We start from the raw sequence: 144,179 nt of genomic DNA, 5'->3' as shown, positions 1-144,179 counted from the left end.
GATACAGGAAATTATGACATATAGAGGTTATTGTAGTCCAGTTTTGTATTTTGATATAGTATTGAGGTGGAATATTAGAGTTCTAGAAGATGATTATCAGACGGATCCGGATTGTGACTCTTACTCCCTTCGAACCGAAATATGAAATGTAAAAAAATCACAATGCGCCTGGTAAAGTAGTCCGGTCAGCATGCATTAAAAGTGAACGGTTGCAACTTGCACTTTGTTGTGACCGAATACATGTTCTTCGAGGCTGCTCTCTGATTGGTTTAGGGCTACTTCGTTCACAAAAAATTCACAGAAAGAAGCCAACTGGACTGATAAATTCCCTTTGACAAGTAGCGTTTCCATCTTTAATTTATTTTAAGATGCGTCTCTGTTCATTTCAACTCGTCTGCATCTTTTTTCCCTGTTTTTACCACCTGTCTTCAGTAAACCATCTCAGGGACCTGCCTCTGCTGTGTCTCTTATTCCTGCCGTGACCTGAAACCGACTGTTTCAGTCGTATTATTAAATGAACCCTTATTAGTCTCGTGCTTTAATTGCTTCGACGGTAATTCTGCCGTTTTCATGTATATAATATGAAATTACATAACGACATGATTCTGTAATTATGGCACCACAGGTAACACGATATCATGACTACGTTTCAGCGGTGCTGATGAACCCCTCAGATCGTGTCCTGCCTTTTTACCGAGGACATCTCCCTGTCTCCACGTGTGACAGGTTTATCTTTGCGGCGCGGGGAGCGGTGAAAGCGGAGCTCCGGAAAACGGCGAACTCTAGCAGGCTGATCCTTATGGAGATGTAACCTTCCGAGAAGGTGCTGAAAAACAACAGGGGACTTTTGGAAACTGGATATTTCCACTGCTGTCCTCACCAGAGAGCGGAAGGCTGATGGGAATATGAGTTTGTCCATCGCTATTGAAACATTACAGTAGAGCATTAATAGAAACTTTATTACTGTAATACGATACAATTCATTTTTTTCCAGAAATTTTCCCATGAATTGTTGGAAGATGAAAAAAGTCAAAGTAGTTGAGGAAGTTTCAGTCACCTCCAGCCAGGCAGGACCTCGCAGCTCCTGGTTTCGGGGGGCCCGCTGCTCTAAGTGGGCGCCCTGTCACATCGCTGAAGGGACATGATAATCACTAGTATTACTGGCACTCCTGTGCCTCAGTAAGGATGACAGATTTGTTTCTATATTAGGGGACGTTTGAGCATCTCCGTGGCAACGGGGGGTCAAAAAGTGCCCTTTGAAAGGGAAATGTGCTGTGGCATTGTCTGCTTGCATCTTCTGGCTTCATTTTGATTCACTGTGCGGACCGGGTGGGGGGCTGGGCAGACTGGCGAAGCAACAATGCTGGTGGACAGTGTTTTGTTTGTTTGGTGGCTCATCGGGGAAGAGCAATCTCGACTAAACCGCCCATCACGGAGAGCCTGTGACGTGGCATTCAATCATGGAAATCGAGCGAGTTAGGCCTTTGATCTTCAGGATGCATGAGAATAAGAAGATAAGTACACAATGGGCCTTTTTGTATAATTGCAGTGGTTTTTATTATGCATTTCATGTGTGGTCGTGTGTGATGATGGCTGGTGAATCTCAGCGGCTTCATTTTTTACTGTGTTTTCAAAATTGTTTCCTGTCTTCAGAATTTGGAGGCCATATTGAAAGAACTGCTCCTTCTTGGAAACAATCTGTCTGTCCGTTGTGTTCTCCAGGTCAGGGAGAAATTCAACAATGTTGCTTCAACAGTCCACCAAACCTGGAGGAAACCAGGGCAGTCAAAGGAAAAGAGAACAAGGGGGAGGTGATTATCATCAGAACATTTCAGATAGTGCTCCCGTGTGGACAGAGGTCTAAAAACGCGTTTTAATGCATGTCTTAATGCATGTCTTTGGATGGAACCAGACACGAGCAGAGCATGCAAACTCCATCTCAAACTCCGAATCTAAGTCTTCTTACCGCAATACCACCAGATTACCGTCCCTCCTCTAGTAATTATGCAACCTGGATGCCTACATATGTTTGATGACCCGACTTTTACCACATGGGCCGGAGAACCTTCTCTTAAATTTACATTTACGGCATTTACCAGACGCCCTTATCCAGAGCAACTTACAATCAGTAGTTACAGGGACAGTCCCCCCCTGGAGACACTCAGGGTTAAGTGTCTTGCTCAGGGACACAATGGTAGTAAGTGGGGTTCGAACCTGGGTCTTCTGGTTCACAGGCGAGTGTGTTACCCCACTAGGCTACTACCACCCTACACCCTTCTTGTGGACAGCCGCCGACACCCCAATCCCACTTAAAGGAACCACTCCCCCTCTCCAAAAAGCGGGATTCCATCGCAGCCGTGAACGAGTGACTAATGAGCCACGAACAATAAGCGACTGTTTAAGTGAATGTCCTCGCCGAGCGCCCGCGCGAGAGAGCGTATCAATATTTTAAACAGGGCCGCTGTTGCCGTCTCCCTCCTAACCGGATTAGCCGTGTGATGTGTTCTGACAGTGCCGCTGTTAGGGATACCCCATTAGCTTTGTCTGTCATCTTACTTTCCCCCGGAATGCCGGGGGCAGCGCTCCTATATTTCACAATTTGTTTTGCCATCAGGGCTGATTTGTAAAAGCGCAAATTCTAATTAGCGGCCCGCTACTGTTTCTAATTTATGAAATATTAAACGAATCCTGTTGTGGAGGCTTCTCTGCCCTCCCCAGACGGATGCAAATTTACACGCCTTTTCTCTTCTGTGGTTGTCAGCACTTTTTAAACGCTCCCGTTTTTGACCTAACGTTGTTTGTTTTCCGCCTTTTTGCCGCTCTTCAAGTTAACGTTCATTCGCCTCAGGTCTTTGCTCTCACCGCTTTGCCGAATCAGTAGCCAGTTAGGACCGGGCAGCGCTGCTTTGTTTTACTTCATTACGGCTGTCGTGATCCCGGCCTGCGGCTGCCGGTGTTGAGGTTGTGTTTGCTGCACATTAAAGCTCCGTTTAGGTGGGGTGGTGGTAGCCTAGCGGGTATGAACCAGAAGACCCAGGTTCAAACCCCACTTACTACCATCATGTTCCTGAGCAGGACATGATTATTGATCAGCCGGTTGGACCTCTTCAGCCTTATCATTCTCGTACATGACGTGGGTGGAAGAAACCCGGTGACAAACACCAAAATAACATGAAGACCAGACACAAGACTTCACTATTTCTAAAATGTGAGGTCATCAACACATCTGCTCACATCATCAACGTTCCAATTCTCTGATTAGTAATTGTCACGCCGTTGTGGTGAACAGATGGACGCACAGCTTTACCACAAAAAGGAGTTTCATACGTACAATAGGTTCAAGCAGCAGTGCAAGACAGACATGTGAAGGCAGAAATATACTTGCTGTTAACTATGTACAGGCCAAAAGTTTGGACACCTTCTCATTCAACGTGTTTTCTTTCTTTTCATGACCATTTACGTTGGTAGATTCTCACTGAAGGCATCAAAACTATGAATGAACACATGTGGAGTTCTGTACTTAACAAAAAGTGGAGACCTGGAGACCTCCACAGTCACCGGACCTGAACCCAATCCAGATGGTTTGGGGTGAGCTGGACCAACAAGTGCTAAACACCTCTGGGAACTCCTTCAAGACTGTTCTGTATGTACGAACTATGTACATCAGTACACTAAAATCAACGAAACGTATATGCAATAACTAAACACAGGTACACACTACAGGTTACAACGCACAGTACTGACGCAAGTATATCAGCACTAATGTTAACCTGTATACGGATACGCATCCGTAGCTCACACCAAGCTCACATCAGGTTTTGAGGACCCGACAAGGACGAAGCACGAAAGCCGAACATTTATACATTTAAACATAATACAGTTGCGCACGATCGAGACGATTGGGGACACAAATACAACACAACCCCTCCAGAGTCAGTTCCTGACGGTAATAACTAGTAATTACGTATTTTAATTCCAATCTGGTAACACACAGGCTGGCATTGCTGAAATCAATACAGATATGAAGATTTAAACTCTTTCCCATCCTACTGACAACATATTGTGCAACAAATACGTCCATGTGACAGTCACGGTTGTCCCCTAAACTGTGACATCATCCACTGCACTTCTTGAATTTCTTAATCCGGTCACACAAAAAAACTTCCGTATGTGTATTACTTATTATTATTATTAATAATTAATTCTATTCAGGAGAATTCATTAAGAATTCATTTTAAATTGTAGCTACATGACAAACAAAGCTGCTGTTATTTTTTTGGTATTCTGAGCAACAAATAAGGCACAAAAGGTACAAATTGCAATGATCAAATTTAGCAAATACACGTGCAAAGTTTGCCACATAATTTAACGTTTTTAACATGCAATTCACATGCAGTTCTACCGCTGTTAACAACGCTGCAGCCGCAGGTTCTGATTCGCTCACATGTCTCCTGGGCTGCAGTTTGCAGCTTGAATATGTGCTTGAGTTGTTATAACTGCACCAATAAACTAAACATACAATAGTGTGCATTTATTTTAATATTGCAAACACCAAATATTTTGCCAAATGCACAGATATTTGTACGAAAGTTAAAGTGAAGTGATTGTCACATGTGATACACAGCAGTACAGCACACGGTGGACACAGTGAAATTTAACCCGTCACCCTGAGTGAGCAGTGGGCAGCCATGACAGGCGCCCGGGGAGCAGTGTGTGGCACCTCAGTGGCACCTTGGCGGATCGGGATTCGAACTGGCAACCTTCTGATTACGGGGCCGCCTCCTTAACCGCTAGGCCACCACTGCCCCTGCCACCACTGCCCCTAAAAACGAGGGAAATGGAAAGAAATGGCATTCCTTTAGAATCGTTCAAAAGCCGCTGAAGTCTGTGGCTGCCAGCGGATCATCTCTGCATACGTCGCTGGCATGATCAGTTTCTGACAGTCCGTCACAAATTGGAAGTTGTTGTTTTTTTGTCCCTCAAATATGGCATCTGTACGAATTGGCAGACATTTATTGAATGGCCACTTATCCCAAGCGAACTTCAGTCTAATTAAGTTTCTAGAAACACATCCATCAAGCCACTGAGGCAGTTAATTTGCCATTGCCGCCAGAATCAGAACTTCCTCCCAGAGCGGCGCGGATTCGCGCCGACGTCGCATGCACTTCTCCCCTGCTGAGGCTGCACCTGGCGCTCGCATACATGAGCAGAGCCGTTCCCACGTGCCATTAAACACAGTTCTCCATTCCAGCCGCCACTGTAAACAGGAAGGCCGCTGCGTCGCGGTGCATCCTGGGATGTCAGGCGCTCTTGATCTGTTCTGCCCATGAGATGGGATTCACCGTTGCAGGGTTCGGCTATGGAATTATGGGAGACGTAGCCTGACATAGGCATTGGCGGGAAGTTTGATCTTCGTATGCTGTACAACACAGAATTTATTGTTGCAGCACAGCACTGCATGCACGGTAAACACGAACAAAGCAGCAATTTTCAGCATCGCGTGTGAAAAAAAATCAATCACCTCATCAGGACCAGTGGGACCTTAATTACTGTGGAAAAAGATCTATGTGGTAATTAAGGGAATGTGGCGGAGGTGGGGTGGATTAGACATTAGATATGCAGATGATGTGTTCATCGGCAGAGATTCCACTGATCCAGTCTATTGTTGAGACGTTCTTTAAGATTAGATTAGATTCAACTTTATTGTCATTACACATGTACAAGTACAGGGCAACGAAATGTAGTTTAGGTCTAACCAGAAGTGCAATAAGCAGCAAGTGCAGGATACAGTTCAAATAAGTTAAGTTATATATATATACATAAAGTGATATGTGCTATACATAAGGTGATATGTGCAGTACAAAGTGATATGTGCAGTACAAAGTGATATGTGCAGTGCAGTGATTATCAAGAGTGAATGGGGGGGGCAGAGGAGTTCAGCAAGGAAACAGCTCTGGGAAAAAAGCTGTTCCTAAGTCTGCTGGTTCTTGTCCGTGGTAGCCTGAACCGTCTGCCTGAAGGCAGGAGAGAGAACAGTTCGTGGGCCGGGTGGGAGGAGTCCTTAAGAATACTGTGAGCTCGACGCAGACAGTGCTTCCTCTGGATTTCCTCAATGGATGGAAGTGGAGTCCCTGTGATGCGCTGGGCAGTTTTCACCACCCGCTGCATCGCCTTACGCTCAGCAACAGTGCAGCTTCCATACCACACTGTGAGACAGCTGGTAAGGATGCTCTCTATTGTAGAGCGGTAAAAGTTCAACAGGATGGTATTGGGTAGCTGGTTCTTTTTTAATGTTCTCAAGAAGAAGAGGCGCTGGTGAGCCTTCTTGACCAGGCTGGAGGTGTTAATGCTCCAGGACAGGTCCTCTGAGATGTGGGTCCCCAGGAACTTGAAGGATGTAACAGGCTGCACAGTCATCCCATTGATGTGGATGGGATCATGCGAGCCTCTTCTCTCCCTCCTGAAGTCCACAATGAGCTCCTTGGTCTTGGTGGTGTTTAAAAGAAGGTTATTTTCTGTGCACCAAGTGGCCAGATGCTGGACCTCCTCCCTGTAGGCAGTCTCATCGTTGTTGTCGATGAGACCTATCACCGTGGTGTCATCTGCAAACTTAATAACGGAGTTTGATCCATACATAGGTCGGCAGTCATGGGTGAAGAGGGAGTAGAGGAAGGGGCTCAGCACACAGCCCTGTGGTACACCAGTGTTGAGCGTGACAGTAGTGGAGCGGATGTGGCCTGACCTTACATGCTGTGGTCTGCTGGTCAGAAAGTCCATAATCCAGTTGCAAAGTGAGGTGTTGATGTCCAGGGCTCTAAGTTTAGAGATTAGCTTAGAGGGGATGACAGTGTTAAATGCTGAGCTGAAATCAACAAACAGCATCCGTGCATATGTGTTTTGCTTGTCCAGGTGTGTGAGTACAGCGCTATGGAGACTGCATCCTCTGTGCTCCTATTGCTACGGTACGCAAACTGGTGTGGGTCCAGAGTTGGTGGGAGGAAGTCCCTCAGATGTGCCAGGACTAACCGCTCGAAGCACTTCATGATTATGGGTGTGAGTGCTACAGGGCGGTAGTCATTCAGGCATGTTGGACTAGAATGTTTCGGCACTGGTACAATGGAGGTGGATTTGAGGCATGTTGGAACAGCTGCTTGGGCGAGAGACATGTTAAAAATGTCCGTGAATACGCCAGCGAGCTGCTCTGCACATGCTCTAAGTACGCGCCCCGGGATGCCGTCTGGTCCAGCAGCCCTGCGCGCGTTTATCCGACTCAGTGCAGTGCAAACATCTGAGGAGGTGAGTATGATGGGCGAGTGGTCGGTAGATGAGGGGATCTTGACAGCAGGTTGCTTGTTGTCTCTTTCAAAGCGAGCATAAAAGTCGTTGAGCTCATTCAGAAAGAGGACATCTGTGGTTGTGGGGGCTGAGTTGCTGGGTTTATAGTCTGTAATGGCCTGAATGCCCTGCCACAAGCGTCGAGGATCAGCATTGGAGAAGTATTCCTCTAGCTTTAGTTTGTAGCAGTGCTTGGCCTTTTTGATGCCCCTCTTCAGGTTCGCCCTGGAAATGCCGTAGGCCTGTGCATCACCCGATCTGAAGGCATTGTTGCGTGCCTTCAGCAGGAGACGCACCTCCTTGTTCATCCAAGGCTTCTGATTAGGGTATGTGGTGATCTGTTTCTGAGTAGTAACCGTGTCTATGGTGGTGTTAATGTAGTTCAGAACAGAGGAGGTGTAGATGTCGATGTCCGTGTGAGAGCCACAGGTGGCCTGTGAAGCAAACATACTCCAGTCTGTGTGTTGGAACCTGTCCTGGAGTGTGATGTCAGCCCCCGCTGGCCACACTTTGATGGTCCTCACTGATGGCTTCACACGGTTGATGAGGGGGGAGTACTTGGGGGTGAGAAACAAGGAAAGGTGATCTGATTGTCCGAAGTGGGGGAGGGGGGTCACAGCATAGGCTTCAGCCATGTTTGTATAAACTTGATCCAGAGTTTTGTTTCCTCTGGTGTGACAGAGAATGTTTTTATGAAATTTAGGAAATACCGTCTTCAAATTGGAATGATTAAAATCGCCCGCCACAATGTATGCAGCCTCTGGGTGATCAGTCTGTTGTTTACTGATGGCCGCATGAAGTTCGTTCATAGCAAGCTTGGCATCAGCATCAGGAGGAATGTAAGTGGCAGTTATAATGGTGGATGTGAACTCCCGCGGCAGATAGAACGGTCTGCACTTAACCATGAGAAACTCTAGGTTAGCTGAGCAGTGTCTCCCAATGATAGTAGAGTTCGTGCACCAGGCTTTGTTGACATAGATGCACAATCCCCCACCTCTGGTCTTACCGGAGTCATCCGCCGTTCTGTCTGCCCGGAGAATGTGGTGCTCAGCTAGAGCAATAGCATTGTCCGGTATTCCGTTGTTTAGCCATGTTTCAGTGAAAATCATGACATTGCAGTTCCAGAGTTTCTTGCTGTGGTTGATTCGGAGTCGAATCTCATCCATTTTGTTCACCAGTGACCGTACATTGGCGAGAAGAATGCTGGGCAAAGAGAGCCGGTGTGGTGTTAGCTTTAGCTTAGCTCTTAGCCCTCCGCGCTTCCCCCGCCTTTGTTTACGGTCTCGACGGCGTCTTCGAGCACTTCCGCCCGGTCGGGTAGGGTGCGCCGCCTCGGGTGTTCTGCCGATCTCAGGGATGAGTTCAAGATTGCTGATAAAACTGTTAAAATTACGAGAACCAATATCCAAAAGCTCTTGTCGGGAGTACGATGTTGAGGCACTACTGTTCTGCACGAACAGCCCCGACATGAGCAAGAAAATTACCGCAAAACTGCAGAAACTGGAGAGACGCTGAGCCTCGCGATGTGTACGCGCCGCCATCTTGGTCTAAATAGGAATAAAAAAAAAAAAAAAAAAAAAAAAAAAAAAAAAAAAAAAAAAAAAAAAAAAAAAAAAAAAATCAGGGGAGAGCGCGAACGCAGTCCCCCACTACCAGAAATTATGCAGTCGAGATTCCCACATTTGGGGAATTCGCAGGGGTCAGCACAGCCGAAGTGCAATGGCTGAGCCTCGCCCTGGGTGAACCGCCTTCTTGATCACGGTAGTGCAATGATCACGAAGTGCAATGGCTGAGCCTCGCCCTGGGTGAACCGCCTTCTTGATCACGGTATCTCCCCTGCCAGGTAAGTATGGGGGGGTTCTAAGGGGTTCTGTGGCCGTTTGTTGTGAATATGTGTTCTGGCTCGTTGACTAGATGGTAAAACGGGCCCGATAATTACGAATTCAGTCTCTTCCAGCACACGTCAGGTAGGAGAATGGCCTCGGATCGTGTTTTGCCACACGCTCGACACGCCGTCCTGACGTGCTAACGGCCATTAGCAAAGCAGCTAGAAGTCCCTCTCATTAGTACAATTACGCCAGCGTTGAAAATCTGCCTGCTTCCACTTCCATCCCTCCCCCCCCAGCACAATTTGTCACGAAATCCCTCATTTGCCGGATCCTCGGAAAAGCAGATTATGCTTATTTTTCATTTGGACAGTGGGAGATTGAGCCAGGTGTTTGGCAGCAGCAAAGTGTTCAGGTGTAACCGCGCCGTGACGGGACATGACGAGCGCGGGGCCGATGAAGGATGAGGCGAGAAGCTCTTTTTTTTGGGGGGGGGGGGGGGGGTGGGCATGGCACCCCGCTGCCCCACTTGCTCCCAGTGTTGGCAGAAGGAGAGGGAAGGGTGGTGGAAATTCTTTTTTTTTTTTTTTAACTCACTCTCTCTCTCTCTCTCTCTCTCTCTCTCTCTCTCTGTCTTAATTAGCTTGTAATGGCCTTGGTGAAACAACAGTGGGTCTGCTTCTCTTATTCTGCATAAAGAAAATATGCACACACATACAAATATATATATATATACACACACACACAAACACACACACACACATTATACAGAGATAGTTGCAGCTCTTTAAATATATAATGTCAGTCTGAAAAAGTCACTTTTGTCATCAGTGCTGCTTTTTTTTTAATAGCATTTTTAACATTTGCATCAACTGTAGACTTTAAATTCTGATGCACATTCAGTAATTAGGGCGGTTTCTTTTTTTAAAAAGATCGAATTAATGCTAAAACATGAGGTGTGAAAATACCCCCGCGTCTTCAGCAGTCGGGCGCAGAACGGCGAGGGATATTTGGATGTTTTGCGAAGCAACTGTTCGCCCGTCTCCAAGCGAATCACCGTCATCTGTCATTCAGATCGCTGCCAAGCTGCTCCTCCCATTGTCACCCGCCGCAAATAGCGCCGGGAAAGGGAAGTCGTTTGCCAAGTGACACTGTTCTGAACACGCGATCGCTACGTTGCGGCGGCCGCGGGAACAAAAGGCCGAACGTGCCACGCCGCCATGCAGCTAATTAGTGCAAGGCTGCAGCTGAATAAAGAATTTAAAATGCGGGCTGGCTGTGTACAGAGCTACGTGGAAGCTCTGAAGGTACCTTCATTTCAGCCTGGTGCTTAACTCAACAACGTGTGTTTTATTGTGTTAATTAACGTTGCTAATGCTAGTGCTATCCTGTTCGTGTCTGTTTGCCGTCAGGCCATTGCGTGTTGATGTTCCCCTGTCTCGTGTTATGTATTAAACCCCTGTCGTGTGACGTTGTGCGTATGCGTCCTCCTTCCTCGCCATGTCCAGCCCAATGTGACAGAATGACCCGACCATGTGGACGTAGCCAATCGACGCCCCGCTGAGATTCGTCGGGAGGATGTCTGTATGGACGTCCCCCGACGCCGCCGTCTCGTCCGGATTCCATCGACGCACCTCCGGTAATTGCCAGTTCCCCGCCATGATCCATGTCATGTTTTTATTGGTTCCCCAAGCGTGACAGACTCTCGATGGCCTACGAAAGCTACCGTGGGGTCGAGAGGATCTGTCACGCTGTCCATGTCCCCCCTGGCGATTCCTGAGGCGGGGGAGTACCGACGAATTTGTGCGGCCGGACCTCGATGGCCTACGAAAGCTACCGTGGGGTCGAGGAGACCGGTCGCGCAGTTCAGGTGCTCCCGGCGTTAACCAAGACGAGGAGGCCTTTTTCTTGCGGGGCGTGGTGGAGACTGACCGGAGTGACGGGTGCCTGTGGACGGCGGACAGGATGCCGGTCCCCGTGCTTTGGCCCGAGCCTGACGCCGCCAGTCGTCCTTATGGACTTCCTCCCCCCCCGTTTTGTGGGGCACTTCCGGAGGTTGTGACTTTGAGGGGGTGGGGGGGCAGGTACTGTCATGATCCGGACCGGCAGGGGTGACTCCGGATCCGGAGTTTCATGTTCGTCTCGTGTAATGTTCCCTGATCGTGTTCACCTGGTGTATATTTATATAATTGTATAAAGCTATCCTGTTCGTGTCTGTTCGCCATCAGGTCACTGCGTGTTGATGTTCCCTTGTCGTGTCCAGTCTGTATTAAACCCCTGTCGTGTGAAGTCGTGTGAATGCGTCCACCTTCCTCGCCATGTCCAGCCCACCGTGACAGTAACGATTGTGGACCAGCGATACTCTTTTAGGACATTCCTAGTGTTGCACACTTTACTCAACTGAATGCGATCACATGCAACGCTAGTTAGCTGCTGGCTTTGGTTCTTCGTGGCCTGTGAAATGGGTTCGGAATGGCCGAACCTGGACCACTTGCTCGACTGTTTCCGCGCATGCACAACGGTTCGGGGCGGGGTTAGGTTTGGGCCCCTGACGTGGTGGCTTTCGGAGTGTTTCATGCGCACGCATGGTACGGACTTGGTACCAAAATCGCAGGAGCGTTGCCTGGGGGGCTGGTGCGGATCAATGAATCTGCTAATGGCCACAATATGATATATGTGTGTACCAATGGATTCCAATCTACTTTTGCGTGGTTGATGTAAAATAATTAATGAACAGGCATTAGATCAGATTTACCGAATAGTGTAATATTGCATGCTATTATACATTTAATGTGGTTATACATACACTTATTAAACCTTTAGTATCTTTATGCATCATTTATAGTAAGGTTGCATGAATTAAATGCATAAATATCCACCCATGTGATGTTCATTCCTGCCTTGGGTTATTACCACATTACTGTACAGCCAATAAAAAAAGAAAAAGAAAAACGGATCCAACGAATACGGATAGCGAGTCGCAGCAATTTTATATGCGTGCAGTCAGACGCTTGGTGGCCGCTGTCGTGTAATTGCAGTAGATGGCTCCTGTGAGAGAGAGCGTCCAAGTCTTCGGAGTCATTAAGAGCCGGGCTAATGATGTCTAATGGCACCGGCGATGAAGGGAACGCCTAATGCACGCCGACCTCGTGGGGTCTGCCGGGTATCGGCTCTCACGTTTCTTCTGACGACCGCCATCTCTCAGGTGTCAGGTCACCCGTGGCTGTTTGCTAAGTGTGGTTACTTTATAGTCCTGGTTTTATTGCTCATTTGCTGATTCGTCCGGCCGTGCGTCAGTCAGAGGCGAGACGCTCTGACGCTCGGGAAATGGAGCTGGAAGTCACCTTGTCTATTTTGGTAGCCGTAAGGGAACCACTCAAGGTGAACATTTCACTGCATTCAGAAAAGGAGAATACAAGATTGCACTTAATCTCAGACAAACCGAATCAGCCCTTTAAAGGAGGTGAAATGACTGTCATTGTGATACACAGCAGCACAGCATACGGTGCACACAGTGAAAGGTGTCCTCTGCTTTTAACCATCACCCTGAGTGAGCAATGGGCACCATGACAGGCGCCCGGGGAGCAGTGTGTGGGGACGGTGCTTTGCTCAGTGGCACTTCAGTGGCTCCTTGGAGGATCAGGATTCGAACCTTCACAACGAGAAATGATATCATTGGGCTTGACAAAATTCTAAAAGCAGAATATTTCCGGTTTATGCATGCACTGGGTAAAGCACCGAGGGCGAACGAGTGTCATTTCAACTCGGAACGCACAGGCCCCTCAGTTCTCCAGCGAGCGCCGGAACTGTCAGAGGGTTTCTGTCATGTTCTAATTATCGCCGGAAAGTCAAATCCCTTCCGCTGGGGGGCTGGCGGCAGCGCGGTGCAGGTAGATCATAAAAGCCGCGGTCGTTACACCTCTCCGGAGGACAGAGGGACCAGTAAAACCAGGCCGGCCGCGCTTTCATCTCCCCTTTCCCCAGGTGACCCCTCCTCTTGCACAGAGGAGACTTTTACAAGCCAACCTGCCTGCTGCCATTTATCCTTTTGTAATAACCATTTTCTGGGCTAAACTAACATGGCTTTATATGCCACTTCCTGGAGAAAATGCGACTTGCATTATTGTGTAAGGACCCCGAACAGAAATATCCGCCTGCCTGAAATATTGACTTTAATATCTCATTTGAAAAATTCATGAAACCTTTGATGTTAAATCCATACTCAATTTAGCAAAATGCCACTAAAATATGCAGCGAGGGGGGGGGGGGGGGGGGGGGGGGGGGGGGGGTATGGCATTATTGTCTGTGTTTCTGAGCAGAAGCCGCATTTTATGTTGACAACACCGATCCTCCTCGCGTTTTTTTCCTTTTTCTTTTCTTTTTTTTTTACTTTATTGAAAGGGACGGAAGGGAAAAAAGCAAAGTGGAGGGAACCCATTAGAGACAAAATGAAAAGAGCTATTGATTGGTCTCTTATTCGCTCTCTCTTTGCCTCATTTCCTAAATGCATGGTAATAAGGGCTTAGTAGTGGCGAGTAACAAAAAGCCCTAATGAATGGAACTTTAAAGAATTAGTGTGAGTGCGCACAATGATGATTCACAGATGTTCCCGTCAGGAGCGCGCCGCTCGCCCGTGCCCGCCCTGTTTGCTCACGACGCCGTCCTCGTTCATCAGCCGCAACACCCATCTCCTTAATAGCATTATAATGCAATCACGGCCGCACAGGACGCCTTCTATTTATAAGCGTGCGCCCATTTTGTTTTGCTCTGGAACCCGGGGACGCGCTGGGTGACGCTGTGGAGAGCCGTCGCGTCGGAATTAGGTTCCTCGGGGTTAATTATGATCAAAAGCGGCCCTTTTAGAAGCGATTGGGGGTTATGACAGGTGGGAGAAAGGCAGGCTTTTAGCAAATGGATTTCTGTTGATAGGAGTGCGAGCGGGCGAGGGAGTGAGCGAGTGAGAAGGGGCGGGCGGCCGCGTTGTGGGGGCGAAAAGACAGACGAATGTTGTGAAACCCACTCACGTGCTAATAGACCCGCATTTGCCTTCGGTAATTTGTAAGCACTTTACCCCGGCCTATCGATCAAGCTGAAAGGAGTGGCGCTGCATTAACGCGCGCCTCCTTCCCCGGCGCGGGCCCATTACGCCGTTGTTTTAGAGCCGTAATCGCTCAGATTAGGTACGGGGGGCTCGCCTCGCTCCCCGCGTTCCCGCATTCTTCCTCGTCCCCCCCCCCAGACGGACGGCTCCTTTGTGTCTCTGTCATCTGCGGGGCTCTCCGAGACAGGAGATCATTGTGCCGCCAACAGAGCATGCCTTCGGCGCTTTGATTACCTTTCGATGCGCGGCCGATTTCAATCAAACCCAAACGGGGTGATGGACGCACATTTTAGCTTCCTGGTTGAACACCGGGAAGGTTCGGCTCTTTTGCAGGTGCAGCGGCTTCCATGCGGGTAGTAGGTTGCGCCGTAAGCTCCATTAATTGCAGCAGGACACCAGACATGCCATCATGTCGGCTACAGCTGATGGAGCAAATGGAACAAATTCCAGCTGGAAGGAAAAACGGCGGTTTTCTGCCGTCAGTGGTCGGAGGAAATGCAACGCAAATTGCGTAATCGTCGCCCCGAGAAGGGGAGTGATGCCGCAGTCTTTCACCAGGAACCCCATTAGATGTGTTGAGGGCCAACGTGGCTGTTTGCCTTGGCCGGGGTTCCAGATTTGGCCGTGATGCCTGCCTCTAATTATCCTGGACGCCAGAGAGTCGTACTCTTCCGCTCACCCCAGCGGACAGCTGACAGATGACCAGTAGGATATGAGGCTTCGACGTCCTAATTTTGGGTCTCAGCTCTAGTTCCATTACAAGCATTTGATTCTACATCATTATCAAACCTTCTATTCTGTTATTCACATAGAAAACAGGACTGGACCCACCTTTGCTTTTGACGTGTCCAATCTTAACTACTCCGTATACATGGGTTGAGAAAAAGCCATTGCAGATGGCCGTGTCCTAAGAGAATGACATAAATAATCCTCATCTTAAGAAAATCCATCACAGCAGCTGGAAATATGAAAACAGCTCTCCAAACTGTGAGGGACGTTGGGGGCAACGGTGAAGCCGTGCTGGCGGCTGTGGCTGTACTAATTTAATGCACGTCACTCTTAAACGTCCATTCACTGGTTCATTAAGGCCTCGTACCCACAGACGTTCGAAATCAACACTCTCTGAACGCCGTACGCGTTTGTGCTGCATTTTATAGCTGCGTTCTCTTCTGTAGTTTTGTGTGTTAACCTGTGGGGGCAGTAGTTACTTGGTCCAGTGGGTCCACACGTGGGACATTTTGGTTTGCAGTTCTGCACTGAAAACATGTATCTCTATTCTTTCTTAGAACCTACAATCTTTATTCCACGGTTTTCATAAAACGTGGCTTCTCACGGTTCCCATATAGAATCAATGGAATATTCGGTCCACGAGGATATCAACCAAAATACCATGTAAATGCAATAGCGACATTTTTCTTCTGTTCATCTGGATTTCGGCTGACCGAACGCCCGTGTGGACGCTTTCATCTTCTCCAATGAGCAGAAAAAATGGTCAGTACAGTAGCCTAGCAGGTAACACACCAGAAGACCCAGGTTCAATCCCCACTTACTACCATCGTGTCCCTGAGCAGGACACTTAACCCTGAGTGTCTCCCGGGGGGGGGACTCTCCCTGTAAGTCGCTCTGGATAAGGGTGTCTGGTAAATGCCGTAAATGTAAAATGTAAATGTGTTCAGGCTCCGTTCGAATGCCAGAAAAGTGTCCAGCGTGTCCAGCAGGCCGCAGAGGTGGCTGAATGCTAGTGGCCCGGCTCCCCAGTCAACAGCTTGGGTGACATCCTCCTGTTTTCTCCGTAGACTTACGCAGACGGTGATGACGGCAGCCACTGACTCTACAATGCACACTCTACGGTGTGGAAGAAAGTAAATGTCCAAAAACATCACCAGAGCCTGCACCACTGCTCCTTCATTGTGCCTCCTGGCTAATTGGGCTTTGTAGGCGCTTGTTATGGGACGGCCGAAAATTGTACAACGTGCAATAAGTACCTGCTCAGCTGCGACTGCGAGGTTTTTTTTTTTTTTGTAAAGTCGGTGTCATCATAAAATTTTCTGTAAGTCTTCAGAAAGTGCAGAAGAAAGCGCTTTACGTCTTCCGGCCTGATGGTCCCGCGTTACGGGAGCCGGTCACATATGTGGCGGGGACACATGAGCGGCGCGGCGGGCACCCACTGTGGCATAATGCTGACTGCACGGGGTGACACAGCTCCGGTGTCGCATGATGCGACGGTGGAGGAGGGAGAAGAACCTGCCCGAACGTGGGCGTCTGTCTGTGTGTGTGTGTGTGTGTGTGTGTGTGTGTGTGTGTCACTGGACCACTTAGGCTTTAGGGCATTCATCTTGCTGAGGAATGAATCTTGCACCAATTAGTCATAGCCTGCAGGCCTGTTAGCGATGCGGTTCTGGAGGAGAGGAAGAGACCTCTGCTTTACCTCCACTTCCTCTGTAACACTCTTCCCTCGGTCCTCCAGTACTCATTCGTTGGGTTTCTCGGCCTGAATCTCCACACGCGGGTCTCATTTGTGTGGCTCCGCGGCAACTCCACATCCCTATTAGCGAACGGAGCCAGGTAGAAGTCCCCGTCTCGGGAGCACAGGAAAACTTTGGACAAATGGGACCCTGTAATAAGAAAAGGATGTACAAAAGTCTAATCTGCCGCCTTCTTATCCGTGGCGCCTTAGTGAGCCCCAAAGTAATTAAAATTTAAAGGCGATAAGGTGGGCCAGCTCCTCGATCGCTTCTTTAAAGTGATATATTTAATTTAGCCTGAAAAGGCCAATATTGGGTGCCGGATCTCTGTGTTTGACAATGTGATCCCCCTGTTCAACGATTGTTATTCCAAAATGGCATAAAAGCATCCCGAGGTTCTACTTGAGAAAGTTTTGAAATGCTAATAAGTATTTCTAAGTGTTGGTCATAAGTATTTATTACTGAGAACCTTCACAGTTACCTTCCCTCATCTCGGGTCCAGCCGTTCCTAAGTGACGTTTTTTGGTTTCCACGGCTGGATCACGGGACCCTGTGATCGTACACAATGTGAAAAGATGGGATGATATTTACAGATGTGACGTCATCACCGGCTTCTTCCTTATGAGACACATGTCTTTCATGCAAAATCCAGGTATCGGGCCCAAATTTGCCCCTGGGGCAAACTTTTGTTAAAACCACACCAATCTTCCAAAGATTATGCAATGCAAATGAACAGCGTCTTTAAATAAACGCTCTGAGGATTCATCTTCAGCACATGGGCATGTGCATTTTGTGCCAGGCTGTTGTGCCAAGAACACCAGCATGTTCATCTTGTAGAGCTTAAGCGATGATGTCAACGTGCAAAAATAGCTGAAATTGCAACAACTTCAATCCGAGTGTAGAAAACAATCTACTAATACGAAGTGAAGACGTATAAAGTTGTTTCTGTCTATAGAAACTGGCCAGCCAAGTTATCCAGCTTCTGTAAGTTTGGCACCACTGTGTTGACCTACTGTCCAGGTTCACAGAATGATGCATCGTTTTTTGAAAAAACCTTTGTGAGCTCTGGGCCGCACTGTTCTGGTGAAGTTGTGATATAATCCGCCCTTCTACGTTCCTTCAACCAGAGTCGTCGCAGCTCCTCTAATCTGTCTTGTCCGTACACTGCTGAATTTCTCAGATGTCCTGATCGATGAATCCACGGTCAACCAAGATTGATTCCTCAACCAACATTCAGGAATCACAAAGAGGACATGATGATTTTATGACGTAAGTTTTTTTTTAAAGCTGTTGGCAGAGCCTGGTACAGAAATGTAATAATAAAAAAATAAATAAATAAATAAATAAATATATATATATATATATATATATATATATATATATATATGTGTGTGTGTGTGTGTGTGTGTGTGTGTGTGTGTGTGTGTGTGTGTTACATTCAATGTGTGTATGAAAATAAAGAAAACACGTGAATAAGGAGGTGTGTCCCAACTTTTGCGTGTGTGTGTGTGTGTGTGTGTGTGTGTGTGTGTGTGTGTATATATATATATATATATATATAAATATGAATGAAATAAAGTGTTGTTACAATGATTCACATTATTAAGAAAGACATTTATTTGAAAATAGTGATGGAAACACACTATTATAATGAAAAGAAAGTGTCTTACCAGTTTAAACTGCTGCATTTTAATAAGGCGATACTCTGGAGTTAATCCGGATTTGGAAGGCTTGTCGTAATATTAAAAGCACAATAAGGTTATCTCTCAGCCGTCTTTCCCTTTGATCTGAAATACCTGTTCTTCATTAACTCCTCCTTTTAAGTAAGATGTTAATTTCCCCCCTTTTCTTCCTCTGCATTTTTATTGTCTCATTTGCACCGGACCCCTTCGTTACGCATTACCTCCAGCCACCCATTTGCATAATTAACATTTCAAAATAAGGAACTTTTTGGAGTTTTTTTTCATTCTTTCAGCAGCAGATGCACGCCACTGGAGCTTTCATGATGCGGAGGCCACAAAAGTCTGGAATCCCGCACCAAATTAGCTCCGATCACATATGAAAGTAATTAATGAGCGTGCCGCTGCAAGGACTTGCCAGTCTGAAAGGTGCGACTGGGAGGATAATATCAGGGTTTTGATGTCTCTACCTGCTCTTATCTTTTTACCGATTCATGCTTTTAAACTGCATAATTAGCGCCGCGCCTTTTTTCTCTCTCTGATCTCCCCGTGCCGGAGGTTTAAGAAAGGGGAATGTGAAAAGTTGTTTTGTGTGCCTGGGGCTGAATGGTGTAAAATCAGCTCCATCTTTTTTTTTTCTTTTTTTTTTTATGTAATCCTTTTTGAGGGAATTAGAGCATAACTTTACCTATAAAATTACAACCGTAACATGCAGGCCCAGCGTGCTTCCAAAAACGGCACCCACCATTGTTTCCAGGATGGGCACACTCCAGCGCCCCGATCAGCCGAGAGATATCAATTATATCTTTATATCGTTCGGCGTGGGTAGTCGTCTGGTTCCTGCTTCGTTATTCCATCACACAAGTTATTTCTTTTTCCAGCCGTGCGGTGGGACAGGAGGATCGTGGCACAGGAAGGGCGGGGAGAAAATGGCCGCCACGCTAAAACGGGGGGCCTTCATTAGTCGAGGAACATTAAGGCTACTGGAGGCGTTTTATTCCCCCCCCCCCTCTTCCCGTCTCTCCTGGGCGAACACACACTCGCACACACTCACACAGAGCCGGTGGTAAGTGTTTTCATTAGCCACGTGTGGGTGCCTTTGTGTGTGTGTAGGCGGGGAAGGTGAATAAGGGTTTGCTTGGCCTGGAAGAGCCAATATCAAGCATGAGTAATTTGGAGACCATTACAGATTTGTCCTCCAGATAAAGCCCACCCTCGCCAGGCCAGTGGCAGCGCCGCTGCAGATGGGATGAGATGGTGGCGAGCATTCGGGTGAGCAGTCTGGACCCTCTCTCGCCTCCGCCGGGCCGCGGTGTTTATCCATAGCCTGCTGCGCTTGGCACTGCAAATACTTAAAAAAGTAAAAATGTAATTTCTGCACATGTCTTTTAGAAAAAAACCACCGTGGGTGATGGTGAACTCTGAAAGTCCAGTTCTCTGCATTCGTCTGACGAGTGGTTTGGAATCAGTTTTAATTGCCTGGCTGTTGTGAGACTGCATTGCATTGTGGGAGCTGTTGACGTCTGATGTGCAAAATGATCGATTCATTCGGTTCAATGACAGTAATTGGCTGGTCGAGTTACCAGTGCAGGTCAGGGATAGGCTGGAGGGAGTATTAGTAGTAAAAAAACCTGGATATTTTTTAGGCCAGTACATTCAGAATATATTCACCTTAAAAGACAAACAAGTTGCACGTGGCGTCTAAGTTGGAGTTGTGGTGCAATTCAGTTCACTTGTTCACAAGCATTCTGAAGCATTTCCTTCATATAATAGCAGAGAAACTCATTTTGCTTGAGCTTCCTGTTTAAAATTACTCACAGTGGACTTAATTCTGAGAGTTCTGAGAGAACCAGGGCAGCCCGTCCTCACCAAGAATTACAAATACGAGTCTGGAAAGGAATGGACTCGCCGCTCCTGCTGCCCCACCCCAAATCCCTCGCCGAGAAAATGCACTCCGTGGATAATTTTCAACTAAATAAGCATCGGGAACAGATGAATGGGTTCTTGACAGTTATGAATGAGGGCCGGGCTACATTAAGCACAGAAGAAAGCAGGGCTGGGCTGGGCTTGTTTCCCCCTGAGCAGATGCACCCTTGACCGTTACCGTCGTCCACATCTCAGCTGCCCAAGCAACGCGCAGGTTTGTACGAAATTCTGCCGGCGCATGGCCGGAGGAGGCGAAGCAACATCTAAATCCTGCAGTAATGACGACCCCGTCGAGGCCGCGGAGGCGGAAGGGAGGGAGGGAAAGTCAATATTGGAAGTGGCGCGGCGAGAAGCAGTATCAATGTTCTGGATTATTAATTTAAATTCACGTCTGCAGACCAGTCCAAATTAAGAGAGTGAACCCGCTCCTCTCTCCCGCTCACTCGCTCTGCCGATTTGCAGATCAACGTATTCGGTTTCGGAGAACTCAAATTAGACGGCTCATTGGCCGGTCTTCACCGTCCTGATGAAGGTGAGCCGCTGTGAGCTGCACCTGCTTGCTGCACTCGCAACCTCATACATGTCACCTTGAATTAATTATCACCGTCCAATCAGCAGTTAATCCATATTTATATCAGGTTCATTTTGAGCCGAAACACCCCCGACTCCACTAGACCTCTGGAGGTATTCTGTGGTGTCAGTAGCAGAGCTTCCATGAACCGGACTGTTCCTCAGGTAGGTATGTGGCTGGTACGTGTCCATGTAATGCAGGATTCATGGTTTCCCAGCAGAACTTTGCCCAGAGCATCTCACACCGCCTCCACGGGCCTGGCTTCTTCTCAGAATGCATCCTGGCGCTAGTGTCATTTTCATCAACTATGATGAAGTATCTTTGTCAGCGAAACTGGGGGGCTCCAGTGCTGAGAGTGATGGAGGCTGAGACATGTCCGCCCGTCCTTACTGCCTGTGGTCTCCCGGTTAGGAAGTTGGAGATCCACTGGCAGAGAGATGAGCTGAGTACCAGGTGCTCCAGCTTGGTGGTGAGTGTGGAAGGGATTATCGTGTTAAATGCTGAACTCTAGTCAATGTAAAGCATTTTAACATAATTCCCCTTCCGAGTGTGCAGGTGGGTGAGTGCTGTGTGGAGGAGATGTGAGATGGCGTCGTCTGTGGTTCGGTTGGGACGGTAGGCAAACTGTAGTGGGTCGACTGTGTCCGGTAATGAAGAAATGCGTTCAAAGATCTTCATCACTACTGAGGTGAGGGCTACAGGGCGGTAGTCGTTGAGGGAGGCAGGATGGGGTTTCTTCGGGACCGGAACAATGATGGACTCCTTGAAGCACGTGAGGCTCACCGACTGAGATAGAGAGAGGTTGGATATCTCTGTGAACACAGGTGCTAGGTGGTCCGCGCAGGCTCTGAGGATAATAACTAGATATTTAACTAGACATAATAACGAGACATAATGAAAAAGAAGATGTTATTTCCGCTATTATTAATATGAATCGTGTTATTATATATTGCGGTTACTGTTTCCTGAGTCTCCCATCCAGTCGCATTAGATTTTAGATTTCAGGTTGATGTGATGGTTTAGCACATGGCCGGGATCTTTGGACACTTTTACTGTCAAGTGGAAAAGAAAACAGGATTTGAGGTCAAAAACCATGAAACATGAGTGTCTTCTGTGTCTGGAATGGATGTAGAGTATTCTTGAGTCTATAATAACAACAACAACAACAATAATAATACTAATAATAAGATGAATATATAATGTAAATAAAAAATAAGATAACTTTGCTTCATTATGAACTGTCTGTTCTACTCGGTACTTGTTCTATATTGACTGGGTGAAATAGAATTGCGTTAGTAAAAATACTATTTTCATAGACTAAAATGTCATCAGTTCTCTTGACTATATAACACTTCATTTTTAGCTAAAATCTACATTCTGTATCCTATTTATTTACATATTGTATTTCATGTGACGCATCTGTTTTCTGTTTTTTTGTTGTCTACTTTTATGTTGCACTGTGTAAACTGGAGCCACGTCTTCTCGTCTCTCTGTATATCTGCACAATATATAGAAGAGATGACAATAAAGGTTACTTGAACTTGAACTTGACTGGACATGACTGCGACTAATAAAAAAACTAAAATGACCGCTGGACGCAAAGACCATTAAAACCACTCCCTGGTGAGACACGTTCCTCTGACGATGGAGAGCACAGACCAGGACACCTCCTTCCAGGTATGGGCTACATGTGTAAAGCACGTTCAGATGATTCTCCTTCCTTTTTTGTGAACCATAAACCAGAGGAAGTCACCAGTAGTTGTGCAGGATGCGAAATGAGTGATGAGGAACACACTCAGGCAATAGAGTACAACTGAAGCGAATTAAATTACGGCCCATAGCTCGGCAAATGGGAGGCAGACTCTCTCTCCGGCATTAGCTTCCAGACGGGAACACGAAGCTCCGGAGCTTTTTTTATTTTTTTAGCGCTTTCAGATCACACAGATGTGAGCTGGGAATATTACGCCCGGCATTGTTTGCTCCATTAGCACTCAAGAGGCTGCATTTTATCGGATTTATTGTCCCGTTGTCCTTTAGCCTAACGGCCGCGCCCTCCTTAACGGGTCCCGCTCAGGCAGACGGCTCCGGCTGACGTGGTGGCTGCGGAGTCTGGCCTCTCGGTGGCATTTAAGCCGTGACCCGACCCCAGAACGTCGCGCTGTCCCGTCCCCTCCAGGTGACAGGCGGCGTTGTGACAGGTGGGAGTCAGTATCAATAACCCACAAGCAGGTGGAGCTGTGAGCAAAGCTAAACGGCAGGAAGCAGAGCGAGCGGGCAGGAGATGAGAGCGGGGCGGCGGGCGAAGTACCGGCGGGTTCTTATATCCAGAACACCAATCACTAATCAACAAATGCAGGACGGGCCAAGGGCACTGGCACGCGCCTGGCACCTAATGCTAGGGACTTTTTGTGTCACTTCTATTGACCAGTTTGACCATTCAGAATACAACAACTCTTAACGTAGTAGTAGCCTAGCGGGTAACACACGCACCGACGAACCAGAACCAGAAGACCCAGGCTCAAATCCCACTTACTACCATTGTGTCCCTGAGCAGGGGGGGACTGTCCCTGTAACTACTGACTGTAAGTCGCTCTGGATAAGGGCGTTTGGTAAATGCTGTAAATGTGAGCAGCTCTAATCAGAATAACGTACGGTTTCTGTTACTTCGGCCGCCTTTAAACACTTGTTTTCAGCAGCAGCCACCTTCATTAGTTCGGTCCCTACAGAGGAGAGGCTTGAGATGTGATACTGAGGTCAGGCCGTTACAGGACTTAATTTGAGACGCCACTGATGGCATCTCACCCACAAGCGATTATGACTACACGTGCCCCCCAGTTTTTCCACACTACGGGAAAATGCTACGTTCATTTGGAATGAATCTTACTCTCTTCATTTGAAACAGTGAACGTGTGTGGAGAAGAAGTCCTTGCTGTAGAATGTCCTTCTCCTGGATGTATAGAGTTCCCGGTCTCTGCGCACTCCAACTAAATGGAGGTCACGCGAGGATGGCATCCATTACCCGGGCGCTCAGTTCAAATGTCACCCCCCTTGCCACTTGACCGGACCTGCCCCGTTCCCTAAAGTACGGGTGTTGGACGACCAGGACAGAATGCATGTTTTGTCTCTCTTTTAAATACGTAATTTGAAAATAGGTTGTGGTGACCCCTGTGCCTTGGGTGGCCACCACCGGGGGCACTGGGCTATTCATCAGAGTGGACAGGCAGAACCGGGGACAGTCGCAAGGTGACACCGCACCGCTCCTCCCCGCACTCGTGGACCACATTCCTGTCCCTCGCTCCGCCCCTAAACGGCTCGTATCCTCGGGAGCGCCGGCCGCTAAAACAAGACTGATCGTCGCCATTCATCATCGGCCCTCAGCCGCGGCGCGGGCGCGACGTGCCAGCTCAGGCCCGCGCGGGACGTCGGCCACGTCGGGGTCCCCCCGAAAAGTTCCTGCTCCACTCGTGCGCCAGGGCTCCTCAGGCACCGCGGGCTGGACTGTCATTCCTCCGGTCCCATTCCTGTCACTGTAACTCAGCCCCGTCATCCCTCAACCCCGGTGAAATTAACAGGTAATTTGTAAGTGTCACTTTGGGTTAGACGGCTCATTTTATATCTTTGCCACCAATCCGGGGCCCCACCAGCTAATTTTTCTTGTCTTCTTTTAATAAGATGTTCATTTATAAATAGAATTATGGCCCACGACAAAATAAATGGGAGCAAGTGGCGCGGAGCGAAGGCGTCGGCGCTGTGCACGGCCGCCGAAGCTCCGGCCTGGCGATTAATGAAGCCGCTTCAAAAGGACGGATCCCGTTCTAATGTTTGGCTCGGGCCGAGGAGCGATTGCGATCAGAATTGCAATTTTCTAACATCTGAATGAATCCCAGCAAGGACGCACGCGCGCCGGAACACGTGCGGGGTCCGGGGCCCGCGGCCCGAGTTTTGAAGAGCGCGGCCACTTCATTTGTTTGCTCGCACTTTCAAAAGGGGGAAAAGGTCCCGATTTCAAGGTAATTCTTCTTGCCTTTCATTTGTGAATGATCAAAGAGAATTGAATTCCGTTTAATTGAATCTTCCGAGGGTACAGTGTGGCGCTGAAGCCCCTCCCCCCACCGCGGTAAACCACTTTATCTTAAGTGCCTCGCAAACGAACCCGCATTGTGTTCCATTAAATTAGTGCTCAGTTGCGATCTTGCGGGCCACAAATCTTTTATCCTGCTCCTCGCCCTCCACGCTGCGCTAATTGAATGGCGGAAAAATGGATCTTTCAAATGCGGGATTGTGAGCCTCCGGACTCCAACTTCTAAAGAGAGCCTTGAACTTTCTGACCGCAGCGCAGAAAGGTGCGGCTGTCATCACGGTGGGAAAAAATGTGTCCTAACGGGGTTTGTTCTAGAAACCGCACAAATGGTGGTCTTTGGTGAAAAGGCCTCTTCTGGGCCAGAAAAATGAGACGACAAACAGTGTGTTGTCCTCTGAGGCCATGTTTTTGTGTTAATTTTGGGAGCTGTGTCTTTGCCATGGTGGCAGGTCCAAGGAATGAGGAAACGCAAAAGCGACGTGTAGACACGGATCAGCGCGGTAAATAAAAATAGGCTGCAGTGCTCATGGCACAAAATGATTTTGTATACTGATGTTTTGGCTTCTATCATGTAGTTTTTAACACTAAATAAAGGCTCTACGAACATATGATAATTACATTACTCCCTGATCCACGGAGACTTACAACCAGTAGTTACAGGGACAGTCCCCCCCCTGAAGACACTCGGGGTTAAGTGTCTTGCTCAGGGACACGATGGTAGTAAGTGGGGTTTGAACCTGGGTCTTCTGGCTCATAGGCGAGTGTGTTACCCACTAGGCTACTAGCACCCAGTAGTTAAAGGGACAGTCCCCCCTGGAGACACTCGGGGTTAAGTGTCTTGTTCAGGGACACGATGGTAGTAAGTGGGATTTGAACCTGTGTCTTCTGGCTCATTGGTGAGTGTGTTACCCACTAGGCTACTACCACCCCGTAGTTACAGGGACAGTCCCCCCTGGAGACACTTGGGGTTAAGTGTCTTGTTCAGGGACACGATGGTAGTAAGTGGGGTTTGAACCTGGGTCTTCTGGTTCATAGGCGAGTGTTTTACCCACCAGGCTACTACCACCCCATAGTTATCTTGGCATTCTGTTTACAATCAGTGTAAGTGTTCTGTTTCTGTCGTCCACGCTGCCATTGAAGGTCATGGAATTACATATGGCAGACGCCCTCACAACGTGAATTATGCTATACCGTTTCATTGCCGTGCAATCAGAATAACGTGATCTGCTGTTAGCGTCACTATTACAGCTGACATCGCCCACGATAACTCTCTCTCTCTCCCGCCGTCCTGCTTCCAGAAGCTACAGGAGTGATGGAAACGCTGTCTCTGTGAATACGATCACTGACGCCATGACGAAAGGTCACTACCCCGCAGACGCAGGGCGTCATCAGAACGTGCTTGCACACCAAAATTAACTTGTGAAGTCATTGAGTGGCAATGACATGAAATCTGGATTTTTTTTTTTTTTTAGACCTTTTATCTTTTTAGACCCCCCTTCCTGATGCGTTATGGGCTTTTGCTCAAGTAAAGGGTCATGTCAATACTGCACAAGGGAACAAATTTACTTTTATCAGCAGAATGTATGTTCAGATCGATAAACTTGGAGCAAGTATTAAATTAAACAGACACCATGACAACTTATCTTGTTTAACAAATGAAATATGGCACGATGGCCACAAACAGACAACAAAACCTGTAGCACGCACACAGTGAACATGAACAGTACCAACGCAGGACAACCTGTGTCTCCTGAAGGCCCTCTGACGAAGATGTGAGCGATCAGGACCTGATTTTTCATTTTAACAGGTGCCGGCTGGCTAAATACAGCCAGTGGCAGCACACATTTACAGCATTTACCAGACGCCCGTATCCAGAGCGACTTACAGTCAGTAGTTACAGGGACAGTCCCCCCCTGGAGACACTCAGGGTTAAGTGTCTTGCTCAGGGACACAATGGTAGTGAGTGGGGTTAGAACCTGGGTCTTCTGGTTCATAGGCGAGTGTCACAGGCTACTACCACACTACTACACAGACTGGCCTGACTGTGAATACTTGTACAATAAATACACACATATCAACTCACCATTCTGAACAAAGAATTAGTTGATTCAGATTTTTTAACAATCATTGATTTAACTTTCACTGAAATATCATGAAGTGGTACTTTTATGTGAAGCAAATGGTACTTTTGCTTTCAGACGGTGCTTCAACTGACTTGCTCACTAGTTGTAGAAGTAGAACATTTGGAAATAATAGAAATGAAAATTCCCATGTGCCCCTCGCCTCTCCACCTTGTTTCCGTGCTCTACTTTGTCATCTGAACCCTTGTCTCATCTAGACCCTTGTTCCGATGCCTGAGCGGGAGGTTCCATGTTTATATTCCCCCCTCTGCGGAAGAACGGAAGAAGAATGGAAATAAATATTTATGTGTGTTGCCATGACGGGAACATCACACAAATCCTATTAATGAAGTCGCCGCATGCGGCTACCTAACGCATGTATGCACATAGGCATTGGTCCATTTGTCAGGAACGGGGGGCTAATTATGTCGTGCTGGCAATATTTCCTCCGCCGAGCGCGACTCCGGCTCCCGCCATTAGCACATGCGCGGTCAAGCTGACCGCCAAATTCACCTCCATGATCATGAATGCATTAAATCATTTTAGGGGGGCCGGATTTGTTATTAAAATACGCCGGCGGCGTGATCAACGCCCCCCCCCCCCGCTGGCCCATGTACATTTCCCTCATCACCCAGTTTTGGCCGAGAAGGAGGGAAAGTGTGTTTACCGATGCCTTGAACCGCCGAGAAGCGACTAATCCAGGCAATATTCACTTCCTCCCTGGTTTGATGTAAATTGGGTTTGCGGTGGTGACTTGGCGTCCGCTGCCTCGTCTGTCCTCGCCTGACTCTGCACACGCACCCCTAATTCAGGCCTCTGAGCGCCTCCCTTTCCAGTAGTACACCAGTCGAAATGTTGGTCTCATCAGCGCCAGATGAACAGACTGGGGCGTGGCGCACCGTAATGGCTTCACAGATATGGGCTGAACCATCGCAGAATCCCTTTTTTAATAGCTTACGACATGGTAATGCTCAGATTCCAGCTCTAGCATGCACTCAACTTAACTTAAAAAATATTCAATTTAATTATTGAAAGTTCTACTAGACGATAAATCACGAAGTTACCAAAATTAAGATGAATAAAGTCGCTTTTTTTTTTTGCTCTTGAGATAAATTGGACTGTGTTTGACACGATTAATGTGTGTATATATGTCAGAAACACACCCTATTACTCACTGTACAACTAGAAAATGCTCAGGTTAATGTGTACCGATTGTGTATTAATATACAGGGTGGGCCATTTATATGGATACACCTTAATAAATGGGAATGGTTGGGGACATTGAACAACAACAACAACAACAACATTTATTTCTTATATAGCCCAAAATCACATACAGTACGTCTCAATGGGCTTTGACAGGCCCTACAGTTGACATCCCCCCCACACGTGACCCTTCTGCCCACATTTTATAAGTGGTCAGAAACTTATAAATAACTCATGAAAGAAAAAAGTTATGTTAAAACCACACCATTGTTTTTCTTTTGAAATTACAAATAAATCTGATGTGTCACATGACCCTCTTCCTATTGAAAAAACAAAAGTTGGATCCAAGACGGCCGACTTCAAAATGGCCACTATGCTCACCACCCATCTTGAAAAGTTTGCCCCCTCACAAATACTAATGTGCCACAAACAGGACATTAATATCACCAACCATTCCCGTTTTATAAGGTGGATCCGTGTGAATGGCCCACCCTGTAGACATTTAGCAGATTCTCATTCATGTTCTCATCCGTATGAACAGATGTTAACACACGCACTCAACCCCTGGGAGAAGGTGTTGACCTGTGTGGAGGCGCTGGTCAGATCTTCGCCGCCCACATGACGTAAGCGAAGTCATTTATAGACCTGAGAAGCCCCGACCCCGGTCACTTTCGACAGGAAATGGCTGTTGTCCGTCACAGCCGGCGCTTTTAACGGGCCAGTAAAATAGATCCCTGTACTCCGAGATCAGGAAATCTTCATTAGCGGAGACACGTCACGTGCTAACAGCGAGTAATGCGGCAACACTAGCCGAGCCGTGGTGCAGTCGGCCACCACCGCGGCGGCAAGTGAAAAAGGTCAGAGCTCTTAGTGAAATGTGGAAGGGGAAACTCGAAGTGTGATATTTATCTGCCTGGATGAACTGGGCGCGCTTCACTTTCCTCTCGCCCGCGTCTGACCGCCCTCCCTTTTAGCGCCGACCTCGGGGACGATAGACATCAACTAATGCAGCGGTGTCACCGCCAAGGACCACACCCAGCTCCCCGTGACACCCACTCCACCTGAGAAGCCGGCGTTACACGAGCTCGGCGCATTCCTTCGACAAACGATGGGCGAACTGGACCGAAATCGGCCCGTCTCAAGACCCCGAGGGATCTGGGGTGCGTTCCAATCTCGCACTTCTGATTATCCTAATGCTATATTATCGGTGGACGCTGAGTGTGTTTGCCGGTGTGTGTGTGTGTGTGTGTGTGTTGATGGATGACACGCTGGCCTCGCAATCCAAACTTTTCCCGCGAGCTACTTGGGCGAGGACTAAGTGCTCTTCACCCAGAGCTCATTATTGATGACGCCGGCTGCGTATCCATCACGCTGTCATCTGCCCCCGTGTCCCCGCAGCCGCTAATGGAGGGCCGTCTTCTCTTGTCCGTTCCACCGGCGTCTCGCGCACCGCGGAAACATCTCACCTTCACACCCGAGCTCGCGATATATATGCGAAAATTCATGTGCAGAAAAGTCACTTTTTCTTATTGTAGCGTCCAATAAGTTGTCACTCGCCCGGCGGGTCTCCTGCTCTGAGCGGGCTTTTTTTCCCACCTTTATCCAAGGTGGAGGGAATTGTGAACGGTCCCAGGCGCTCGTGGCCCAAAACCTTCAGGAGTCTGCGGCACCTCTCCACTCGACAACCGCCCCAATTCAACCAAAGAACGGCCCAGCCAGAGCCCAGATCTACATTCAGCAGAACATCGGTGGTACGACCTGAAGAGGGCAAGAGATGATCTGGGAATCAGATTTTGCAAGAGTGGGCACATGTTGCCAAGTCGACCCAAGAACACTGTGATTAAACCAAAAGGTGCATCAAAAAAAGGATTAGTTTAAATGGTTAAGACGAGGTCCTACTCAAGGAGTTGTCTATGGGCCAATGTTTGTGCGTTTGAATTGTGTGTATTCGAATGGGGTGGTAGTGGCCTAGCGGGTAACCCACTCACCTGAGAACCTGTGGAACCCCACTTACTAAAATTGAGGAGGACTGTCCCTGTCACTGCTGATCGCAATGCGCTCTGGATGAGGGCGTTTGATAAATGGCAGAATCGTGAATCCGAGAACGAACCCAAAAGTTCTGCATCGTTTGGAAGAAAACGAGCAAACAAGCAATCAAGTCATTCAAACTGCCGTTGATGTTTTATTGGGACGCGTCCAGGTTAAATCATTGGCGGTCGCATTTGGCACAAACGTGAGCCGACGGTCAAGGTGTTGAACTTTCGCTGATCTCACAATGTCAGCAATTCGATTGGATGTCTCGCTGCATCACGATGCATCCCATCAATTTTCCTACATCTCTTCCCGTTACGCTTTCGAACACGCCAGTGACGTGAGAGTTGCTCGTACCTGGAACACACGGCGCCAGGAAATCACCGAGGTGACGCAATCGATTATATAATTATTTGCATCGATTACGAGATTCATTTCGACATACTGGTACAGACGTAGCTCCAGATCCTCCGCATCCAGTCCCTGACACCGGCTCGCCCAGAGACCAGGAGCCCCGCCCCTGATATCGATGCCCCACGGGCGGCCGGCCGGGGCCGAGTCCTCCGCGGCTTGATTGCTTGGCCGTGGGTGCGGCGAGGCCTCTGTAGAAAATCAATAAGGGCGCACGGCCCCGGCTTCCTTTCCTTAATAAAAGTTGGATATTATTTGTCACATGGTGAGCGGGGCTTGTTATTACTTAGCCTGTGGCGCCGCGCGCCGGTGTCACCGCTACGAAGGAGGACCTGTGGACGGTTATTACAGGAGGATCATATTGCCTTAATATCGCCGCTTCTGCTCCTTCCCCCCGACAGACCGTCGAGACGCTGGAGGTCTCTTGTCTCTCCGAGCTTTGTCGTGGGCAGCGAGGGGCCTCATCTGGAAGTGCGCGGTTAATTATTATTCCGCGGAGAACCTTGCCGAAGCGCACCACCCGGCGAAGCAAATGCACTCTCATAATCGCGTGGTCGATAGAGACAAATTGACCCAGATTTCATAATTATTTTGTCTTGCTGAAGCAAATTAAGACTCTCGTGGTGAAGAAGTGTGCACCGGGGAAAAAGCCATATGTACCACATCCACGTCGAAAAGTTCGGACATTCGGACGGCAGGACCTCCTTGTATTAGGTCTGGATAATAGTTTTTTTTTTTTGTTCCTTCCTGTCTCCTGAAATTAAATTACAAATCAGCAGCCAGCATCGGTGTAAGTTAATAAGACCTCTTTAAACGGATCTTTATCTCCGAGCCCTTTTTAAAATGTTGCGGTTCGGTCTCCTTCGCTCAACTGTTTTCCCTGTCAAATTGAATCTGGTGCACCGGAGCCCCCGGGGAGGGTCTGAAGCGGCCCGCCGTTTCTCCGGCAGAGTCGGCCAAGTTGGCGGAGGAAGAAACGAGCCTGGACTAAACATGCTGCTAACGTCTCTTCTTCCGTCCGTCCTGAGACGACCAGAGGGCAGGTCATCTACACACCAAGTGCAGCGCCGTACAGCGATGGTTTCTTTAATAGTTGCACGTTCTTTTTTTGCACTTTTGGAATTAGTGCACAATATTTTTTAATGAAATCCAAGGTTTCTCAGGAAGGAAATGAAAATTGCACACTGACTAACACACACAATTTATGGATATTTATTGAATACAGTACACATCATCGTACAGAAAACCAGACCTTCCTCTTATAATGCATCCATTAGTGAACCTTGAGAAGAAACATACTGAACCAAGAACTAACAAAGCACAGACATAAAAAGCCATGAGAAAGCGGGGCTGGAGTGGTGAAGGTGTGATGAAGTGGGCAAACTAACAAGGTCAAAGGAGTGACCCCTGACCCCACGAACCCCTCCGTCAGATGGAGGAAGTGGGGTCCATGCTGATCCGCTCTTTTTAACCCGCGTGTCCAGGATTGGCCGTGTTCTCCGTCCACCTCCACTGACCACCTTGTTTATGTCGGAGAAGCCACGCTCCTTTGGGAAATAAGCGCATTCGAGCCCAACACTGAGGTGTAATCAAACATGGAGTCGGTCCGAGGGAAGTCAGGGGTCGCCGGTTCCGCGCCTGGGCTGACAGAGCGCCGGAGGGCGCGCAGTTGATGAGTTCCTTAAAGCGGGGACAATTCCGGCCGGCGTATTACCTTCCTGGCGTCGCCCCTTCCCCTCTGTTGTGCTTTATTAGCAGCGGAAGCGCAGAAGACTCGGCTCACGCGAGCTGTCAGACTGGAGCAGTTTAATACAGTTCACTTCGGCTCGGCTTCCCAATGCTGCGTGTCTCCAGGCGCCGCGAGGAACAGCGGAACCTGTCGTCAGCCTGGCACCGGACTGATTCTAATGAACAGACAGTCACGTCGTCAAGTTTCTGTCCGACTTTCGGCAATCCCAGTCAAGAGCTGTGCAGTTCTGGCGCCCGTAGAAACCTCTAGAACCAGTTCATATATCAGAATGGGCGTGGTCCAGAGACGTCTTCAGCAGAGGCTAAAAGCTTTTTTTGTCTAGGAATATGCTTAATTGAGTCCAAAAGGAGGCCATTTACTTGTATTTCATTGTAACCTGATGTACGTCCCTGTTCTTTGATCTTGAAGAATTTCTTCTATTTCAGTTCAGATGTCCTAATTGGCAAACTTACTAGAATTGGGTTAAAGGTCAAGGACACTGTGACCCCCAGAGTCAAATCTCTAAACTCGTCTCTACTTGTTGTAATAATATCTTAGCCGATTGTACAGTAGTGGTGAAAGAACTGAATTGAACCCGGTCCCAGAGGGACAATGAGAGCACGTCTAATTTAAAAACCGGACCATCACCCTGCGTAATGGCCCAGCCATTTACGGCTCCTCTCAGCGTCCCTCGCCGATGGGCCCTGGTTTACCGGGGAGGTGGCCGTGCGGATTCAGGCGCTTAATGAAGAAGCCGCTCCCGGCTGACAGGAGCACTTCTGAAAATGACTCGTTAAGATTTTGATCAATCTTCTAGCCGAGCTGTGGCCAGTCAGGAAATGCCATCAGAAAACGGCTCTTCCCAATGACATTAGGCGCCCAAGTCAGCCATCCAATTTCATGTGTTTCACTTCAGACATTAAGATCTGATATGATTTTAGGCAGAAAAAGCCCAGTTTTTTTTTTTCCCCGCAAAACGAATCAATTGAATTTCCTTGATGGTCTGTGGGAGCACTTAGCTTAAGAGAATACACTTCCAAATCAAAAAGCTTTCAATCATCTCAAATCATGTTTGGATGAGATGGGCTCGTGAGTGTTGCGTCACGCCGAGCGTTTTTGACGGGCCCGCGCTCACGTCACCCGTCGGCCCCTGCGGCCTCGCCATCACCTGTGGCATCTACCTTTTACCGTCCGTCCATTTCCCTCTCCCCAGACTGACGGGCGGCGGCCGGGCGCGGGATAAGGGGAGATTTTTTTATTTTTTATTTTTTTATTAGAGGCCTTGCTAAATTGATTGAAGGGAAATCTCGCCGAGTACATCAGAGGCCTGCGCCGAGTCGCCTTAAAAGAAATTAAATGGATTTCGGTGCTTTAAGCCAAGAGCCCCCCCCCCCCCCGCTGTCAGATGCAGCCGGACTCCGCAATGTGACCCCTGCTAAGAACATGCATTTAATGGCGCGCTGCCATTGCAGCTCGGCCGGCAGTGGCGTAAACGGGCCTTCCGCAACCGGCATTTTCATATGTGCACTTTTACCTGCGCCTGGCCGTAAATATTTATCCATTTTAATCCGGCCTAAACCGCACTTCCTTGGGCAGCCGATGCTTTATCGGGCCGAAGCGGTGACCCCCGCGGTGTCTCAAATTCGATGATCCGAGGACAAGCGGCCGCCATGCTTCCCTTTTATGCCGCGGCACAGATCAGCATTTGACGGCTAAACACATTACCTCGGCGAGCGGATTGTGCAAACAGATACGTTCCACGTGCATCTGTGTGCAAATACATGGAAATGGTGCGAGCGAGCGGAGGGCATTATGTTAAACGCGCGTCTAATAATTCCTGCTTTATTTGACACATGCCAGGCTCTATGCTTACATTAAAACCGACGCTATCGGGCCAATCTGGGATGACTGGAATAAACGCGCGGCTCTAACCAGATCTTCAGGAGACAGATCATCTCCAGCCGCACACTAAACGCGTCACACCTCCAATACACATGTGCTGGAAACATATGCTAATGGGACACAATCCCTATCTTTTTGTATTTATGCTGTAATGACCTTAAACGTTGGCATTAAAGCAAAATGAGGGATGAGCTGCGGCTCAGAGCATTTCCATTTTTCCGTTTCTATCCTGGTACAAGCAAATGCGTTTATGTCGTCGGGCTGATTGCACTTTCTGAAGCACCGAAGGCGTGGCCCTGCAACGCTTTAAGAAGCACCTGGCTTTAGTCCTCGACGCCGCCGTCCTGTAGAGTCATTGCACTGCAATTAACTGAAGAATTTTTTTTGCTTTAAGCATTTTTATCGTTACGTCTGTGATCATTTGAACCTTTCTTTCCTCTGTTCTCTACACTCCTTATACCCCTTGTACACAGGGTATGCCAGTGAATTTAGGGCATACATTTACATTTACGCCCTTCTCCAGAGCAACTTACAGGGTTAAGTGTCCTGCTCAGGGACATGATGGTAGTTAGTGGGGTTTGAACCCCACTGGTTCATAGGCGAGTGTGTTACCTGCTAGGCTACTACCACCCTAACAAGACATGCAGATCATCATCATTTCATTTGGATGTTAGGGAACACATAAATGTTGCCCAGGGTGATGCTGACCTTTATTCCCGATTTTTACGTTTCTGAATTCTTTATTGCTTTATTGTCGGTATTTACAGCGTGTGCATGTTTTTACCTGCGTGAAAAGGATGGCCTTGCCTGGTGACCTTTCAACCCCTCCTGTAAATAAGCATTTTATAAAAATCCTTTGATGGCCCCTTCTGTTGAGTCAAGGTGAGTGATGCACAAAGCGAACAATTCCCTTCTGGAAGTGGAAGCGAAGCAATTCCAGGATGCTCCCGCGTGCTATAACAAATCTGGGATTCGTGCCGCTTTTACCAACCCGTAGGTGGCGAATCGCGCGCATGCGTCTGCATCGCATCGTTCCGCATGTCAAATGTCACCCGGACACCGGCGTGCCCCCTGCCGCGGGACGCTCTGAGCGCCACCGTGGTCCGCAAAGACCTCGCCGGCGCGACAGTTGATTATCTCGTTTCGGCGGCCGCCTGACTAATTCCTTTTGAAACTGGATGCATTACCTCCGCACATCTCACACTTAATCATTTTAATTACGCCCGGCGTTTTACTGGGGGAAGAAGCCTCGTGGCCAGAAATAATTGGCTAGTTTATTAGTTTATGGTGACATGCATGTGTTTTTCTCGCTCCCTCCCTTCTTATTGCTACTCTCCTTTATTCATGAGCTTTTGAACCGCCGTGTGTCCCAGGGGACCTAATTCCAGAGTCCAAGTTTTCCCATTCAGAGAGACGAATGTCCCACAAAAGCCACATTTTCATACCCTTAATTTGTGGGATGCGCACGACGACCCTGAGCAGGAATCGGATGGGTTTCTTCCGACTGACCCTGAGCTCGCAGCGTCGCGGAGAACATTCAGAAGGCTCCATCCACCAGGTCGTGGAGAGAAGCAGTCAAATCTTCCTTACCGAGACGCCAAGCGCCCCATCGTCCCTGACAACTTCGATCCCAACACACACACAACATCACACAGGTGAGCAGGAGGCATTCGCTGCAGGTAGATCAGAGGGGTCTCCGGCACCGCCGCTGAGAAGCTGCCAAAGAGACCGCCAACATGAAATGCCACCCCCCCAAGACTCGATGGGGGGGCGGGGCCATAATTGTGCCTTCTCAGACCGGGAAAAGTGCATGGCACAGCTTCGGCCCACCTTCTTCACAACCTATTTCTCTCTCCCTGGTATTCCGGTGACAGTGGCACCGCCGGACGGACGCGACTTCATCTCTCAAAGTTGGAAATTGCCGGGCCGGCGTTAACCACCCGCTTCCTCCGCTCCTTTTATGCATCAAATGTCAAATCCTGAGTGCTCTCGGAGTTCAGTTTGGCTCCTCGTATCTCGGGTCAGAGGAAGGTCTGCGCGTACTTTAGATGGTGGCGGCGTGCCACGTGCAGTATTTACCGTTCGGGCTCGCATGGAAGAATTATGCCCTGCGCTTTTCAGGATTCCCCTATCTTTTGCTGTAATTTGTGACGTGCGAGTTACCCGGCTCCTCACCCCTGTTGATCTTTAAAAGCGACTCCTGAGGGGCCTTGGGTAAACACGGCGAAAGATCTACAAGCAGAAAGGTACGGGCTGATGACAGCTTACGATCTGAGGGCAAGTCGCAAGTTAAGAGCATTGCGCAAGGAGTTAAAAACGTGGAGGGGGAAGTGCTTCATGCAGGCTTCTTGTTTGCATATAGGATCATGATGTGTAAACTGTACACAGGTTGAGAAATAACAGCATATGAACGTAACTGCATTGGCGACTATGGAAAACCCAGGAAACCAACCTGGGGGATGTTTAAACCACCATCTGCATTTCCATGGTCAGCTACAGTGTTACTGTTCATTTACATTACATTTACTTATCCAGAGCGACTTACAACGTGCTTAAGTTACCATCGATGAAGTGATCAGTTCTGGTTCATTAGGACCCCCAACTATGAATACAACCTTTTTATTCACTCTTGATGTAGATTCTGTACACAAATTAGACAATAAGAAGTTTACAAGTTCATCTAAATATTCTCTAAAGAGGAAGGTCTTGAGCTGCCATGTGAAGGTGCTCAGTGACTGAGCTGTTCTGACTTCGAGGGGAAGTTCATTCCACCACCGAGGGGCCAAGACGGAGAAGAGTCTAGATGAGCGTCTTCCTTCTACCTTCAGAGATGGAGGGTCCAAGCGAGCAGTACTGGAGGCTCGGAGTAAACGAGGTGCAGTGCGAGGTATAATAAGGGCTGTGAGGTAGGATGGTACTACTCCATGTTTGGCTTTGTAGGCCAGCAGCAGTATTTTGAACCTGATGCAGCTACTGGGAAGGTTGAAGATCAGTCGTGCTGCTGCATTTTGTATGAGTTGTAGAGGTCGGATGGAACATAGTGGTAGACCAGCTAGAAGGGAGTTACAGTAATCCAGTCGTGAGATTACTAAGGACTGAACCAGTCATATCAGTGGTTATTAAATAGATTTTGTAGTATAAATTCTGTCACCCCGGAATTGCCTGTTTTCTTACTTCATCGCGGATAGAACAGGTTAGCCATGCTAGCTAACATCGTTAGCAAGTGGATGACATTTGACACATGAAAGAAGAAGAAACAGGAATGTCCAGAGGTAGGAATTCTACTGTTCGTACGACTGACCCAATGAGGCACAAATAACATTGTGCATTACTCTACCACTTGCTGATTTCGAAATCCAATTTTTCCAAAAAAATATGGGCTCAACATTTCCATTAAAATGGCGTGAATTTCTGCAACAAAACATTTAGTTTAGATCTGTTCGTTTCCCCTCACAGCACTGTGTATATACTTTTTCGCCATTTCCCTCCTTCAACAACACGTATGAAGCACACATTCGCTCTCATTTTAAAACTTCGGTGTCAAGTGTTCGCTAATGACACGCATGCAGCTCAGCAGATTATTTCTGCAGCAATGTTGTACATCACTACAACACGTTGCAAAATATGCGAGAAAAAAAAAGGATCATGCTGTTTTGTTTTTCCTTTTTCCTGAAGGCCAGAAGAAGTGCGAGCGGAGCGGAAGTAAAGGCGAAGTCGAGTAGCCACCGTACGGCCGATCAGTCCGCATCCGTCGGGCCTGTTAAAGCACGCCGCGTTGCGTGATTTTATTAAGGCGGACGGGGCACTACTCAAACGTGGAAACATATTTTACAATTAGAGCGCCTGACTCATTACGAAGTGACTAGAGGCAGTGGAGGGTACTGAAGCACCGGATTCGAGCAGCGCTGCAGCGAGACGCATCCTCTCACGTCTGGTTTTATTAAATAATTCAGTGATGGCTCGTCGGCCCGGCCTTCAAATCAAAAGGAGTCTTTAATAAGGTCCTTAATATGGTTTCAGGGTTCCTGTTGTGTTGGTAGAAGAGGTTGTATTTACATCAGATGTAGAAATATTATAAAGGAAAAAAAAATGACACTTTTTTAGCAAATAACTTCAGTAAACAATTATTATAAAATACAACCGATTTCAAATTTATGGAAGTCTTACACACAAGAGAAGTCGAACCACCCAGGGAACGAGGATCGTTCTTCTGCTTACTAATTAAGTTTCCTTTATTTTAAAACCAGATCTGTCCAAATGGCTACCATTCAATCAACGTGTCACTGCTCCAGTCGCCGGGCGAGGTGCGGTGCTCTGAGAGGCACCATCGAGCTCCACCTTGATCCTTCTCGAGAGTAGGCTGGGGTCACATGACCCCCGTCCCCGCCCAACTCTGGAAAGGTGGTCGAGAGGAGGGGGCTGATGGGTTCGTGCCTCCCTTCCTAAGCCCCGGAAATAAATCTCCTGGTGCCGTGTTTGACTTTTTGATGAGAAACTGTTGTGCAATAAAGCAAATCTGAAAGGAAAAGCCACTTAGGAGGCCGAGAGGTAGATTAGCAATTTGTAAGCGCCATTTATAACCATAAATTGCCAGCCTATCGGGCCGCCCTTGTCCTTTATTGGCGCGTGTTTGTGCCCATTCGGAGGCTCGGTCGCTCCGAAATACAATATCCTGAAAGAAACAGCTGTTAGGAACATGAAAGATGGAGAAAAATGGAGAGAGGAGGCAGGAGGGAGGCAGGGGGCAGCAGCAACGGGAGACGTGTACAGACATGACCTTATCAAAGTGACTGGAGTTTCACACTTATTGCCCAGAACCAATTTAAGCCGACCAAACATGGTGGCAGAAGAAGAAAAAAAAAGCCCCCCCTCCCTCCACCGCCTCCATCCCTCGCTCAGTCACACACATATCAAAGTGCTTCCAGAAGAGGTGAAGAATTAGCATATGACATGACAGATTACATTAAATGACACCACTCGCGCTGCTTTATGGCATTAGCCTCTTAGCCCCCGGAACATAGGCGCATGCAAATTCGCCCGCCGAGGCCCGGGTATTTAAATCTGCCACGTGTCAGGGCACCTTTGATATGATTATTAGTCTTCCAGAGCGGCTCGAGTTCGCCCTCGTCAGAGAGCGGGAAGGTAAGTTCATGCACGGTGAGAAGAATGGAGTGTCGATATTTCAGAGTAAACCTATTTTAACCCATATAGAGCGTTTCAACTCTGTGGGGTTAAAAGTGGGTGTAAATTTCAACTCTGCACAGTGTGGATTAGTACCAGTATGCAATGTGCCCAGTTCAGTATGGGTGTTGGCGGGCAGAAGATGGGCTACGTCGATGGGCCTCGGCGGGCGTCATCCAGGCTGCTCGTCTCTTTTAAACGGCAAATGAAAACGGACTCGTCCCAACATAGTCTCTATATATAGTATATTATAGTTTAATATAATATGGGATTGAACTCTGGCATTTAGTGATTTTCTACAGAGGAATAAAAATGATACGTCGTTGCATATGAGAGTGTCATTGTTAAACTAAGTTTGGCAAAAAAATAACTATAAAATGTTATCATAATACTTTAACAGTGTGCATAAACCTTTCATTGTTCATTTTGACACTAAATTGAGTAGAATTGGGACCAAATGTTATCCGAAACAGAGTTAAATTGAGCTCAGCTTTTTACAGAGTTTTTCTCACCATATTCCTGGTTTTATGCAATATTAATAATAATAAAAATACAACAGCTCAGAATGGCGGAATTATGAATATTTGCAGAGACATCCATGAAAATGGAGAAAAAGTGCACTAACAGCAAGTGTTAAGACTCTAAGATTATTAGAGGTTATTAAAAATGTAGTAAACTAATTTTGGCTCTGAGGCATTGTTATTTAAACAACAACATGGCAGTGTCATGAATAATGAAATAAATGGGTTGTAATTATGTGGCAACAGGCTGAAAATGAAACTGCGGATGCACGTTGTGCGTTGCAAGGTTTTGTACTGTGCATTAGAGCAGTAAAATAGCATTTTAGAAATGCATTTATTAACAATTATGATGATGAAGCAGTGAAGTTCATTAAGCCCAGTTGCTTGGCAACATTAAAAGCGGCTTTTTAATTTGAGCTTTGAAATTGGCTCATTCAGTGTGGAAATATAATAAACGACTGTTGCTAAATAGTTTTTAATGTTTTTTTTTATTTTATTGAATTGTTACAAATGATAAGATGCTTTAAGAATCGATCGAAACAGAGAATCAAGTGCATGAGAACAAAATAATTCTAAAGAAACGGGAATATGCTGCCAAAAGTGTGACTTCAGGACGCCTCTCTCCCAATTATTCTGCCTGTCAGTGCCCCCCACCCCCCGCCCAGCCCCGCCCCCCCCGTGCCAGCGTCTTTAATCTTAATTATAAAGCCATCATTAGCGCGTCAACTTCCTGCCTGCCAATAGCAGAGCCCCGAGCGCCGGTGCACTGAATCAATCACGCCGCGTCCCGTCCTCCACGTCCCGCCCTCCCATCACCGTCCCCGCATCACCGTATCCCCATCACTGTCCTCCACATCCCGCCCTCCCATCACTGTCCCTGCAAACCCGTACCCCCATCACTGTCCCCTCATCACAGTCCTCGCATCACTGTCCCCTCATCACAGTCCCCGCATCACCGTACCCCCATCACCGTCCAATCCTCCCATCACCGTCTTTACTTTACTTTACTTTATTTAGCAGACACTTTTATCCAAAGCTACTTACAAGAGGAAGACACCAGCAATTCTCGTTCGATTTCTATAGAATATTGAGTTTACAAAACTGATAAGGCTCAACTTGTCAGTTGAGAGCATGCTCAGAGATTGTTAGGTGCTAGACGAAGAAAAATTATAATGTATTTATACATTTTTGTATTGTTTGTGCAATGTGTACGCATGTGCGTGTGTAAGTGTTAGATTTGTCTGTAATATTTTTTGAACAAGAGGGTTTTCACCTGCTTCTTAAAAGTGGGTGTAGTCTCGGCTAGTCGTGTGGAGGAGGGCAGGTTGTCCCACCAGCCAGGGACAACAACGGAGAGCAGAGATGATTGGAATCGGAGACCCCGTGAAGAAGGAATTTTTAGTCTCCTTTCGTTTGCTGATCTGAGGGAGCGTGCAGGAGTGTAGCTAGGTAGTAGCTACCGCAAAACCGTCCCCTTATCACCGTATCACCATCACTGTCCTCCGCGTCCTGCCCTCCAATCACCGTCCCTGCAAACCCATACCCCCCATCACTGTCCCCTCATCACCGTCCTCTGCGTCCCGCCCTCCCATCACCGTCCCTGCAAATGCGTACCCCCCATCACCGTTCCCCCATCACTGTCCTCCCATCACCGTCCCCGCATCACCGTATCCCCATCACCGTCCTCCGCGTCCCGCCCTCCCATCACCGTCCCTGCACACCCGTACCCCCCATCACCGTCCCCTCATCACCGTCCCCTTGCCGCTGGAGACCCTCTCCCGAGCTTTTGCATGTCACGCTGCAGGACCCATGCAGGTTAAGAGGATGCGGACTGCTGGAGAGGGACAAATGGCGGTGTGGTTGATTTGTGTGTGTGTGTGTGTGTGTGTGTGTGTCCTGCTCGGCTGTTGCGCGCTGTGTAAATATCGGCCAGTATTGACACACAAGACGACGCTGCCTCTGTGTGTTCAAGGATTCTCCAGTCTCCTGCTGGGGGAACACTCCAGCGTGTGTGTGTGTGTGTGTGTGTGTGTGTGTGTGTGTGTGTGCGCGTGTGAGTGTGAGTGAGAGACGAGAGCGAGGAACGACAGCGCAGCTGACGCAGCACATGTCAGTGGCGCTGCAGAGGTAATGGCGGCGAGAGCGGCCACTCATCGCTCTGACAGGCCGCGGAGGAAGTCCACATTTCGTCTGACAACACACTTCAGCCCCGACGTGGCGCAGTCCATTACTGTCCCCGAGCCCGGCAGAAAGTCCCCAACGCCGCGTCCCACAATCACAAACTCGTTCACGAATCCATAAATATTGTCAGAGCATTAGACACTCACAAAGTGAAGCTGGATTATGGGCCGCGGCATTTCAGCCTTCAGTTACGCTGAGAAAAATCGTTTTAATGGCGTTTTTCCAGCAGAGAGCCAGCAGGGAGTATCTTGTCAGGCGCAGACGAACATTCGCACAGCATCGGTCTAAGCGCGGTGATTAATTAGCAGTTACAATAATGCCAATAATAAAAACCTCACACTTGTGCCAACCATGTTTCATTTATTATCATCGCTTCGTGGATGCCACGATGGTCACGTTTTTGGGATGAATTGTGAGGAAGACTCTCGCTATTTATAGACTACTTCACCCCACGCTAACATGACGGCGGAATTTCGACCAATAATTCTACACGTTTGGAGCCAAGTTTTTGATGAGAATGATGTTTTTTTTGTTTTAAGTCCTGCCTCCCACCCCACAGATAAAAAATGCATTAAAATACACATAATGCAAACAATATACGTCATACTTCATTTGGGCCAGTGGTGGCCTAGCGGTTAAGGAAGCGGCCCCGTAATCAGAAGGTTGCTGGTTCGAATCCCGACCCGCCAAGGTACCACTGAGGTGCCACTGAGCAAAGTACCACACACTGCTCCCCGGACGCCTCCCATGGCCGCAGACTGCTCACCAAGGGTGATGGTTAAATACAGAGGACAAATTTCACTGTGTGCACCGTGTGCTGTGCTGCTGTGTATCACATTTGACACATTTGATCTGTACAAAATTTTGGTGAAATGCTGAACGTTGAGCTCTTTATTTCTTGTTCTGCACGCTGCGGAGACAGGAGAACACGGAACCTTCCACTCAGATCTGGAACCTGACGTTCCGTGAGACGGCCGCGACGGGAGAAAGTAAGAACGCCGGCCCGTGCCAGACGGGGCTAATTTCTTGCAAAGCCGGCGGATAAGCGCCGCAAGGCCCGGCGCTCCGTGGAGCAGCTGTGTTTAAGGCCCCGTGATCAAAGGGCCGCGGCGGGCCGCCCCGAGCCGACTCCGCCCTCCACCCGGCCCGCAGAGCTGCTTTACCATTAAAAGGCAGCGGCGTGTTTAAACTTTACGCGCCAATTAATTAGGTGCTCGCTAATATATGTCGAGAGCTCGCTGTAAACTATTTAGAGTGGGCTAAGGATGAGAGTGATGGGCGGCAAAGGCGGCGGTGATTTATGGCGCATTACGTTCTCCTGCGGTAAGCACAGGCAGACGGGCCGCGGCTCCGCCTGTGCAGGAGAGGCTGGCCGCTCTTGATCAGCAGGAAGGCTTTTTGCAGATGCCTCGCCTTGAAGTCTAAATATTTAATTTCTTAATAGAGGACATCGCAGATGACATTAATTTTAGAGGACCCATGAAAACCTTAATGAAGCTAATGTGGAACGGCATGCCTCTTGACATTAATTTAACGCAAAAAAAAAAGTAGTGTGTCTGACTAAATTCATATTTCTGTGTTAAGATTTTAGATCATGACTTGTCTTTCTAAACATGACATTTTTTATACGTTTGACAAACTGAATTGACAAATAGCTAGATTTTCTATGCATAACTGAAACTAATAGAGACATAATAGAATAATAACAATAATAATATGTAAATATAATGCAATGGTGTCAGTGGTGGCCTACCGGCTAAGGAAGCGTCCTCGTAATCAGAAGGTTGCCGGTTCGAACCCCGAACAGTCAAGGTGCTTCTGGGGTCCCCTTGATGAAGGTACCGTCCCCACATGCTGCTCCCCGGGCGCCTGTCATATCTGCCCACTGCTCACCAAGGGTGACGGTTAAATACAGAGGACACATTTCACTGTGTCGCCGTGTGCTGTGCTGCTATCACTTCACTTTCACCAAATAGGTGTTTGAAGCAATTTTGTAGAGATTAAGTTGGGGTACCAAAAACTTGATAAAAACAGTATAAAGCCATCTGAGTAAATTGAAAATGCGTTTTACCATGTTAAGGTAACCCAGGTACCGTCTTCACATTGCGCCGCACAGATGGAATACGGTTAAACCATAGACGGATGGGTTAAGTGCTCAACATGCAAAGCTCTTGGCAAATCGGGCCTTCTCTTTGTTGCAGACCTGGTAGATTTTCAATCCGGGCTCGGGATGGCGCGGCGGCAAGCTCTAATTCTTGCTGAAATATGCAAAGCAGCCGGTGATCACGCGCATAACTCGTGTGATATTATGTGCAATCTATTAAGCCTGAAGAGGTCTGGGTCTGTTCTCCTGGAAAGCTCTTTATCGTTCTTCTCACCGTCCGCCACGTTTCAACCGCTGAGACCAGAAGAATGGATGGGATTTGCTGGGGAGGTGCACTAGCCGCTCGGTGAAACCTGTACTACGTACAACGCTGCAGCTAAGCGTGTGGGGAGGGCGGTGCGTCGTAACGTTTAAAATGGATGAAAAGTAACAACCTGAAACTGTCAACACCCGTACGTCTGGGAAAAGACGGGAAGATCTTAAGCTCATCATGTTCCATTTGAAGCACATTTATTTTCACTTTTTAGGTATGTTTAAATGTATGGACATTTATGTTCATAGAGCGGCTGGATGTTGTTTGAAGGCCAAAAGCGGACGTCTGATTGAGAAAATGACCTTTGGTTAGTGTATTTTAGACCAGATTTCAATGACCCAGCCACTGGGGATGCATGCGACGGTGTATTTCTTGGTGCTGGTCCCAAGCCCCGGTAAAAAGGGATGCTAGTGTCAGGACGGGCGGACAACCAGACCGGCTGAGCCACTGTGGTGACCTCAGATGGACAGAAGCACAGATTTCAATTCAATTTCAACTCTTTTGATGTTAGGTCTGAACAGGCTAACCATGATCCTGAGTGGATCCTCTCCTCGTTCCGTATTGTAAAAAGATCAGCAGTTTAAGTCACATTGTGTGAGCATCCATTTTACGGGTCAAAGGTTAGGATTAGGGTGTTTTCAAGGAGATCAAGACAATGAACGTATGAGGACCCCGATCGACCGGGAAACCTGAAACAGGAACAACAAGAACAGGGATCCACCTGAGTGCATATTAGACCCAAAGTTGAAGAAAAGAGCAGTGGTGGCGGCGGCCATTGAAGTCGTCCGTCTGTTGGGTGATGGATGGTGGCCTGTCCCTCCCTCTTAAAGGTCCTCCTGGAGCAGATAAGGCACGAATAAACACTCACACCGGGAGATCATCCTCAATAATGGAGACGCCCTGCATTAAAGATCCGCACTGATTACCTTTCAGTAATTTATATACCCGACTCCACAGTGGACACCTTTGTTTGACCGGAGAAGCGCGGTTAAGAAAAAAAAAAAACACTCAATACATACATCACTCACGGAGAAGAATGGCTAATTTCAGCCGACCTTTCGCTAAAGGTCAAGCTTTGTTTTGTTTTTCGTGGCCCTCTCCTTCCCTCCCGTCTTCTTCCTCCTCCTCCTTCTCCCCCCGTCCGAGTAACAGAGGACTTCTCTATTTACATTAGGAAGGGCGAAAGCGGGCCGCTAAAAGCTTTCGGCAGGTCTACGCGGCGCTTTTTCGGAAAAACCGGCCCTGGTATGTAGCTGCTAATTCATCCTCTCGATGTATGATATCCTGTCATCTCCTCATTTGTCTCCGAGTGTTTCTAATCTGAGATAATCCCAGTCAAATCCTTTGATTGTGTGTTTGGACCCGATCCATCTGCAAAGAAGCGATTTAATGGGCTCCGTGGCACTTGGTGTGAAGTCATTTATCTCGGCGAATGGCTGCGGATGCTTGTTTAATAAGAGCGCTCGTTGTGAAGAGCAGACTCGCCATTTAATTAGGCAAAGTGAAGGCCACTCCGGCTCCGATCGGGAGATTTCCTCCAGCCTGTTTCAAAGCTAAAAAAAGGCGAAAGAGCGTGCAGGAGTTCTTCAACAGGCGTCGCGAGTTATAATCGCAGATCGTACGATTATCTAAGGGGGTGTGTCTTCTTCAGCTGTCCGTCAGTCACCGCTGTCAAGCGCGAGATGTTCCACAGATGGTGGCGGCTCGTCTGCGCACCACAGTTTATTCGCTGATTGCTCCTCGAGTTCTTCTGGTACAGTGGGTTTGGAAAGTATTCGGATGCCCCCAAATTTTCCACTCTTTGTTATATCACAGCCATTTGCTAATATCACTAAAAATCACTATTTTTGCAGATTTTTCAAGAAAGAAAAATTTAAATATCACATGGTCTTAAGTATTCAGACCCTTTTGCTGTGACACTCATATATTTAACTCAGGTGCTGTCCATTTCTTCTGATCATGTTGCGAGCCGCATACTGGGAAACAAGATTTATTAAACAAATAAAATGGCACAAGGGCCAAAAACAGGGGAAACAAAAGGGTAAAAAACACAAACAAACTCGCAGGGGTGTGGCGATTGCCAAAACTGAAAATAACTGTACTCATACGTTGCATGGTCCAGATAAAATCTCACAGCCTCTGAATGGCTGCTCAGAAGCTCCTCATAAACACCCTGGTGTCAGGCAAATTGGTGCCAGGTGAGTTTCCAGCTGCACCTAATCGTGACAACAAATGTTTTATGTAAAAACATAAAGATGTAGTATTTGGTTATGTTTGCAATATTTGCATATTGGTTCATTGTATACTTGCATTATTTGCAATACTGTGGTCTATATCATACCATGTATGACTGTATATGTGATTATATATTATGATTATTATATATATATGATTATAATATAATTAGAATTTCTATTTGAATTTGAGAATTATGAGGTCAAATGAACTGCCTGAAGAGCTCAGAGACAGAATTGTGGCAAGGCACAGATCTGGCCAAAGGTTAAAAAACTTAAGGTTCCTAAGAGCACAGTGGCCTCCATAATCCTTAAATGGAAGACCTTTGAGACGACCAGAACCCTTCCTAAAGCTGGTTGTCTGGCCAAACTGAGCCATTGGGGTAGAAGAACCTTGGTGAGAAAGATAAAGAAGAACCCAGAGATCACTGTGGCTGAGCTCCAGAGATGCAGTCGCAAGATGAGAGAAAGTCGACCATCACTGCAAGCCTCCACCAGTTGGGGCTTTATGGCAGAGTGGCCCGATGGAAGCCTCTCCTCAGTGCAAGACACATGAATGCCAGCATGGTGTTTACTAAAAGACACCTGAAGGAATCCGTGATGGTGAAAAAAAAAGACTTTTTGGCCTTAATTCTAAAAGGTATGTGTGGAGAAAACCAGGCACTGCTCATCACCTGTCCAATACAGTCCCAACAGTGAAGCATGGTGTGGGGTGTTTTGCAGCTGCAGGGACAGGACGACTGGTTGCATTCGAGGGAAAGATGAATGCGGCCAAGTACAGGAGTATCCTGGAAAACATTCTCCAGAGTGCTCAGGGCCTCAGACTGGGCTGAAGGTTTACCTTCCAACAACACAATGACCCAAAGCACATAGCTAAATTAACAAAGGAGTGGCTTCACAACAACTCGATGATTGTTCTTGAATAGCCCTGCCAGAGCCCGGACTTAAACTCAATTGAGCATCTCTGGAGAGACCTAAAAATGGCTGTCCACCAATGATTACCATCCAACCTGCCAGAACTGGCATATCCAGGTGTGAAAAGCTTGTTGCATCTTTCCCAAAAGGACTTAATGGGAGCTTCTACTAAATACCAAGCAAAGGGTCTGAATACTTAGGACCATGTGATATTTCAGTTTCAGTTGTTAATAAATCTGAAAACAGATTTCTTTCAATATGGGGTTCTATGTGTACATTAATAAAGAAAAAACATTTACTTGAATGATTTTAGCAAATGGCTGCAAGATAACAAACAGTGTAAAATGTAAGAGGGTCTGAATGCTATTTCATCAGCCAATTTAAAAGCTGGTATCTAATTAGGAAATAAAAGTTCTAAAGCCAAAGCACAACAAGATAAAGCCATAATTTCAAAATATATCTCAATGACATTGAATCTTATTTATATTGTATGCTCACGGGTATATATTGCATTAATGGTTGATGTAGACATTTTACCAATCACACTGCTTCTTGCTCGAGACAGAGTGTGATTGGATTGTATCTAGGCTCTAAGATTACATAAACGTATATGATTTTTTGCAAAGAGAGAGACAAAAGATCCACAATTCACTCTGGCAGTGCGCGACATCACCCAGTTCAAAGTGAATGAGAAGCGTTTCCATCAGTGCGTATGAACAATTCATAGGAACTAGGCTTATCATGAATTATTAAACTCAAAAGAAATGGCTGATATGAATAACACTGCAGAGTAACCATATAGTACACTTATTGTAATAAAAAGCAATGTTACTTTTATTGTAAACAAAGAAACTCTTCACAATTTACACTGATAGTTAATACAAATGAAAGGCATCAGTTACCATAAAATGCAAACAATCTCTGTTTAAAGGGTGTGAGAGTTTATGACAGGAAAATTTGGAGCAAACTGTCTCACCAGTAGCTGAGGTGATAACAGTAACGCTTTTTCCGAATACATTAAAAAACCTTTCACTTTATAAAGACACTTTATAAAGTCCTGACTCACAATTTAACACGAGCCTCTAGGAATCTGCGAGCCAGATTAGCAAGAATTCCCTGTAAAAAAACACATTTCTGCTTTGAATTTGAAATTAAGGTGCATGTACATAAGGTAAAACGTAGTATTGCATCATTTGGTGCAACTTTTGGATATTTGTAAAATAATAAATGTGAGCAAATTTGGTGGTTGCATAGCTAAGCTAGCAAGGTAGCCAACGTCCCAGCTTTTTATTGACCTCAAACATTGACCCCTGCACTAAGAACAACTAAATAACATGATATTTAACTATATTAGCACAATAATAAAACCTATAAAACAACCCAGCGCTAACCCAAGATTCACGAGACATTCTGCATGCCACTGCACCCGTTAAAATGCCGGAGCGCGCCCCTGTGCACCAGATGGCGGCTGGCAGGTTCACGTGGAGCAGATGAAGCTAACGGCTCTAGTGCATGCCAGCGTAATCTAACGTGTTATTCGATGATAAATGTGCCACGAGTCCGCGAGAGTGGGACAGATACCGTTAACAGACAGGGGCTCCAAGTTACCAGCGGCCAGCCTGTCACTCTGTCATTGTTGTGCACGCCGAGCCGCTCGTTCCTCCCAGGTCCACCCAAATCAATTTCCAACTCGTGTTTTGGTAGATTTAATCTGTCACATAACCTTGAAATTGGGAGTGAAGTGCCATCACTCAAAACCTAATGTTTATCAAGAGCTTCTTGACCATGTGCCATCATCGTATAATTAATAATTTCCCTCCTGCTCTAGGCTTCTTGCTGCTGTAAAAAAAGCTATTTAGACCTCTGTCATTGCATAAACATGACACACTATAACCTTTTAAACCTTTTTTTTGTCCTAATCAATGGACTGTGCATACTGGCTACAAACATGATGCTCAAAAAACAGCATAATGTTTGAAAAAGATGGATCTATTACGAGATATGAAACAAGGAGGACCGAGTGCTGGGAAGGGGTCTGGACATGGGAGAAGCACCAGAATGCACCAGAGGTTTAAAAGATAAAAGCCCATGATGTTAGTTTTTGCAATAATAATAACCAGACTTTGCTGTTATGGTTTCATTTTAAATATGAACTTGAATGTAATTTGATATGTAAAAAGAGGTATAAACTCTCTACACAAAGCACTGTATTAAAACCATTCCAATCTGACAGAAAGAGGCGTGCCACAATAGAGATGAACAGTTTGACAATTGTTTTATCACCAGTAAATTACTATTGCAGTTACATGTAAATATTGTATGTAAAATGTTACAGAAAAACCCGAAATAAAAGAAAGGAGAAAGGGATAGAGGAAGATAGAGAACAGCTTTGAACCAAGCTTCATAGAGGTCGCCTGGTCCAGGAGAAAAACAGGTAGAGGGAAAGGCCCAGAAACTGGATGGAAAACCAGTTTCCAAGTACCCGATGGAAAGGAAAAAGAAGTGTCCAGAGACCACAAGAGAAAATGATTTTATACGTTTGACTCCCAGGAAGTTGCCACAGACCAATCAGAATTTGTTTGCTCTGCCCTGTCACGCCCATGGCGTCTCTTGTTTGGGGCCGACAAAGACACACCTCTTGCTCGGGGGAAGGCCGTTTGACAAAGAAATGGAGAACGGAGGTGATGAACCTCTATGCAAGACAAAACTGCAGAACTGCAGAATTCTTTAGGTCATTAAAATATAAAGGGAACGGGTTGATTTATACTTGTGATGCCTAGGTAGATACACATGTGCCCTGTGTCCTAATTACAGGTGACGCCTGGTGGACTTGGGTGATTCGGACCCTTTAAAGCGGTTTTGCACGCCCTTGTTGGTCTTTGACGAGGGGAAACCCCACGTTATGTTGTGTGTGTTTTTGTTATTCCCCACCTTCACAAAATGTGGAGCGTTTGCGTTTCACCCTTTTGTACATGGCATGACAATAGTTCTGACATTTATAGACCTACACTTTCGATTAAATTAATAGTACTTTGCCAGGCACAATTGGAGGCTATCGGAACTGGCTTCACTTGGTCCACCATATTTGTTCCTTACTTTCGTCCGTAAATCATTTTTTTTTTATATATCTTTTACTATAAATTGAGACTATGGTTAAAATAATGATTTTCCACCATTCGTGTGGCACTTGTGGCATGGCCCAACTACTGTAGCTGTCCTTCATTTTTCTGCAAGAAATTGTGCGACCCTACCTAGGTAATTTATGGACAAGTGTAGTGTGTTAAGTTGGCATGCATCAACACGCTTTTGACCCGAGCGTCACCCTGCTGCTAGTTTGTGCCACCTCCACTTGTTGGACATTACCTGGCTGCATTTCTGATTGTCCTGCTGTTCCCTGTGTAGTTCCCTGCGTGTTTTAGCATAAAAATGCCTTCATTCTTAAATGTCTTCATCTTTGTTAAAAAACAATATTTTTTTCCATCAGATTGACATAAAAAAACGCCTTTCCAAACATGGTTCAGGTTGTTAATGATTATAGCAACTAGAAATGTCTGTTAAAGAATGAATTATCTGCATATTATCAGCATTAATGAGTTCAAGTTAGAAGCCTCAACGATTGTCAATAAGCCTTTTGGGATTATTTTAGTACGGCTGAACACCGTTACATGGACTTAAAAAGCATCAGCAATGTGGGTTTAACTAGCATCATTATTTCTAATTTCTCTTGGTCAAATGTATTATTTTGTGTTTAAATCATATTTACTTTCTCTTTTATCCCACAAAGTGTTTCACAGCATGCGCACGATACAGAGCAACAGAGTGGGGAGACCTTCCCGTCTGCCGGAGCCGAAGCCGAGCTCTGATTGGCTGGCCGTGCTTCCACTTCCTTTAAAAACAAAACACATTGGGCTCAGCTGGCCGGCCCATTCCATCAGGCCGGGTCCTGGGAGAGGTTCCGCGCCGGAGCTCCGTCGTTCGCAGGAAGTGCAGGAACCTGCAAAGGCCAGGAACGCTGCGGTGGAATCCAGCCGCCATAGGCCGTCTGCTGCCTGAGATTGGAGGAATTTGTTTTAAAGAGGGGCGGGGCCAGCCTGTGTCTGTGTGTGAATGTGGGGGTCTGTCAGGCTCAGCAAAAACAGAGTAGAATGATGGACAGTGACTATGAGCTGTTATCCGAGGACTGCTGTGCACAACCCTGCAAAGTTATAATTCCTGGTAAGTGTGTGTGTGTGTGTGTGTGTGTGTGTGTGTGTGTGTGTGTTTGGGTGTAACTATATTTTAACAGACCGGTTGCTGTGGGCCTGCCACTGGGTGGGTCCCGTTGAGCAAATTATTTTTTCGTTCTTCTCCTTAACCCCTTATTGTTACTGATGAAACAAACCAGATCTGCACAGAAAATCACACAAAGTTCACTAGCTTGTTACGGGCCCTGGATATGACAGTGACAATGTCATGGTGGCCGAGAACTTTTTCCAGAATAAAGCTGCATACATATTGGGGTTTCTTGATATGGCCTCACGAATTGGATTTGGGCACGATTCTGAGGGCATTCGGTCATTCCGGCGTTCTGGAATGAGCTCCGGCGGAATCCCTGCAGCTCCCAGTCACGTGAGCCGCCTCCCGAACGATGTCACCAGTTTCAACACGTTCAACCACGTGGTCAAAACAGCCTTCAGCATTATTACTGGAGCCCTTATTATTCTCTATTTGAAATGATGTCATCTATGTCGATTATGATGTTGATTAGTCTATAAGAAAGAAGGAATGAATCCGCATGACGTCGCTGTGAGCGGTTCAGTTTGAAACTTGTGTTTTTTGGCCTCTCGGCAGGGACGGCTCTGGAAGAGTGAAACCCCGTTGGATTAATGGCGGCGGGAATGTGATTAATGAACCCGGCCTGGGCTTTATGTAAGCTTGCAGTAATTGCATTTGCTTATCGGCGCTCTTTTCTCTCAGCCAGTCAGAAGCGTATCAATTGCACATCAAATCAATTCCGTAATTATGAACCCGAGGACCAGACACGGCGATGAAAATTATAATGGAGCGAAACGCCGCAGCTGCTCGGCTCCGTCGGACGCGCCCGCTTTTCCGCCACGTCATCCTGCCACATCTGTCACAGTTCTCCATATGGCTCCGTCCTGCAGGACGGCACCGCGGCACAACTGCCTGTCCCCCCCCAAAAAAAAAAAAAACCCACTAAGCCGTCCGGGGGCTTCATTTCATTAACTGGGAAATCCGCAGGAAACATACGGGCAAATTTCATTTTTTTTTTTAATTGAATTTCCCCGAGTTCTGTTGGACTGAAGGGAAATGCGTCTGACCCCATCAGCGGAGAGAGGGGGACAATACGGAACGACCTTGCCGTCCCCCTTCCATCCGCCATTGTCAGGTACCTGGCAGCGACGCTACCGCCGCACGGTCTTCGTATCCATTACCCTTCGCTCTGCAACAACGGAGCGGATTAACAAAACTGTAAATTTATGCCTCCGTTGCAGATGGAAAGTGCACTAATGTTTGCTAATGGGTCGACGCACGAACACGATACTCGAGGCCCGCGGCCGTGCGTCCGTCGGACACCGGAGCTGACGGGCGAGAAGGAAGTGCATTCGGGAGGCGAGGTGCGATCGTTTCTGACGGTCGCGTAATCCGAGCGGTAAAAAAAGCACTGTCGCGCGGGCCGCACGGGCCCCCGAGCGGGACCCCGGACCTCGCTTGGGCCGCCGCGTGGGCCCAGGACCTCGCTCGGGCCGCCGCGTGGCGCCTCGTGGCCAGATGGCCATCAGGCGAGCCATTTTTCACCCAGACCCGTGGCTGATTCTTCATTATTCCTCCTGCTAATGGCCTCATTAACAACATTACTGATAATTACATTTCGGGAGTCCCCAATCTGGCTGCCATTGTTGCGTTTATTGGTGAATCGGCGACACCCGCATCGACTCTGCTTCTGCACTCGGGCCGAAACAGGCATTGGTGCAAACTCGTCGTTTCGCCTTCTTTTCTATTAGAATGGATGCTGGTCAGCTGCCCTTTTATCTGACATTGAAAAGGCTTTAACGTGCTGACTGTGTCGGCAATATTACAACCTGTGGTGCATCTTGTTTGTACAAATGACTTGAAGATATAATACGATTTTTAAAACATTATTTTTTTCCTGAGCATGATCTTATTTGTAAGTCTGGCCAGAGTGTCAACAGTTTCACAGCCCAGACTTCTCTCATGATACACAAACGGACTTTTTAATGTTTTTGCATATTTTGTCACACACACTTACATGAAATTGTAAAACTAAAATAAATAGTAAAAAGATACAGATAACTCATGGAATGTTCTTCATGCAGCATAATTTACTGATGCTAAATGTACTGTTTATTGATTATTGGAACTCGGGGCTTCCATGAACACTGTTTTGAGGGCCCAAAGGGGCATTTTCTTGGGAATTATTGGAATGATGACCTTGCTTTACAACAGACCCTGAAAATATCTGAAAATAATTCAGATGAGCATTTTAGGCACAAAAGCATCTGCCTCTTTTGACACAGTGCGCAGGGATCTCTAATCTGCAGGATTACAACCTCGGATCATCGGAAATTATACTAAAGCGGGATCGTCCCATTCACAACCCTTGTCATTGCCCCATTTTTTTTTTTTTTTTTTTTTTTGCTGGGTGGGCAAAAGAAAAGTTTGGCCCTGTGCTGGCCAATTTAGCACCCCGGTGCCACAGGCGCTGTCCTTAAATTGTCATGTCTTGCTGTGCTTGTTCCGAGTTGGTGCACACTCCTGATGATACCCGGCCTCCCCCCCACAGTCCCGACTAGCCAATTACCCGGGCCGCCTTAAACCCCTGTCACACCACCTTTCCCACGTCAGCAGGAGGGGGCAGTAGCAGGGCCAGCGTGTGACCGGTCTGGTTCAGCGTGTGCGAAGTGAGTCGACGTCGTGGAGCTGGCACTTCCCTGGCCGCCGACCGCGGGACCACGAGCCGGAATCATGCGCAGAGCAGTTCAAATAGCTAAATCGTTGTTAGCAAGGTTAAGACAGGCAGGGCATTAGGTGGACCGACCTGTAGGCCTGTCAGGGTGGGTGGCCTGTTAATTTAGGTTCGAGGCACGGCAGTGGTGGCCTAGTGGTTAAGGAACCGGCCCCGTAACCAGAAGGTTGCTGGTTCGAATCCCGATCCGCCAAGGTGCCACTGAGGTGCCACTGAACAAAGCACCGTCCCCACACACTGCTCCCCGGGCGCCTGTCATGGCTGCCCACTGCTCACCAAGGGTGATGGGTTAAATGCAGAGGACAAATTTCACTGTGTGCACCGTGTGCTGTGCTGCTGTGTGTCACAATGACAATCACTTCACTTTCACTTACGCTGTTCCCCCTCGCGTCAGAATACGAAGGACCGACTGTAGTGATCACAAGTCTCAAAAGAGAGGCCGAGTGAGGCCGAATGAGGCCTTTTCAGAGGCGCTGGAGGAATAACTGGTGACTCTGTGAACGAAGTCATGAGTGTTTCCGGTTGGCGTCTGTGTTCCACGACCTGTGGGCAGAGAGGGGTCATTTAGCCAATCAAAAGGCATCTTCCTCCACCATACAGGGATCGGTTCATCACGGTGATTGCTGTACTTTGCATGCGTCTCTCCTTTTTTTTACAAATAAAACATGCAGTGCAGGCATCGATTTGGCAGATATTCAAAGGTCAGGGTATAGCCCCCTCGCCTAATGATGAAGATTGCTAAATGCACTCCTGTCTTATCCTGCACAATACGAGCATCCTTTGCAAATTATTTGCATGCGTTTTTATGCAACACTGAACCGCAGAAAGCAAAACGGCTGCATTGCCGCGTTTCAACACAGCACAGTCATATCCTGGAACATTAAACCAAAGTTGGATTTCTTCACAGATCTCTATACTCTGAAAGATGGAAGTGCATGGCAGTACTCTCCCTCTCACGTTAGGGCTGATCGAACATTCTCGGTTTCTCGGTTGAGAACAGAAGCCCACAGCTCTGTTTGAACTTCATCGCCAGTTGCTGAGGGCAAGATGCCAATAAAGTACCAAAAGTGTGTTTTAAAGTGTAAATGCAGAATTACCATAGAAACGAAAGAAGTACAGAAAATGCCATAGAATGCAGAAATACCATAGAAAAGGTAAAACGAAAGGAAGGTGCAGGTTGCAGCCCCAACGTCACTCGAAAGATGGTGAAGGTGCAAATGTTGCACTTGACGGTGTGAAGGGTGCTAGTAGCCTAGCGGGTGACACACTCGCCTATGAACCAGAAGACCCAGGTTCAAATCCCACCATTGTGTTTGGTGCTTCCACCAATGTACATTATGTAATCTGGATTTTAGCAGAAATTGATTTATTGATTTATTGATTGATCTGTACAGGGCCATTGCACCTCAGTCATGCTTAGTTGAGCTTTTGTCTTACAGTAAATGAAATGAGTTGGTAGACTGTGAGAAGTTTGGTTAATGAGGACCGACGGGGGGGTTGGGTAGGTGCCTGGACAGTATCAGCGAAGTGCTTACATGTGCATGCGAGATCTGAAAAGGTCCAATCCGAGGGTCATTAGCGGAGCTCGCTCACGTCCACCTGGAGCGGTGAGGGTGTCCCCTGGGGACACCAACAAGACAGGGGCGTCTGAAGCAGCAGTTTATTCCAGGCTCAGATCAGTACACCATGACAGACCCCCCCCCCCATTCCCATCATCTCCTCACTCCTCTTTTTCTTCTTCATCTCCTAGCCGCAGGTAAACTGTCCAAAGTTGGGGGCTTCAAAGGCCTTCTGTTTCACAGGCAGCTAAATGGAGGAGAATAAAACGATGCTGGAACAACAGCGGTAGAATCAAAGACGCTGTGATGCAGCAGGAGAGGAGGACGGCCGGGCGGAATGACGACTCCTGAGGTTCCGCGGTTCTGCCCGGAGCTCCGGCGCCGCTGTCTGCTGGATCTGGGGGCCGGAGGCTCACGCCTCACTATCATCTTTTATCCCCATTACAATCCATTACTGCTCAAAGGCCGAGAAATCACTTGAAGGGCACTTTTGTGCAGCGCCTTTCTTCCTCGCCCCCTTTTGTCTTTTAACAAAGCTGAGCTTGGTGAGCCGATGCTGCTGCTGAGGAATCTACTTGAGCCAGCGTTCCAATTTTCTGTGGATTTAAGAAGCTACGCCCCAAGTTGAGTGCGGTCAAAAGTTGAGTGCAAAACGCTGAACCATCAGTTTTTCCACGTTACTTCATATTGCGTCGTCATGTACGTCAGTGAGATGAGAGATAAGGCCTCGTTCACGCGGACGTTTTTCTGGCCAGATAATGTGTCCTCTGCTTTTAACCATCACCCTTGGTGAGCAGTGGGCGGCCATGACAGGCGCCCGGGGAGCAGTGTGTGGGGACGGTGCCACCTCAGTGGCACATTGGCGGATCGCGATTCGAACCAGCAACCTTCTGATTACGGGGCCGCTTCCTTTCCAGGCGTCCACTGGCCCACGGACTGGACGGCAACCATTTTTCTGTTAATTGGAGCAATGTCTTCTTGGCATCAATTTCTGCTAAAATCCAGATGAGCAGTAAACAGCATCAGTCGACTGAAACCAGATACAAAGTGCAGAAAAAACGTGGGCATTCATTTCATCCATGTGGTCGAGGCCGAACTCCTACCTGGCACGGCGCTGTACTCAGATCAGGCCGCGACAGCATCGTTAGGTCATAATCGATTATGTTCTGCACTGCATCAAAATAGAACGATCCTTTGCGACGCATCGATTATCAGATTCACTTCAGCACCCCTAACTGAACCCAAGCCGCACCTGACGGGGTCCGGGATTATTCTTGTAATGTGGCATAAACGGGCTTCCAAATCTGCACATGACATTTTCTGATATTTTCTGAAACATGCCTGGGAAGTGACATCATCAGAAGCCTCCAGGAGGCCCGGGTGGAAGTGAAACTATGAGGAACCTGCGTGGACTCTCCTACCGGAACTAACACAATGCTGTCACTGGAGAGATCTCCACATTCCAGGTCCGCTGTGGGCGGAGTTTCAAAATCCACGTAAAAAAGACGCGCACCTGATGCTCTGAGGCGCCGCTTCTGGCGACCGGTCGATGCCTGCAAGGTCATCTTGGTGATTTTAATGCCTTCGCTCCCGCCAAGAGAGAGATCCTCTCAATCATCACATTTCAGCTCCACAAAGCCAGAGCGCTAATTGACGCTGGCTGCAGATACACTGATTTGCTCTTTTGTTGTTGTGCGAGTGTGTGTGCAGTTAAATCCAGTATTCCTGTGCAGCTTCCAAAAGCCGCGGGGCCCGTTCCAAACCCCCCGTCTTTGTGATTTGGACAAAAGTGGCTCTTTTGTTGAGTTGGGTAGCCCACCCTGCGAGTGATTCCTGCTAATTGTGCTTGGCTTGTTCAACGGCACGCTTTTTGTTCTCTGATGTACTGATGCAGCATTTGGCTCTTTTGTAAGAGTGTGTGTGTGTGTGTGTGTGTGTAGCCTCTGTGTATACAGGCATGTGTTTGGCCATCAGTATGTTTTTGTGCATGAGAGTTTTTCTGTGTGTATGAACTCATGTATATCCATGTGTGTGTTTAGTGTGTTGCGGTATTCTGGAGAGGCCAGTCCATGTTCTGTGTGTGTGTGTGTGTGTGTGTGTGTGTGTAGCCTCTGTGTATACAGGTGTGTGTTTGGCCATCAGTATGTTTTTGTGCATGAGAGTTTTTCGGTGTGTATGAACTCATGTATATGCATGCGTGTGTTTAGTGTGTTGCGGTATTCTGGAGAGGCCAGTGCATGTTCTGTGTGTGTGTGTGTGTGTGTGGAGTGTGTGGCTCAGCTGAGAGCCTGATGGAGGCTGACAGTATTTAACATAATTAAGAAAAGCTTCAGTCACCGCGGCATTAAATAAACACCTTATGAAATGAGGGAGGATCTGATGCGGGGGAGGTGGGGAGCAAGACAGGGAGGGAGGAAGAGTGTGAGGAAGAGGAAGGGTCATTCTGCAGTCACCCAACGTGTGTGAAGCTCCTCATTACCGCACAGCTTGAGTTATCAGGCGGAGTTGAAATCTCCCGACTCGGCCAGGAAAAAACCTGCACTGGTCTCATGATTCGATTCGATTCGATTACGATCATGATCATCAATACCTTGATTATCAATGCATCCCATCCATCAGCAAATTAAAACGTGCGCATTCAGATGCCATCAAAGAAACGTTTTCTTGGTTACACAAGTGTTACACAACGTCAGTCCAATGCAGCTACAAAGTGTGTGGTGGTAGTAGCCTAGTGGGTAACTCACTCGTCTACTTTACTGTACTGTACTTTACTTTACTTTACTGTACTTTACTGTACTTGCCAGATGCTTTTATCCAAAGTGACTTACAAGAGGAACAAACCAGCAATTCTCATTCGGTTTATATAGATTTTGAGTTACAAAACTACGAGTCCCGATAAGGCCGAACTTGTCAGGAATAGAACATGCTAGAAGTGCTAGACGAATTATTCTTTTTTATGTGAGTGTGTCTGTGTTAGTGTTGGACTCGTCTGAAATACTTTTTGAACATCTGCTTCTTAAAAGTGGTGGTAGTCTCGGCTAGTCGAATGGAGCAGGACAACTTGTCCCACCAGCCAGGGACAACAAAGGAGAACAGAGTCGATTGGTATCGGAGAACCCGTGAAGAGGGAATTTTCAGTCTCGTTTCGTTTGCCGATATGAGAGGGCGTGCAGGAGTGTAGCTAGTACTTCCATTTACAGCCCTGTAGGCAGCATCAAGGATTTGAATTTGAACCAGAAGACCCAGGTTCAAACCCCACTTACTACCATTGTGTCCCTGAGCAGGACACTTAACCCTGAGTGTCTCCAGGGGGGACTGTCCCTGTAACTACTGATTGTAAGTCGCTCTGGATAAGGGCATCTGGTAAATGCTGTAAATGTAAATGTACAAAGCGCAGCAAAAATGCATAATGCATTCAGAGTGCGTTCATTTCGAACGTGCTTGTGGACGAGGCCGAACTCCTACCAGGAGCTGTTCTCGGATCAGGCCGCAGTCGCTGCCGGCACTACTTCTTAACCAGAATTTCAAAAACCTGTTGGAGGGCACGCCATGCGTCCGGAGCTTCTAATAACGCTCTTTCCACTGACATGGGGTTTGTGCAGTTTGAACACTAAGTTTTAGGTAGATCAATTTTACATTTTAAACTGGCAGTCACACTGGTGCTTTAAACGGCAACACGGCACTGATATCTCATTCATGCAACGTCGGCATCAGCCTGATACACTTCGAGCAGAATAAAAATGCGGCATAACCGCTCTCCCAAATGCAGCATGTCTTTACGCGAGTCTTGGTCTGAACAGTGTGTGTAATGGCTCAGCGTTTTGCGCAGGTTAATGAAATCGGGGAGTCGGGGGGACTGGGAGACGGACGATCTGTGCATCGTTAGAAAAAGAAACAGAGAGTCCTGTCTGTGGGACACAGAGCAGATGTCCCAGAAGCCTTTGCACGAGATCCCCCCCCCGTGCGATGCACGCCATCGTGTTTTCCGCACTCCAACAAGATAAAAGTCTGCAGCGTTCCCATAAAAACACGCGTTCCCGCTCGTGGAGGCTGTTAACCCCTTCCTCCGCCCTTCATCTCGAGCAACTCAGGAACAAAATCACGTTCTCGAGCGTAATATTTGCCCGAGACAGAATAATCACAGCAGTAATGACTCCCCCCCCCCCATTTTGGAAGCACTTAGGTGTTAATGGTTGATTAAGTGATCATTATGCAATGGCTATTGGCTGATGTAATTGCTTATTTTTCACCCCCCCCTTCACTCACCGGTTCATTTGCTCCTTGTTTACGGCACTTCTGTACAATTTTCCATCTGGATCGCTATTGGCGGGGAGCGGCTCGAGTGAGCGGCGCACATTAGCGACTTGACGAAAGCAGATCTCGTCAATCGGCGTTAGGCGTGACAGACATGACAAATTGACACGGTAAAGGGGGGGTCTTCTGAGCAGTAGAAGGCGCCCGAGATTTGACACCCAGCCCTGACGTAATGGGATGATGGTCCGGCGCACGTTAATGTGTGGCGTGTTTGTCATTAGGCCCGGCATTAACCCCTTAATGGACGGGACATCGGTGCTTTGGGAGCCGAGGCTCCTTTTTTCCGAGTCTTCTTCATCCGTTTCCATGTAATTGCGCTTTTAATGTCTTTTATTGTCGCGCAGACATATGTTTCATTTCGTTATTATCCGTGCGAGGTTCACGGTCCTGGCGCCCCGGTCACAGGTTAAGAGCACTGAGCTCTGCGCCGCATTATCATTCCAATCTGAAGCCAGGCGAGTAGAAAGAGGCGACATTAGGCATGTGTGGTACGTGGAGATCTTCTTCGGGCCCCCTCCTCGTCAGCCGGTGATGTAACCTGCCATTAGCCTTAATTCCACTGGGCTTTTTGCAGCGCGTGGAGATGCAGGGAGATGTGATGGATGCTGAACCAGCCAAAATGATGATACATCTGACGAGGGTGTGTGGAACGTGAGGGTGTCCGTGCCTTCGGTAAAAACGGAAAAGCCCAGTGGCGTTTTATAGAAGTTGAAAAAAAAAAAAATTACAACTGCAGAATATCCGTTCAGTGATGTCATGAGGCAAATCTTTCCATGCCTTGCAAATAGGCAGAAATGCCACCTGATTTGTTGTAAACTTAGCAAAAAAAACACAGTAAGACGTGAAATCGTAGCAGGTAACCTTTTTACGGTTATATTAAAATCGGCCACATATTTTTAATGTACACTCGGCTGTTTCAAATCACACTATTAGGCCTATTTATGAGCCAAAATTTTGCATAAATGCATGTTTTAGTGTAAATAGTTTTTAATGAATTCATTTCTGATTGGTTAAACCCTTGGTTTTACTACAGTTTGATAAAGTTGATCAGATCTAATCTTATTTATCTCATATCTGTGTGGCTTTTTTCAGAGGCGAGCGAGTGCTTCATCTGCCGGGAGGGTCAGCTGGGGACCAGGGAGCCCATCAGGACGTTCTGCGACTGCAGGAGCCTGCTGGCCCACCACCACTGCCTGCTCACCTGGATCAGCAAGGTGAGCAACCACAGAACCCCTCCCCCGAAGGCACGGTGGGCTGACTCCGCCTCTCGCCGGCAGCCTGGCAGCTCGGTGATGGATTCTCCCGCGCGGCCGTGCCTCATCATGTGTGTAGCGCCATCAATAACCCTATCAGGATGATTAACAGCGTCCAATTCTCTCTCAAAGTGCGCTCGGTTTTAATTAAAGAGCCGCGCTACAAACACGCCGCGCGGGTTCTGATGCCGCACGGCAATTTTATAAAAGCGTCCCTTAATAAAGACGTTCAGTGTGTGGTCCATCTACTACCATTCCGCCGGTCCCGCTGGGAAAATTCGAATTCCGACGGTCCACATGCCTTTGCAGAGATCGGTTTTATTCCAAATGAAGACAGTTACAGTCATGAATCCCGTTTATATAAGGAGGCGGCCCGGTAACCAGAAGGTTGCCGGTTCGAATCCCGGTCCGCCAAGGTGCCACTGCGCAAAGCACCTTTCCCGGGCGCCTGTCACTTTCATTTACATTTACATTTACGGCATTTGGCAGACGCCCTTATCCAGAGCGACTTACAATGTGCTTTCAAGTTACCATCGATGAAGAGATCAATTCCGGTTCACTAGGACCCCAACTATGAATACATCTATTTTATTCACTCTGTTGTAGATTCTGTACACAAGTTCGACAATAAGAAGGTTACAAGTTAATCTAAATATTCTTTAAAGAGGAAGGTCTTGAGGACTTTCAACCCACCCAGATTCCCCCGGATTCAGTCTCAAGCTCTGAAAGGCCAACATTCCGATTTTCCCCGTGCGACTTGGGAAGAGAACAGGGTTGCGGTCCTCCTTCCCCCGTCCCGTAGACACGCCGTCCTGTAGCACGTCTCCTCACCCGCACTGGGACCCCGAGAGCTCGGGCACAATGAGGCCCTTTTTTCCCCAACCCGGTGAAATTGAAACCAAGTGATGGGCCTTTGCCATCGGCCTCAAAGAGCTGGAAAGGAGCTGAGCCCTCAGCGAAGTCCCCGTGATCAAAAGGAGGCCTTTTCAGACGTGACAACAGCTGTTGACGCGTCTCGCTTTGCTTTATGAACGTATCAAGCAGCCAATTACCGGAGCCGTACAGCGCCCTTTTTTAGTTTGCGCGCCGTATTGTGCCTTTGTTGACTTCATTGAAGGAGAGATGTTTTTTTTTTTTTCCTTCGGAACCCCGACATGATCAAAGCGGCACGATGTGTTCCGTTCATTTGCGTAAGTGCTCCTGAGACGAGTGTTCTCCGCTACGCCGGCCGCTGGTTTTAATTGCTGAGGGCAACGCGTGCGGAACATGTCGGAGTTCCTCCGTAAGGTCGGAGAACAGAGGGCACGCGTTCAGGACGAGGAACTGCAGCCGTTCTCTTACGGGTCCCCCATAAGAAGAGGAAACCGGAGAAATGTCCTCCCTGACAACAACGTGATACGGAGCGTAAATAACGATAAATTTACATGTAATAATTTAATCCGAATGGCACGTCGTCTCATCTTTAACCCTTTAGTGACTGAACCAAGAAATATTATTTTTTATTAGGCCCTTTAACAACATGGACTTTGTGCAATAACGAACTTTGCCAACTGTAAGATCCTTGGCCGCCTTTCTTTAAACAGCTTCTTTCACGCTGTGTCACTCAAATTGCCATCAAGCAAGCGCAGGACATCTTCAGTAGTCAATTTCCTTTTAGCCATCTATTGATTAGCCATCGCATAGATATTTATGAATTCTGAGTCTAATTATTTGTTATATATATCACATTTCAATGTAAATGCCATAATCTCATCAAAAGACTGTATTATGGACAGTCCCTTTATACTGGCTGTATAAATCCTGACATTTAAATATATATTTAACTATAAATCAGCAGGGTGCTAATCATATTCAGACATTTTGAACTCCAAGACACCACATGTAAGAATTGACCGATGACAAGCATCAGATAGTCTACAAAAAGGTTTAATAAAAAGTTTAAAAATCACGGTAATGTCTCAAATATGAAATGCGCACATACTGCATTCTGATATTGATTGTCAATATCAATCATGATGCATCCCATCAGTTTTCTACATTAATTCGCATTATGGTTTCAAATAAGCCAGCGAGACAAAAGTTAAGATCATACAAGCGCTTGGCAAATTTTTCCGACTGTGCCTTCAGATGTTGTTAAACGAACACTGCATGCAACGTTTTCTTGCAACGCAATTTCAACCGAAATCCTGGCAAGCATTGAAATGTCAATTGAACGCAGCGACGAAGCACAGCAAGAACGCGTACGTCTTTCTGAGGGCGTTCATTTTGAACGTCAATGTGGACGAGGCCGAAACAGCGCTGTACCCAGATCAGGCCGCCGCGGTCACTTTTTAACTGGACCTTTTACACCACCGCCAGAAAATCACCAAGCAACGTCATTATTATGTAATCGATTGTGTTCAGCACTGCATCCATGCAATATCGATGCTTAGTATTACCTTAGGAAATGAATGTTAATTGCTTCCACACCAATAAAACCATCAGAGACATTTATGTATATTCTTTGCATTAGAGGTCGCATGATTGACCGCAGGCTTTGGGCGTGGTGGCCTACGTTCTGTGCAGAGCCGGAACAGGAATGCAGCCGCATGAGGTGCCCAAGAAATCTGGAGATTCTCAGTGCGGCATATTGTGTCCAGATATGAAATCATGTCGCCGGTTGTTGATGTGGTTCTTCCCCTTACTTAAAGGTTAAAAGCCCCTTACTCATAGCTTCTTGGTTCTTTTCATGTATTGTGTGTGTGTGTGTGTGTGTGTGTGTGTAGATTTCTGTAAAGTGTGTGTGTGTATTTCTGTAAAGTGCAGCGCAGCACCGGCCCCTGACCGGAACCGGTGATTGACCTGTCACTTTTTGTCTTGATGGCCTTGGTGTCCCCAAGAAAAGCCGGTCATGTGCTGACCGCTAAAGTGCCTCTTATCCAGGTTTTATGAAGCCAGGAGATGTAATCCAATAACGTCCGGAGCTGTGAGTGCTTTACGCCGTGCGCCGGTACGAGCAGCTTAGACTAAAAATGGGAGGGGAGATTAAAAAGGGGGGGCAAATTCCACGTCCTCCTCTACCTTTACCTATGCTGGGTGTGGGGTGAACTCTGATTGGCTCCTGTAGGGCAGGTAACCAATGATTAGAACAAGTAGATTTACATGCTCCTCCCCTTTAAAAAAATTAACCAAAAGAGCTGATTGGCTCGTTCTTTTTTTGCAGATATTGAGCAAGAAGTTATTTCTTTTTTATAAATGTTTATCTCCATACATTCTGCCCCCACGTCACAATTTCGACTGCGTTGACACCGGTTAAAATAAAATATTGATAACTGCAATTTGTCAGGATCAGGTTTGTGTAGAGCAGTGCGTAAGTGCATGTCACCCTTTGATTCCTTTACACTGAGGCATTTTTTATTGCTAAAAAAAAAAAAAAACTTTATTTTTTCAACGTGTTATTCCAGTAATGCAGCAGATCACGACTGTTCTTTTTTTTTTCAGGAAGTTTGTTTCATCCCTTATTTCCTGAGGTCGTCACCTCTGAACCTGCTCCCATCATCTGTCCTCAAGTCAACCCCAAGCCACCCATCCTGTCCTTCCTTCACTCTTTTTGTCCTTCCCTCTGCATCCTTCCTCCCAGCCCCTCCCATTTCAGACAAATAGCCTGGCACCAAAAAAAACTAATTAGCAACCAGGAACTAGTTAAGAGATGTCCTCTTAAAAAAAAGAACAGAACGGGGCCTGCGGGCCTGATTTAAATATAGGGCCGGAGTCAGTGACAGAGTGAGCCTGGGAGATCCCGCCGCCTGCAGGCACCGGGGCTCTTTCACCTTTGACCCTCATTACTAGAGCCACTGGTCCTGGGGGCCCAGGCCCCCGGCGGGGTACAAGGGCGTCGGCGGCGGCAGGAATATGCTGTGCGGGTGTCGTGCGTCGCCTCCTTATATCATTCCACATTATCGTATTGTTTACAGTCGCAAGGTCAGGTGACTTTCCTTAAAATGTTTACTTCTGTATCCATATTTCCACCTTTGTCAGAGGCGGGTAGATGCGCCTGAAAACAGCTGAGCTGTTCCTTTAAAAGGAGGAGGAGGCAGGAGCAAGAACAAATAACAGTCTGTCGGACCCACTACAATCACTCGCCTCATATACCCGCGTATGAATATGGTTTCCATTTTTGCATTTAGAAAGTAAAAAAAAAAAAATAAAAAGAAGGGGCCATATGGCTTTAGTCTGTTGCAGTTAATGGAAACGATCTTCTGCGAAAAAAGCAATACGCTTTCCAAAATCTGTCATCCAGTCAATGTGAAACAGACCTCAGACGTACGGGGGGAAATTGAATATGATTATGGCGGCCAGGTGCAGGGAGAGTCTTTCAGGACGCTAACAGTGGAAGTAAATTCAGTCGGGTTTTGGTGGCGGACGGGGAAGGTGGCTTTGGCAGCGCGTTCTACAGGCGTGTTCTAGATGCTCTGTGGTCCCTGCGGATGCTGCAGTCCACAACTGTATATTTTGGTGCAGATTTCTTTTGAACTCAACTCCCATATTTTCTGTATATTGAGACGGGGCTACAGTGATGAATCCAAAAATTCCTTCTTGGTTTATAACCACATAAAAAAACATAAAAGTGAAGTGAAGTCATTGTCACTTGTGATACACAGCAGCACAGCACACGGCGCACACAGTGAAATTTGTCCTCATTTAACCCATTTAACCCATCACCCTTGGTGCGCAGTAGGCAGCCATGTGTGGGGACGTTACTTTGCTCAGTGGCACCTCGGTGGCACTCGGTGGATTCAAACCGGCAACCTTCTGATTACGGGGCCGCTTCCTTAACCGCCAAGCCACCACTGCACCAGGATAAAGCTTACAGCACCTGGTATTCCCAGGCAGTCTCCCATCCAAGTACTAACCAGGCCCAAGCCTCCTTATCTTCCGAGATCAGACGAGATCGTCTGGTGTTCTTCGGCTGGTACGGCCAGACGTAAATTATACGTCTTCTTCCACAATAAGAAGTGTCTTTGGCACTCATCCGTCCTGTTTCTTCTGTGTCTGCATGAAAAGCACACCAGCCATCCTCTACCTGCCAGTCCGGTGTGTCCGTAGTAAAACCCGTTTCCGCTCTGGCGGGAAGCCGTGCGCGTTTGGACTTTTTCTTTTTGTTTCTGCGAGTCGCCCGGGGTTTCGATGCCATTTCCCTCTGCGCCCCCGCCTCTCTCACATGCTTTGATAATCCTCATCATTGAAAACAGACATGCTTTCCTTTCATTAGCCAAACACTTACAGCAATCAGGCGGCGCTGCCGGGGGCCATGGAGCCCTTGTAAAATAGCATGGCTTAATAGCACTGTTCCGTAATTATATGCCATTAACATCTATCAAAACGGCCACTCCTGTATGTCACGCGTACGAGCGTGCAGTCTGGACAGTCGTGTTCCCAATTACTTTTCCTCCCGGATCCGGGGCATTAAAAGGGTTCGGCGCGGTCGTACGTATTGCACGTGGGCAGAAGTCACGTCGGAGACGTGGAACGGGCAATAATGGCGATGGCAGGAGCCGTTTTCTCTAATGCACGTCCATATCCATGGTTTTCATGTGTTTTGTGCAGGGCCATGGCAACGACGACCGGCTGAGGTGCAGCGTCTGTAAAGTAAAGGTGAGTTTTTATTGTTTTGTTTTTTTTTTACCTTTTTTTAGTACAAAATGTGGGAAACTTCCCATGATGCACCAGAGCATCCAGGAAATTCCATACTCTATGTTGGCTATAGTGTAACAGATACAGTGGAAAACAATGATACCACAAATCCCTGGTGTGTGTGTGTGTGTGTGTGTGTGTGTGTGTGTGTGTGTGTAATTTGATGGCGGGATCCGTGCGTCATTTCTCTCCCCCACGGCAAGCAGCGTTTAACTCGTTAGGACGGGACGTCAGATTGAACAGATTGAACGTCCATAATATTAATGACCAATCATCCCTCCCCGCTGCTCCTGTTCACTAATCCTGCCGGCGTTCTTCGCTTATTAGTGCGCCCGCGCTGCCCCGGCGGAGGGCCCGGGAGGCGAATCGCAATATTTGCCGTGGGTAATGTCCGAATCCGTATTCACTCAGCAAGCTGGAGCTGATGAATATTGGGAGGTATTGGAGGCCTGCGTGACGGCCCAGCCGGGGTCGGAGGTCGCCCGCGCGTGCGGGCAAACGCTGCTGATGCTCCGGGCGTATTCATGCCTGCGCCGACAGGCCGGCGTTGCACCGGCGGCACGGTGATCTCCAATTTGCTCCGGACTGGAAGAGAACGCCGCCCGCGGAGAGGAGCGCGTCTCGGAGCGCCAGGCCAGATCAGTCGGAAAAGAGCCAGTTGCGTTGTTGCATTTTGAGGATTTCGCCTGATGATCTTTTGTTTTTTTTGGGGGTTTTTTGTGTATATTCATATCTCATAAATGGAAAATTTAAAGAAATCCATAATCCTGTTATCTGCAATCATTACACAATTGTGAGCGTACAATTACGAATATTTTACTCAGAAAATGGTCATTTCAGAAATAAGTAATTTAAATAAGTCATTAAAAACAACACGTCATTGTGGGGAAAACTGATGCATCAAGTACAATACAAGTTTTATTCAAGCGTACTCACATGTGCTGAATACCATGTCCATGCACTGGCGATCACCAATCAACCGTCAGTCGCCAACGACCAGGGAGTTGGATCTGAGACCATCGAAAAGTGAAGTGATTGTCACATGATACACAGCAGCACAGCACACAGTGAAATTTGTCCTCTGCATTTAACCATCACCCTGAGTGAGCAGTGGGCAGCCATGACAGGCGCCCGGGGAGCAGTGTGTGGGGACGGTGCTTTGCTCAGTGGCACCTTGACGGATCGGGATTCGAACCGGCAACCTTCTGATTACGGGGCCACTTCCTTAACCGCTAGGCCACCGCTGCCCCCTAAAAGCCAGCAGTGATACTGTAAAAACGGCCAGCGTGAAAGTCTCACAAGCGAAAACGAAAACACACGTTGACAAAATTCCTGCCTCTTATTTTACATTTCAACATCGCATTTTTGGTTAATATTAGTTCTGTTTCTGATTCCATAAACATGGGGTGAATTTGCCAGAGTTGTGTAAACTTGCGTCTGGTCTGAATGTTGCGTAAGAGGAGCATCATGGACTCTGGGAGGCGAGCGAACATGCCGGACAACACCCGCCATGCCCCTCGGCTACTTTCCAGTGGCCCTGGTTGATCTTCGTGGGGCGGTTTTCATTCCGGCGGTGGGGTATAAGTGGATGAATGCCAGCATTATAACATCAACAATATCAGCAGCCCACTCTCATTATTATCTGCATATGGAATGGAGATGGGCGGGAAAAAAAAAATCCCAATGGATTATTGTTCCATTACAAGGGCAGCATGAACCCGGGGCCAGATTTTTGTATTGAGGGCAAAGTCTGATTATTGGGAAATCTGGTGGCTCTTTAGTTGCCTAAAAGCGGGAGTGCCGTAGGTTAAAATGCTCTCTTCTCTTATTTTCCTGGATAAACGATCATTTTAGTTATTTATATATATATATCATTTTTTTCTTGTGGGTGCAAGAACTCTCAGCTCCACCTCAGATTCAGCACAAACCTCCATAATAGCTTCCAGATCATCCCACCTGACCAGGGCGGTGCAACCCTACACCCCTTAAATGGAAGTCATTTTCGGCTTTTGTTACCGCGATCGGCCCCTGAGGCGGTTGGGAAAGGCAAGAGAAAAGGCGCCGAATCAAAACACCAACTTCTCTTTTTCATTTCTGGGAAACGTCACGCTCCTTTTCTTCTTCTAGACGGATCTCGTGCCAGTGCCGGTAAAAGTCGCGTCCGCCGGCGACCAATCAGACGCGCCCCCCCCGAACACACGTTGCCGCCATGCGACCTGACCTCCGCCAGTGTCCTGCTAAACGCTGACACGCCATTAAAAATGAATGAGGCTCAGAGTGGCTCTCTTTTGTGGGAAATGGGGTTCCGGGTTACACCGAGCATGTTTGAGCAGCAGATGGGCCACGTGAGGGTGTGTGTGTGTGTGTGTGTGTGTGTGTGTGTGTGTGTGGCTCATCTGGGGGATTAGGGCCTCGGCAGTATTGATATGCGCTCGGGCGGCGCGGCGCATCAGCGTAATACCGTTTTAATGTCTGTATTATGGGAGCCATTTAATATTTGCTGGGAGAAAGATGCTCGCGCCGATCGCTGCTGACGGTAATGATGATAATGATCACCGGGTACTAAGCTGCAATCGCCTGCCAATGCATTACATGCACACACACTCACCGGTGGTTAAAATTAAGAGCCTTTAACCATTATGACCTCAAAAAAAAATTTAATAGCTTTAATGCAATTCTGCACTCCTTTCATCGCATTTTGTTGATGGTGCTTTTTGCTGTGTGTGTGTGTGTGTGTGTGTTTTGCAAGTGGGTCTAAAATGTGGGCCATTTGCATGAGTTATGCTAATTTGTTGGGGCATCGAATGCATTCATTTCATTAGCAAATGGCCTCAAAGCAGTAATTACCAGAGTAGGTGTGTCACATGCAATCATGTTAAAATTTGCCAGTTAATTATTAAGATTTTGTTCCGAGGGGCCCAGATTTGACATGAGCTGCCGAGGCAAGGGAAGAGAAGGGAGTGAGAGAGAGAGAGAGAGAGAGAGGGGAAGTTAATGCATTCCACTGGCCGGGGCGAGGTGCCTGTTGTTTGTAGGATAAGAAAGGGCGGGGGCAGCAAGTTTTTTTTTTTTTTGCATGTTGACAGCTCACATTCCGGACTAATTAGCACAAATAGCAGTGGGGTAGCTGGTGCTCATTTAATCCAGGGGGGCATAATTATAAGAGAAAGGAGGGCAGGAGCTGCCTTAATGGCCTCTGCTCCTATTGATTGGGGTCCAGTGGAGGAGAGAGGCGGGTGGAGAAAGTGGGGGCATCAGTTTAACAGAAGCTAATAGCCACTCGGTCCAGTATATGATTTTGGGGTGAACATTTTAGGAGTGAAAGGGTCAAGTCCTATAAGAGTCCCTGAAGAACTGACACCAGTGAGGGGACTGATTAAAGTGAAAGTGAAGTGATTGTAACATTTGATACACAGCAGCACAGCACATGGTGCACACAGTGAAATTTGTCCTCTGTATTTAACCCATCACCCTGAGTGAGCAGTGGGCAGCCATGACTTGAGCCCCAGGAGCAGTGTGAGGGGACGGTGGCACCTCAGTGGCACCTCAGTGGCACCTTGACGGATCGGGATTCGAACCGGAAACCTTCTAATTATGGGGCGCTTCCTTAACCGCTAGGCCACCCCTGCCCCATAAATAAAATGTATTCTTACAGGGGGCACCAGTTTTTGAACCTGGGACCTCTTGATCTACAGTCAAATGCTCTATCACTGAGCTATACCCCCAATATAGTTTATACAATATAATTTATATATTTTTGATACTTATAATAATTGCCATAATTATGACCAATTTACATTCAGTAATATATAAAAGGGTGAGAATCTTTCTCCTGGCAATTATGCATGTATATAAACAAAAATCCTAATCATTATTAAACATGAACATGAACATGAACATGAACTTAAAACTAAACACACACAATTGCAAGGCCCTTTTTGCCACTTTATTGAAAAAAATAATGTTCACTCATCTATGTGTGTAAATATATGTGTTTTTGGTGGTTTTAGACTAAGGACATCAAGAAACATTGGCATGTTGAGAAGTGATCAGCTTCAGGCCGATCTATTACAAATTTTGACTACAAGCTGCATCATAAGCTCGGAACAGGCCTGAATATGCTAATTAGTCTGCACTGTACTTCTCTATGAGACACCAGGCTCCATTTTTGGCATATGCATAGCAAAAATTCCTCTGTGCTGATCTCCATAACTTTAATCCATGTTAAATCTTACATGTGCTGCCTTCCTGTCTCTCAAGTGTCTGCTTAATGGTTGAGAAATGTTCTACCTCCCTCCCGTTCTACCTCTCTCTTCTAACACTTGTGGACAGGAAAAATGTTAATCAGAGGCTTGATTCGGGATGAAAAGCAGCTTAGCCGGAGATGTGCGCGAGGGAGGCAGCTGCCAGCCTCATCATTCAGCAACAGCGTCTGTCTGTAGGTGCCACGCCTGCACATCACCTAGTACCAAACAGCGGAACGCGGTACAGAGTGGCGAAAACCCAGCGTTACGCTCAGAAATACTACTGCTCCGTGGCACATTTCAAATTTGCCCAAGATTGGATTATTTAGGGTTGATGGATATAATTAACATAATTCAACTTCATTTTCACATTGGTTATTTTCAGCATGTATTAACATACATTAAACAAGACAGGGACTGATTGAGCTTTCTTTTCCACCGTGAGGTGGAGAGAATTTCAGGAGAGAGTAGCAGGGACGCAATCTCGGATCCTTATATCCGTGTGGCGGAACAGGGTATTGCAGCAGGAGATGATGCAATATTCCGAGTCGGAAGGCAGGTGACTGAACCAGGCAGATGGACTCAGGATGTGACACAGCCAAAGCCACAGCTTTTTATAATATTAATGAACAGATGAAGGCTTAAAATGTTTAGCCAGCTAGCAGCAGCCTACCCGGTCTTGTAATACCCCCTTTTTACCTCAAGAGGCGATAATGAGTCACTGGAATTTCAGATGGGTCAACACACAGGCCTACTGAATTGGAAAGTTCTACCTCACTGTGGCCGTGACATCAGCGTGACAAAGCCACTCTGTGAGATTTGCTGAGATTTCATTCTTGGCCACAGCCATTGTTCCACCAGGCCCCGCTGTTGGGTCGTTCTAATTTTACCCTTTTTTTTTTTTATTTAACCCCTCTTTGACCTCACTACTTCCCCCCCGTCCCTAATTCTCTTTCCATCAATTCAATCTCTCCTCACCCCAGGCCGAATTCATTTCTGCTCCGGCCTGGGAAGATCCTGGGGCTGATTCAATCAAACTCGCCTCTTAATTGGCTCTCAGGCATTCAAATTGGAGCCGATGGAGAATTAATAACCGCACACAATCGGCTGCCCTAACTAGTCGTAACCCTGGAAACTGCAGCAAAGCTAGAAAGGAAATGAAAACAAGCAGCAGTAAAAGTCAGAGGGTGGTGGAGAGAGTTGCTTCTTCACTGCATAATGGGGCAGAACACACACACACACACTCATGTGCCATGTCAGTGTAATGTCTCAGATTTAGCAAATAGTTTGAAGCGGTGTGTGTGTATGTTTGATGAGTGTGTATTTTACATGTCGTGTGTAGGTGTGTCCCTTACACGTTTGCAAGCGCAGGAAAATGTGTGTACACTCTGGGTGTGCAGTGTGCAATGTTTGCACATGAGTTAATAGTGTGTGTGTGTGTGTGTGTGTTTTCTGCTCACTGCTGCCCCCAAACTTCATCAGGCTGTCATCACCTTCACCTCTCGCGCATGTAGACGCAGGCAAAACACACGCAGCGCGGTGCTGGGCGACGTGGGGCGTTCCGCCGCACACCAACTCCACCGTGTTCACACAGGCAGAGATGAACAAATTCACGGCTGTCACAGAATGGAAGAAAGATTTGCACAAATAATCACAGCTTCTTTTTCCATTCCTGACCGTTTTTTAACCTCCTACACGAGAACAAAGCTGAACTGGACCTGAGCTTCGTTTCATTCTTCCAGTCTTTCATTCGTAATAAATCATCTTACCGGGATGTACTTTTTAAGAAATTTGACAAATGAAACATCCACTTATCTGGAAATGATCTGTTCTAATCCACAACCAGATCCGTTTGCTGAAACATCACTTTAGTTAAGTTCATTTTTGTGCCATACTCTTTATTTCTGCAGTTCACACCTCACCCTTTTCACCCATTCTGGGCAAAGGTCTCCACCAAGGATTTAACAGACTGCACCTGAATGATGAATAAGCACAAGTTATTGTTTTATATTACATGCCAAACGTGAAAGATTAGCCCATTTGGCTACATTTTACCTGCAATTAATCTGCTCGACTGTAATAATATTTAAAGCAGCACATTCCTTATTAATGTATATTAAAATAAAAAATTGCCCTAAGTGATTGTCTCTGGTGGATCGTTTGTTTAAGCGGCTGGAAGACGGAGCAGCGGGGTGAACCTGGGTAATCTGGGACGCCGGGTAATGCGGGACACCTCATTTGTTGCTCTTGGCGGTCGGGGTGATTTCATAGTCAGAAATGCAAAAAATGCCCCAGATTACTCTGTATTTTCAGGACTGGTTATTTTTATATTTATATATATATATATATATTTCAATAGAACGTAAGACTGTAAGAAGAATGGAACATGAGTTAAATAAGGATTTTTAGGATCTGTGACCTCTGTGACCCCGCCCACACCTCAGGATTGCCCTGCCAACATCTAGACTATGCCCTCGGATGACCAACTGGTTTTAATTTTATTAATAATGGGAGAAAAGAAACGGTGAGCAAAGTGGGAGGAGTCCGGCATCGAATCCGTCTGTAATTTAGCCAAACGGACCTAGAAATGAGCTCATTTGAGGGTGAAAATACACTCTTCAGCATCACTGCTAAGGTGTCCTGGCTTGTGGCGCGGCAGGCGGGTAGAACCGCCCACCTGTCGCTCCGGGAATTCGCCCCCGGTCGTGTCTGACAATCACCGGCTCCAGGAACACGTGCATTCGTCACCTGTAAAAACGACTTTGCCGGCTGAACGCGGGTTTCGGGGACCAGATTGCAATCTGCCGCAGAGGTGATATTCCCGTTAATTCAAGTCGGGGTTAATACCTGCACGCCGGGATTTACTGTCGCCCTGGCACATGAAAAAAAGGGCCTTTATTTGACAAACCACGAAAGGAACCCCCATTCACACCAAATTGACAAGCGGCGGTTTAGTCCCATGAATAATTCCGGAATTCTCTGCGATCGGGGTTTTAAAGCGCTCGTAAATCCCACCTAAATGGCTTCGTTCATTGCGCTGCCTGTGCCGGTGAGTTGACGAGTGAGGCTCACAATTAAAAAAAAAATAATAAAAAAATGGCGCCCTGGCCTGATATACGGCGTGGCGTGGCGTGGCGTGGCGTGGCGTGGCGCGGCGTGGCGCGGCGCACCGTCAACACCGCGTCGTTAGTATTCTGATGGAAGCCCCGCGGGTGGCCGTGTCAGATTCTCTCAGAATTTACAGCTCAATTTGGGCGGCGCAGATACAGCCGAGTGTTGCTCCGGGCCGCTTCATAATGAAAATACCAATCCACATTAGAGCTGGTTGCCACGAGCGGAAGAAAATGTTAATACGGCCTGAGAACGAGCACAAGCAAGGAAAAGGGGATCCCGGACGAGTTCCCACGGCCGGTGCCCGGCTGACCACAGGCCGGATATTAATTCCAATGAAACGGAACCAAAAAATGCATACCTGTAGGCCATCCGAGCGATGATGTCACGTCCGATTAGCGTTAAAAGAGGAAGATCTCCCGGCCGATGCATGTAGGTCATGCGCAGCCGATGGCCCGGAGACCCCTGCTCCCACCACCCTGCCTTTTAGTAAGTGGGCATGAAGGAGTTACTAGATCATCTGTGCCACAGGCCGCTTTTTCCTCTCATGCTGTGAGGCCTGGGGCTCAAAACCCCCCAATATCCTTGAATTGAATTTAATTGAACTCAGTTATTAGACACACTTATCATACAGTCCCATCTCATGTTAGGGTCAGAGGATGTAGGTCAAACGTGCAGCTTGTGTCGGCCATCTTTGGTGGGACTAAGTAAGTAATGAAGTGTAATAATATCAAGTGTCTGGTTTTTAACTGGGTTCTTGTCAACGCAGAATGTTCTGAGGACTTTTTTAAATGCGGTACCTGGTACCGGGGTGTCACCAGGCCCAGGATTTCAGATTCCATCCCACACAGGCAGCGCATTCGCCCACCTGCCTTCTCCAAACTTTTATTTTCCCAATTAGATAGATGGAGACGCTCCATTTAATGAGGCTTTATTCCAGATCAGCGCAGCCACTGATAATTACAAGGATTATTTGCTTTTGTTAATGGAGGTTCCGTCTTCTCGCGTTTGGAAGTAAAGGTTAATGTCCTTTTCATATATAAACACACGCGCTGGCACCGGGGAGGAGGTGAAGTGAAAGATTAGACCATGAGCACGATCGTGAAATGCGCAAGATTTACCGACGCACCCGCACTCAAACACACGTCCTGAACGGATGCCGACTTCTGCCAGGCCACAGTGTCACAAAAACCCCATAAAGTTAACTAAAGACCCGCATCCTACATCATTCCAAAATCAGACGAACCGGGGCGCGTTTGCGCCATTTTTCCGTAAGCCGACTCACGCTCTTTGTGCAGGTAACCGAGGTTCCCTCGCCCCGTCCGGCTAATCTGTCCCACCGCCACTTTTAATCCCCCTTCTCCTGTGAATCCCGATCAGCCTCCTCACTCATGTAAATTATATGGAGATCTTCGGAGGAGAACCGAATGCGCGGTTTTAAGTGACGTTCCGTGATCGTCTCTTAAGTGACCTTTCTGTGTGCATTCATGGGGAAGCTTTTAGGGGTGATTTTAAATGACAAAACTGCCAACCTGTATGCTTAATAAAAATGGTAATTTCGGTAATCGGGTATCTGATTTAATTGGCTCCGGAGAGGCGCTTAGATGTGTTTGCATTCCGCAAAATTGTGCACAGGCCGCAGTGAATCTCCAGCTGTCAAGATAATGCAACCATTTCATCTTCATAATCCTCAGGCAGTCGTCCTTTGTGGTCATTTGCCTTGCTTCTTAAACAGAACGAATCGCCCGAATATTTCACAATACGAGAACGACGGCAGAACAGATGGCCACCGAAAGGCCTGCCGCTGTCGGAAGAAACTCGTACGCTCACGTCCGTTCTGGCAGGAAATAATGAATTAAGGCAAAGACGCCACCAATGACAGCCTCGCTTAGAACTTGACCACGTGGTGGGGAATTAGTGGCGTTTTAAACGAGCGTGTGCATCGACTGTAAAGCTCCACTGTAGTTATTCCTTCTGCATACAAGGACTTGCCACGTCTTGTGACGCCGTAGGTTTAGGTGGAAGGTGAATAGTGCTAATAAATCCTTTATTGAACCCACAAGGGGGAATAATTTGTAATTTTATGATTCCTCTCTGTGTGCAATGGTGACAGTGTAAGATGGGAAATCACAAGCCCGTGACGTTCTACAGCTTTGTTTTGCGTGGAGGTTCATCACCTCCGTTCTCCATGTCTTCCCCCAGGTTTTGGGATCCCCCGCTCTGTCTTTGTCGGCCCCAGACAGGAGACACCAAGGGCGGGACAGGGCAGAATGGTCTGTGGCAACTTCCTGGGAGTCAAATGTATGAATGAATTTTCTGTTCCTCTTTCTGCCAGGTAACATCAGATTGGAGTGGTTTTTAATTAGCGGTTGGCCGTTATCGGCATTAACGTGCTGCGTTAACGTGAGACACTTATCGGGCGATAAAAAGAATATCGCCGTTAATCTATTCACAAAGTTGGGTTGGGGTGCAGAAAGACGCGATGTGTGACGCGATGTTCTGAAGCGACCTTGCTTTTTGTACAGGAATGCAGTATTGTAAATTATGAATGCTTTATGTTAATGTTCAGTTCTCTTGGACACATGGCGTGAGTTGTGAGAGAGAGAGGTGCAGAAAGACGCGATGTGTGACACGATGTTCTGACGCGACCTTGCTTTTTGTACAGAATACACTTTGCACAGAAAATCTCTTGGGTGTCAGCTCATCATTTGTGTTTCAAGAAACGAAATCAAAAAGTTAGACAACACAGAATAAGAACCGCTACACTATGATTCACCTTGATATTTTAGCGCGGATGTATACCTAGACGAATTGCACTGTAGGGGGCGAGAACGACTCTTCGAACTGTGAAATTACCACATCAAACGTGACGTGGTAAAATGGATGCAGCTATTTAACTGAATAAACAGTTGGTAAACACAAATACATCTTATTGAACATAATTTAATTTCATCACCAATTATCATAGTAGAACAGCTTTCTCAAGCAGTTTGGAAACAGGAGATGAGCCCCTGGTCTAATGCGCCACCTGGCTTGAGAAACCCGTTCTCAAAGACTTACTTTTAGTCATTATTTGGGTAGCACACATATTCTGAATGCCTCCGGCAGAATTCAAATGAGCCATTTTAATCTAGATTAATGTATATTAATGTAGATTAATCTACATTAATTTTGCTTACTCTAGATTAATCTAGATTAATTCCAAGATTACAGTGAGATTAATCTAGATTAAGAAAATTTATCTATGCCCACCTCTATTTTTAATACAGTGCCTTTGTGCAGAGAGAGTTGTTATAACTTTTCACTTTTTACAACAGTCCTGACACATCTGCCATTTAAGTTTGTGCGTTCTCGGCCTATGAACTTATACACCAACTCTGTAGCCGGTGTCAGGCCACCAATCTCTGCATTCCCTGATCCTGATACAGTGCAATTGCCTTTTAAAATTGAGCTTCCGGTGGAGGCATTATGCAAATCAGTTTGAATTACGCCTGATAGATGTGATTATTTGTCATGTGTCCTCTGCATGTTACCCCGCATCACCCCTGGTGAGCGGTGTGTGGGGACGCTACCTTGATCAAGGGGACCTCGGTGGCACCTTGGTGGCTCGATATTCGAACCGGCGACCTTCTGAGTACGGGTCTAGTTCCTTAGCCGCGGTTCCGGGCCACCACTGTCCCAAGTAGCGTCCCTGTTCTGTTCTAACTGTCAGCGGGTGCACTTTTAAATAAAACGAAATCCATTCACCACTTCTTGTGCCTCATGGTCGTGCCAAAACCTTTCCATCACATGCGATTGTATTTATCGGTTTGCATCCATGTTGGTTAGTAAAGGAATGTAGGAGGCCACGTTCTCGATCCATTCCATGATCTGCCGCTCTTCATTTCCCCCCTGCAGCAACAGAGGGTCAAGTGTGTTGACCACTAGACCGATACCAGCCCGAGAACAGAGAGGATAGACCCGAGTTCCCCCCCGCCCCGCTCCGTCCAGTCCCGGGGCACTTCCCCCCTCGCTCGGCTCCCCCCTCCCTTCCTCATTCCTCCTCCTCTCTGCCCACGGGCGCCTGCAGATCTGCCTTCAATTAAGGAATTACTGCATGGCAGCAGTGAAATCTGTCCTCGCTGTGTGTGTGTGTTTCAGCCCCAAAGTTTCTGTTACGGTGGAGTACAAACCCGGCCTTGTCGGTGCTCCTCTCCGCTCCGTCTCCAGCGTCACTGTCACCCCTCCCGCCGACTGTATGAGTGGTAAAATGATGGCCGGTGTGTGTTTTTTTTTCTTTCAAGAGGGCACTTTCTTTTTTTGTAGAGCACTGCTAGCCTCGGGGCTTTGGCTAATGGGCTGCCCAATCCTCTCCAGGCCCCCGGGGCTCGGCGCAACTCCACCGCGGTTGACCCTGTCATCATTAACTTCACCCAGCCAGCTCCCACGGGTTGGCAGGGCCCGGCACTCTGCAGTCCGGCCAGATGATCAAACGGCCCTTTCGCTCGACGGCCTCGCGTCGCTTTTTTACGGGGAGCGAACCGGGACAAACATGCAGGCGGGCGTCGTCATTTTCTTTACGCGCAAATGTTGGAGGTTTCAAGCTAAAAAGGTAACAGCAACTCCTTTAACTTTATCAGCGGATGAAGAACGGACAGAAGGTTGCCGATCCGCCAAGGTGCCACTGAGGTGCCACTGAGCAAAGCACCGTCCCCACACACTGCTCCCCGGGCGCCTGTCATGGCTGCCCACTGCTCACTCAGGGTGATGGGTTAAATGCAGAGGACAAATTTCACTGTGTGCTCTGTATGCTGTGCTGCTGTGACAATCACTTCACTTCACTACATTTTGGCCCATTTACAGTGCTGAGACTGTCTGCCCCCCCCCAAGGACACTCGAATAAACTTCGATTGCGCCCCCGTCGCGGAGTTAATACATTCCTCTGTCTCGTGACTGATGTGCCTTTAAACACCGCTCATAATCTGCTTTCGCTCGCTCACTTGATGTCTCAGTCCTCCGGCGTTATCTCTGAATATAAACAGGGGTAATAACAATCTCGGCGTCGGCCACCAGACGCCGCCCGACACATTAGCATTTAACGGGCCTTGTAGGTTCTCGAGGACCATCCACTTGTGTCGACTGTACAGCATCTAGGACGGGATGCAAAGAATAAACACTCCTTGCTGATGGACTGGACAAGCCCTCAAATAGCATGAAGCATCCACAGTGCAGCAGAAGGACCTTCAAGGAGCTGGACGAACTAGCATTGCCAGGCTCCGCCCCCTCAGGCAAGAGAAAAAAATACCTTAATTTACATTTACCAAACGTCCTTATCCAGAGCGACTTACTATCAGTAGTTACAGGGACAGTCCCCCCCTGGAGACACTCAGGGTTAAGTGTCTTGCTCAGGGACATGATGGTAGTAAGTGGGGTTTGAACCTGGGTCTTCTTGTTCACAGGCGAGTGTCTTACCCGTCTAGGCTACTGCCACCCTAGGCTACTACCACCTTCATCTTCTCGCATCCTGATAGCTACAAATCCCTTTCTGCTGAATTTATGGCCACGGTGCGCTTTATGTAGCAGAAACCAAACGTTCTGAGAAAGTTTTTCTCGATCCAATCTGGCCTTGTGTCCACACAGAGACTCAGAAGTTATTTTCTGAAACAGGTTCCAGAGTGAATTTCTCTTCTCCACGTACTCAACCTCCAACCTGACCTATGACCCCAAACGCATCCTACATACAGCATTGGCGGATAACACATTCGTGGTTGTGCTGTAGCAGCTACAAAAAATCCTCTCCACGGTGCGTATTTCTAATGAACTCACCGCAGTGGAGAACTAGAAAGAACTAAAACAGTGGGGGCAGTGGTCTAGTGGTTAAGGAAGCCGGTTCGAATCCTGATCCGCCAAGGTGCCACTGAGGTGCCGTCCCCACACACTGCTCCCCGGGCACCTGTCATGGCTGCCCCCTGCTCAATAGGGTGGTAGTGGCCTAGTGGGTTAGACACTCGCCTATGAACCAGAAGACCCAGGTTCAAATCCCACTTACTACCATTGTGTCCCTGAGCAAGACACTTAACACTGAGTTGCTCCAGGGGGGGGCTGTCCCTGTAACTACTGATTGTAAGTCGCTCTGGAAAAGGGCGTCTGATAAATGCTGTAAATGTAAATGTAATGCTCACCAAGGGTGATGGTTAAATGCAGAGGACACATTTCACTGTGCCTCTCAGGACGGCGTCGCGCCTCCCACACTTCTTCACGACCCCTCGGCGTGTCCGTTCATCATCTCCATTTCCCTTTGGTGTGTTTATCTCGCTTAATTTTACGCGCTCCCGTATTTTCTCTGCGCGCCGCCGCCTATTGTGAGCAGAGAAACAAACGATTATTATCAGCACCACAAGAAGCCAGAAGTCAGACTGGGTATGAAAAGCGCGTTAGCGTCCCCCCCTCGTTCGGGCCGCGGAGAGATGAGGATTTGCCGGGTCGGGACGGAATAAACCGGCTCCTTGCCTGGGGGGCGCGGCGTGCCCGTGCGGGGTAATCTGCTATCTGTGCCCCGTGTTGGCTTGGCTCCGGCGATAGGCCGGCTTTCGTAAGCGCCTCCTCGGGCCATGCGCTGCGCATTTGCATGCGGCGCGTGATAAACTCGTTCTGGCACCTGTGTAATCCACTAATGACACATAATTTCGGCACGAACAGACTGTTAAAGGAAGAGCGCCGCGTGACAGGAGGAACGCCACCTTCGGCGGCCGACCGGCTCCTTTAATTAGGGGCGCCCGCTCTTCTTCGCGGGGACCGCGGCGGCGGCGCCTGGAGAAGGGTTAGATTTAATTACGGGGAGCTGATGAAAGCACAAAGCCCCTCGCGAGTGTTTCCTCCGATAACGCCAGCAAACATCCCGCACCCGTCAAGCGCGGCCTGGCCGCGAACGTGGCGCCAGAAAAAACGCGCCGACTATCAGCCGGCATCTCGGAGCAGTTGCGCTCGGAAAAAGGATCGCGAAGAGCAAAAATAATCCCACTTCCAGTCAAATGTTTTACAACTGAGCCGACATGAGGTGACATGAATCACTCTCATATTCGTCTTTCGAATTTCACATGCAGCAACCATTAAGGAGATGAGTCGGTGTAGACGTCAGGCAGGGCCGGAGTTAAACTAATCTCGGTGGGAACCACGAGTATCGAATTAAAAAAAAAAACAGCAGCACAGCACACGGTGCACATGGTGAAGTTCGTCCTCTGTATTTAACCATCACCCTGAGTGAGCAGTGGGCAGCCATGACAGCCGCCAGGGGAGCAGTGTGTGGGGACGGTGCTTTGCTCAGTGGCACCTTGGCGGATCGGGATTCGAACCGGCAACCTTCTGATTCCGCTTCCTTAACCACTAGGCCACCACTGTCCTGTTTTATATTACGTATATTACGTATATTGATCAGCGGCATCTTACATTGTCATTGCCACCATATTGTTAGTGACTTTACTTCTTATTACTTCTTATTCATGAGTTGGTGTGAAATAGCCAATCCAAAAACGTTTGGCAAGAAAACTGCACTTGAAACACTTGAATATTTTAAACTAATTGGGCTTAACAGCTCTATTTTATAATGTTATTGTATGCAATATTGTATACGCTGCAGAAAAAAAGAAGAATTCTGATTCTCATTTGTTCTTCCGATATTGCCATCGTTAGTGCTAGTACACATATAAAAAAATAATTTAAATAATTCTACATGAAAATGATTTGCGTGAATGTGCCACTCGCAACATTGCGGACGCTCTGACAACAGGCCACAGGTCCCTTGTTCATGTGGCTTCAGTACATTCTTCTCCTGCATTGCCAGGCCTGATCAGTGTCAAGTGTTCGAAGGTATGTTGCCAAGCTGCAGCCAGAGATAATCATCATAATGCAAATCACTTCAGGGCTCAATCTAGACCGGGCAAACCTGTTCTTGGTCTAGAGGTAAAACGAGACTCCATCCATGCACGACGTTAACCGCACGGGACGGCGAGCCCGCGCTCATTACGAATTCTTGTCTCACTTCACGTTGAGCGTTTGCCAGATGGCACATCCACGTCGAAAGGTAATAGTGATGTAGTAACGAAATTAAGGCTTTATTAAGGTCTGTTTGATAAGGGAATGTGGGTAAATAATCAAAATCCATGGAAGTATTAGGCAACCCTTGACGATGCCATCTGTGCTGGTTTGGAAGGTGAAACCCAAGAAGCGCAGATGGACCAATCGCGTCACTGTGCAAAGACGCAACGAGGTCTGGAGCCCCTACAAGATCTTACTTCTACAGAAAAACAAGGGGCTACATCCTTCACCAAAAGGCAGTTCAGTTCAGCCACGCTGCAAAAAACAGAGAGAAAAGACCAGAATGTTCTGCAAAAGTTTTTTATGCCAGTTAGAAATCTAGAAAGTGGGAGACGCATAAAAAAAAAAACCCTAGGAAAGTTGAATTCTACTTGAATTATTTCATCGTTTGTAGAGTATAATTTCATGTAGAATTGCACGGTGGAGGAGAATCTGATCTTCTCGTCCAGTCTGGCGCTCCCGGATCTCCCGTTGCGGCTTCCAAACGAAGCGACTCGTGCAGGCACGCACACGTAGACCCGCCGGAGCTGAAACAACGCGCACACAACCGCCGCCACTCCTCATTTCCGCGCTCCTCCGTTGCCACCTGTTCCGTGGCCGAAGGCCTCAAAGCCTGCTCTGTCATCGGCGGGAACTCATCCCGCACGTTTTAAAACCGCTTCCTGTCCACGCGGCGGCCGTTTAATCACCCGGCCATTCTTCTCTGCCGCTGGAGCGGAGGGTTCCCCGCCCGTGTAAAAAAAAACTAACTAAAAAACCCGGGGCTGCTGAAGGGCCGGTGGGAACGGGCGTTTTGAACGACTGCGATATCGATCTGGCACGAGTGGCCGCCGCTAATGTGTCATTTGTGTAATGAGAGTTGTGTCCCTGTCGCGACCTGCTCGATGACGGCTCGCCGCGGACGCTCTCCGGAGCCCGGTGACACGTAGGGCCCAATTAGAAGGAGCGTCTCGCTCTCTCGCACCACGACAGTTGCCAGTCAGGGGACGACAGGAGTGACAAAAGCAAGAAACCAAATTAGAAGCTGAGTTTGGGTATTTCTGGGTTGCCAGTTAAGACAAAGGTTCACAGCAGGGTGGTAGTAGCCTTGTGGGTAACACACTCACCTATGAACCAGATGACCCAGGTTCAAACCCCACTTACTGCCATCGTGTCCCTGAGCAGGACACTTAACCCTGAGTGTCTACGGGGGGGACTGTCCCTGTAACTACTGGGTGGTAGTAGCCTAGCGGGTAACACACTCGCCTATGAACCAGAAGACCCAGGTTCAAACCCCACTTAATACCATCGTGTCCATGAGCAGGACGCTTAACCCTGAGTGTCTCCAGGGGGGGACTGTCCCTGTAACTACGGAATGGTAGTAGCCTAGCGGGTAACACACTCGCCTATGTAAGTCGCTCTGGATAAGGGCGTCTGGTAAATGCTGTACGTGTAAATGCAGCGAATTCGTGGAGAGCGGGGTGGATTTCGTTTTCTCGCTGACGCAGCTCTCTGGCCTGGTCTGAGAACAGTTTTTATAAAAGTTTAACTGTACTTTTTATTATTTGACAGAGCGAAGGCACCATGTTAAGCACTAACTTGGTAAACGTATATAGGAGTGACAGATTAAATATTGCATATCTTTTTCCTCCACACCTGATCACAAATGTAAGAGGTTTCTCCTCGTTATTTCATTCGTCTTGTATTGTCTCATCAATTTTTAATCTGTAAATATGTAAAAGAGCATAAAACGAAGCCAAAAAGATGGTCACTCAGGAACATCACCAAACAATGTCAAAAATATCCAATATTCGAGGAGCAGCGGTAGTGACAACATATAATAAATCTGATAGGGTTCCACTGTAGGAGCTTGAAGGTGACTGGACATCTGGACACCGATTTTAACCCCAGAATCTCGTGTGGGGAAGTACATTCAGTTGTGTCCAGCAGTGTTTATTCAAAGCGACTTTCCAGCCAATGAGACGCCGTTTCTACCCCCGCTATGTAAATGTGTTATCTTTCACCTGACCTGAATTGCATTTCAAACCCGGCAGATAATGTCAGTGATTTATTTCCATTGCGGCCGTCTTTAAGGATATCAGGGCCATGTAACGCAGATAAAGGCGGAAGCCACAATGGCAAAATAGGAAGGACACGTCTGCATCCCAAACATGCCGTGATGAATCTGTTTGGTTAAGGAGATGTAGATGTGTGGATGGGGAGGGTCTCTCAGCACCATTTAAAAAAAAAAAATCATAGTTTCACGCTCGTCACGTGTCTTATTTCCTTCAGGCCGCATGACACATACTAAGAATTCCACCTCGCAGTAACACACTCATGTCATTGTATACTGTGGTCTGTAGCAGTCACAAAAAGCATTTCACTGCATATCATACCGTGTATGACTATGTATGTGACAAATAAAATTTGAATTTGAACCAGAAGGCCCAGGTTCAAAGCCCACTTACTACCATCGTGTCACCGTGCAGGACACTGAACCATGAGTGTCTCTGGGGGCGGACTGTACCCGTCACTACTGACCGTAAGGCACTCTGGATAAGGGCGTCTGGTAAATGCATGTTTGATTTGTACACATTTAGGCAGATATCTGATATTGCTCGCAATTTTAATTACCAGATTGCCAAAACCGGATTTCCTGCTCTAAATAAATTTGAGTCTGATGAGTTTCGTCCCCGTCCTGCAGAACTGCCATGAGAGAGATTAGAACAACTTTTACTGAACTTTTTGAACCTGAACTTTCTACCTTCACCGTCACCTCCGGTTGTTGTATTATTATTATTATGGGCTGTAAGTGGTTTTCATCAGACGCCTTCTCTCAGGATGAATGGGAACATGAACAGACACGTTCCGCTCGTCACACCTGGAGCCCTGACGGCCAGGAATGGGATGAATTCCGTCCGTTTTTTTCCCTCATCCATCATGGACAAGAGAGGAGTGCTGATTGCACCCAATAAAGCGAGGCGGTGGGTGATGGCGGCCACATCTGGATCAGATTGAGGAACCCAGGTGAACTTTTACAGATGTGGAGTGATCGCCGGGACCCAAAGCAACATCATTTGAGGAGGGTGGCTCAAAGGTTCAACCTGCAGCGAAAAAAGACTTTACTTCAACGCATTTCTTTCTTTTTCCTGAAAGTCTGTTTGTACGAGATGATGTACCAAATTAAAGACAATTTCTTCTAAGGATTTGATACCACGGTAACTCTTCATGGGACATTTGTGACATCCCCTAATTGATCCTCATCACACACGTCTCTGCTGGATGTTACCAGGATGTTACTTGTTTGGTCCTTTTGCAACATGTGGAATGAACATCCCTATCTGGTCCTCCAGATAACATTTTCGCACATTTCTTTCGAGAATCTGCTACGAACATCCCGCCATAATGTTATAATGGGGACATTGACAGGACTTCCCAGGCATGTACATCCACGCCGGAAAAGCCATTAGCGAGAGAAAACCGTTGAAAAAGTTGAATCATTAACACAGAAGCATGCTGGGCTGCGACGTTAAGAACTTCTCCTGTAATTTAGAAGTGAAATAAAAAAATAAAAAAAATGATGCAAGACACGGGCATTAATGTCTGTAAAAACTGGCTGTAAAAAGTGACGTTACATAACAGCGCGCACATTAACGCGCAGAAAGCGGAGCGCGGCGCTAATTTCTGGCCGATCGATACTCCGTGACAGAGGGAATCAGCGGCGAGGGCCACGAAAGCGAGCGCGGGACTCGGCTTGGCCCACGCACGCATCGGAGAACACTTCCTGTAATTGTAAATAATTGGTTGCTTTGCAGCGAAGTGACACCGATGCCAAGCACCACGGGTGCCGTACCGGCCAACGTGGTTGGATATTCCAACTAATTGGCTCTTTTAAAAGGGCTGCGGCATTTTTAAGGTCCTTAAATTGGTATTTTCTCCTCTCGAGCAGGACTCAAGTGCCAGAACTAATTAGGCCGCTGCTGATTGTTTAGCACGCCGAAGTGCGCGAAGGCAAAAGCAGATGACAGGACGAAGGTGCCAAGAGAAGGAGACCTAACCGAGGCAAAGGGGGGGGGGGACTAACAAGAAAACATGGTAAAACCGGAAAAAAAATGACGCTTCTTAGCTCATTGACTTTCACTCTTTAATCTTCCACAAGTGTGAGGATTAGGGGCAGTGGTGGCCTAGCGGTTAAGGAAGTGGCCCCGTAATCAGAAGGTTGCTGGTTCGAATCCCGATCCGCCAAGGTGCCACTGAGCAAAGCACCGTCCCCACACACTGCTCCACTGCCCACTGCTCACTCAGGGTGATGGGTTAAATGCAAAGGACAAATTTCACTGTGTGCACCGTGTGCTGTGCTGCCGTGTATCACATGTGACAATCACTCAACTTTAAGGATTACGATCGGTGTGACTTAACGTCTATTCGGTTGGCCCGGGCCTGACCTTCGTGTTAGAAAGTCGGGCGTTGCCGTTGACCCGCCATCAGCTGTCCTCACCTCTTCCACTTCGTCCGGTCACTCGGAACGCGGCCTCTTTACACCGGCGCGGCGGCACTGAGGGTCTTAATTTAATTGCTTGTTTACATGCCGCTGAGCTGAGCGGCGAGCGATGGAGCCGAGTGCCGGCGCTGTGAACGCGACGTGCCGTTACTCTTGGAAGAAAATCCTCGAGGACAATTAGGCCGGCCTGCGACGGTCCGGCGGCTGACCTTTCGTCTCGGCGAAACGAAGTCATGTTTCAAAAATGGTCACAGATTTACTAATGGCACAATGAGCAACGTGAAAATGCGTCACAGCTTGTGATGTATGAGGCCATTTGACTTCCTGTGAGAGGGTCTGAGAAACCCTTCGATGGTTCTGTGTTCTGCGTCTTTGGGACACGTATTGCATGGATTTAACATTGACATGCAGGTCAATGCAGGTCAGGTGAGGAGCCGGTTTATTCCAGGCCCAACAATCCAGGCTGATCTAGTGGTAGTAGCCTAGCGGGTAACACACTCGCCTATGAACCAGAAGACCCAGGTTCAAACCCAACTTACTACCATCGTGTCCCTGAGCAGGACACTTAACCCTGAGCGTCTCCAGGGGGGGACTGTCCCTGTAACTACCGATTGTAAGTTGCTCCGGATAAGGGCGTCTGGTAAATGCCGTAAATGTAAATGTGGTTACGATTTGCGTAGCTGTGGCCAGTTTCAGGAGCGGCCGCCGCATCTTTCTGTCTGTACGCCAACGAAGTGCAGAATTCGCCGCGATGGGCCGTTCCTGCCGTACGCGTCACTCCCCCAGGCGGCCGTCCGTTACTAGACAGTTCAGCCAGAGGTGGATTTAACTGGCTTTTAATTAAAACGCGAAAGAGAGGGAAATGAAACGAGCAGGATACGTGCCACTCGTCGTGACCAGCACGCCGCTCGCCCGCGGCCCGTAATTGAGCCTCGTGGTCATGGGGTCGGCTGTGCGGCCGTCAGAAATGGACGCCCACGCCGCGGCCCTGCTAATTTAGCATAGCCCGGCACGCTAACAGTGTGCATTCAAGCACCGCGGACGTCCTCCAGCAGCGGAGCGTCCTCAGCTAATGATGATCTGGAGGCACGAATCGGCGAGCCTCGCTCTTCACATGCCACCGCACATCCCTCCGCTTGCCCATTTTCCATCTTTCCGGACCCAAAAATTGGGGAATGATTTATCCTCGTCAGCTGGCATTAGGCTCAAAGGCGTCTGGGGGGGAAAGGGGGAGCGAAGCGTCCTCGCGCCGGGACCGGCAGACGGCGGCTCGGACAGCGGAGACACTTCGCAGCCTCCGTCCCCAGGAACGTTCCTCGAGACGGAAACCTCGTTACGTTTAACAAGGTCACTGCCTAACGCGATCATCCCGATTGCCGCGGTCGTGCGGCTTCTCGCTGCCACGCTGGCCAACGGCAGGAAAGAACCGTCGCGGCCGCTCGGCGCGTGGAGGTTGTGGCATTTTGAAAGGCAAACAAGTCGCAGAAAGACTCGCAGAAAGACCACCGCGGCCATTACGAGCTCACGCGAGCTCATTACGTGTCCGCCGGAGGCCACGGCAATTTTATATGCCTCTGCTGTCTTCGCGCGGTGGACAAACGCAGAGAACGTGCAGAAGCGGAGGGACACTTATCGGCACGCCGTGATTGATGGGCCCGGCGTGCATTAATTGGCAACAGGTGGGGTGGAGATGGCAATTTTCGAGCCGGCTGGAAAGTGCGGCACAGATGAAGACGGAGTTAATGAACGGAATTACTCTTTCCATTTGTTATCCTGCTTTTAGAATGAATTAAAAAATTAGCAAATTTCAAGACCATTTATCAGACCCTGACATTAAAACCCACCCTGGACTGTTTTATAAGTTCACTTATAAAAATGACATAAAATATTGTATAAACAATAAATGTAATATAAGGCGTAATTTTTAACACTTTGAGAAGAAAGATTGTTCCAGATTGAAACAACAAGATGAGACTGGACATAAAATATCTGAAATCAAAGAATTCACCGCTTATTTGCAGCAAAGACCAGTGTCCCCACGGACTAGGTGGTGGTAGCCTAGTGGGTAACACACTCGGCTATGAACCAGGAGACCCAGGTTCGAACCCCACTTACTACCTACCATCGTGTCCCTGAGCAAGACACTTAACCCTGAGTGGGGACTGTCCCTGTAACTACTACTAAGTCATTCTGGATAAGGGCACCTGGTAAATGCTGTAAATGTAAATGACTTAATATCTTTTGTTACCCTGCATGGTGCAAACAAGGCAAAGCAAAAATTTGTCAGTAAATGTGGCCAATGAGCATCCAGTCTCAGTCTTTCTCAGCATGTGACACGCGTGAACTTTCCCTTCAGTGCCAGGAGCCACAGCACCTGGCTCTTTTCGTGCGACACTATTCACATTCAACGTTTTGAAGGAATGGGCCCACAATGCTGCTGAACTCAGCATGGGTCGGGGCGCCTGCGCTGACGTCCACCATTCCTGTACCTCTGGCTGGTAGAACATCCGAGGCTCCTCTTTTCTCCGGATAAATAACGACGTGTGCGGCCCGAACCCCGTCAGCCGCCCCGACGATTCCATCCTGAATATTCATGGCTTCGGCTCCAATTCCTCATCTCCTGATGCAAGTCAATTAGCTGGTGGCAAGCGAGGCACTTGTGTGCAGCACTATTATTTGGATAATTTATGGAAATGTCAAGTGGGGAGTTGGGAATGCAACAGTCGTTTTATTGTGTGGGATCTCAGAGTCGTGGCATTTCAGACCAGGAGCGCCGCGTGAGCATTTATTGCATTAGCAGCGGTGGGGACTCATTTTGTTAGATAAAGCTGGTCTGCTTTAAAAAAAAAAGGAGCCAGAGATAACATCCTTGAAGACTTCAAATGAGCCGATATCCATCGCGTCACGCCCCCCTCTCTGTTATCCCCCTTTTTTTCTCCTGCCGCGGTCCCCTCATGTCCCCCGCTTCACACGGCACAATTTTTCCGTTATTTGTTGAGTGCTCATTAAAACAAAACAAAAAGCTTTTTTTTCGTGAGTCAATAACAAAAGAATCAATATCGCTTTTGGCCAGCTCTCTTCTCTGTGCCGGTTGGAGCATTATGTGCGGCGCAAATGAGTTGCATAAAAAAAAAAAAAAAAAGGAAAAAAGAAAATGCTAAAAAAAAAAAAAGCAGGCAGAGAAAGTTGAAAGCATACAACTGTCATATTCATTTTAATCCAGATACATTTCATCTTCTCATTTAAATAATTTTCTCTGAAGTGAACTTGATTCAATATGAAAGTAATTACTATCTATTATATTCAGACAAGATGTTGTAAACCTTTGCTCATGCTAATCAAATCTCCTTTTATTCCAAATTAAGATTGGAGCGCGCCGTCCCTTCTCCCGCTTTTCACATTCGATGCTTATTATCTAATTTTCTTTTTCTTTTTTTTTTTTTGCGCCTTTGATTATTCTCTGTCTGAAAATGGTCAATAATTACTGGCCCGGCGCTCACAAAAGGTCCTCAGCTGGAAGGGGAAAGAAAAAAAAAAAAATCATTTTCACAGCCTGAACAACAAAGTGGCCCAAATGAATCAGCCTCTGTCTTCTGTTCCTCCTTTCCGTCTTTATCGCTTTCTTGCCTGAAACATGCACCCCGCATTAGTCACGACGCGGATCTACCGATCGTAGAACCGGGCCGAGCGTTCGCCTGGAGGACCAGCGAGGCCCGCTTTGATGTGGATCCTCGCCGCGGCGAAGACGAGTCCGTTCGGCCCGGGGCGCCGCACGCACCTGCACGCTTTAATCTTTCCCGCCCTTTTTTTCCCGCCAGCGGGTCCGATCCAATCGGGCCGCGCCGTCGTACCTGCAGGCCCCTCCCAGCCCTCGGCGGTGTAAACACCGCGACGGAGGATGCGGAAGAAGATTTTTATCAGCGTTTTCTGGGAGTACGTTCTCAATGCTTTAATAGCGACGACCAGACGCCAACGCATCAAACGATCCAGTATGAGTGGACACGCCCATATTCTTTTCTTTCTGTGTGACTTGCCGGGTACAAATATTATTCCTACTGAACATGGGACTCATGTAACTATGCATATGCATGTACGAAAGTATTAACATGAACGTGCAAATACATATTTTTTTATATTTTCATTGGATTACTCTACATCTCTGCTGGGTTTTGTGTTCTGTTTGCGCAATTTCCATTGTCCGTGGGTATCTGCGCACGTGACTGACGGAGCTTGGAACTCCGCCCCCGACTCGGCACGAGGCCGCAAAGGATTTATTTTTCATTTTTTTTAAATTCTCCTCCCCCTTCATCAACAAGCAGCGGCGTTTTAGCTATTTCCCATTGTCAGGAGCCACCTTGTCCACATGGCCATACAGCTGGCCACTCAGCTTAATTATAAATCCGAATTCAATATGATTATGTAAATGCCTCTGATACACCCGCTTGCAGAAATATTGCAATTAAGGGGCAACACTCAAAGTTTACGTAAGGACTCATTATATAAATTGCCCCACTAATGGCAGCCGAGAGAAATGAGTTTTGGCCAAATAGCCCTCCAGCACGGGTGTTTGCTCCAAACGCGTCCGCGCCCTGTAACCGCTCTGTAGGATTTACAACGATTTTAGCACGATGACCAATCCCATCTTTTTATGGGCAGAGCAGAATTTTCCAATTTCACAACAATAACTGCGTTATAATTAAATCAGGCGCTTTTTTTTTTTTTTTTTTCAAGGCGCCACCGCGCGAACGCCCGTCATCCCCATTACCATGATAACTCAGCAACGGCAAATCGGTATGGATTCTTCCTATTATTATGGGGTAGAGCAACGCACGCCGTCAAATGGGATATGAGGCAAACAGAAGCAGCAAACATATTACCACTTATCCCTCTCCTGGGCGGAATACAAAGGCATGGCGGCTATCCGCTATCACAAAGAAAACAGCTTAGCGTCCAGGGGCATTTGTTTTTCATTCTGCCCAGAGAAGCACTTTGTCTTTCCAATCGTTACCTGTCTGCGAATCTGTTGCTCCATTAAGGCTTCAGCCTGAAGAGAGGAGGTGCTGTCGGGGGCTAAATTGCAATTAGCGGGCCTGAGCGAGCCTGGCACTGGTTAACTCGGGATATCGGGAGCGCAAGGGCCCAGTAATCAGCCTTCGGTCATGTAGAACAATGCATAAAATTAAACTGACATTAATGAATAATTGTGTAATGAAAATGGAGGAGGGGAGTTAATTGCGTGCTGGAGTGGAGCGCAATGCCAAGATAACCCCCGTGCCTGATGCTGTTTGTCCGGCGAGCTGCTCTCCCGGCAGGAAGTTGTTAAGGGAGCGATGCTGGAGTAGCAACTGTGGAGCAGGTCTGTTGCACTGGTCTGAGGAACCAGACCAGTGCAGGAACCAGGAATTAAGGGTCGACCGCTGCCACAGCACCCTGTGAAAGGGTACCAGGTCCTCTTCAGCTTAAAGAGGGTGGCATCAGAAGACTTTTCATTGTCAGTTCATTTTCACAATTTTTATAGGACTGGTTTTTATAGGGCAGGCGCTCCGCTAACTAAACTAAATGAATAAATTATCAGGTGCACTATATCTGAGAGTCACAAAGCAATGCAGAACAACTCACGTCAGAGCTGTAAATCTTGGCCAGTTCAGGCTCAATTTTCTGTTGTTTTAGTCAGGATCGGGTTGTGTTGGGTCAATCAGCAAACACAAACTTCCGGTCTATAGTGATTGGCTGATTGTACATTTGGTAAAAGTCTTTTTTTTCATGTTGTGAATTAGTTTTATTCACTCACCGTCTTCAGGTGAGGTGATTTTCATTACGGCGAGAGAGACGCGAAAAAGGATGCTGAGGAGGTGAAACGGAGGCTATACTTGTCAGGTCGGGCCTAAAAAGTTCTAAATTACAACAGCCACAGCAGATATTCCATCCTCAATAAATGGCATTGCTAATTTCAACGTCTGTCCGAGAAGTTATGTTTTTTTTTCTATTTACATTCTATCATTGATAAAATAATGAATAGTTTTGAATAAACTGTACTGTTGAAGTGTCCTTTAGTCAATGACTACTAATGGAGCAGTGGTGGCCTAGCTGTTAAGGAAGCGGACCCGTAATCAGAAGGTTGCCGGTTCGAATCTTTATTCGCCAAGGTGCCACTGAGGTGCCACTGATCACAGCACCGTCCCCACACACTTCTCCTCAGGCGCCTGTCATGGCTGCCCACTGCTCAGTAAGGGTGACGGTTAAATACAGCGGACACATTTTGTAGTGTCACCGTGTGCTATGCTGTGTGTGACAATCACTTCCCTTTCATTAATCAGTTTTTTGCCACGTACTGTAATGGTATGGCTGTAATATCGCAATAGGTGGGCTGGATAATAAAAGCAGGGCTGGATTACCGAACAGGTCTACTGGGCTGGGGCGCTCAAGACCTCTGGTGCTCTGCACAAGAATTATAGGTTTATACTAGGTTTGTTCATCTCACATCTGAATGTTGTCCATTTATTCCCACAGAATTTATCATTTGTGATGCTACTTTCCGCTTAACCTCCCAGGCATGGAAATAAGTTCCTCACCATGCTCCTTCGATGTGTCCCTCTCACACTTCAAACACTCTAAACAAACAATACGTCTGATCGGCACCGGTACTCAAGCGCCGTTCTTCTCTTCCCCTTCACTTTTCCCGTAATTGACTTCGAGACCAATCGAGTGCACGCCAGGCCTCCTCCAGTGAACGGAGCGAGATGCTGCCGGGCGTGCTGCATACCAGAATTCAATTAGAACTCCATCAGCATTTAAAGCACGTGGATGTCATATCGTCATTTTCAATGCCGCCTTTATTATGCAAACTTCTCACCAAAAACGATTCCAACTGAGAGTATGGTGAGTGGAATTGTGCATGACAAAATGTCATTTTAACATAAAAATATAATAGCCTAGCTGTTGCACGATGCGAAAAATTCGATATATTAAAAATCATCACTGACCTCGCTGACAAATCATTTCCAGTCATTAAATCACATTAAAGCATTAAAATCACAAGGCTTGCTAACGTGACCTCTCCTGTGGTCCAGTTCTGAAACCAGAATGAACACACTGAAAGCGAAATGCCAAAATCCTATTTCCAAATAATTTGTGCTTTGTGGAGAAATATCACAACGAGCTTCTCCTCCCACAAAAATAAACCTGGTTACTATGCCAGGCGTGGTGGACAAACAAAGTTCACATTACAGCAAAAAACTGAATATTCCCATCTAAAGGGCTGATTTCCTTACAAACTCTTTATTAAAATGTTGATTTGTGAAAAGATCCAAATGTGAAACTTAATACTGACAACTTTTATTATGCACTATGCATGGCTCTCCAATGCTGCGATTAAATGGAAACGAATGAATGCTGTTAACTTGGCTGCGTTTTGGGTACTGCACATCCTCTAACATTCTACCACAAGCGAAGCAAATTTAAAATGAAAGTACTATCGCTATTTTCTTAATGTGTGATTAACGAATCCCTTGACAGCCCTGGTATTATCTTATGATTGGACTGAGGCCTTGACAGTTCCGTTGTTAAAGCAGCGAGCCAGGATGAGGTTATAACTATAGCTTTTAAACACCATTATAACCATAAATCCGCACGTCTGTGTGTATCTGTCAGTTGTGCGGCAGGCCCGCTCTGATTGTGGGCTTTGATGCTCCGTTTGTTTGCGCCGCACAAGCTCGTATGTCATCCCTGAGCTTTCGGGGAAGCCCCGCTGCCTTCTGGGGAAGCGGCAGGGCGGGCTGCTGCGGTTCAGGCCGTGCTGGGCTGCCTTTGCACATCCTGGACTCTGTTGGCAGAAAGGCCCTTGGAAGCGGCGTAGGGGGCGCATTAACGAGAATGGATTAGATGCGGTGGCGAGGCAGCGTTTGCTCATTAGCGGCGGTGGTGGGTGAAACTTTAGGCCTGTCCTTGGAGTAATTAGGCAGACAAATGGGTTGTGCTTAGGCCTGTACACACACACACACACACACACACTTGTCCACGGCACTCATTTTATGTACCTTGATGTCACAGTCACATTACACTAGTTTGTTGAATTTACACAGCAGCTCTTGTCTGGTATCCTGGCAGTGGTTGGGACCCGTAATCGGAAGGTTGCCGGTTCGAACGCTGAACAGTCAAGGTGCCACTGAGCCACTCCCCGGGTGCCTGTCATGGCTGCCCACTGCTCAGCACGGGTGATGGTCAAATACAGAGGACACGTGTCACTGTGTCACCAACGAATCACTTTCACTTCATTAAGGTCCTGAACCAAAGTTTCCCTATAATTTAGGAAAAATTAAGACAAATCTGTATAATATATTAACCGAGTTATATATGCTGCAGGTGGGGAACAGTGGAATGGAGGCTTGTTTGTAGAAGAAAAGTACATTTCTGTTCCCACAGATGGGATAAAAGCACAGGTGACGAAATGGCGCCCTGAACAAGGCAGGTCTGCTAAAATGCCAAACCCACCCCCTTTGCACTCTTCACTTCCCTTCTTCAAAGACCCTCCCTCAGTTGTCCAGTCAAACTTGTGTGTGATGTTCCCGTCCGTCTGATAACTGCATCAAAGAGCCGGTGGACGGGCCTGTAGATCGACTGCCTGCTGCTTTTCTCATTGTTTTTAATGGGTTCTGCACAGCAGGCGAGGGGACCGCCGTCCCCCCCAACCCCACCCGTCCTCCTCCAGCTCGTCTGGATGTAGGGAATACGGACCCCTGACGTCCCCAGGAGCTGACCTTCTACTCTGGCAGCCCATGTTAAAGCATGAAACGTCAAAAATCGTGGATTAGAAAAGGTTAAGGAGTGAATGAGCAGGAACCAAGAGGACATTTTTAAAACATGCTTTAGATGTCCAAGTAATTAAAAGAACATTAGACTGTCATGACAATTGGCAAAGAAATAAATAAAATACGAAAGTAGCTTTGTATTGTGTGCATAGCATAGTAAACAGAATCATATGTGCGTATGAGCAGAAAGACGAAGCAGTAAAGCACATCACTGCAGGGACTTCCGTAAGTCGGCTTTTTACCGCCGCAGACGCGTAGATGAACACGCTTCTTCTATTGACAGACACGGACGCAGACGTATGGCATTATCGGCTGCCACCCGAAGAAGCGTTTTCACCTCAAGCCTGTAATCTTGTGTTCTTTGGTCTCCGTGAAGCAAGTGGCTATAGCACTTCTCATCTCCTGGCACGGCGAGAGGCCGTCGTCCATTACTCCAGTTAGATGAAATTCGGCCCAGCTGGACGCCTGTAGCTGATTCTCCACCGAGTTCGCTGATGGTCCATGTTTCTGTCCTCCTCTTTCACACAATGCAGAATATGGCTAGGCAAAATGGTGTAAAACTATTAATCTAGCGATTATTTTTAAAATGCATCGAAATAACTGAAAACATGTTTTATATTCTAGCTTCTTTGCTCTGGTTCCTGCTTTGCACACTCTTGGCATTCTCTCGATGAGCTTCAAGAGGTCGTCACCTGAAATGCTTCTCCAACAGTCTTGAAGGAGTTCCCAGAGGTGTTTAGCACTTGTTGGTCCAGCTCACCCCAAACCATCTGGATTGGGTTCAGGTCCGGTGACTGTGGAGGCCAGGTCTACACTTTTTGTTAAGTACAGAACTCCACATGTGTTCATTCATAGTTTTGATGCCTTCAGTGAGAATCTACCAACGTAAATGGTCGTGAAAATAAAGTAGTGGTAGTTGCCTAGTGGGTAACACACTCGCCTATGATCCAGAAGACCCGGGTTCGAATCCCACTTACTACCATTGTGTCCCTGAGCAAGACACTGTCTCCAGGGGAAGACTGTCCCTGTAACTACTGATTGTAAGTCGCTCTGGATAAGGGCGTCTGATAAATGTAAATGTAAAATGTAAATGATAATTTCCCCAGTCAAGGTAGGATAATTAATGATAGATTTATGAACATTTTTCATCTAATATTACAGTTTCGATGGGATTTTTGTAGAGATATTTAATGAAAATACCATTCATGCCCTGTCAAACAGAATCAGAATACTACTATAAACCTCTAGATACCAGCTGAGTATTACGGTTCCATTTGCATTCCGAAGAAGGAACTTCTGAGGTCATTTCTGGAGACCGATCTGAATTTGGATCACCTTCTTTTAAACGTCAGAATAATTGGATTATTACCTGGATTCTTTCCATCACTACTCATTCCATCACAGATCGCCCCTTCTGTCTGACTAGTTACGGGCAGGTTGTTGTCAGTGTAACCAAAAATTCCTACCAGTTACGTAGTGAGTTTGCCAGAATTTCCCATCGACAGTGGTCGCTTCTAAAGAGGAATCGGGACCTTATACGTTGCGGCTTTTTAGAAATGGCTTCCTGTTTAAAAAAACGAGAGCGCAGCAGAACGCTGAGGGTGGCGCAGAAGGAGCTCCAGAGGCCCCAAGGTGCTGGCGAGCTCAGGAGGAGAGAAGTTTGCCGAGCTGCTGTGCATATTGACGCTGCAGGGTATGCAGGCTTACCTGTCTGTCTGAAAAGAAGCATTAGTGAATAATTTGATCACATTTTTCATTTCGCACGCTGTGCTGAACAAACAGGAATGTGTGATTAACAGTTTTAATTAGGATTCTACCATGACGAATTCCGACAGCCGCGCAATGCGCCGCCGCCGAATAAATCACCGGGCCTGAGCGTGTCAAGCTGCCGCGTAAGTGGAGGTGTGTGTGCGAGACGGTGTCCCCTCTTGCCCTCGCCGTCTCTCTCCGTCCCGCTATGTCCCCAGGGTCCATTTCTTGTCCACCTATCCGCCTTTATGATATCCCTTGTGAATTTTGCCAGAACGTGCTCTGTCCTCTCCGAACTTCCCAGCATCCTTTGCCAGTTCCTGTCCAGCGTGTTCTCCCATGTTCAACAGGAAACTAGAAGAAGAGCCTCTCAGATCGCAGGCTCAGATTGCACGTCTCGTCCGCTATATTGGAGCCTCATCCATCTGTGTCCTCCCCAGATCTGCAATATGTTTGGGTTATTTGCCCGTTTTCATATCCTTTCTCATATTTGCTGATTGTCAAATCTCCCTTCTTCCGTTTGGAAGCAAAGGGGACGGCCACAGTAATCGAGTGGCCATGTTTTTTTCCACCCATGGAGACTGAATCTATGAAATTTTTGACATTTCCGGGTTGCATTGAGAGTCTACCTCCCTTTACCTTGATAAAATTAAAAATAAAGTTAAAGCAAAATTCAAATTCTCAAATATCCTCTGAGTAATCAGGTTCGTTAACTGGCTTGAGATCCAAAATTAACCCCGCCCAAAACCACCACGTTGTCCATGTAATGCTGAATTTAATTGGTTATCTATTGTTTTATTGCTCAGCCAGTCAGATCTGAGAGCTTCTGTGCTAGAAGCTTGAGGAAGTGTGATGCCAGAAGAAGGCTGGAATGCGATGGGGAGGTCACATTAACCTAACGGGGATATAAAAAGGTCCTTTGCTGAGGTCCGAGGTTTTGAAGTGGTCCGGAATGAGGGCTTTTATTCCTTTCTTGCCAAATGACGCCTCGGTGGCTGCCAGTGTTGACAAACAGTGAGGGAGTTCCGCGGCGCGCTTGATGTTCGCATAAATACGCTTGACATTTTGAATGACTCGCGGAGTGTAAACAACGTCTACAAAGGCTGCGGTGAAGGGACGATGACTGAAGAACATGCTCCGCGGCTCCCTTTTCTTGCAGATTCTTTTCCTAGACGAAGATCTAGTGAAGGCCCCGTTGTCACTTCTTTTTGTTTCCACTCCTGCCAGCCCCCACGAAGCGGTATGTGTGTATACGTTAAACGCCTCGTACTTCACGTAAACGGCATTTTTTTAAAAAGCCGAATGGCAGATGGAAGTGAATGCTTGAGGAACCCTGGAGAAGAGCAGGACGCTCCAGATGCATGTGCAGCAGTGACGCGCCTTCAAGATGCCATCTGGCAAGCCGGAGCACCTTGATGGAGAGGGAATGCTTTGGTGAACTTATTAATTGTGTCTTTATCAGTTAAAAATTGGGCCTAATGATGTTTGCACATACGGTGGAAGGACGAAGCGTTTTTTGATGGTTTGCATGGAAGTGACGTTCAACTAGCCTGGTCACATCATACTTTTGATATGCCTGAAAAGAGATGACATGTACAGCAGACATGAATGGTTTTACAAAAATAGCCTAGTGGGGTAACACACTCGCCTATGAACCAGAAGACCCAGGTACAAACACCACTTTCTACCATTGTATCCCTGAGCAGGACACTTAACCCTGAGTGTCTCCAGGGGGGACGTTGCATGGGAACCATTGTGGCTGTCTAGTTTTTGTGTATGATAAGTGTGCTGCAATGCACGGTATGGAAAGTGTAGTTACTGAAAAGATAAATTCCTCCTTCTTTCTAAAGTGAAGTGATTGTCAGTGTAAAACACCACAGCACACGGTGACACAGTGAAACTTGTCCTCTGCTTTTAACCATCACCCTTAATGAACAGTGGGCACCATGACTGTATGGAACCGAGGACCTTTCACATGATAACCACTATGATACAGAAACCACAGGAACTGCCATAGCCCTCATCTGTAATGATGGAAAAACAATTTTTAGCGGAACATCGCCATAACTTACATAAATTCTGCTAATTTTCCATCAATCTAGTGTGTTTATTTGCAAATGTTGGCTCCTCATGCATGTGCAGAGTGATAGAGGAGGTCATGACTGGATGATGAGGTGACAGCAGGCCCCCCAGAGACGTCATCACTTCGTTTAGTGGCGACAAATAGGCCTGGAGACTGAAATGAGTTCTGTTTTCCTGGGGCTGCTGTCTAACATGTGAACATTTATTCTTCCACTTTTTCAAACTTGTTAAAATGACCACCTGAGATGTGTGTTCGAAGCGCAGCGCACGGTGGATCTCATTGAGGCGAAATGAATTGCATTGTTCTCGAAAGCTAATAATTACCCACACACTTCTAGCATGGCCTTCGCCAACCGTAATTCAGCGGATCTTTTTTAGAGGGGCGTATGAGCCGCCGAGGGGGGGGGCAAAGCCGCAATCACGGCAGTGGGGGGGGCTGGAGAACAATTGCTAATCAGCCTATAGAGAGGCGGCGAGTAAATGGCGCCAGGCTCCTGAGAACCTGTGTGAAGAGCCGCTTTCTGCTTCTGTTATTAGCACCACAATGAGTTTGTTCAGATCGAGATTAGCGAGCCGCTTTGAGTTGAAAGGCTCTGCACTCGGAGCGAGGGTCTCCCCTCCAGTCATGGATACGGCGACGTTTCACGGGGGTCCTTCACCTCCTTGACCTCCTGGGAGAGGTATGTTCTGGGAGGGGCAGCGAGAAGATGTCGTTCGTTGTTGAGATCAAACAAATGGAAATTATTTCAGTGAGTGGTACTTCCAGCTCTAATCGTTTATGAAAATTAATCAGTCAATCATTCTTTATTTATTTGGCACTTTTTACAACGTACATTGTCACTAACAAATAGAACAGTTGCAAGGAAAATCTCAGTCTAACAGGAAGAAAACCTCGAAAGGAGAACCCATCCTGCTCTGCTCAGCACTGGATTACAATGGAATACATCCAGAAAATGAGGGCATATGAAGGTTACTGCCGTCCACTAGTGACGAATGAATCTGCATCCAGGTAGCGCGTTAGAGTCCCAGCAGGTGACTATCAGATGGGGTCGGCAGAGGGTCAAGCAGGACAGTCCATGGAGGTCGGGAAACTCCACAGTAAGGAGGTACCATGCACAGTGGAGTGGATGGTGAAGAATAGAGAAAAGAGAAGAGTGAGTTATGATGAGTTAGCAACAAATGATAGTAACTGATAAGAGAACCAGTGACACTAACTACTACAGCGTTACTAATGGTGAAAGGGCCGTTGTTAAAGGTTAGACTGTATAAGTAGGTTTTTAGCCTGGATTTACAGTACAGGCCAAAAGTTTGGACACACCTTCTCATTCGATGTGTTTTCTTTATTTTCATGACCATTTACGTTGGTAGATTCTCACTGAAGTCATCAAAAGTATGAATGAACACATGTGGGGTTATGTACTTAACAAAAAGTCACCGGACCTGAACCCAATCCAGATGGTTTGGGGTGAGCTGAACCAACAAGTGCTAAACACCTCTGGGAACTCCTTCAAGACTGTTGGAGAAGCATTTCAGGTGACGACCTCTTGAAGCTCATCCAGAGAATGCCAAGAGTGTGCAAAGCAGTAATCAGAGCAAAGAAACTAGAATATAAAACATGTTTTCACTTATTTCACATTTTTTGTTGAGTACACAACTCCACGTGTTCATTCATAGTTTTGATGCCTTCAGTGAGAATCTACCAACGTAAATGGTCATGAAGATAAAGAAAACACATTGAATGAGAAGGTGTCCAAACTTTTGGCCTACATACTGATACTGTATCTGAATCCCTGAATCCCTGGGGCTCTATAACCAAATGCTCTATTTCTAGCAGTGACTTTGCGTACCAGGGGCGCAGCAAGTACGCTTTCTCCCAGAGAATGACAATCAAACACTGCACCTAATGGAACCAGATGAGCCCTGAACATCCATCCTCCATCCCTCCAAAGCCCACCAACGTATAGTAGACCGTCAGCTGTCAATAAAAGCAGCGACTCCAGCGAGTTGGTTCTCCCCATGCACAGAATGACAGAGGACGCGGAAGATTGTGCACTTTACTTATTTAATGTTTAGTTCTGTGATGCTATCAATGTGCCAATGAAATTTAACAGATGTGAAAAAGGAGAAAATGAAATTAAATCTCTTTACACGTTTGTACTTTGAGCTGCGCCAAAAACACATTAATTTCCGCAAGATAATCTCGGCACAGAACTCATCTGGCCCTTTTCAGTCGCTCGGCTTATTTTGACTGGATTAATCAGATGGCGCAGCGCTTTAAAGTTCGGCGCGATCCGACTGATTGGAAGACAGTCAAGTCATTCGGAAAGGCCGCAGAGGGCCCGGCAACCTGCGCCGAATTAAACGGGGAGACGCCGGATTTCAAGTTTAATGATATGCTTCATAAGTAATTGTAATTACAGATCTTGCTCTTCTCTACCATTATTAATTGTCCAAAGCGCGGTGATTTATCGTGCTCCTGAAAAGTGATTATTAATTTTCTGGATGATTATACCTGTGGGCGGCGGCAGGAGCTCGCCGGATATAAACACGGGGACGACCGGAGGAGGGTGGACGGGGGAAAAAAGACGCGTCCCCGAGGACACAACAACTCATTTCGACTTTAATCAAGTCGTAGTTAAAAGAAGCTGATTACGGGGGGCAATTTCTGCCGAACGTTATCGTTCGCGTTGTTGTTTATTAACGCGGTGGACGGCGTCGTGGCGGGCGAGAGAGAAATGCATTTCGAATTATTTCTACCCCCCGTCCGGTGGACGATGCAGACCGTGTCAACGCTTTTCTTGAATAAAATATCGCCGGTGTGCCTCGCGTCATCCTGTTAATACCGGTATTGCTTCGCAGTGACAGGGCCGCGTGGTGCGTCTGCCCCCGTTGACCTCTTTTACCCATAATGCATCCTGCTGGCACCCCTTTGTAAAGGAATACAGAGCAGTTCGACTAGGATGAGTGGCCGTGAACAAAACGGCTGTTGCAGGCCGGACCTCCGCGGGCCTGTCTCTTGCTCCGCCCCCGCCGCCGGCGCGGGGGTCAAGTCCAGACTCCGCCCCAGAATCGCACACAATGGCAGCGGCGTTTTTTCCCACTGGGAAGAGTTTCCTGTGCAACAGAGTTAAGTGGGAGTTCGCTCCGCTCTGGATGGAGGCTGGCGCAGGGTCGGAACCCGGCATCCTCCGGCTGACGCGGATTTATTTCTCCCCGATAAGCGACCTCGCGCCATTAATATCCGGTATTAATTAAAACGGTCGCAGGTATCTTCCCTGTGTGTGTGTGTAATGGGGTCATGTTGGTCTGAACTGTTACTTGATTATGTTTTAATTGCTGATACCTGCCTGTTCGGCGGGGATCCGGGTCCCACGTTGGGAGGGGGACCGTGCTTTAGCCAGGGAGCGCACCAATCAATGAAGCCCATTGATCCCCTTCCAGGGGCTTTAAAATAATAGTTTCTCCCTTATTGCTGTATTAATGATCAGACAGGAAAAGGAAAATCTAAAGTGCTCTGCCCGCTACCGTGATTGATCACAAGTGATATCACCTCCGCAAGACAAAGGTTCCCGGAGCTTTCATTATCTGAATTGGGGAACTTATCCGATTACGGGTCTTCACTCAATCGCGATGCACTATCTGTCATTAATTTAAAAGGCAGGAACAGATGAGGGTTTTTATAATAAGGCTTTATAACAGGGGCCTGCAGTCTGCACACACACACACACACACACACACACACATACAGATCAGCTTGGTGCTTGACGTTTACTGGATAATATGATGGGCTAAAGCCCTGTAAGATGCAATGATGCCATGGGCCTGGAGAAGCTCCTGTGTGCCGTGCACCAGCTGGGACACCTCAGAGCTTCTCACACTCAACATCACCGTGGAAACACCGGCTTCCCCGTAAGGCCTTTAATCCAGCGAGACCTTGTGTAGCCGAGAGGCGGAGCCAAATCGAGGTAATCTTGAGATTCTTCGCCTTTAAATGGTCATGTTGGGTCGGAATTATATTTATTAACTAAAACATTTTGACAAAATACCCTAAAAGTGGCGTGATTCATTTCATTTTTGTGAACATACTTTTTTTAAACTCATTTTTCAACTTCAGAAGCAGTCACAAGCGGCAACTGCATCCGTGCGTTCAGTGCAGAATAATAACTCTAAAACGATATCCTTTTGCCAGGGGAGAGAGCCGATGAAGGGCTTTCATTTGACATCTGTATCTCAATTTCACCCCAAAATGTCACTTATGCCCATATGGTTCTCATCCCTCAACATACCATATGTGTGTGTGTGTGTGTGTGTGTGTGTATATAGTTTTTCCTTAAATTCAGAAAAGCCTGGGAGTGATGTCATCATCTGTCAGGGTTCTATTAAAGCACACTGAGACATTCTGTCCAAGAAATAAAGGTTGTTCTTGCCAGTGGAGCTCACCGTTGGTAGGAAAGTGCTGAGGAAGAGGGGAGAAGGCGAGCGAGGGACACTAATGAAAGAGGAGCTCGCGGCCTGATGGCTCTCATCAATCACCCCTGCGCTCTGGAAGTGTAATCCGAGGGAGGCTGGGCCGAGGCCCGAACACCGGCATCAGGCTTTTAATCTCTATTAGTTAATGGACTGGCTGGTCTGGACTCTCCTCGCCGCCTGGAACCCAACCCCCGGCCGGCGGAGCCGCAGGCGGGTCGCCCGGCGGCCGCGATACGGACGCGGCAGGAGGGAGGGAGGGACAGGGTAACGGATACAGACACGGGGGCCGAAAACGGGGAGCCCGAGAGCCTTTCACCGGAGCCGTTTTAAGATAAAACTCCGGTATAAATAAATGAATGATCTTTAATGAGCTTCAAATCACTTCTATTTTCAAGTTGGCACCAAGTGCAGCGCTGAGCATGTGTCTTGTGTTCTGGGTTTCGCTCCAACAAAAAGGACATTTCTCTTCTTCAGGACAGAGAACCACCAGCTACCACATGGTTCTTACCTGTTTTATCCGTTTATACCTGCAAACAAGTGCATACCTGGTTTAATAGTCCTGCTGGAGTCCAGAAGTGGTCGTCCTGATGTGCGCCATCAGCAAAGTTATTTTCCAAAAAGGTGTGTGTGTGTGTGTGTGTGTGTGTGTGTGTGTGTGTGTGAAACAGAGAAAACAGCAGCTCCTTCAGACACACCGCCGCGGTGTGGAACTACATCCATCTGATTCAATTAGAAATTAAATTGACTAATGAACCGTGGCTCATTATGCCAGGTGATGTTGCCAACTGTCTTTGGACCAAAAAAAAAAGAAAAAAAAAAAACTAAAAAACTTCACACCTTCCCAGAATATCAAGTTCCAGAATTCTCCCAGTGGAACCAATTCTCCAGCACCAGGAACATGATGGAAACTCCATCCAAGGAGTCACTCCTCATCAATAGAAGGTGATATAATGTGAGTGATCATCTCCATCTTCTGACAATCTCTGTCCAGACAGGAAGGGTCTGCCAGTGACCTTCTGGGACGTCCATCCCCAGGACATGTTCCTCACCGATTGGATGATAAACATGAAAGTGACGTGAATCATTGGAAATGCCCCTCTTCAGTCTTCAACTCACCACCACCACCATCAAAACCACAAATGAGAGCAGATGTGGAACGATGTGGATGTTGGTCCCGGTCTTGTGAGTTAAATCACCTCCTTTTGGTCAGTGTCACAACATTCATCTGTCCAGGTCCCTACCCTAGTTGGGGGTGTGACAAACATTCTCAAGTTTGGAGAACCTGGCACGTTCACCACAGAAACCTCAAATTACAAGAACATAGAGTCTCTGCTCACCACCAGACCTGTAGGGCAGAAATGCATCATGCATGTTCCACTTGAATCAGAATTACGCAACATTGCACACAGCGATCTACTAAAAAGAAAGAGCAATGTGCAGGAGGAGTGAGGAACGTGAGGAGCCCTGAAGGTGAAGCCCAAGTGCAGGTGGGCTGGGAGGGAAAACCTAAAACTGTTACATTCCTTCCAGTTCCGCGCCATTTCACCCTCAGCTGAGCACAGCTCTCCTCTTCCGGCCGTTCCCATGATGCTTGGGGGCCGCCGGCCGTCCAGCAGTCAACAGGCCTGCCGGAGCCGGGTGAGCCTTCTAATCAACTTATGCAAATGTGCCGTTAAAAGACGCATCTTCTCCAGGCGGCCGGCCGCTGCCGTGCGTCTTATGCAAAGCGACGGCCAGGAGGGAGAAGCTGAATATGCATTTTTGATATTTATTTTATTTTTTTTATTGTTTGTGATGCCCCGGCGGATTTCTTAATCCCGTCACAGGCGCCCTGGCGAGAGGAGCTTTTGCTCTGGCGGTTTGGTTAAACTCCTCGACCAGAGGGTCAGGGCGTGCCTGAGGCGGCCTACTTCGCGTCTCTGAGAATTAAGCATTATTACTGTCCTGCACTACATATTAACGCAGCACCATTTGCATAATTCATATAGCACAAGCTTTAAATAATTGCTTTTTTATTTAAACTAAATAAAAATGTAAATACAGCAATGTGGAATTTAGTCAAAGCGGGGTGTGGGAAAAGAAAACATCCACCCGCAGTTGCAACAAGAGAAATGTTTCCCAGATGCAGAATATGTATTTGGGTTAACTGTAAACTCATTAATAATGATTGTGTGAGGATAAAGACTGCCCTACTTTCACTGTCTTGGATTTTAAATAATCCCAATAGGCCACTTGCCTGCTTATTGATTGATTGGATTTGGCTGCCTAAAGGTCACGTTCATAAAACATTAAGATCTGATTAACACTTTGCTGTCTGTGGTGGTTAAGTTGTAAGTTTATGCATTGCAGTGCACATTCTCGTTCTTTTTTTTTTTTAAAGGAATTCGCAGGAAACACTCGCAGGCCCTGCTATATTTACACCAGGTTCTAAAATGCTGAATTGCAGACAAAGCAGGAACAGGAAAGAGCGAGCGGGAACACGTCGTTCTTCCACTTTCCATTTTTTTTGCCCTTTTTTATTAATCACACAAGACGGTATGCAAACGAGAGCGGAGAGAGGCGGCTCTGCGGTGGCCCGCTTTTAATTACGTCCAATTACAGCAACTAATCTGCTGATATTTTGGATTTACTGCTTTTTAAATTGTGGGCAAGCAGGCAATTAACTGCTTGAGTTCTATCGGCCGCTTCACAACTCATTTTATCCCAACAACAAGAAGCGTGTGTGTGGCTGTCAGGCCATCCATTCTCTGTAAGCCCCGCCCTTTGGGGGGTGGTTGAGGGCGGGACTCAGCCTCATTAGAATAATTCATCTGTTTGAAGCCGACCGTATGATTTCGTTGATTTATTTGCTGCACTGACCTATTTTGTTCGCTTTTATTATTTTATTTTTTGAGACGTAGTGCGTAGACTGGGTCTGGTCTTCTGGAATCGAGAGCGTAGCTGTACACACACACACACACACACACTGGCAGTATAAACAAACTCCTTTAGCCTTTATGCAGGTTCACGTTTGACCCAGCCGATGAAACGGCCCATTATGTGATTCTCTTCACTAAACCACTTTAGTCCTTTCCAATCCGGCTGACGTCCCCGGTGGTGCTCGGCTCTTCACTTTTCCAGGGAGGAGAAGAAGAAGGAAGAAGACGACAGTAAAATCTATTAGACTTTTCTCTGCTGGCCTGCGCGACGCGTCTTTGCAGCCTTTTAACGTAATCAGATTTCCTCTGGATCAACTGTCCGCCGGGGCTTTTAACCCGCGCCGCAGCAAAGCTGTGGCCGGGCCCGGCAATTCCAGCCTCGCACCGCCGCCGCTTATTACCGACCCGGCGGCCGACCTCCGCCCGCCGTCCTTATCACCACGCTTCCTCCTTCCCCGGCCGACCAATGAAAAGCCGCGGGAGAAAGGCTTCCATTGCACAACAACACATTAGCTCTCGAAAGCTTTTACCTCGGGACTCGTGTTTATTATCGCGGAGCAGAAAAAGATGGAGAGAAAGTTTCTGTTAACAAAACAATTTGACCTCTCCTCCAGCTATTAAGAGCAGGAATGGGGGGCGACCGTCAGCCCAGAGACCCTTTGGATTTGGTCTAGAGCCTGGCGGAGATTCGGGGAGGGGGGCATTGTTTGCGGTGCACTTGGACGTAGGGGAAGTTGGGAGTGAATCTGAACGGAAACCTGGAGGTTTATCACATCAGCGAATCAGAGCGGGTTTTTATCCCCATCTCGGTTTTGGAAAGAGAACCTTGGCGTCGTGTGGCTTTCGTTGACATAGTCCACTGTCACCGCCGAGCACCAAAGATCTACATTGGCTTTCTGATCTTTTCATGGTAACCTGCGGTACCAACAGGAATTGGAAGCAATGGTACTTCGGGTTCTAATTTTTTTTTTTTTTTTTTTACGAATGCAAATTTCCTTTATTGATGCCATTCTGATTTGGTTTCCGATTACTGGTTATTGATTACCATTCTTTATTGGTAATATATTGTCTATTGAACCTTCCGGTTACTTTTCAAACCACAAAAAAAAAAACAATTGAATTTTTTGTATGAACATAATGGAAAACCTGAACTTAAAACAACCCAAAAGTGATTTACTTGTCCACATCTTGCTGTGTTTTCAGTCAGGTTTAGTGCCAGTGAATAAAAATGACAAAATGATGAACCAGGGCTCTTGTAGAACTGTTAAGTTTTGCATTAAATGCTAAAATAAAATTCACACATGCAGAAACTACAATTTTCCAGGGTAATCAGTTAAAATTAAACACACTTTTTTTTATTGATTTAGCTGGTTATTAATTAGACAAGAGGCTTCAGAACACTGAAAAATACAATAAAATTCTGTTTCTGTTCTGAAGGAAACATGTTTTTCTTTGGTAACCCTAAAATTAATAGGAACTTGGGGAAATTAAATGGACATTTTTGGTCCTGTTTTGGCACCAATTATCTTTCTTTTAATTGTCTGGGGGGTTGGGGGTAGAGGGTTCAGAGTTTGGTCAAAAGCCACTGCTGTTATCCTCTCAAAAGCCTTCTTAAGGACATTGATGCCCCTGAACTTTGACCCCTCCCTTCTCTAATTAGTGACCAATGAGGATCTCATTACGTCCCGATAATCATCGATCCCCATCTGCACGATGGTGCACTCTGGCTGAGACTGGGAATCCCCCCGAGGACCGGTGTGGTGTCCGCCGTTCCAGATGAGAACTATGCCCCCCCCCCGCGAAGATTAAAACAAGCGTTTCATTGACGTTGCCTTGACCCGAGAGCGAAATGAAAAGCTGCATGTAATTTAAACACGGGGAGGAAATCGGCCGCATTAAAAGTGCAGATAGGGGGGATTAGTGTAAGCGACCTTGGTCACCCCCCCCTGCTTTAAATGGCCGGGAGTAAATGTACCCAAAACACTGGCTCCATTTAAAAGCAAGCGGCATCTGCTGTCATCAAATACCCCTCCACTCTGAAGTCCATTTACCTCGCCCATTACTAAAACAGACAAAGGGGGGGCGGAGGGGCTCCTGGGGGGGCTCAGACAGAGCCAGCCCCACTCTGAAGAAGTTCATACCCCCCCCCTGAAAGCCCACTCAAGCCCCCCGACATATTAACCCTAGGGGGCGGCCTTCAAAGTGGCGCTCTGTCAAGCATCTCTGAAAGGTGGTGGGCCGGTGGGGGGGTTCGGATCTGGGTGTTTGCACAGCCCGGCTGGTCGGTTGCTTTGGACCCGGTGCCGATGTTGGAGTTGGGGATAAGTTCGAGAGAACCCCGATGAGAAAGGGGGAAGAAGAGGAAGCCTCTCATCTGCAGGATGGACGGATGGGGGTGAGGAGCTGGCCCACCATGGTGGGACTACAGATCTGTACAATGATGATCTATTTTTTTTTTTTTATATATAACTGATTAGAAAACATTTAGGCAAAGTTCAGAAATTGCTCGGGAACAACCCATATCAGCTCCATATCATCTCCCGACCCCCCCGACCGCCACCCACCCCACTCTCATGGAAGAGCAAACCCAGACAGAGAGCGGGTTGAGTAATGAAGATGGATGCGCGGCGTTATCAGCCGACCACTTACCGGGCCTGGACGTAACATTAAACACGGCCGCTCGGCAGAATGAATCTGAAATGAAACTCCCTGGTCATCTGCTGAACTTGCTGAACATCTGAGTGGTCAGATGTTAATAGTTCCTCCAATTATATTTCTGAGTGAAATTAAAATGAAACGTTTGTGGAATGCTGTTTGAAATGCATGAAATTTTATAAAAATGCAGCCATTTAATGGTTTACACAGAAATGGCAAATTTGAATACATTTGTCATTAAAATTGCCAGAATAAAAAATTTAAAGAATGTAAAATACGGCGTTTTGCTGGCTGTAAAGTGAGACCTGACCCACATTTGGACGCCACCTGACGCAGCCCCGCTGAGATCGGAGGAGCCGCGACTCGCCGGGAGGACGCCGCCAGCTTCCTTGTCCCTGGCCTTCCATGGCTTCTTGTTCAGCAGGGTCCCGACCCCTGCCTCTCAGTCCCATGTCTGGCGGCGTTGAAGGTGAGGAGCGGCCATTCAGCGGGGCGAGCCGGAGCACACAGACTTTGCCAAAGCCACTTTTAACACTATTATTCTGTGGATTGGATCGTTCGTTTTTTTTTTTTTTTTTTTTTTAATAGGTGTTTCTCACCACATTATCGCCAAGCAGAGACAAACAGATCCTGTCCTGTCCAAGGGTTGTCCTTCAATAAGCCGTCATAATAAAACTTGTCACCTGCAGTGGCCATCGCATGCCAGTAGCAAAGCTTTTTAAAGCTGTAATGATCAGCAATAAAAACCCCTCCCAGGACCTGCAAATTGTGAAATTTGGCTATGCTAGCTGTTGGCTACACAGACTCCAAAGTAGGGCTGCACGATTTGGGGAAAAAAGACATATTGCAATTATTGAGATCAATATTGCGATATGCGATTGCGATATGATAAAGGGCACTTGCTTGTATATCAATGAAAAGTCACATACAAATTACTAATAGTGAAATGTATAATTTCAAAGTGAAACATACAAACTACTTATAACAACAATATTCAGTATTCTACAAAATTAAATAATCACAAAAAACTCTTTACATTACTGACAAACGACAAACCCTGGTAAGGCTAAACAACTGTTTTGATTATATTTGGCCATTACAAGATCCCGTATTATAGTTCTTACGTTTAACCAAAACGTTGTTTGGAGGCTGACTTGAACACAGGGATGCATAGCTTCGCTAGCTTAGCTAAGGTTAAGATTTGTAAACTGAGGTGAATTTCTTTAGGAAACCTTCAAAATTAGAGAAAACTTAACTAAACAGCTAAGATAGCTAAATAAATAGTTAATGCCTACGTTTAACCAAAACGTTGTTTGGAGGCTGACTTGAACACAGGGATGCATAGCTTCACTAGCTTAGCTAAGGTTAAGATTTGTAAACTGTGGTGAATTTCTTTAGGAAACCTTCAAAATTAGAGAAAACTTAACTAAACAGCTAAGATAGCTAAATAAATAGTTAATGCCTACGTTTAGCCAAAACGTTGTTTGGAGGCTGACTTGAACACAGGAATGCATAGCTTCGCTAGCTTAGCCTAGCTTAGCTAAGGTTAAGACGTATAAAAACGGGATTTTATAATGGCCAAATATATTCAAAACAATTGTCCAGCCTTACCTATGAAATGTAATCCCCGGGATCTGATTTGGAGCGTACAGCGGTTTGTACAGCCCCAAGCAGCACAAGAGTGAGGCATTTGTATGCACTTTTCTCCATAGACATGTATATGCTTCACGCCACAGCAGAGCTTATCGCAATATGGCGGCAACGTTGACGTACGATGCAGCTCGACATGCGGCGTCTACCCGGCGTCTATATATCTATGTGAGTCACAAATCTGAGGTCTCCATTGAACCGAATCGAAAGTCATGTGACCAAACACGTCACATTCGACTGAAGTGAGACTTCAGTCAGCTCGCAAACTTTGAGAGAATGAGTGATATGTTGCCGATTCAATCCATGTACTAATCATTTAAATCGCAGCTTTTTGCGTTCATGTAATCACACAGACTGACATCGCATTTACGATTGCGATTAGATTAATCGTGCAGCACTACTCCAAAGCTTTTTTTTCCTTTCGTCATTGGTAACTGTTTTCAGCAGCAATGTGCTGCTAACTAATCTCTTTTGGGTCCAAATGTGTGTGTGAGAGTGATTTTTTTTGCGTGGGCATCTTTACGCATGTTCTATCTAATGCAACTACCAAATGGCTGATTAGAATGCTAAATGATCTGATCATAATTGGACCAACTCTCTCAATCGCAAATGTGGGACACTGTCAGGCGCGTGCGTGCATCGGATGGAAAAAGGAAAGCGCTAGTATTGCACTCTCCTGGTGGAAACTACTCCTGTACAGATTCTGCTGCAGCTGCAGGCGACCAAAGCGCTGCATTATGGGATCTGTAGTTTTTGTGTTATTGTGAAATGGTCTTTATCCCATTGCAATGAGTTTTGCCTGCTTACAGGATGTCCTGGACAATTTGGGACAGTTGGCAACCCTAGATGGACCTATTATATTATGCATGTTCATGACATAATTAGCATGCATACATATTTTATTCATTAATTATACATTACTGAAAAAGTATTTATTGATTCTAATTGGTATTTGTAGATGCCTCTAAATTGACCCTATCACACATGATATGCATGAGTGTTTTTGGCATCTTGTGTGTCCCACTGCAGTACCAGCTGGAGCGGCGGTCGGCGTGGCTGCTGGTGGCGGCCCGGTGGAGGACCTGGCTCGTCCTGGCCGCCTTCGTCTCGCTGCTGGCCCTGGCGCCCTACACGTCGTACCGCATGCTGACGGCCTTCCGCGACCCCCCTCCGGACCCACTGTTCAAGGCGGCCGCCGTCTGCTTTGGGCTGCTGTCAGTCACCCTGCTGATCATGTGAGTACCGGCGTCTCGATCCAGCCAATCACGTCAAAGCAGGTAAAGGCCTACCCCTCCCCCCATGGGAAAGTCTCATACATTCCCTCACACGGACGCCAGTCTACTCTCGGCCCACCTGTTGAGTTCGGATAAGGGTGGGAACAGTGTGTGTGTGTGTGTGTGTGTGTGTGCAAAGTGAGGGTTGAAGGGTGCATTGCACAGAAATTAATTTTGGAGTCGCCTCTCGGGCCGCCTGGAGGCAAACACATCTGCAGCTGCCTAATTACAAAGATGACAGTAAAATGTGTGACTCTTTCCTCACACACACACCACACACACACACACTGAGTGATCTCATCAAAGCTTTAGAAGTTATACAAATATAATAAGAATGCAACCAATTCAGGAAATATGGGTCCACAAGCATAAGCACAGAATACAAAACAGCCGAGAGTTGCTGTAAATTAATTTCGACTCCTAACACCTTTCTTCTCAGGCATCTACCAGCCCTCCTCAATAAAAACAAAAGTAAAGTTGCTAAAAGCTCCTTTCAGCCCAGCGTGAGCTGCTTTCATGTTTATCTCCGATATCAACCGTCATTTAAGATGTATATTTAAATAATTTTTTTTAAAGATTTAAAAAGGATTCAATATGCTTCTCGGAGTGATATGATGAAATTTTCAGAAATCTGATACGCCTTTTTCCCCTTTAATACAATATTTCCAGCTCAGGGAGCCTCTGCGCTCTAATCTCCGAGACTGTTCGTATAAAATAACTCGCTTTTCCCGTTGATTGAAAGAGGTTTGTGCGATATTGACATAACCAATCAGGGGTAAAATTAAAAGCTGTATTGATCCCAGGCTTTTCTGTGGTTTTTCTCTCTCTCTCTTCTTTCTTTCCTCCCGCCTCCCTTTCTTTCTTTCTCTTTTCACTCGTGACCATCTGAAGTACGGCAATTCAATTTTCAAGCTTCTTAACAAATTTAATACATTTCCAAGTTGATCACTTGGCCTGTTTAATTAGACGAAGCCCCCAGATGGAGATGTTGTCAGTGGGAAGAATGTGAACGATTAGGGGGAAAAAGCCTGAAAGAATCCAAAAAAAATTGCGCCTATTATTTTCCGATTATTCTCATATAAAGGAAGTAAAGGTTTAAATGCCTACGTCAGCACCATCTGTCCATGTTCCTGCAGCATGTCATGTCCTGCCCTGTATGCATCGAAATGCTGCCGTCTGGCTTGTCTAACCTCTGCAGGTCCTACAGGGTTCAAACTGTCTTCTCACCGCGGAAGCTGTGCGGTGGAGAAACCGATAAACGTGGTGAAAACGCACCGGTAGATTAGAATTTAGGCCCCTGTGAGGAAAAACGGTCCCCGGCCTGGTCCCCTCAGGTGAGACCTGCTGCATAAACCAGTTAGGCCAGTGCAGCACTGAGCGGAAGGTTAACGTCTCTCCAACGCCCGTGTGGCGTCAGTACGAAACTTGAAATTGTTCTGCAGCTCAGGTGCCTTAAGTCCACCCACTGCAGAACTATGAAAAATACGATTTTTTTTTTTTACATTCTCAACCAATGATAAGCCAATTTAACAAAATAATCACAATTTGGTGAATGTTACTTCGCTGAAAAGCTTGTGCACCTTCGACAGGCTGTTGTTTTGCCGGGTCTGTTGTTAGCTCAAAATCTTTATAATACAGAGAGAACAGACATTTCGTTCTCATTCATGCAGCCCGGATGCAACGCAAATAACGGTGATTTTCCTCATAAACCATTTTTTTTTTATGCTGAACTGTAAACAACAAAGTGCGCATTATGCCGTCAAAAGTTTGCTTTGTGCCGACTGGAGAAGGCCGTCATATTCCAGGGAAAATTAGGCTCGCCGCCATTTCCCTCTCACGCCTGTCATCCTGCTTGGTTTTATTTCAGCCTTTTATTGTTTTTAATATAACTAATTGTAAGAACGCCAGGGGTGCTTTAAATCATTAGTAAATGAACACTCCGCTTGTAAATAATGCATGAAATCCGGGCCACAAACACGATCAGCCGCTCGGCTTCCCTCGCCGAAGCCATTCCGGCAAATTCGACGTGAAAGATGATATTTGTGGAAGCGGCGAGACAAATGCATAATCACCCTGGGCCTGTTCTCCAAACTAACAGGGGAAATTAAAATGTGCGACTTGTAATGTAATTTCCCCCTTTCTCTTACTCCCTTTGTTTAAAGAGAAAAGGAAACAGGAGGCGGTTTGTAATCGAGGAAATAAGGTGCGCAACTTTTCCCTCTTGTTTTTTTGTTTTTTTTTCGTGCCTCGTGAACTGATAATTAATATTGTGGCTGCGGCAGTAATTTGCTCCCGTGCCATTAAGATGTTGTTTCAGCCCTTACTGCTGCTGGTAATGAGCTGTAATTTTATGGCAGGAAATTGGTTTATGTTTAAACAACACATTAAAAGTGCCGGAGAGAAGCGGGCCGCCCCGACAGGCGGGTACGAACAGTTCGTAGCAGAACACAGTATAGACAATATATAGTCGGGGCAGTGGTGGCCCTAGCGGTTAAGGAAGCGGCCCCATAATCAGAAGGTTACCGGTTCGAATCCCGATCCGCCAAGGTGCCACTGAGCAAAGCACCGTCCCCACACACTGCTCCCTGGGCGCCTGTCATGGCCGCCCACTGCTCACCAAGGGTGATGGGTTAAATGCAGAGGACAAATTTCACTGTGTGCACCGTGTGCTGTGTTGCTGTGTATCACATGTGACAATCACTACACTTTAGACTTCAGACATATGAGAAGACAGCGTGTGAGTTGTAGTGAGCAAAGTTCTAAATAATATTATTTGTCTGGAAATTACTTTTACTTGGGCATCTGTATTCATATGGAACTTTCTCTCCGAAAGAACCATTCAGAAACTTTTATTGTAACACAACTATAACAGCCATGTTTCAGATTGTTTACCTTGAAGCAACTATACCAGAAAATTTACGTCTAATGTACTCAAACGTTTACTCTTATAAAACTTTGTCCAAAATGTAATTCCTATTGAAATATAGCAGAACTTGTAAAGAAGGGGAGCGGGTTTGGCAACCCTGCTTGATGCTGATTGGTCACACGGACACAAGACGGAGTGGATTTTTAAAAAGGCGTATGGTCGGAGAACTGAGAACTGGGGAGGAATGAAGAAACACAAGAACCAACCTCCGTCTGGACGGAGGAGTCGATCCAGCACCAGCTGGGCCACATTAAAAGAACCAGAAGGTTCTTCGGAAAACATCACAGCGCAACCATGCAGATCAGTGGCTTATAATATACATCTCTATTTAGATTTTTTGCCGTCGTGAGTGACGCATGACGAACCAAGCCATCAAGCACTGCAGTCCCCGCTCTGGCTGGAGATGTCTGGCCATCCCCGGCATCCAGCAGCCAGCGCAGCGCGGGCAGCGGCCATGCAAATCGAATCCAGACAATTCTGCCGGCTTTGCATAACATATTCCTCCTCTTACTGATTACAGGGGACTTACTTTCCCCTCCGGCCCAGGAAAAGGAGGAGGCACAAGGGGTTGTTTTTCTAGCATCTTGATGAAATATGGATGTTGGTGCCACGTGGTCTTTTTTTTTTTTAAACAACTTGCCAGAAGGGTGAAATGTTCTCATCAAAAGACAAGGTGTTAAATAATGGACAGACGTAAAGAATCACTCCAGTTTTGACGCAACGTGCCACACTTATGGTCGTAATCCACTCTGTTGGCACATTTTCGGCGAGGAGCAGATTTCCGTGACTCATCCCGTTTGGTTAAATGATCTAGTTAAAGCGTCGGTCTTGCTCTCTGGGAAGGACTTCGGATGCTCGATTTAACGTGTTTATATGAAAACCGCTCTCTTGACTGAGTCTGTATGTGTGTATCTTCTCATTGTGCGTGTGTGTGTGTGTGTGCATGTGTGTGTTTTACGGATCCCCCCGTTGGTGCCTTGAGCCACCCGGGGCGTGCCAGACTCCTGCTGCCCGCTGTCAGGGTGCGTCTCACTCAGCTCGGGACCCTCAGGGGTGCAGCGCCCACCACATCTCCTGCTCCGGGGTGCTCCTCTGACACCCTAACCTTTCCAAAAATAAAGACGCCTTCTTCCTGTAGCCTGACCTTTTTCCACGCATGTCTTTGCGGAATCTCTCGTTTATTCACCGGACCAGATGAACGGAGATTACTTTCGTTCTGGCCGATCCGCTGGGAAACATGGGGGCTGCAATTAACAACATCTGAGGGTGAAATTATTTTTGGAGACTGAAGAAGGTTTTGTGGCCGTGTTGGCAGGACGTCCCCTCTGAGACGTCTCCGGGTAACTTTTCTTTAAAGAGAATCCTTATCTTACAGGCGCCACAAAGCTCAGGCCCAATCAAAGCCTGTCCCGCTTTCATCTGCCGCTAGCTTTGCCGCTAATGCTAATTCCGGCGCTGACGAGTGGGCGGGGCCTGGCTGTGATTAAGGCCGCCCCCAGGGTTGGGGGAGGGGCTGAATGGAACTTGGCTTGTGGTCTTCGGCGCTGTCGTCCCCAACATAATGGCAGAAAGACGCCGCCACAGGGCATCGCTCTGCCCTTGTTCCTGCCCGCCACGAAACGACAAGAACAAAAAGACATTTTAAAAAAGAAGAACCTCTCAGATCCACCCGGCTGTCACGTCGTCAAGTTGGATTTACAGTACTTCACTTTGATGTCTGACGCAGGGACGGGACTGAATGGAGGAAGCTGAATGGGGACAGGCACACATCTACAGTCAGATGTTTGGCCCCTGTGAAGGGTGGAACCTGCCGGTGCGGGTGTGGTTTTTCATTCCTATACCCCGGTGTCTTGTCGAATAAATCACGTTTGCAGGAACGCGCCGTTTCGCCGGGAGTAATAAGTATTTCTCCCGTTTTCAAATGATAGTGATTCGAGGTTCATAAAAAACGAATGTCTCTGAAATCAGGACAGGCTGCACTGGCTCCTGCATGATGTTCTGTACACAAGGCCCTTCAGAACATCTTCTACCATCACGGCACATGAAAAGCAAACTTGCGCTTTCCCGTCACGCTGCATGTTGGGTTTCGGAAAGCTGTGGTTCCCGTACTCGTTCTTCATTTATGGACCCCAACTTGTATATAAATTGGAGATGCAGAGGCCTCATGGAACGTCTGTACAGTTTCTATACAAAGCGGTGATGTTGTGGGCCATTTGCATGTCTGATGTTAAAAGGGTCTGGTATAAGGGTCTGATGTTAAAATACCACAATGGTGGTAGTAGCCTAACACACTCACCTATGGACCAGAAGCCCCAGGTTCAAATCCCACTTACTACCATCGTGTCCCTGAGCAGGACACTTAACCCTGAGTGTCTCCAGGGGGGTACTGTCCCTGTAACTACTGACTGTAAGTTGCTCTGGATAAGGGCATCTGGTAAATGCTGTAAATGTAAATATAATGCATCTGCATAGACCTACTTATACTGGAAATTCAGTGCACGTTACATATTTCACTTTCTCAGAAGCTAAATGACTGCATTGCCCTGTTGAGAAGTTCGGCATTTTTAAGTATCGGAGGGTCCTCGGCAAATCACATGCCACTCGTCAGGATCCTTGAAAACAAACTTTATCTTCTCACTTTCGCCACCAGCCCATCCCCCACCCCTGTCACAGCAAGGATCACGGCCGCAGACACGCTGCCCCACCCCACCCCGGCCGAGCAAATATTCAGACGCGTCGCCCGGAGCTCCGACGCTCTCATTATGCCGCCTGAGATTTATTAAAATAGATTATGGAAATGTTAATTAAGTCATTAATTACATTATTTAAGCAGCATTGACAGATAAGGCGACGAACAGGAGGAATGTGTGTGTGTGTGTGTGTTGCTCTCTGTACAGAGAGGAAGGGGGAGAGATGGTGGCTTCAGAGGTGTCTGGATGTCGCTGTTTAAGACGATGTAATAGGCAGATAAGACCCTGTGGACAGTATGTCCAGAGTGCTGGAGTAATGTCCAGTCACTTCCTCCTCTCCTATGACCCTCCCTGACCCGCTTCCCAAAAGGCTTCCCTTGGTCCAAATCAGAATTTTTTTTGAAAATGAAGTGATTGTGAAACACTGAAGCACAGCACACAGTGAAACGTGTCCTCTGTATTTAACCATCACTATTGGTGAGCAGTGAGCAGCCGTGACAGGCCTCCAGGGAGCAGCATGTGGGGACGGTACCTTCATCAAGGGGACCTCAGTGGTACCTCAGTTCAAATTCAAATTTTATTTGTCACATACGTAGTCATACATGGTATGATATGCAGTGAAATGCTTTTAGCGACTGATACAGACCAGAGTATTGCAAATATTGCAAGTATACAATGAAGACCAATATGCAAATATTGCAAACATAACCAAATATTACACTTTACAAATATTACACTGTGTAACAGGTAGGGTGAAGGTGTGCAAATGAGTGAAAGACAATGTATAAGGAAAAAAAAAAGAGCAGAGATTGTGCAAAGTGATTTTGTGCAAAGAGTCCAGAGCGATTGAAAGTGAAAGTGCTGGAGTGTATTGGAGTTCTATGTAGTGTTGTTGTTAAGGGCTCGGATAGCCTGCAGGAAGAAGCTCCTCCTCATTCTCTCTGTGTTGGACTTCAGGGAGTGAAAGCGCTTCCCTGATCGCAGCAGAGAGAAGAGTCAATTGTTGGGGTGGCTGAGGTCCTTCACTATCTTCCTGGCCCTGGTACAGCACCGTTTGCTGTAGATAGATTGAAGGTCAGGGAGCCTGGTATGGATGATTCATTCGGCTGATGGAACCACCCTCTGTAGGGCTCGCCTGTCCTGCATGGTGCTGTTCCTGAACCAAGTTGAGATATTTCCCGTCAGGATGATCTCCATGGTGCAGGAGTAGACGTTCCTGGAGGGCAACCTGAAGTCTCTAGCAACCTTCTGATTAAGGGTCTGCTTCATTAACCGCTAGGCCACCACTGCCCCAAGCAGTGTGTGGGGACGGTACCTTCATCAAGGGGACCACAGTGGTACCTCAGTAGCACCTTGGCAGTTCGGGATTCGAACCGGCAACCTTTATGGGGCCGCTTCCTTAACCGCTAGGCCACCGCTGCACCAGTTGAAAACGTATTCCTCCTCGGCAATAAGGAGTGATGCTCAGTACCGTCTCCAGAGTGATTTATGGAACAGAACGTGCACCTCCCCTCCCCACAACTTTCATCTTTCACTGTGTGGACATTTGGAGGCAGCATTTGGAGTGACATTTGGACGAAGGCCTCAAACCATATTGCCAAGCTGTTTAAAAAGAAAATAGAAGGGAAGCGATCTCGCCACGGATAACCGGCGAGTTGATACTGTGAAACAACGCCACCGCGCTGGTTCCTTATCTGTTGACAGCTTAGTTACCTTTAAGGACAAGCAATGTGTTTTTCAGATTGCTGAAAGCAGCAGCTTCGCTTCATGCTCACAGACTTGCATTAAAAAACCCCATTGGATTTAGTCCACGCTAGTGAATACTGTAGCTGTAGGACGCTTTGGAAGAGTCTTCTTTGAATAGTTGGTGAAATTCTATGGTAAATTTAATAAATTATAATCAAGTATTTAGTTCCTCTGAAGAAAATGGCTAACTAGTCAAACCCAACCTAACCATTTTTAGCAATTCAATCATGCAGTATTATCTTTTTTTTTTTTACACATACAGCAATATCAATAAACCTGTCTAGATGAATAAACTTATATTTAGTAGCGGCTGTTCGTCATCATTGACTGAGAGAACTGGGACATTTATCGATAGAAAAATCTTCCAATACCAATAGTTTCAAACAACTGAGTTCACAATGGTGATGGACACGGCAGTTCTTTTCGATGGACTGAATCTTTAGAATCAGTTCACTAAAAAGATTTGTTAAGAAGATTCGTTCGCCGAATCATTCAGTGCATGACAGGATGCCTTGCCTGTGAACTCGACTCGAGCCACTCGAGTGTTGTGGCTCTGTTCCTTTGACAAGCACTTTTGTAAAAACTAAACTCTTTTTTTTAAATCATGATGTTTTTTTAGTGTCCTGTCTTATGATATGCAATTTAACAAGGACTGTGTAATTCACACCAAACACAACTACTACACTGGGTAAATTTTCTCTAATGAAGGTAATACAAGGTCACTATTCTACCTTTATTCTATTTTCTTCATTTTTATAACTATTAATTTAACAATGCACAGTCAAAACAAAGTGGCTCAGGACACATTTCACTGCATGTTGTGCTGCTATAACTATGCACGTGACAGATATAAATCTTGACTCTTGAACCCCTGTCTCCCTTCGTTGCTCCTGTCTAGTGAAGAAATTCATTCATTTGGCTGGCTGACAGCTCAACTGAACTGAGAAGCGAACAAATCGCTTGAGAAAGTGTTTTGGTTCTGTACGTTCCTTTAAAAGATTTGTTCTTTAGAGGATATGTTCACAATCTATCACAACCACAAGCTGCCAGAAGATCCAAGAGTTAAAATGGATGCTACTTGCATGCTACTGGGCCCAGTGGGATGAGCCACACATAACCAGCAGTATGTGTTTTTCAGAGAAAAGAATAGTTCAGTTAATAATATAGTATGTTTATCTAGATCCTGGTGGCATTAAGCAGCTTATCAAATGGCTGCGGATTGCCTCAGAATGACACTCCTCAATCTTGACATCTCCACTCCTTTGTAGGGGTTGCCAGGCAACTTGGAGAGACCCAACTCCTCAAATCAAGTGGCTCTTCATTGTGACAAGGGTTTGTTGCGAAACGAGGCCCGGAACGGTGTCACGCCACGCTTGAACAGGACCTCTGCGTCCTTTTGGGCCAAAGGGAGTCGCGGGATTCGATGACGCAGCCATTTGAATTATTTTAGACCCTTTACAAAACGCTGGGGGTAAAGCGGTCAACAAAGGGAAATTTGCACAAAGCGTTTACATGAAGGCCGGGAAGATCTCAAAAGCAGCCCTGACAAAATCTTTCAGCCAGAGCAGCCGCTTGATTCTTATCTTTGCAATTAATCAAATGGATTGGTAACTTTGAGTGATATTTTAATTGCATTGCGTTCGTCCATTAAATCAAAATACCATTATGGTTGAGTCAACGGCGTCGGGGGTGGAACAAGCGGAAGGAGTTCAAATCAGTAAACAAGATTTATCTGATGCGTTTTTTTTGTCCTTTTGGCGTCACACAATGAATGTTTCGGATGCTTTTTCTGGAAGCTCTGAAGCAGAGGCTCTGTTCTTATACGAACAGTTTTCACATATGATCACATACATACTGATATTCATTTCATAATTTCTCCCATGTGAAGATGTGTGGCTCATTCTGAAAGCATGTAAATAATCATCATTAACATGTTTTAAAGCCCTGAGCGGGTGGATTTAATAATTTTTCACTATTCCACCAAATTCCCCTCTGTTTAAAAGGACACTTCTAAAGGCTGCAAGTTACTTTACTAATAATTTCATCACGGAAAGGAGTTGTTGTTGAATCTATTGCAAAGCAATGTGATTAAATACATTATTCAATCAAAATTAACCATTAATAATTATGATCAATACTTCTGCCAGGTGATGTTACTCATTAAAACATTCTGATTGGCGATTAACATAAAAGATTCTCTTGGAGCATTAATATTGAACTGGAGTCAGAGAAGCATCCAGGCTAGAACAATAACAGCATTCCACGTTCTGTCTCCACAGGGGCCTGTTCAGCTACTTCCGCGGGGAGTTCCGGAAGGCCCAACACTGCGCCTTCACAGTCCACCCACGCCAGAGCGATGAGGGCGATGTGATGGACTGGCCTGGTTCAGGTCCTCCCCTGACCTGGATGGACCAAGTCAAGAACCCGGGCCCATGCCCGGGCCTAAAGAAATGAGAGAAATGGAGCAAGGTTGGAAGGAGGGGCCTGGAACGCTTACTGCTTCCCCTCTGGCTGGAAGGAGATAAGATTGTCAGCGAGGTCGGGGAGAGGATGAAGAAAGAGCTGACGGACCCTCGTCTACTCTTTTCAGATCTGGCCTCCTCCTGGCTACTCCGTCTGAACAGACTCTCTCAAAGAAAAGTTCAACCATGAGTTCAACCAAAGCGTTTTCAAGCGAGTGTGCACTGCGGAGCAAATACTTTGAGAGTTTGGACATTTTGTGTGTTTTTACAGGCACATGTGCATAATGTGCATAACCACATTACAGATTTAAAATATCAGTTTACATCATTTCCACCAATGGTCAAAGGTTTTATTGTTAGATTCTGCAATTTTCATTAAACAGGACATGCATTTGTTTACCCGGGCTAGATTATTAATGCTTATTGGCATGCTTATTAAACATTGAAGTGCAAGTAAAACCTGCGTTACACATGAGTTGTGCGATGCTAATGATCTCTCTGAATGATCATCGTCCATGTTGTAGCGCCTCCATGCTAATGCAAGCTACGTTTTACTTCGAATGTTGCATTTTAGCGAGCATGTTCCTTTATACAAGCGTCTTTACTTGTAGCTGTGATACTTTAGCAAATTAAAAGCTACTATCAGAAAAGCGAACGCGAATAGCAGCAAATGTTAGAGCTTCAGATGGAACAATTTGCCGTGTTTTTATGTCACTGTGTTAATGATACGTGCCTTTATGAACACTGCAGATTAGCTTGAAGATGTTAGCTCAACCACAGTCGGTGTTTCGGGCACAAGAAGGTCTTCTAGTAGCTGTTGTCTTTTACGTTTGTTTTTTTTCTTTTATTTAGTAAAAATGGGACTCTCAAATACAGGATGATTTTAATACATTTTAAGAGACTGCGACCATGATTAAGCCCTTTTGTGTATTGATATTTAAACTTTATTTTTGATTATTTTTTTTGAAGTGATTGTCACTTGTGATACAGCACACAGTGAAATTTGTCCTCTGCATTTAACCCATCACCCTGAACAAGCAGTGGGCAGCCATGACAGGAGCAGTGTGTGGGGACGGTGCTTTGCTCGGTGGCACCTCAGTGGCACCTTGGCGGATCGGGATTCGAACCGACAACGTTCTGATTACGGGGCCGCTTCCTTAACCGCTAGGCCACCACTGACCCAAAGAACACAAATGCACGAGCCAGCCAGGAGTCGAACCTAGAATCTTCTGATCCATAGTCAGACGCGTTATTCAATGCGCCACTGGCCCAATGATGATGATCATATAGATTTTTTTTCTTACTATTTACTTAGGATTATGTGGAGATTTTATATAAAGCATTGCAGTTGGTGTCACAAAATGTATGGCTGCACAACTAAGTCGAGTCTCCGCGCTGATGAAAAAACAACGCGTCGAGTGCCTGTTCTGTTCCTGCAACGCTCAGGAGAACGGCGGCCCTCAGGCTGAAGAACTCTTCAACGTGCCACCATCGCCCCGCGAAGAGACGTCCTGCGCCCGGGGCAATTAGAGTCGAGGCAGGAGGACCCCATTGTGCTCCCCTTGTTTACATGAACCGCGGCGGCGAGGCGGCACACCGGAGACTTCAGCAAATGCGCCCGCCACTCCGAGGTCACGTTCAGCGGTGCCCCGGCGTCAGACGACGCCTCGGCACCCAGATAACAGTGCAGCTAACTTGTCCTTGTGCACCTCGCCCGGCGCGTCGGGGGCGGGCCTACGTGGCGTCTGCCGGTTGTGTTGTCCTTCGAAAGGAAGGCGGCAGAGCGAAGCGCTTGAATGAGAAGATGACTAATAAAAGAGGCGGCCATTGAAACGGCGCGGGCGCGATTTGGCTCGAGTTCGCAAATGAAAGAGCGGCGGCGGGTCTGAATAAAAAGGAGCAATGAAGGCCTTTCTCTCTTACGCCAAGCGCCTGTCCCTCCCGTCACCGCAGGATCGCTGTTTACTTCGCCGTGACGTTTTCAGTCTCTGGGCTTTATTGTTCATAATTCAAATGAATGCAAAACGTTACAGAAATGGATTTAAAAGATAGAAATATTCCCGCCTGGAGTGCCCTTGAGTGGAGATTTTACTCCAGGTGCTGATGATCTTCCAGGCCAGTTCCTGACTAAACATCTTCAGCGTCCTTCTGCCACGTGGGATGCCGAGAAGGGGAATAAAGGAGTAGGGCGCGACGACAGGGACGGTCCCGGAATCTTGAAGGAACGTGGTGAGCGGAGAAGGTTGAGTTAAACCACAGTCGACGGGAGCGTGGTGGAGGGGGCTTAATGCGCGCGCGGGCTCCAGATGGGCATGTTCATGACTGTGTGAGCCTGGATTACTCCGCTTGCTGCAGCTGGGACCCCACATGGCGGAGCAGACCGCGGCCAGCAGACGGACGGGGGCAGCGGCGGCGGGGGCGCTGGCAGGCCTCCTCCTGACGTCGGTGCCCGCCGACGGCGCCCTGGCACAGATGCCCTTTGTAAAGGTTACCCGGGCCAGCCCCGGCCCCAAGGCACGCGTTTCCACGCTCCCTGCGCCGAACACGGCTGCTTGGCCCGCGTTCAGGTCGTCTCCATTCCTCCTGTTTACGTGTGCCGCTTGGTTTTTTCGGCAAGGCCGTTAAAAAAAAAATCTTCACTGTAAAAGGAGCGTTGAATCTTCTTTTTAATACAGAAATCTGATGACTTGTGGTGCACAGGTATCAACCAATCAGATTTGAGGGCAGGTGGGTTTGTTTCCGTTGGCACATTGTTATCTCGCTATCGTTTTTGTGGTTATTCAATATGGTTAAAATATTATTCTTTTTTTATTGGAGACGGTTACCGTTTCGAAGCTCGCTTGGCACCCGCTGCACACTGCCCTGCGCATACAGCACCCATTATCTGTGGCACGCTGCACCGCCATGCCACCCCTTTCACTGGCGAGGTCGGCGAAGTGCTTTTTCCAATTTACCTTTCTGGAAACGTAACAAAAATGCTTTCATCGCTCGGAACCGCAGGTCGAGCATGTAATCTGCTCCGGCTGCGCCTGGATCAGACATCATAACTAGCTGTTAACCCACAGATGACAATCTGTCTCGGGGCAGAACAGAGCCTTCCTTTGTGCTCCCTCGCCGCGCCGGGCCTGACAGCCAGGCAGGGGATGGGAGAGGTCTTCACTTCCTGGGCTGCAACTCGCAGGTCTGGGTAAAAAAAAAAAAAAAGTCTATTCCTCGAATTCTAGAACAATCACAATGCAGAAATTCGTTGTTTTTTTGTTTTTTTTTTAATGAAAGCGACACAAATTTTGTTTCTTTTTTTTTTTTTTTCTCACCTGTTACTTACACCCATGAGTTTTGTTTTTTTATTCAGTTTCTATCCAAAAGTCAGAGGTCAGGGGTCGGGATCTGCGGGCTCCAAGTTTCAGCAGAGATTAGTCATATTTCATTGTTGTGAGATTAGGGACCCCGCCCGACTGCGGTCCAGGTGAATGGAGACGCCTCCGCTTTGAAGTCTCCGGCGCTGATCCGCCGGGCGTGCCCGTGTGCCAAGTGTCCTGCGTGTGGGGGGGGCTGTTTTTGATCTGGCTCGGCTCGGCTACCTGATGAGCAGGATTTGACAAAAGCTGGGGCTGCATTTGCATTTTAGACGTCTCCATAGCAGAACAGGCCGAGAGAGAACCTGTCCTTTCAGAAGTTCAGGAACGCTGGGACCAGACAACGAACCATCTCAGTTCCTCCCATCTAATTGAGGAACTGTCATCCTAGGTTTCAGGGACTAGGCTGTGGAATACTTAACAGAAAATTACCTAATTATTTTAAACATTTTGAACATCAGTTTGATGTACACAGATGATCATCGTAACTTCATACTTTTTCATTGCTTAAATTAAAATCGGCTGAATAAGTTAGAAAGAGTAAATTTAATCTTGCTTAATCTCAATAGATGCTTCAAAAATGAGCAGATTAAAAATGTGTTGTGAATGACATGTCGATTCGTGGGACATGCTTAACACACCTAGTCAGCACAATCTTAACTAACCGCCAAGTGTTTTAATCACGAGTCTGAAACGAGATTAATTGTGACAGCAGATCAAAATCAATTTGTCGTGTGGCGAGTAAACCGGTGCGCTGGACTTCCTGGCCTTGAGATCGGACTGCAACACTCTTAAAACACGACAGTGATGATGATGATGATGATATCACACCATACATTCATCAGCCATGTTTCCATGTAAAATCTGAAGCCTCCGGCTCATCCCCAGCTCCGAGTATGAGTGTGTGTGTGTGTGTGTGTGTGTGTGTGTGTGTGTGGGGGGGGGGGCGGGGGGTTCTTTTCATTTCTGTTTCTTTCTATAGTCATTAATTAAACTACCTGACCCCGACTCCTCGGGTCCACTGGTCTTAATAAGTGTCTCCGTGGGTCAATAACTGATGCATGTTCAGAATTAGAGCCCTACCATTATCATTTATTAATAATCCAGTAGACCGAACAAACATTTCAATAAAAAATGGAAAAAGTCAAATAATACCAAACTAGTTTTATACTACTACTATACTATTGTACTACTACTACTATACTTCAAGATCTAAAAGTTCAAACAGATTAAGAAAAACTTACTTTGCCATGTACAAGTCCAGTCTAATAAAGAAATAGAGCAGAAGCAAAACTCTCTAGTTAAGAAACCAATATGAAGTGCACTTTACCTTTATGAAGGTATGTGCATTAGTGGCGTTTATGTACAGTACGTGTACAAAAGGAAATGCGCAAACAGGCCTAAAGTGACATAGTGATTACTGGTAATACAAATAATACAAACAGGACGAGGTATGTGGATTAAGATGGTAGAATATGGACTATAAGGCTATAATAAGTGAAGCGGAGTTCATTGTCGTACGGCATGTACTGCGTTCATTGATACTGTGTCCCTCCGACAGCGCGGAGAAGACGTCTGATGGCCACAGAGCTCCTATGGCTCAGTTCTGCACCTTGGAGCAATGAGTCCTTTACTGTGTGCCAATCAGGGTGGCGGGCATGTGGTGGGATGGACGCCTCCACCGGAGTCTGAAGCTCCTCTCCCAGAAGGGAACCAGCTTTCCTGACCAGCTAATTCAGTCTGAAGGCATCAGCTGCCTTCCTGGGTAAAAGAGCGTTCCACAGCATGGTCCTCCAGACACTGAAGGATCAGAGCCTCCTCAGTAGGTGGAGACGACTTTGACCCTTAAAGACCTGTCTCTGTGTCGCTGGACCAGAGCCTCCTCAGTAGGTGGAGACGACTTTGACCCTTAAAGACCCGTCTCTGTGTCGCTGGACCAGTCCGGTTTGCTCATTATGTGTAGCATGTAACTAAAATAATTATCTACCACGTACGAACATTTTCAAACTTGCAAGATGCTGATAAGAAGCAGAGCGTCACATCGCAACAGTTCACAGTGGATTCAATTGTTTAGCGTGGGCTTCCGAAGCGTCTCCGCTTTCATCCTCACACTTGTCCTCCAACGAGACAGATTTTGGCCGATTTTAAACAATGATTCAGAGCTTTTTTTGGGGGGGTTATTAAAGCAGCATCGGGCTATTTACCGTTAATTTACTGACAAGCACCAAGAGGGTCGACACTGGAGACGGGAAAAAGGCGAAGTAAAAAGCCCACCGCACGTCGCCTCTGCCTCCAGACCATCATTAGCGCGCGTTTTCATGACAAACGCGGGTCGTCATTAAAGAGCGATGCAAAAAGCCCGAATTAAAGAGATTCCCCCGCCGCCGCGGCCCTTGCCGATGCGAGGTGGCGTGGGCCGGCCATTACAGCGATGAGCGCGCCGGCCGCGCTGAGGGGACCAGGCCCGGCCTGACAGCTCGGTGCGGCCCGGTGACACGTCTGCCGACGATGGCCGCGGCATTGCGCTTAAACAACGCGCTGATGCGAGCAGCCGGCGGACGGGGGCGTCGCTCCGGCGCCGATGTGCAGGGCGGCGGCGGCGGCGGGCCTTGAAGCGATATGACAGGAAGTCCTGACGTGGCAGAAACGACTCTCGCCCCGTCCCGTCCACTTTGTCTTCCTGCGGATGAATACAGATCGAGCGATAGAGGCCGACGCCGCTGATGAATCACAGCGGGGAGAAGAGGTCAGAGAAGAACGTGGGACGCCCTAGAAAAGCGCGTTTACCACCAGTCCGAAGCAATCTGACGCTGAACAAGCTCTTAAAGGGCCAAAATGGCGTTACGCTTCATCGTTACGACCGGTCTCTGGGAGAGGGAACTGTGGAGACAATCCTGGTGTGGAATGTAATAAGGTGTTAAAGAAAGTGATGAAGATAAAGTGAAGTGATTGTCACTTGTGATACACAGCAGCACAGCACACGGTGAAATTTGTCCTCTGCATTTAACCATCACCCTTGGTGAGCAGTGGGCAGCCATGATAGGCGCCCGGGGAGCAGTGTGTGGGGACGGTGCTTTGCTCAGTGGCACCTCAGTGGCACCTTGGCCATTTCGGATGGGGCAGTGGAATTCGGATGATTTTCAGGCCTTCTGGTGCAGTGGTGGCCCTAGCGGTTAAGGAAGCTGAGCAAAAGGACCGTCCCCACACACTGGTTAAATGCAGAGGACACATTTCACTGTGTCACCGCGTGCTGTGCTGCTGTGTATCACAATGACAATCACTTTCACTTTAGAATTCCGAGTTGGAGAGTTTACAGAGTGATCGCAGGTTCGATCCTGCTTCGGAACGAATTTCTGCCCACAGGTCGCATTAGATGCGCAAGGACGCGGTTTCAGCAAGGGCCGTCCACCGGACGACGTGATGCGGGCGAGTTGCGGACAGGGAAGGGACCTCCTGGGTCATTTACGACGGAGGACGTGTTCATGAAACGACTCGAACACTCGAGCCTCTGCTGGCGAGAGATAGCGGGCCGCTACGTACATCACACACGACGGGCCCTGGCAGCGACCCGCTCTTTGTGGCGCCGTGTCCCTCGGCGCGCTAACATTGGCTTTACTGTCGACGGAGGGTGACATTTCCGGCGCCAGTTCATACTATGTTTTTCTGACAATCGTGGCCCGCCACGGCCTCTTTAGTCTTGGCGGGTGGGCCGCGAGCCGCCCGGGTTCTGAAGGGAAGGTAAATGTCATTCCCGGCTCCGGCGTCGGGGACCGCCTGGCCTTTCACAACTCCGCCGTTGGACGGAATAGACATGTTCGTCACCATCTGCTGCTACAGCCTGTTTCCACCCGGCGCTCTCTGACACCGGCGCCGGTGTGCCGGGCACGTTCGCTAATGCCTCGTCCAGTGCAGAAACCGGCAGCCGGACTTTGCTGATGTTTGAGAGGGGGGGGGCCTGTAGGCGTGATTGACAGCTCTCACACACGCTGTACTTCCTCGTTCTGGACGATTTAAACCGCTTTCTGTCGACAATGCAACCTCAGCCTCTACCGGACGAAAAACCATCACGGTATAATATGTCAACTGTGGAAGGTCCCCAACGCTCAGAAAGCTTGGATAAGTTCAGGAGTTCTGGGCCAGTGGTGGCCTAGCGGTTAAGGAAGTGGCCCCGTAATCAGAAGGTTGCCGGTTCGAATCCTGATCCGCCAAGGTGCCACTGAGCAGCATCCCCACACACTGCTCCCCGGGCGCCTGTCATGGCCGCCCACTGCTCACCAAGGGTGATGGGTTAAATGCAGAGGACACATTTCACTGTGTGCGCCGTGTGCTGTGCTGCTGTGTATCACATGTGACAATCACTTCACTTTCAGTCGCACAATGTCTCACGGAAACCAACGTTCGGTGTGGAACGTGGAAACTCATGCCGACACGAGAGACCCGCAAGTGACAGATTTTTCATTTGATCCGCGACAAGCACACACGACAAGCAGGTACGGGCACCATGCATTTGGAAGATGGATCCGCGGGAGGAGGCCGAGGCGGCTCCGAACGACCGGCTCTCGCCGGCTTTGCGCCTTGCGCAGACTCGACGCCTCCTCGACGGCGTCTGATGGATTCGCACCAAACACGAGGCGGGATGACGAGCGATTTGTATGTTAAGAGTGTCGGAAAGCGCGCCGCTCTCCCACCTCCAACGTTATTATTCCTGAAATGCCAATGATTTTCTGTCGGCTTCTCTCGCCCGAACGCGCAAAAAGTAAAAAGATAAAAAAATCATCTCGGAGTAACACAGAGTTCCAGTGAGACAAATTCCACCCGACCGACGTGAGCGATCGCACCCTGACATCGGCAAATTTGGTGCTGTGGGGACGTCAGGAGAGCCGCGTCGCGTTCTTTTTCTTCCCTCCTCTGCAGTAAATAAATGGCTCGGGGACTTAATTTAAATAAAGCGTCTAACTCCGTCATTAATTAAAGAGCATCGCAAATGAATCTGCGGAGATTGACTCTTTACTCCCCGCAGGAATCGCCGGGCTCCCGGCTCGGAGTCGGCCGGGCCGCTCGGGCCTTTTCCAGCCTGACGGGTGCGAACGTCGGAGTACGAACGTACCGCCGGAGTAAGAAATAATGCTAAAAAAAGCTGAAATGGTCTTTTAATTGGCTGCGCCGCGAACGACGAGCGAGGTCGAGGACGTCCGATTCTCATTAAGCAGCTCGCCGATTGTGCGAATCCCCTCGTCTGCCGAGGGCAGCGCCGCATTCGTATACGTCTCTTTGTATACGTTTTTGGGCCGATGGCGGCTGTTCTTCTGTCTGTTGGCAGCGGCGTGGAATACACGGAGACGGCGACCGAGGTTTCGTTCTCATTAGCCCGGCGGCCTCCGCGCCGAGGCGACACCCCCCTCCTCTCCGGCTCTATAAATACCGCCGGAATGTCTCCGGAATCCGGCCATTTGGCGGGTGATAAGGTGCTAATTAGCGCCTCTTAGCAGGAATGTTGCTTTTGTGGAGATCGGAGCCCACGTTGGCGCCGCCGCCGCCACAGCGGGTTCGGGGGATGGTCGCTTCGTCGAACTTTCGGAAAGTGCCGGAAAACCTCGCATTTTGCTCCCTCTCTCGCCGCCACTTCCTCTCCGTCTGCGCAATTAGCGGCGGCGAATTAAACGGCTTTTAATGGGAATCCCCCGCCTGTGCTCCCCCAGGTGAATCCGCCGCTTTGTTCCGCACCATCACCGTAGCCCCGCTTGGAAAAACGGAACAAGGCCTCGCTGCTGGAGAGGCTCGGCGCCGGGGCAGGACGGAGACGCTGATGAATACGAACATCGGCATCACAGACACAAACCGCCACTTCGGCTGGTGAAATTTGCTAATCTGTTTCGGACGAGTTCAATATTTCATCAGACGAGTTGCGCTTTCTACCCGTTAATCCATATTTCCGTCCGGAGGACCGTCGCTCCGCCGCAGCAGGAGCCCGGGATCCTGAACCCCCCCCGCGTGGCGCCGCGTCCACGCCCGACCACTTCACACGGACGTCGGCTCCGTCGCCCCGTCCCTTTGTCTCCGCGGACGTAGCCGCATCTTTTTTTAATGTCGCGAGTCGCCTCGGCCGCCCTAATTGCCAGGCCGGGGCCGCGGGGACCCCAGGAACCCCGGGGGCGTGTTTACCCCGGCGACAAGACGGCAAAAGTGACGAGAGATAGTCGTCTTTCAACAGGGGACAACGGCCTCTTAAAATAATGAAAAGCGCGAACGCGGGGGAAACGCATTACGCTTTCTATTTTAACGTGGTTACGAGACGCGCGAGAGACTACGGGGGACAGTCGGCCATGTTGACGTGCGTATGATCTCCAGCTTTAAGATCGGTTTGGTGTGTGTGTGTGTGTGTGTGTGTTGCACCTTTTTAATTAGAAATTCTGTAACGTCTCAGACGAGGCCGCATTAAAGCCACAGTGCATCGTGGGTAGCGTTTTCCCGCAGTTTTCCGTCCGCTATTCTGACTCCCTTTCTAGTTTGTCGAAGCGTTCGGCTTCGCCCGATTTCATCAATGGACCCTCAAATGAGGTCGGAGCGTCGTTAAAAATTCATATTGTGGCGAAAATATGTGCGATCCAGCCGGCCGCCTTGACGCGAGCCGATCGGTGCGATCGGGCCGCCGTAAACACGATTATTTCAATTTCATGATTTCCTGCCCACGTCACCTCCGTTGGCTGAGAGGGCGGGTGACGGGAGTTTGAGGACGACCCCGATGATGGCCCAACGACGACAGCTACTGAAGGATGAAGAGTCAAGCAGCTCACTCTGCAGGTTCAAATTTCAACCGGAGACGCCTGGAGAACCAGATAACTTCGGCCCGATCTGTCCCCCGCCTCGTCCCTACAGCCATTGCGGCGCATGGCGTGAACAAAGCAGCGCTGCGGTTAATTAGCCCGTTAAACAGCCAGCTGACGGAGTTCGTTTTACAGACACGGAGCGGTTATATAAATCAAGCGCGTGGTTTCTTTTTTTTTATGATCTCCCCGCCCCTCCGAGCAGCTCCGGAGGATCGTAAGGAAGGCTCGGACGAGAGGACCATTTCCGCAGGCCCTGTTTCCGGCCTGGAACGTGCCGGAAACAGGGCCTACGTGCTCAGCGGGTTCGTCGGGAGGGGCGCGCAGCTGAAGAGTCTTCATTACAATTGTAAATTCCCGCCCCGGGGCGCCCCGCCCGGCGCCGGATTACATGAGGTCTACGCTTGCGGACGGTCCCTGGCATCTGATCGAGGGTCCAGCGCAGCTAATTAATTCCATTAGAAAGTGAAGTCATCTTCTAGCAGGAATTAATATTTGGAGCGTCATGTTGCTAATTCATTTCCAGATTTAATTAGCTCGGAGAAGAAATGTTGCTTGGGCAAGAGGACTTTTTAATTATCAGCTTGGATAAATTTGAAAATGTTGATGCCTAAGGGTTGAGTTAATTAAAACCTGCATTATTTTAACTTTAATTAGCTCCCATCTTTGTTTTGCTTCACCATATGGCCATGTCCTGTAGTCAAATTTAGTTAATTAAGCTAATTAAGCTAATCATTTTAATTACTCAAGACAATGTGATTGGATGGCGGATGACTACAAGTTTATGGCCCAGCACTTGTTTTTCATCAAGTTGAAGGGACCAAGTTATTTCTGAGCCGAGCGCTCCAGCGGCCTGACAGGCGTGCGGATATTGAGGCTGAAGCGTAATTGCGTTCAGCGATTTAAAAACTTGTCACTTTTAAAGTGTGTGTGTGTGTGTGTGTGTGTGTGTGTGTGAGGGGGGTGACCTGGGTTGGGTGGTCCGCTCTTGGTGATGCGTGCCACCACCGATGAGAAGAGGGAAATTTTATTGTGCACATATGAAGTGAATCGTCCATCTGTCAGTTTTTTATTTTTGTCTCGCCGCAGAAATTGGACATATTGTTTCGGATACAGATTACTGGATCAGAACCGCGATGTCCAGGAGACGAATGATGGAACTCTGTTAGCTTTCTTCGGGACTCTGGGGGTGGGGGGGGTTCTGAGGGGGTAGGCGTGGCCTGGCACAGAACATAACCCCGCGCTGGTCCGAGGAATTTGCGGGCTGGTGGCGGAAACTGGCGGCTGCCACTTTGAATGACCCTGGACAGACATGGGGGTAAGTGGGGGGGGGACATTAGGGAGACGGGGAGAGAGAAGGAGGGAGGGAGGGAGGGAGGGAGCAGCTGTGTTTTACACACACACACACACACACACACACACACACGGCCCTCCCGTCCACCAGGGCCCAGACTGGCTGACAGATGCGCGCAGGGCTAAAACGCAATAATGAAATAATGCGGGGAGACACGATGTCCGTGGTTTCCATCATTGTTAAAGATTTTTGGTGGCCCACTACCCCCACTTAGGTAATTTGTTTCTGCGTATAATCCCATTGGCCGCTATTAAATTAAACCAAATGGTCATTTCGGGGTTTGGGGCCTATAAATAGACCTGTTGCCAGGGGCGGTGGGCAGCATGTAGTATTCCTCATCTAATTGCAGGGTTGGTGCGTAATCATTTCATACAAATAAATACCTAAAAGAATTCAGGGAAAGGAATAAAAATGACCTTCAGTGCCAGTGGCCCCAACATATGACCCATACACGGAAGTGGAGGCCACTTGTGACCTGTATGAACCTACTTCGGTTTCCAGCGCAAGGTCTGGTAATATAAAGATTCCACCCAAGATATCTAATAATTCTATACATCGAATGCACATGCTATATTATATCATGTAAATAAAAGAGCCTCATTTACTTTGTTTACCATGTTTTTTACTAGATGAGGCGAACCTTTGTCTTTGTGATTTCCACCTTCGTGTTGAGACAGGAACGTCTTGCTAATAAAACCGGGGACACGGAGACACAAGGAGACCTGGCTTAATAGATTAGCAGACAGACGGCCGACGCGGAGGCCACAGTCAGAGGACGGCACGGCGGCATCTGCTCAAAGGCCATCCGCCCACAGCCCAGCGTGGGTCACCAGAGGAGCCCGGGCACGGAGCCCCCGTCCCAGGCCGCTGGCTAATTCCGGGCCCTCCCCTCTAATTAAGGCCATGCATTCATTTATGACTCGTTCGTTAGCAGGGCCAGAGGAGGGCCGGAATCCTGACCCTCCGCTAATCGATAACGCGCAAGGATTCCTGCATTCACGCCGCATGTATGTGTTTTCGCTGTGAAGTTTAAAGCTAATTATAACATAAATTTAACCAGGAGCCCTAATTGAAAGTCAGGCCCAGCCGCGCGAGTGCAGGGGCCGTGTCCACTGTTTAAGTTAAGTGCAAATGTTTCTAGAAGCTTCTTTCACCAGGGACATTACTGCATCATCACGTCTAATCAGTCATGATTTATTCTGGTTTCTTCCCAGCCTTAAGATCACTAAACGTACAAAGAGAAAAAACACACACACACACACACACACAAACCCTAAGCTCTTTGGGGCGGCGGCTAGCATGGCCGAATCTCCTCAGGGTCCGGTTGATGCTGGTTGAACTAGTTCTTTAATTAGAAGTAAAGGTCAGGGGATATGAGGGAGATAAAATGGCATGCTTGTTATTGTGGTTAAGGCCTTTGTCTTTTTTTTTTCTGGGGGAAGGGGGGGCGAGCGAGGTAAATATATACCACGTCACCCACTAAAATGTTCCTCGATTAAACTCCAGCGTCTGAGGCTGGGAAGGACATTTCTTTGTCATGCTGGGATTTATTCTTACCATTCACATTTGAAGATCTTTCTCAACGATTGTCTGAGGATTCACCGAACCTTCACACCACAGTGTAAAGCAGCAGGAAGCTTTAGGTAAAAGGCCCTTGCTGAAGACGTAAATACTGCATATGAAACGTCCTTCATGAACACAAGAGCTTCAGACCTGATAGCTGGAAAACGTCTTATGGAAACATGCAATACAGAAATTAGCATATTTGTGCATGGACACATTTGCATTTCTCTTTGTGTTTGCATGCATAAAAGCACATGTATGCTCCATAATCATTCCATAACGTGTAAATGCAACATATTAATATTACCCTGTGTTTGTGTGTGTGCATGCATGCACGCATTTCTGCATGTAAATCATCACTTTTCACCCTCTTGCCATTGGTAAAAAGAGACCAGGGACTTTCCTGTTAGGACTGACAAACACACACACCACCTCTTTTATGTTTAGAAACTATGATCTATTACTGCACTGTTTCATTTTGCATCATTTTACTGCTTTAGCGCTGTCTATCTGTCTGTCTGTCTGTCTTCCTTCTTGTCTACATATTTTGTTTGCCTTAAATGTTACTGTCTGTGTTTGCACGGTTTGTACCATCAGGTTCCGTTTTCGTTTCTTTATGCACCGTCTTGCTCAACTTGTCCATGTCCATGTGAAAATGGAACCGGCTGGACAGAGGAGACCCTGAGCAGGTGCCACTCCCATCCTCGCACGGGCGCTGCAGACAGCAGGCGACTCTGGTGACTTGCGGCTCTTTAATGGTCCCAACTTCAAAGACACCCCGGAGGGAAAGATCATTAATAGACATATTTAACAGTATGGGGCATTAGTCATCGGCACCGCTTTCACTGCAACACTGAGAGGCAATTTCAAATGCTTTATTAATGGATAATGAGATTACACGTTCTCTCTCTCAGCCTCCTGTTCTCCCTCTCTCCGTCTGTATTTTTAACTCTTTTATATTCCTGCAACGAGGAGGGACAGGCTAGAAAATATCTTGTGGAAAAACACACACTAATGCATTAGTTGGGCTATTAGTGTCCTCGCTCTCCACCCCCCACCCCCCCCCCCCCCCCCCCGTCGGCTCTGTGCTTCTTTCTCATTGGCTTCGAAACGTTATCTGCGCCTCCGGCCGTGTCCTTGTAACTTCCCCAGCCTCGGTGTCCCGCAATGTCCAAAATCTCCGTCCCTCGGTAAAACCTCGGGCCGTGAAAACGTGCACAGATCTCCTCGCTCTCTTTAAAAGGTCTCGGCATGGCCAGGAGCCTCCGTGTTTAATTAAGCTTTGTGTTGATGCTTTGCTCTTGTTGCTGTCCTTAATGGCAGCATTTGGTGACCTTTCACTGTTATTATTGCGGGTTCAGCCCTCTGTGTAAAAGTCACACTCGGCTCGGCTTTGAGGGGAAAGCTGTCAGCGCTGTGCAGGTCTCACAACTCTCCGCTGGAGGTTTTTACAGTCGTTATAAAGTTATTGGTCCCGTTCCCGCAATCTGATTGGCTGATATATTTATAAAAAAATCTTGCATCATATGGGATGAAGGTGGCCGAATTTCTCCCCACCAAATATGGGAAAATATGGGACAGTGTGACAGGATTGTATTATTGTGCTGTGAAGAGTAAAGGGAGCAAGAAATCTAGGAAGAAGTCCTGAAGAAGGGTGGCGCTTATGAGAATGGTCGTTGTAATATGAGAATGGTTGTTCTTCAGCATTCAGGTTGTCAGAAGGGGAATGAGGCGCTTATGCAGGACATCTCGAGTAAAGGGATTTATTTTAGATACAAAAAAAACCTTCCACAAGCACAAGAAAAAAAATCATAATTTATAATATGATAACATTATAATTTATTGTACATACACAGGTTAAATGCATCAGTAGAGCGGCAGTCAATATTCAGGAGGGGAAGTGCTCTATGACACAAAATAATTTAGCCCTGGTTCCAGCAGAATATCTGGCAACAAGACCAAGTTGACTGTTCATTGTTTTATTGAAAATATCGATATTCAGGACCAATTTTATGGTGACCTCCTGCTTACTAACCTACCAGACTCTGATCCACGTGGTAAAGAGTCTGCCTCGTAGTCTGTGTGAGCAAGTCTTCTTGGGATGAGGCTGAGGGTTTAAATGCAAGTCCATGAAGCTCAGTTTCAGTCCCATCAAACCAGAGACTTTCATCTCGCTTGATCTCTGTGTCCCATGTGGCATTCTTCTGTCCTCCTCCCTTAAAGCCCAGATTCCTCAAGCACCTGTGTCCTCTTTCGGTACCTTTCTTTAACTCTGAGAGCTTTACCTACCTTCTGCTCCAGATACATCTCAAAATGTAATACAAAATCAAATTTTTTTTAAAACAGATTCATAAGAAAGAAATGACCAACAAAATGAATATTAACCCTAGCCCCCCACTATATTCAGATTTTTTAAAAGTATATGTAAAATGTGCCATTGTGTCGAAATGATGACAAAAGCAACTTCATCGTGAGCAAAAGCCAAACAAATGTAACAACTTTTATTGTTACATGATAGCGACACAAGGACGTCACTCAGGATTGTGACTCCAGGCCTTTTGGGTGGCTTCTATAGGAGACATTATTAGAGCTTCTGCCGTTTTCTATTTGCCACACACGGCTTTATTTTTACCAAACCATCTAAAAAAATGGCTGACAACAAACATGGTTACTGTGGAGCAAACAACGCTGGCAAATCCCGGGTCGTTTCATTAGCTGTACGGCACTAACGCAATTACTTCCTGCAGCGAAAAGCCCGGGGTAAAGTCTCATTTCTAAACACGCCACACGCCACGGCGCAGAGGCGAAGGCGTTATGGTTATTATTTAACTTGCACTCGCCGAGGTAATTACGCAGCGCATAATTAACTCTTTACAGAGGGGTTACCGCCGAGCCGGCAGGCAGACGCAAGCCCGCCGATAAAGTTCTCCAGAGTAAATGCCGGGGCTGCCAGGCCGGCTGCTGAGGTCTGGAGGCCCAGCCCCTCACTCTGGCCCGGCACCAGCTCCATTGACGATGCGAAGGAGAACAAAGAACGATCCACTGCTAGTTTCATTCCGACCAGAGATTCCTCGACTTTGGCAGAACATATACTGTGAAGAACATATAACTCAATCTGCGCCTGCATGATACATTCACTAGGGGCATTGACATTAATTTCATGATCGAAGTTGCTTAGTGATATAAAAATTCTCGCCCACACGGCCATTTGAAATAAATGACATTTTTTCGATTGCCGTTTCACCTGTTGAACGTCCACATGGACGCTTTGATTTGATCCAATGAGCAGAAGAACAGCAGAAAAATGCCTGGTTCAGACCAGATAACCTACTAGTAGCCTAGCAGGTAACACACTCGCTATGAACCAGAAGACCCGGGTTCAAATCCCACTTACTAGCATCGTAGTCCCTGAGCAAGACACTTAACCCTGAGTGTCTCCAGGGGGGGACTGTCCCTGTAACTACTGATTGTAAGTCGCTTTGGATAAGGGCATCTGATAAATGCTGTAAATGTAAATGTAATGTGAAGTAATGTAATAAAGAAATGGGGTGCATTGTGTACACTTTGTATATAGGATTTAGTTTTTTGCCTTGCATTGTTGTTGTTGTTTTTTCTACTTTGTACTTGAGAGACACCATCTACTGGAATTAAATTCCTTGTACGTGCATGCACTTACTTGGCCAATAAACACAATTCTGATTCTGATTCTGATTCTGATGCATCGGTATTCAGGGCCTTGATAGTCGAATTGAATCGGGAGACCAGTACAGCTTCACACCTCTAATTTTTATATGCAAGGTCTCTTGCCGGTCCCATGGCCAAAAACTGATCGACAACAGCATCGGCATCTTTAACAAAGTGTCCGGAAGGTTTGTGTCTCTAGGGGAAGGCTACAATCAACAGTTTCTGCATTGACGCCCTGCATAAGCGCCTTGTCTACGTTCCAAACGTAATTTCTTACTCTCCAGACACCAGGCTGGATTTACGGTCAGCTGATATCAGGACTAAACACAGTTAATCAGGACAAAGTCAATGCACTGCCAACGTGGGCTTGTAAAGCGTCAGGATGCAATTAGCCCCATGTCAGAGGCGTGGGTGGCGGGCGCCCGTCAGCGCGAGCGGGAACGGACGCCGTTTGTCCAGCTGTCCTGACGGCAGAATGCACAGCCTCCGTGCGGTTAATTATCAAACCAACGCTGGCCGCAATGATGCTTATTTCCTTATTATTATTGGATTAATTAAAAAATGCTCCCGTTGCTCTCCCCCGTTCCGTCTTGCGAAAGGAAGTGTGTTTCTGTCCATGGACGTTGGATGAAATTGATTGTAGAACCACATGAGCCCGACTGCAGCTTTAACGTGGAATTTAAGGTTAAATCCCAGGTGCAGCATGTGTGTTTGCAGCATTCAGAAACATTGCATAAAACCTGGCCTTACGCCATACGATTTTCATCTCAGTCTCAAGACTTTACGTAACTACAATGTCAATTTTGTAATTTAATTTGAAGAAAATCATTGCTTCTAGTCTTCAGATGTACAGGTAGCATCTTTGTCATTATATTGAAATAGAAGTAAGAATCAGAAAAATTAGCATTTTTAAATTTGTGTACATCAGCCGCAATCAAATTTCAAGAGCTAAGCGAAATAAGCAACACGTGGCTGGATTTGTGCCATTCGTTTATTTGAAATGTGAAATATTTAAGATTGTAAAAGTGTTTGTTTACAGTAGTTTGCGCTTGCACGAGTGTGAATGTAAAGGTTTGGTCACAGTTTAGACCAGTAGCATCATAATGGACATGTAACGTACACCATGACGCTGGACTAAAACCTACTCTGCACTGTCCAGGACCTCCAAACATGGACAGATGCTCTATACTTTTCCACCTCTACGTCTGTTGCAAGTTCACTCTTCCCTGGAAGGGCGTCCCGCTCTGTATCACTCCTTCCCAAGGTTTCGTCATTTTTGTAGTGGACGTTTTTCAGAAGGTCCAGAAGGGTCAAGTGTGGGGGGTGTCGACTGTAGGGCCTGTCAAAGCCCATTGAGACGTACTGTGATTATGGGCTATGTAAGAAATAAATGTTGCTGTCACAAGGGCTGGACATGGCGAGGAAGAAGGACGCATACGCGCAACGTCACAAAACGGGTTAAATACACGGTGGACAGGACAAGGGGAGACAACACCAAACAACGACCCGACGGCGAACAGACACGAACAGGGCAGCTTTATACAATCATACACAGGTGAACACGGTCAGGAACCATTACACAGGACCAACACGAAACTCCGGACCCGGAGTGGCCTCTGCCGGACCGGATCGTGACAGTCGCTGTTGTTTCGCGCGTGTGTGTTTGTAGGGGCTCCCCTGAAGAGTCTGCCGCGGGGTCTTGGCCCTGCACTTAAGAGCCGAGCAGGACGGCAGCGGCTCTGCGCCGCTTAATGCATTATTATTGTTAGCACATTCTCACACACGGCGCTCTGGAAGGGAAATGGGGTCCATCTGGAGAGCGCAGAGTGCGCCAGAAATAACCGACACGCTCTCTTTTTAATGCCGCCGGCGAGCTCATATCTGCCCGCCGCGTGGCTCCGCATGGCCACATGCAGCCGAGCGGTGGCTCCGCCCTCCGAGGCTCGTCGCGCCGCGTCACCTGCAGCCTTTTGTCGGGAAACGGCTTTTTCAGCCCAAAACTCCCAGTGGAGGAGCGACAGCAGGGCCGGATCGGGCGGAGACGAGGAAACGGGAGTTGAGTTACTAATGCAGGGGGAGCTCTTTTCTCTCTCTCTCTCTCTCTCTTTTTGTTGTTCGCTTGAGAAAAAAGGGCAGTATCCCGTAATCCTCCCCCCTTCCCAAACCTGCTTCTGCAAGTCCATCCAGCAGCCCAGAGGGAGAGGGAAGAAAGAGGGTAAGACAAGGCGAAAGAGGGGAAGGATGGGTGGTGCTTTTTTCTTCTCCAATCTCATCACATTACAAGTGCATTTACACAACAGAGGACGCCTGTGCGTGAAAAGTGACCCCCTCCCCTCCCCCCCCCCCCCCCGCCATCGCCGAGGAACCCTTTTAGCCGAGAAGAGCCGGAGCGGCATCACATGCGGCCTTTTCTGCAGCGAAATGCATAATGGCTTGGATTGGGTTACCCTCCACTTTAGGGCAAACAAGCCGGGCCCCTTAATTGCCCGGCCAATATTTGCACGTCCCTCTACGTGTCACCCAACACCCGGCGGAGAAACTCGGCACCTCGGCACAGGCACTATTTATACGTTTGTTCGCAGACGCGTCGCGGAGCAGTGGAAAGTGGACGTGCTTTTTTTTGTTTTTCGCCCAATTTCACGTTCCCCCGTACCGCTGACCTTTCACCTCTGTAATTCATGTTCATATTAAGGCCTGTTATATTGTTATATATATGAAATTCGGTGTTTTTGGAGGCCCGTAATACGGTCGGTCGAACCTCAGTGGTCTAATGACAGCGCAGTGCTTCCTTGGGGTCTGCGGAGGGCGTCGGCATTTTGGGCCAATTTCGAGTAGGTCGCGGGCCTCGGATTTTCCGATTCCGCGTCCTCGTCACCTGGGATTGGGCAGTAACGAACGCCCCCACATGCCCTCGCTCTGTCACACGCTCGGGGTATGAAGACAGCGGGCCGGATGGCGGCGGATTCCATCCGCGCGGTGACACTGATTCCGCCGTCACGCTGACCTACATATTGACAGCGCGGGGGCCCCGGCTATCGCATGTGCACGTCACCTTTAAACCCCGGGGATATAAATAAGCGGCGTGTTATTTACGCCGTTTGTGAGTAATTATCGTTCTCCTGCCTCCACGCCTCCTCCTACCTCGGCAGGGACAAGCGATGAGGACCACAACGCTCCATTCCATTCAACGCCAAGTCCGTGTGGCCGTACCGTAACAAGCACGTTCACCGGGGTCATGTCAGGGTCGTGTTTCGGGAAGGTGATCAGTGCAAGGCTGCAGCTGAGCGGGGAGGAAAAGCGAGACTACATCTAAGCAGCCAGCAGAACAGAAGACGTGCGCTGCGCATCGTGCTGATAACCTGGCGTGCTGTAACGCCGCCGTTACGTTGTCGGCCTCGTATCCTGGCAATTTTCAAATCGTATTTTAGATCATGTTTCCATATGCAGGTGGAGATGAATCCACAATATCATTCTTCAGAGAATAATGTGTCTTTTTAGCCCACATTTCTAATTCAATAAAAAAAACTGCCTTCTAATATTAATAATAAATATTTTCTACATAAAATTTGATGGAGTTGTTATTGTCTCAGATACGTGAAACCTTTGGTGGCAAACTGGGCAGAATGGGCTGATAGAAACGACGTTTCATCGCTGGTGCTTTCCCTGGTCGAGTCGTTTCCCTTATCCAGAGCGAAGTACAATCAGTAGTTACAGGGACAGTCCCCCCCTGGAGACACTCAGGGTTAAGTGTCTTGCTCAGGGACACGATGGTAGTAAGTGGGATTTGAACCCGGGTCTTCTGGTTCATAGGCGAGTGTGTTACCCGCTAGGCTACTACCACCCTGCTTGGTGTCTGATTGTCACTTTGGAGGCCCCGTTCCCTAATGGTGTTTATCTAATGTGTAAAACAGAGCTGACCCTGTCCTCCCCGTTAAACGTCCAATCTAGCGACCCGCAGACCAACCGGTTAAGAGCCGTGGTGATTTAAAGAGCATCACTGACTGGATGGCTGAAAAGGAGTCCAATCAGAGCCGCCTCCATCTCGGCTCTCCAGCCAGCCCGAGTGGGGACTTTGATTTTCCTTCGTCCTGTCTGAGTTTAAGGGCCGTGAGCAGGCCGCAGCTTGAGCGAATACCGGGGTAAAACAGGCCTGGACCTGCCGACACGCTCGCAGCTGCTGTTCCGAAACTCACACTTCCATCGCCCCGACACCTGGGCTACGGCGCGTTTCACCAGGACTCAGCCCCGCCCCTATGGAAAAATCGCCATGTAGACCAACAGGAACAACCCCAAATTAGCCTCGTCCGCCACCGCACCACAACCCACCCACATGACAAGAACCACAGAGTGAGCTGAAGAATGTGCTTTCGGGGTGGGCCGAGCCCCATTGTTGTGGTTCGCTTCCATCAAACTCGTCTTTTGTGTCGCACATCAAAGAGCCG

The 144,179-nt window shown here is 47.5% G+C and overlaps 1 protein-coding gene, 2 non-coding genes and 2 pseudogenes across 4 annotated transcripts; 1 reads left to right on the top strand and 4 right to left on the bottom strand.

Moving 5' to 3' along the window:
* Positions 1 to 8,956: 8,956 nt before the first annotated feature.
* LOC114769791 (uncharacterized) lies at positions 8,957 to 9,186 on the bottom strand (annotated as a pseudogene).
* A 42,564-nt stretch (positions 9,187 to 51,750) lies between these two features.
* Positions 51,751 to 123,826, top strand: LOC114769497 (uncharacterized). 2 transcript variants are annotated; one of them, XM_028962563.1, is made up of 5 exons: positions 51,751 to 52,047; positions 61,786 to 61,907; positions 67,533 to 67,580; positions 112,888 to 113,093; positions 122,774 to 123,826. In XM_028962563.1, exons 1-5 carry the CDS (start codon positions 51,978 to 51,980, stop codon positions 122,946 to 122,948), a joined length of 621 nt encoding a protein of 206 aa, XP_028818396.1. In that variant the 5' UTR covers positions 51,751 to 51,977; the 3' UTR covers positions 122,949 to 123,826. The 2 variants fall into 2 exon arrangements, with proteins under 2 accessions (XP_028818396.1, XP_028818397.1); XM_028962564.1 differs by lacking the exon at positions 67,533 to 67,580.
* LOC114769807 (uncharacterized) lies at positions 66,790 to 66,911 on the bottom strand (annotated as a pseudogene).
* trnay-gua (transfer RNA tyrosine (anticodon GUA)) lies at positions 71,273 to 71,344 on the bottom strand. The gene has a single exon. It is a non-coding gene; the product is annotated as a tRNA-Tyr (tRNA).
* A 328-nt stretch (positions 123,827 to 124,154) lies between the features above and the next one.
* On the bottom strand, positions 124,155 to 124,227 carry trnah-aug (transfer RNA histidin (anticodon AUG)). Its single transcript has one exon. It is a non-coding gene; the product is annotated as a tRNA-His (tRNA).
* Between the last annotated feature and the right edge of the window lie 19,952 nt (positions 124,228 to 144,179).

The sequence above is a fragment of the Denticeps clupeoides genome, chromosome 19, assembly GCF_900700375.1.
Source record: "Denticeps clupeoides chromosome 19, fDenClu1.1, whole genome shotgun sequence".
NCBI lineage: Eukaryota > Metazoa > Chordata > Actinopteri > Clupeiformes > Denticipitidae > Denticeps > Denticeps clupeoides.
The sequence above is the reverse complement of the archived record's forward strand: the minus strand, read 5'-3'. Positions and strand labels throughout refer to the sequence as shown.

Coding starts and splice junctions, on each gene's coding strand:
- LOC114769497 (XM_028962563.1), top strand. CDS start 51,978: ATGATGGACAGTGACTATGAGCTGTTATCCGAGGACTGCTGTGCACAA. Junction 61,908..67,532: donor TGCTCACCTGGATCAGCAAG/GTGAGCAACCAC, acceptor TGTTTTGTGCAG/GGCCATGGCAACGACGACCG. Junction 67,581..112,887: donor GCAGCGTCTGTAAAGTAAAG/GTGAGTTTTTAT, acceptor GTCCCACTGCAG/TACCAGCTGGAGCGGCGGTC.